General features: G+C 43.1%; 1 protein-coding gene and 1 pseudogene across 1 annotated transcript; both read left to right on the top strand.

The window, feature by feature from the left end:
• The first annotated feature begins 58,964 nt into the window (after positions 1-58,964).
• Positions 58,965-97,969, top strand: LOC118781684 (annotated as a pseudogene).
• Positions 97,970-99,049: 1,080 nt separating this feature from the next.
• On the top strand, positions 99,050-126,589 carry LOC118781683 (cell migration-inducing and hyaluronan-binding protein-like). The gene is given in 24 exon segments (XM_036534684.1): positions 99,050-99,226; positions 104,392-104,529; positions 104,845-104,983; positions 105,481-105,717; positions 109,637-109,816; positions 111,393-111,463; positions 111,816-111,911; positions 112,826-112,947; positions 113,483-113,630; positions 114,295-114,480; positions 117,790-117,965; positions 118,828-119,037; positions 119,864-120,069; positions 121,132-121,201; positions 121,602-121,753; positions 121,928-122,108; positions 122,341-122,556; positions 122,656-122,871; positions 122,982-123,106; positions 124,385-124,634; positions 125,027-125,113; positions 125,220-125,377; positions 125,874-125,974; positions 126,462-126,589. Coding segments are annotated over 24 exon segments (3,645 nt in total). The 5' UTR covers positions 99,050-99,174.
• The last annotated feature ends 17,590 nt before the right edge of the window (positions 126,590-144,179 follow it).

Raw genomic sequence — 144,179 nt, 5'->3', positions numbered from 1 at the left:
ACTGCCTCAGATGCAGCTGTTCTAACGATAATCAATGACGGACAAAACACGTATCTCGACATTCGCTGGTCAAAAACCCTCGTAACTCCATTTGACCTTGATTTTGGTAAAATATTAATAATAACATGACACATGCAAGTATCTGACCATATATAACGACACAACACCAACTTTGACAATGCAGTTGTTCAATTATTTTAAAAACATTATTTTTTGATTTCCTGAAAAGTAAAGGTTTTGGACATACAAGGTTTCCGTCCGACAGCGACAATATACATGAATCAAATGTCAATATCCAAAGCTCACATTTTGGATCAAAAGTATCTTAAATTCACATCATTAGCATGTCAAACGTACGTTCTGTATCCATATGTTTCAAATTTCAATGTGTCAAGCTCACTGTAGCAAAGGGTGAGAGCAGTCACCCCACCCGGCCTTGAACCCTGGTCTATGGGATACCAAAGTGCAGCTTTGATTGCGGCGCCAAAGATCCAGGCTGGTTGGTATGGAAGTCACAGTGCATACTCAACCGCAGTGACAGCACTCAAAACGCATATCAAAACATCTTAAATTCACATCAGAGTCATAGATAACGTGAGACGTCGGATAAATTTGGTGATCATTGGCCGCTATTCTGGAACATTAAGCCACGTTAAGCCTTTTCCTTATAATGGGCGTCAGTAGAGAGGAAAACACTTAACACTGTAAGATAACGTCCATACTCATAGGATTTCAGTTTTTCATTTTTTGACAGGTGAAAGTATTTATGACAAGACATGTCCGAGAGAAATTTGGTGATCATTGATCACTGTTTTGGAACATTAAGCCACATTAAGCCTTTTCACGTTAAGAGCTTTAGAATGTCCCTGAAGTAGCGCTGAACGTTGCATCTTTTACCAACTGAAACGCTGGTACCGCAGATGAGGCACACACACACTTGTCCTTCACATTCGTGAAAAAAAACTGCGTTCCCATGGAAATAGCATGTTTTTTTGGCCCGGCCACTTTCTTTGTGCATCATAAATCTGGCTATTTTATAAGCTAAACTGGCTTGCTAACACCACCGAACTCCTTGCTTTAGCTCAGTAGCTACCTCAGCAGCTAGCCTACAGGTTAACTGATGCGACGACATGTTGGCAAACTTGACAGTAGCCTAACTTATTTGATTGACAGCTGATATCATTTTGTGTTGGAGGGGGATGGGACATCTGTGTATTTGATTGGATTGAAATGGGAAGCGGTTTCCACGGTGCATTTATTTGCTGTTGGATTTTTTTGTACATAATCTTTGAACCTTTTGGCGAGCTACTCAAAAACAGGGAGTGAGCTACCGGTAGCTTGTGAGCAACATGTTGGAGACCCCAGGACTAGTGTGATCGCTCCGTACCGTGTCCAGGCACAGTACGCTGAACCATGCCCGGGCCCACTTGATGAAGTGAGCTCGGGCACGGTTCAGTTGGACTCGGGTATGGTACACATCTAGTGTGATCGCCAACCATGCCTGAGCATGGAACATGATGTTAAAAATGCTCCTCTCCCATTTAACAAATATATCCATTACAGCAACAGTTAGCTGGATATCTGTTAGCTACACACGCAGGTATACTAAATCCTTTAAACCATCATTTGATTAGAGCTGATTTCCTTAATATAACAAGCTGGCTACCTCTAAAATGATCTTTGATTGGTTAGTTCTGTAGATCTATACCTAAAAGTAACTCTGTGGATCCCCACATTAGCTTGATTACTAGAAAGCGAAATAAAACTAACCATATTTTACGTGGTGATGTAAGCATTGCTGTTGTCAGGGGCATTATTCAGAGTATCAGAAATGAAGCAGCCGACCTGTTTAAGTAGCTAGTCTTCAACAATCGTTCAGATAGGTAGCCTGTTAGCTAACTAGCTGTGTGTGTGTCAAATCTATTGCTAGATAGCTAACGTTTTACGTTACGATACGATAACGCACATATCGATTATGCAATGTATTGATGTTAATCGTGCTGCATGTATAAGAAGATTTTTATGGAGGAAGCTGACGTTGAGGGAGGAATTTGCAGCTTTACTTGCAGACTACAATTCACATTCATCAATAAGTTGAGAACCAGACCTTTTAGTAACCCAAATATCCTTGAATGAATTGGAAAGTGTACTATTCAAGTAGTAACAGAAGATGTTTGTTATTGTAATGATGATAGTAGCGCACACACAAGTAGAAGTCCTAACTGGTTAACATCAGCTAAGATTATTGTGATTAGGCTACTGTAATCTGACACAAATCTCACACAAAATATATTGGTCTGTCTCGTAGCATAATGACTGAAACGTCAGCTGCCTCCATAAAAATCTTCTTATACATGCAGTACGATTAACTGAAAATCACTGCGTTGCATAATCGATAAATCTATAAGGCATGTGAGAGGGCCCTGTGTCACCGCACTGTTACATTTATCGATGTAAATTACGTTAAATGCTCATGACACATCACAGCTTTTGTGAGGTCTGTGTTCTAAACGTTATTGTTCATTGCACTCAACCTAACCTGAAAGTTTATTCTCAGTAATTTAAATTGATTTAACTAAATTTAAATCAATTTAAATATAATCATTTACTCTATTTACAATTGGTGTCAATTATTCTGTGAATTATTTGTTTTATTGTTAATCAAGGAGGATAAAGGGGAACAGGTTGAAAGTAATGACAGATTTAAAGGTAATGTTTCCGCTGCCCCTGTTTCCAGCTCACCCGCCGCCATTGTGAATAGTTCCCTGATGGTCTACATATCTGACGATGACTGAGAGCTGTGAATGACAGCTTATGTCTGCGGTTTCATCAATCTGCCAAGAGAAGAATGGAGCCGCGTCTAATTCCTGCTTGATTTTGACTTTAATTGAGGTGGCTATTGGCCGGTAAACACCGATGAAGACTGCAAATGCTCTGCAAGTAAATCGTCATATCGTGCAATCACCTCTGTTAGCTCTCTATAGTTTGTCTTGTCTGAACTGGCCCCTTCGATATGCCCCCTGAATGCTAATTCTTGCATGCCCAGATAAGCAGTGGCATCAACCAGGCACTTCAGAGTATCTCTATTACGACGCACATTTGCATTGTGCTGCGCCGTTTGCAACCGTACACCCTCATCCACAACTTGACTGATTGGCATCCTGCCCAGAAATTTCAATCTAACTGCAGCACCAACGTGGTCTTTACATCTATCGTGGCGTTTTGTTGCCCTATCCAAATTCTTTCTATCATTAAATCCCAGAATAGATCATACTTGAGATTTCCCCATTAGCAGGCAAGGCCTGCAATACAGACGGTTGTTTGTTAGGCTGTCAGTGATCGGTATTTCTTATACCATGTGGTGTTGAACACACTGACCTTACAATTTGGTTTGGTAATCTCCATTTTTGGAACTGGTCTCTCTGCTGCTTTGACCCTAACCTTCTCACTGTAGTCCAACGAGTGAAATGATGTATTTAATAAAACATGGACAACGTCCGCTGTTTCCATTGGGGTTTTATTAGCAATCAACAAAGCTAGCTTCCAACAGAAAAAAAACTTCTCGACAAAACACCACAATTTTTATGCTTGCTGTATGACTAATGACACAAGACAAGATTCTTGCATGATATCATTGATAAGGCCCTCCCTCAAAACTCTGATTGGGTATTCACCGGCGCTGATTGGTTCACTGATGTTAGGCGCTAAATCCAGAGCCTCTGGCTCAGAGCCGTGTCTACTCTGGCTAGACCCGTCCAAAGGGAGGTTCGTCCTCCCTTACTGCCATTCACCCTCATGTTAATATTATATATTATTATACATATTTTGACACGGAGAGACGATTTTTGTGGCTTTGAAGTGTTAAAATAGTAATATTATCAGTATTTTAACAGATTAATCTGTTAAATTTATGTGTATTTATTTTTTTGTTTTTCTACTGCACTTCATACTGTATAATAGCAATAACCTTACCCTTGTTTATTCTTGTTTCATAATTCATTATATGCTATGTATATAATCATAGCACAAGGATGATAACTTCTCCATCTCACTATTCTCATTTATTTATTATATAACAACTGCAGAAGTACTGCACAATGCATAATTGCACAAAGATCTTTCTATTTGTTGTATTTTATACCTCTCTATTTATTTTATTCAATTTATTCTTTTGTTGTTTTTGATGTGTGCCAGACGGTGCAGTTGTGACACGCAAATTTCCTTCGGGATTAATAAAGTATTTCTTATTCTTATTCTTATTTTCTTTTGGAAGTTTATTTTTCCCTGGAATTTTAGGGAGGATGATCCTCCCTTTTCTCAATGGACGAGCCTCCTCTGGTGCTCGGGCGTGGTAAAAGGCAACCAGGCCTAGTGTGATTACTCCCCAAGAGAGGTGTCACATTAGCCCTTCTTGGTTGGTTGAAAACCAGACGTACAGCCGCATTCTGTATCAACCACAGAGGTTTAATAGTACATGCAGGTAAGCTGGCCAAGAGAGCATTGCAGTAGTGACTGGACAAGGAGCTGTGCAGCATACTCAGATAGGTAGGGCCTGATTTTCCTGATGTTGTACAGCGTAAATCTGCATGATCTGGTAGTCGTAGCAATGTGGTCGGTAAATTTTAGCTGGTCATCAATCCCCCCACTATCCTCAGGTTCCTTGCAGACATGGACGGAGTTAGTGTCATCGAGCCTAGCTGAACGCTGATGTCATGCTGAATCAACAGGCTGGCTTAGATGACTAGGAGCTCAGTCTTGGATATGTATATCTTCATCCAGGCTGAGATTCGTGGTGAGACTGTGAGGTCATCAGGTTGGAACAAGAGGTAGAGCTGGGTGTCATCGGCATAGTAGTGGTAGGAGAAGCCATGCTCCTGGATGATCAGACCCAGTGCAGTTGTGTATAGTGAGAAGAGGAGGGGTCCAAGCACCGATCCCTGAGGTACCGCAGTGGTTAGCCGATGGGACTTAGACTCCCTACCCCTCCAGGATACCTTGAAGGATCTGTCTGTAGGATGAGTGCCGATGACATGGAGGCAGCTCTTGCTGCCCGCAGGGTGTCAACTACAGACAGGAGGGTCGGTTTTGTATCCCAACTGATTGGTGTCCAACAAGTCATTCTGGTGTCCAACAAGTCGTTCCAATTACAAGAATTCTGCTAGCAGTCCAATTAGTTATACTAGCTAGACAGGGATGTTAGCTGCTCTCTGAACTAATATCCTTTACTAAAACTGGTTTAGTACATATTGAATTGTAGCAGACGTATACCCAAACCTGGTGAATGTGGGTATGCTTCATGGTACTCCTCATGGTACATGGAAATATAGATACATAAATGTGAACTGTCTTAATTCGGAATATAATTTTCAGAATACATAGTATGATATAAATTGCCTATAGTAAATATGTGTATACTTTATTCTCAAGATGAATAGGCTCACTTTATCTGTGGATGCTTCAGTGCAATCGTGCTGCATGGTTGACTCAAAAAGCAAGTATAAAAAATGCAATGCCACGGTATTTGATGTATTGAAATATTTAATCACACCCAGTATTTTAATAACTCATGTGTCTTGATACTTTAATCTTGATACATGTAGCAGGAGCTACTATGCAAACTACGCCACCTTGGGAGTTTCACCCAAAGAATTAATTCTCTACCCCTTTGTGGTAACACGTTGGTTTCATACACAGGCCCCTTCAATTTAATGAAGCAACCAGAGACGTGAATCCCATAAAAAAATATTGTTTATTCCAGCAAAAGCAAACACAAGTATTAAAACACACACAAAAAAACACAGATTTTATCAATAAAAAAATAGTTGCTCCTCCTCCACGCCAGTAGGGGAGGTACGGCTGTAATGCCTGCGGGTGAGAGAGCTACCGGGGAGAGTCAGTGACTTACCGGAAGGGGACCAACCAAGCACACGTGACTGTGGCCGACACTCACACACTGCAAAATGGTGAAGTACAAGTAAGTGAAACAACCTCAGGTGACTCAATGTCTGCACACGCACACCCACACTTAAGTGAACAAAAGATCCCCTTCCGAAGCGCGCGGTCACCCGTCTCCACCGACACAGAGTCTCACACCCCGCACACACTCAACCAAAAAGAAAACAATTTTAAAAGAAAACGGAGGCCGAGCCCCAACTCTGCAGTTGGTTTGTCCAATAAGCTAAAGGTTATCGATACCCGACACCACACAGAATGTAAACAACCCGTCGCTTACTAGCTACTGGGAAAGAGGGCTTGCTTGCTAGCTAGCTAGCTAAGTGGCTAATACGCTATGTGGCAAGTCCGTGGGTCTGGTGACACGATATGCGCTAGGCAACAATTGATAAAAGCTATCTAGCTAAAACACACAGGCAAAACAGCAGCCAGCCATCCTAAAAACAAAAATAGGAAAAGCAGTTAAAACGCGTAGTGTCTCGATGTAATCTTTTCTTAGCAGGTTCTCCCCACTTTGTGCAATATATAACATGCGGAGTAGAATGCTTCATGTAGCTATCATTGCAAGAATTAAGAGGGTAAAGAGCCAGGGAAACCGACACTCAACTACAGATATTTTACATCTTGATGCCATTATTTAGTTTGTCACTTTACCTTGGGAATATAATGACAGCGATCTCAATCAAGCTGCGCCCGTCTGTCCACAGGAACCTAGAATGGACAAGGCTCGTCAGATTTGCCAAAAGCAGTACGACAAGTGGATGAAGACGCCAGCCTACCTTCTCGGGACATGTATTCAGAGTGCCCAGGGGAAAACCGGAACCAAACAGGTAAGACGTTCTCTTTTCTCTTTGGCTACCACAACCTATTTATAGGGATAGGGAATTGATTGCGTTTCCTGACCGCCAACCGAGTAGCTGGTTGCCTGGTAACCGCGCATTGAGCGTCCAACCAGCTAGCTATGCCACATACACTATATGGACAAAAGTATTCGTACACCTGAGCATTACATTGTAAAGACATTGTATTCAACTACATATACTTTAATATGGAGTTGGTCTCCCTTTTGCAGCTATAACAGCTTCCACTCTTCTTGAAAGGCTTTCCACAAGATTTTGTGCCCATTCATTCTGTAGAGCATTTATGAGGTCTGACACTGATGTTGGACGAGAAGGCCTGGCTCGCAATCTCCGTTCCTGTTCCTCTCAAAGGTGCTTGATGGGGTTGAGGTCAGGGCTCTGTGCGGGCCAGTCAACTTCTTCCACACCGAACTCATCAAACCATGTCTTCATACTCCTTGCTTTGTGCACTGGGGCACAGTCATGTTGGAATAGAAAAGGGCCTTCCCCAAACTGTTGCCATAAAGTTGGAAAAATAGCATTGTCCAAAATGTCTTGGTATGCGGAAGCATTAAGATTTCCCTTCACTGGGGATAAGGGGCCTAGCCCAAACCCTGAAAAACAGGTGTGGCCAAATACCTTTAGCATATAGTGTACCTTCAGTTCAACAATGGATTGAATGGTTTTTGAGGGATGAGCCTAATCAGTCGTAGACTTAAGCTGCTGCTCTAAGTCACGTGACCACACTGCTTTGTTTCAGGCTACGCAGTAGCGTCAAGCACAGAGGGAGTAGAGACAGGCAGATGTGCACATTTACAGAGATAAGAAACACACAAACTTACAAACAATCCTATTTGCTGAAGATGTTCATTACAGACCATTCTTAAGGCTGCAGCAACAGACATCAAATCTCTAAACTTCTAAACCCTCAGTGCAACACCATGCTCCAAATGAAGGAATTTCAAACAATTGTTGTTTCCTGCATCTGCAATCACCATGCAGAAGTGACTAGCTATCATTCATTGCTACCATCCTAGAATGCTGCTTATGAAAAGCACAGCAGCTGATGGAATGCCTCTGAAAAGTGAAGCCTCACCATGTGGACCATCAGCTCCAGGAAGTCCACCGTGGATGGTGCCTTGGGACAGCTTGACATCCATTAATCCATGTGCCTAAACTACCATCATGTCATTACAACCTGCATTTGATCCATTCAAATAAATTACACTAATAATAGTTTTATGACACGACATCCTGATCCTCTATGAGAAAGAGGTTTGGGGAGAGAAAAAGGGTGGGAAATAGACCTCTCAGAAAAAAGATGCAAAAAGAGGAGATCCATTAAACTCCTTTTGGAGGGTAGCAACCCAGTTCCACATAAAAAAGACACAACATAAATATGCATCATGAGGGAACATGCTTTGGCAGGAGAAACAGGGCAGCAGAGTGATGAAGTGGGACAAACAGGGCATTAGGGGTTGTGAAGAAAATGCTTTTGGAACCAATATGGCATCTTTGGTTTCAAATCCTGGACAGGTGGGGACTGCTGTCGTACCCTTGAGCTTGAGATTTAACCTTAACTTTGCTACAGAAAATACTATCTGGATGAACAGATCCTTGTAGACATGAACTTAATCAGGGCTTCTGCTAAATATGATGTGAACAGGGTGGTGTCACACTAAAGAGTGTGCAAGGTGCATTGATACCCGTGGTAATATTAACTCCAGGGACAAAGCCCATCTGCAAATGCATGGCATTGTGCCATTACATTTCGCATTAATAAAGTTAAAATCAGAAAGCACAGATGATGCAGTCTGGACACTAAATGTATTGTGAGTAATGGTGAGTACTCCTTGCATTTGAATCTATAGTATTATCCGTGCTGACCAACTCTGTGTCCCTCTCCCGAAGGTCAACCTAAAGAGAACCATGCCTTTCCAATGCAAACTCAAAAGCACTTTAAACTGTTTGGCACAATGGAAAATGCATGCTATGGTTCCTTTTGAACTCTTAAAATGAGCCAAGACAAACTAAGCAGTGACCTTGCATTGCAATAGCACTGTATCAAATCTTTGGACCAAGTTCCACCTGGAACAAGCTGTCAAATATGAATGTTTTGAAGTAAATGACAGGTCATGTCAGAGCTTTGCACATCGATGATTTTGTTAATTTGCTTAGCAAATGGCCTTGGTCGGGGTGGCATAAAACATTTCATTTTTTATCAATTTTTACAGGTTGATGTTTACTTTGCCAATGACATACTACCTCCCTTTTGTGACTGCTGTAATGTAGCCTGGCTTACCAGATGCACATATCTGATAGTCAGACCTGGCACACACCTGGTAAGTGACATTATGTGTTAAACTGGGAATACAAACACCTGATGGTCATTTGAGGTGCTGCAGTGGTATAGTTGGTCAGGGTATGTGAACAATCTTTGCTAAATACCAGTGGCATACCGTCAGGGCAAGCAAGGCAAGCACTGCTTGCCTAACATTTTCTTTCCCAAGCAAAAATAAATGTCAAAAGGTATATCTCTTAATAGTAATAATTTTCTACATAATATACTGTATGTACAATACATGATCTACTACTGTCTATTGTAATACATTTCTCCCACCACCCACTCACTGCCCTCTTGTGGCATTTTTGCCCTGTTTCGCTGTGCTTTTCTGCATTTTTTTTGTATTAAAAGTTTAAAAAAACACACTCGCACTTGCGTATTGCTACTGTCCAATGACACTATGGGATAACTAGCCAACTAGCACCCTAGCGATGTTTCCACTGAACTCTCTACAGTTGACGTTATACAGCTAACATCAAAAACACAGGAAAGGCAAGAGTTCTTGAAACTGGTTGCCCTCTTCTGAGATAAGTTGTATATTTGGGTATTTGTGTCCTACAGGGGTGGGCGGTAAAATGATTGAAGCAGTTCACTGGTAGAAACTGTCATCCACTAGACAATTTTAATGGCCTTTTTACCGGATTGAACAAAGCTATGTATGGCGACTCTGTACATTAGCTAGCTGGCTACCAAGTGTAAAAATTTGCACTTGTGCAATTAAGATCATGGTCTGTCCTTCCATCATTCCATTAATTGAGAGTGATAGTAAGGAGTAGTAGTAGTAGTAGTAGCGAGTAAGTGAGCGAATTACACTGTGATTTTTCAAGTAGTCTTTTATTTATTTAATACGTTGTATTGCCCCAGTCACAAAATGTGTGACGAAGATGAATCGGGGTGGAATGACTGCTCTACGTTGCCAGTATGTGTAGTCATTTATTTGAATAAGGCTACCCTGTTTAATATTGTTTCGATTTACATATTCACAAACTTTTTAAAACCATGTAAAACATTTTTCAGTGTGCCTTTTCATGGCCATCAATAGCGGGAGACTATAGACCAGTGTTTCCCAAACCTCTTGTGGTGGAAACCTACTCCCAGTCTGGGCCAGGTAGACTGGGGACAACCTCCACACTTGTATAGTAATTCAAGTTACGTAATTTATATATACCTTTTTATAATAATTTCAGAAAGTAAATTCCAGTGCCCAATAAAGGACAAATATAATTCTCAAGAGTCTGATATAATTGGTTTATTGTATATGTTGCAAATCACATACAGTAAACCGGGCTGGTCCGCATGGAGCAACACACACATTCACTCTCACCCATTCATTCCGAAAATCCCTCCCAAAGCACTTCTCACTTTTTTCCTTAACCAAAGATAAACAAGATAAAGAAATGGAGAGACTTTCCCATAGCGGTCAGAGGCAAGGGAAGGGGGCATCAGGCGTATCCCCAACACAAGACACCAGGAGAAGTAAAGGTCAGGTGAAGATTTGTGCATGCAAAAAAAGAAGCAACATTATTTCAGCTTCTCTGTCACATGCACCCTGACTCAGTCTCAGCCCCCACCATGTTCTCCTGTTAAATCTCCACATAAGTTTTCCGCTAAGTTTTAAAAACACTCCCGCCTGGATTTTACAATATCATCTCCAAGACATTTGGCTTGGCATTACCCCAGTGCACCAAGGTCACATACTATGATACAGATTTTCCTGCAAAAACCTCAAACAGAGCTTATGAACTAGAATACACTTATGAACTAGAAAAACACTGGCAGTGCTTATGAATTACACATATACTGTAATGCTTATGATTTACATATGTGGTATATACTTAGTCAAATATTTTCCACCACACTCTCCTGGAAGACCACTTGTCCTGCATGTTTTAGATTTTAGATCTCTCCCTGCTCCAACACATCTGATTTAAATGATCGGTTTGTTATTAAGCAGCTTCAGAAGTTCATAACGAGTTGATCATTTGAATCAGCTGTGTTGGAGCAGGGAGAGATCTAAAACATACAGGACAAGGGGTCCTTCAGGATAGGTTTGAGAAATGCTGCTATAGACTATGTGAGGATTGGTTGGGTTTCACTACTTTGTGACCAACCATTGGGTGGGTGTGTGTTCTTCCTTTTTTGATCAACTTTTTATTGAGAAAAGTACAGAAAAGAAACATTATACCCATACATTTTCTCTCTTCTTACCCCCGCCCCCTCATAGTACATGGTTAGACATATAGAACGGGTTTGTATGAACATAGAGAATTAAAAGTCATCAAAACCCCTGTATTCCCCTCCCCACCTTCCCAATGGCGACCCCATACGCACCCCCACCCTGGATCTCTCCCCACAAAAACAGAACAAACAGAAGATCGGTCACGCTGCACTCTGTCTGCAGCCCAATTGTAAGCTGCATCCCATGCCCGGAGAGTCTTAAGGCTGGGTGCATGCATTCGGGCCACAGACCCCTCCATCAGGACAATTTTGAGAAAAGAGTTGGCCTATTGTTGCCAAGCCAAGGAATGTGGCGGTTGCCATCTCAGGGCCAACATTTAATTGGCTGCAGTGAGACCAGCCCATAGAATATGTCTCGTTGCAGAGACAAATCCTAGGAGGAGTCATCATAAAGTAGAAGCAAAGTCATTGAAAGTGGGAACCTAACTTCAAGCATTTCACTTAAAGTGAGAGATATTTGCTTCCAGAATCTAACCACATCGGGGCATTCCCAATACATATGCATAAGTGACCACAGGGTGTTGAATGGATGTAGGTCACAACTGGGAGATGTAATGATCTTCATAGAGTGACACCTTCTGGGTGTTAGGTACATCCTATGAGCGAATTTGAAATGTATTAATTGATGACCAAGGTTGTGGAAAAGGGCCACATTCTCTAGTCTTTGTTTGTGCACACCACCCCCACCTCTCACAGGCACTTTGTTTACAACTCAGTTGAAACCTGCCCAAACCGTTCCTGCTGCTCCCCTTATCAGCAGGACCCCTGCAGGTAACCCAAGCCACAGGCGCACCCCCAAGGACGGCCCCCAGGTCACCATTTCCCCTCTGACCTGTGTGTATCCTTTGGCCACCAATAAGAACCCCAGTAGGGACAAGGATATGGAACAATATAAAAGTAGCGGTGACCTTCCCCACCTCAGTACTGCACCTGTAGGGTGAAGAACTGAGGAGACCGAACCCTTGGGGACAGAGTATTGTGTTGTTGTTATGTGCGTCTGTGCCTAAGTATGAACTATGACTGAGTTCAACTGGTTGTATTACAATTGTCTGTAGAGAGAGAAGGGTGATTTGCATTCTTATCCAATGTATATTATGTGTGCATATTAATTAAGATTGTGTTTGTCTGTTATGTATAAATGTTCTCATTGCCATAATCATTAATGCATCTTAAGTCTGTATGTCGGTAATTGGATATCATGTATAGCTAGCTATCCCAGTGCAATGTTCTTTGCAATATCACTTGAATGCCTGCTTGTGCATTGTGCGCAGATAGTAAATGTATGTTTTATAAATGCTATAATTGCATTATCATGTGGCATTGTATATTGCACATTCACAATATGATCCATCAGTTCTCATTTATTGTTCTTCCTGAAACTTTTCAGGAAACCAAACACACAAACACAAACACACACACACACACACACACACCTTCCACACACACCCAACAAATCCTCAATAAAATTCTGAACCTGGAAGCTGACTCCTGTGTCCTGACCGACACCCCACTGTGATAACAACATTAGCCTGAGCCTAGTTTATGGGTGAACCTGCCCCCTCAGTTTCAGGGGTTTTTAGATGTACCATACAAATTTACCACACCATGTTCCAGCAAATCTCTTCATCATATACAGCAGATAAATCCCTATGCCATGTAGCTTCTACCAGGTAATGGTCTATGAGGTTCAGAAATAAATTTGTAGAGTTTAGAAACCATCCCTCGTGTAGGTCCTACTGAGGCTAATAATTTATGAAAGAATGTGTAGGAAGTGCTGATCCCCATGGGACACTGTATGCCCGTGTAGCAGGATGGATGTGGTATTCCTGTTCGTTCTATTTAAGTGGCACTGCTCTGCTTCCTTAACCACGCCGCAATTACCAGCCAATCGTTATACGTGGGTACTCCTATATAAGGAAAGGTAACTTGTCTAGGTTCACACTCGATGTCAAGTGCACGCCCCGTTTCCTGTTTACCTGATTTCCGCCTTGGTCGCAGGTATTGGAGTTTTATCCGCATTTCTCTGCTTCCTTTGTTTATCGTTTACTCTTGTTATATTGGCTGCTTATGATTTCGCAGGTCCTTTTATGGTGGATCTCCCCTGGAAGCTACCTATTTACAGATCATTGCTGGTATGTGCCCCTATTTCCCTTGTGATGTTCCCTTATGTTGCACGTAGTAAACCAAGTGTTTTGTTATAGGTAACTGCGGTTAGTAGCCGAGTAAGCGTAATGGGCTCTCCCCTTCCCTGAGCAAGTAGACGCCGCCTGATCGGTATGTAGCGTATTATGGCGCTAGTTTTAATTTCGTTATCATCTTTGTTTTTAAGCCTGACGTTTTATGTATTACAGGGACTATAGGCCGGGGTTGGTGTCTCGTAACGACTGGGGAATTACGAGTGCTACTGTGGCTCCCGCTGCAAGAACGCTGCTGCTTTGCCTACAGCTAACGTCCATATAGCTGGCTTCGTTTTTTTAGCTGCTTGTGTTTCAGACCGTTGGTTTGAAACCCTTTTTTTTCCTTTGTGGTGTTAGTTGCTTGCTACCCCCGTGGGTCTGTGCAGTTGCATGCATGTGAGGGTGCATTGCGAGTGGGGCTTATTCCTTTTAATTATCTCCTCCCCTCGCTAATTTGTAAATTGCTTGTTTGACCATCTTGGCAATTGATATTACTCTGTGTAGTGTACCTTTGTTTTTTTTTGTTATCTTTTTTTTGTATTTAATTTCATCTCTGGCAGGAGGCCATTTTACTACAGTTGCTGAGAGCCAGTGTCACTGTTTCAGCCCTTGGCCTACACCAGTCTTTCTGGTTTTCTTTTCTTTTATTTTGTGTTGCACCACTGGCAGGAGGCCTTTATTTTTATAGCTGCTGATAACCAGTGTTTATTGTTTCAGCATTTGGCCAACTGCAGTTTCGGTGTGCTGGTTGTTACGTGTTGCCCCATTCATTGTATGCATTCTTTTCCCTGTTTTGCAGAAGCTGAGAGCCTAAAGTGGGGGGCGGGCTGGTTTCTTTGGTGGCGGTATCCCCCTTTCCTGTGTGCCGTCTTCACCTGTACATCGTTGGGTTGACCCTTCACCATTGTGTGTGTGGATGTGTGGGCACGTGTGATTTGGGGTGGTTTCTCTTTGGGATACCTCCCTTCCCCTAGCTAGCCTGCCCCTCCACCGGTAAGCCTCAGCTCTCAGGATTAACCCTGTCCCTCTGTGATCTATGGTGGATTGTGTCACTGAAGGCCCTTTTTTTATTATTATTGCTTAATTTTTTTCTGTTAATAAAAGATCATTCATAGATGGAACCACGTCTCTTGCTTATTAGTATACGGACCTGAGTGCCTTTTGGGTTAATGGGACTGATTTAGGTAAATCTTTCCTTGGGTGAAATTCCCAGGGTGGTGTAGTCGGATCCTTTACACGGGTTAGTGCCCTATAATACTACCGCTTGCCACACCCGCATGACTGATCTTAACTGCAGGAAAAAAAAGATGATCTGGGTAGACCGTAATCATTAATCATTGAAGGCTCATGAACCGCTGTCATCATACAGGTCTTTTAAAACATTAACTCCCCTATTCTTCCACTGTGGGTATGAAAAAGGTATATTACCAGTGAGTAGTGAAAAGTTATTGAATATTGTTGAGTGATCGTGCCATTTAAAATCTGTGCACACATGCTTCATTACAGTATGGCATGTTGTAAGTAGACATGAAATTACAGGGTCCACACGTAATTTGGACGTAAACTTTTTTCAGTGGTATGTTGGCATACACTAAATCCTGCAGTCTGTGAGGTAATGAGAGATTCTCCTCAATTGGTCTCCAAAGCCCCTTCAGACATGTACTGAAAGCTGGAACTCATCTAGCCATTACCCGGAGGAGCTGTATGTGAGAACGCAAATGTCCGAATCAGTTGGACTGGACATGAGACGGACTTCACTCTGCCAGCTCCCTAGTACAAAGTCTGTCTAATGTCGGATTGAGTCCATGTGTGAATAGAGCAGGTCATGTTCTGGAGAATCCACGGCGATCGAGTGGGCATGTTGATGATGTTACTATCTTTCTATCATGCGACTGGCGCAAAACCAGAAGAATACAAACATCTGCCTCGTACTCTTTTCTGCATGCCTGTATATTGCTTTCCACTCTTTCGTTGACATTGTGGATACGTCCAAATACATGCTATTTTGAGTCCAATGATCGTTAAAGAGATAGTTAGCTATAGATATACTGCCAAAACTTGTCTCTTACAATGATTAATAATGTTGGTTAGTAGTTTATTATCTGGTTAGTAGCTAGCTAAGCTGTTGCTAAGTAACAGTGATAAGTATAGAGAGATAGGTGAGCTGGTGACTTAACATTACATAGCGAACAACAAAAACTTACCTTCCTGTTATAATAAATGTATAATTGATAATAAATTATTTGTACCAGTAGCACTATTTGGATGGCTATATGCGATATTTTTTATAGGTTACCCAAAAGTACAATAGCTATGTTCACCTTCTCCTCCTCCGTGCCATATTATGTGCCCGTACCACCGAAAGGTAAGACATTGAAAAGAAAAAACCTGAAAATATTTCAACTCACAAACACTTTTCCTGAAATCGTCAATACTTTTCACTCGTGAGAATGCAAGTGGCGTCCAACTGGAAAACACCACGAGGAAATCTGGACGTTTCTAAACTCGCAATCATTAATGTAATCATTAATGGTGACATACTGGGTACTACATTGGAAAATAGCATGCAGTATACAGTATATACTTGTGTAGTACACAGTACACAGTATGCAGTAGGCGGTTTCGAATACAGCCACTGCAATTTCTGCAGCGTAGTTATTGTGTCATGTCCTGCCTCCTACACACTCTACCCAGGTGCCGCCCCTCGTCTAAACCAAACAGAGTATTTCCAGTAGGTGAGAATGCGTCTGACATGGACAAGCTCCTGTTGTGTGCTACATGTGTGAAAGGGCAACTTGAGCCGTTTTCACATATGAACTCCGGACAATGTCCGGAGAATCAGGTCCGCACATTGTCCGGAGTTCATATGTGAAAACGGCTCAAGAGACAGAGGTCTCTTGGAGGTCCTGTGTTTTGTCTCGCTGGAGAGGTGTGAGTTTTAAACGAGGCCTCTTTCCTTTCCATATGAACTTGGGGATTAGCGAGTGAAGTTTTTCCCAGTAGCCCCTGGGGGGAGCAAGAGAGATCATAGAAGAATAAAACTTAAGATGAGGGAGTACATCCATTTTAGCTATCAATATATGGGCTTGGAGTGAATTTGGAAGGTTGGACCAGTGTTCAAGGTCCTTTTCAATATGGCTGTATATACCTTGAAAATTTCATATTGCATTGGGGGCGTAGAAGGAAAGACATCAACACCGAGATACCTGAAGCTCTGAACTATTGGTATATGGGAGAGCAGGGAGTTTGAGATGCGACTGAGTTTAAATGCATCAGTGTTGATTTAGTCCAGTTAATTTTATATCCAGAGAGCAAGCTGAATGAATAAAAAGTGCAAAGCAAATGTGGTATTGAAGAACCTGTGTTACCTACATAGAGAAGGATGTCATCAGCATACAATGATATCCGGTGTTCTGTATTACAAAAATAGAATAGAAGAGAATAGAATGGTCTTTATTGTCATTATACTCAGGTACAATGAAATTTCGCATGGCTTCTCCCAATGTAGTAAAATAAAACAGATAAACAAATAAATACAACAAATAAATAAATAAAATCAGTGCCAGAAAGACAGTAGTAGTAGCAGCAAGATAGCAGAGTAATAGGAGGCACTGACAGATGCTGTCTGATTTTCTGAGCCAGTGGTTCGTTGGAGAGGGTGAAAAGTAGCGGGGAAAGGGGGCAGCCCTAGCGAGTACTCCTAGATACTGGAAACTGGGCAGAGCAAATATTGCCCATGCAGACCATTGCCGAGGGATTTGCATATAAAACTTTGATGATGCTAATGAATTGTGTACCTAGCCCAAATTTGCCCAGAGTAATCCAGAGTTAATCCCACTCCAACCTATCAAATGCTTTCTCAGCATCTAACGACAGGACCGGGCAGGAAGAATCAAGACTACCCGCCACGTGAATGATGTGCAACAGGCGATGCACATTATCAGATGCTAGATGGGTTTTAATGAAACCAGTTTGATCATTGTGCATCAGTTTCATCAGATGTGTCTCTAATCGGGTTGCCAGCACTTTGGCGTATACTTTAACATCCCTATTCAGAAGGGAGAGAGACCTATAATTACCACATTGAGTCAAATCTTTATTTGGTTTTGTAAAGTAATGTAATTTTGGCTGTGTTGGCACCTACCTTGAGTGCACCCTTGTCAATAGCTATGTTAATCAAATCCAGCACTGGCGGTCCCAGTTTGTCCCAAACAGCAAGATATAGCTTTGGTGGAATTCCGTCCCACTGTGGGGATTTGCCTTTCTTCATATTAACAAGGGCCATCCTTAGCTCCTCTAGGGAAATGGGGGCAATGAGTAACTCTGTTTCATAGTTAGACAGAGAAGGCAAATCAAGTCCTTGAAAAAAACGGGTGCATGTGCCTGTCTTAAGTGAGATAGAGAGTAGAAAAAAAAGTTTTAAATTCGGTGTTGATATCACGAGGGTCAGTCCGAGTATGAAGAGGTGTTTTAATGGCCATGATATTCAAGTATTTTTCATGGTTTTTCAGTCTTAAAGCTAACAGATGACTTGGTCTGGCTCCATTAAAATAATATGTTCTTCTGGTTCTGTGCATTAAGACCTCTGCTCTACGTCTTAACAGAGAGTTCAATTCAGTTTTTGTCATGGCTATTCTCCCTTGTAAAGCCTTGGAGTGTGTGGTTTGTTGATTCGCCTCAGGTTGGGTGAGAGTGTTCTCCAGCTCAGTTATCCTACTAAGTCTGCTTTTATTAAGGTGAAATGAAAATGCGATTGAGGAGTCCCTAATACCGCCCTTTATGGCATCCCATAAGAATCTAGACATTGAAACGCCAATGTGGTGCACTAGGGGGCGTGCCCAAGAGTGAACTATGACCTGATAGAGGGCAAGGAATGATTACAACATTATGAATCTCAGGAAAAGATGCAGGTGAAGTTAGTATATAATCTAGAAAAACTCCCATGTCTTGCTGAATAAAAAGTGTATTGTTTAGATCAGTACGGCGACTTCTTAGCCGGTTTGTTTTTGTTTTACCCGTCCATGTGCTCTTGTTATCTTTCCTGCTTGTTTCTTGTATCGTCGCTAGTTCATCTCAGTTATCTGTTTCGCTACAAGCCATTTTTTCCTGTTCTGCCTGCCAGCCTGTTTCACCGATCTTGCCTGTTTCTCTCGACCCGTGTTTTTGGATCTGTTTTTTTTTTTACATTGTTCGCCGTGCTTTTCTGGTTTGACTTGGTTTTTTGGATACCGTTTTGGATTTAATAAACATCCTTTGTGCATCCTGTCCCCCTGTCTGCGCCTGAGTCCCTACCTGAGCTGTGACAAGATGTGGGATTAATAGTACGATATAGGTCTAAGGATAAACTAAGAGCTGGCAGAACGCTCTGAAAGTCTTTAGATGCATGTAACTGGGTGGGTGTAGATCGTTGAACAGATTTATCCAATGTCAAGTTTGTGTAAGAATTCATATCTGTACCAAGAATAAGTGAAAGGAAATTTGCGCCCAGATATGATAGTCCTCATATAAGAAATCCTACCATCCTCACTACCAAATCTTCCTAGTATATTCAATGAGAGATTGCGTCTCAGTACTACTAAAGAGCCCCTAGTTTTGGTGGCCAACGATGCAGATGTGGCCACATAGTAGTGCTTGTTCGAGAAGCAATGAGTGTCTGCATTTCTTAAATGAGATTCTTGTATAAAGGCAATGTGCACACATTGTCTGCACAAGAGGTCTAAGCATATGGTGCGCTTAAGTTTGCCATTCAGCCCATTTACATTCCAGCTGATTACATGCAAACTACTCATGTTGACTAACTATAGCAAATGTAAATTTCAGTACATTCAAGATCAGAAAAGGAGGAATAACATACACACTAGGCAGTGCAGCGATCCGACCACAATATGAAATTAGAATACTGAAAGAGATCCATCCCATACCAAAAGCCCCCCATCGTCATAACCCCAACACTCTCCAGAGAACGAGAGAGAACATAAAAATAAAACCACAGACACATATACAGAAACATGGTAATGTCAGGAGTTCCTCCTGACATGACCGCGCTGCACTCCCTGGGAGAGCGAGGGGACTCGGGATGAAATAATTGGCAATTGACGGTGTTCGCTGCCTGGTGTGTGCTCCGCACCTGTTGCCTGTCTGTGTGTAATTTTCGCTGGGACTATTTAGGCAGGTGAGTGGGAGTAACACGCCAGAGACGCTAACGGAGGTTATCACACGGGATTTTAGCGTGGAGCCAGGTTTTTGATTTCTTTTTTTTGAACGTGCCGGCACGGCTGAGTTTAGGGTTTATTTTGGTTTGCTGTTTTTTTTCTCTGAGCTCTGGGAGTCGCGACCCAGAGCGGGTTTTGAGTTTGCTTTGTTTAATTTCTTTTGGTTTTTGGCTTTGGTGTGCGAGATGCGCGGGTGTGTTTGTGTGTTTTAGGCGGCTTCAGAAGAGCGGCGACCGAAGGGGCTCTAGCGGTGAATCCCTGAGGGAGCGGGGAAAACAACGCTTGGTTCCGGACGCAGCCGGGGCCGAAGGGAGCCCCCACCCCGTGGAAGCGCGTGCTGGGGAGGTGATCCCCTAGCTGGAAGGGAGGTGGCACCGCGAAACCTTAAGAGAGTGCGTGGGTCACCAGCACGGGGTGGAGAGGGAGGGCTGACCGGCTGCTGTTCTGTGTCTCCCTCAGTGCGATCCCGCGGAGCCGGCGGAGTTACTACCGGGGAGAAGACGTGGGTTGCCGCCGGAGCCGCCAGCCCCCGCAGGAGTGACGCGGGGGCCTTGTCTGGAGTTTATTTAATTTCTTTTTTTGTTTTTTTGGGACGTAGGCGAAGCCCGGCAGTGTGGCGCGGGCTGAGCTACGTCCCCCCCTTATATTTTCGTTTCATTTTGTACGTCTTGTGTGGTGTGCGTGCGTGTGTGTGCGTGCGTGTGAGGAGCCTCCCCCACAGCGGCAGCACTTCCCCCTCGGCAGTGAGATTGAGTAGTCTTCTCTCTCCCGGCGTCCAAGTGGGCGGGGACGCCAGATCACGGGTGTGTGCAGTGAGGCTAAGTGTGTGTGTGGGGATTCTGTTTTTTCTTTTTCTTTTCTTCTTTTGGTGTGAGCGGCTGGGTAGCGTTCCCGCCTGTTTGTAGCCGGGGAGGGCAGACAGGGGTGGATAGAAGGATAGGGGGAAGGGCTTCGCTGGGAGAGGGATAGCGGCGTCTCAGATTTTATGAATTGCCTTGTTAAATTTTGTGTTTTTTTTAAAAGAATAAAGAGTTGCTCCTACTCACCTTGTCCTGGCATTCTTGTGGCGGGCGGATCCCTAGGAGGGCGAACTACCTGGGCATAGTGTCACTCCTGACAGTAACAACCACAACAAAGTACCCTGACTCCTCCTAGGGAGTCCAATTTCCCCCACAAGTTGGACCTGTGATCCTCAGGTAGCATGTTCTTTTCCACAACGCAGCAGGTCCCCCGCCTCCCCAATGTAGACACTGTTGTATCATACCATAGTCGTGATAAGGACAAATTAAAGATGAGCTACCCAAAATATACACGTTTTATGTCGGTATATATAAGTATTGACAACAAACAGAAAAATGGTCAATAAGGATTTGTAGGTTACAGTACAATTAGCACCATGCCAGGTCCGTTTGCTAATTCAACACACAGTGGAAACCCACAGGAAAGTCCTAGCAGTTTGTGTGTTACAGTCCACATCAAGCACCATGTTGGAGTTGTATGCTAATGTAAAACATTTAATGTTAAACAAGCCAGCTGGCTAAGTTACCTGAATGAGTGAAGTCTCTATTCTCTGAAGGAATCTGTGAAGTCCTTCATCTCTTGTGGGGTATTGAAAATATGGCTTGCTCCTAAGTGTGTCACCTTGAGTCTCGCGGGATAGGGGAGAAAGGTACGAAAGTATGCGGGCTATAGTCGGGGGTGAAGCAGATGTTCTTCCCCTCCATTTCCATGACAACACTCCGCGCAGCTTTGCGGATCTTGTCTCTGTTGGTGAATCGCAGCAGCGTCAAGATAAGGGTGCGATTTGCATCTTCCTTGGGAATTCCTACACAGTGTCAGCTGAACCGTGGAATGGCCTCTGACAGGTAAGCAAGAGGATGTGCTGTCTCAACGTTTTCAGGGACCCCATGCACACGTATGTTGTAACTGCTCAACTTGTCCTCCATGTCAGCTATCTTGTCCTCCAACCGGGCGTGTTGTGCTGCAAGCCTGTACACAGAAGCAGAGAGCCGGCTTTCTACCTCCACCAGATGACTCTCGCTTTTCTCCATATAATCCCTACAATTTGAAATATCGGCTTGCATGGCAACCATCTCATCACGAAATACGCAATTTGAGCATCAACCAGAGCTTGCCTCTTAATTGCCAGCTGAGCAGCCATGTCCTCCACAAGTGTAGGGATAGCCTCCTTGATAGCTTCTGAAACTGCTAGCTTAACTAGCTCAGCGAGGTCCTCGTTGTCGACTGAACAAGAAGTTATCGGTTGCTTGCCAGCCACCTTTCTTGAGCTTGCCGCCATCACAGTGTGTAATAAGCTTTTAGAAAACAAAAAAACAGATCGAAAGCTTAGAAAAGTAGCATAAGGTATGAAAATATTATTACATTTTGGGGGGATTCTGCGGAGTAATGGTCAAAACCTCCTACATCCCTCATGATGGTCACATGAGTTACTGGGTGTGTGTTCTTCCTAATGGCCTTCTGAGTCCCTCTGAGTAAACATGGATCTTCCTTCATGAGTATTTCCATATTAAAATGAGGCATGAATTAGAAAAATTAAACTATAATCGAAGATTCTGGAAATTGACACAAATATCATCAATTAAATATAAACTTGTATATATGAATAAATAATGATGCATTCAGCTATTGATAAGCACAATGTCTGAAAAATCACAAAAAAAACTTTTTGTGATTAGAATTTATTTCTTCATGTCATGCTCCACATCTGGTGCTCTCTGGCTTTCCCTGATTATCTTGCTTACACAGAACTTATCAGAAAGAGCAGGGGTTTCCCTGATGTCCTGGCCAAACTCCCAATCAGGTACATTCAGTCTGGCCATCTCATAATCCCCCACTTTCCCTCCCTCTCCACCTTATCTGATGTGTCGAGCATTCTAGTGCAAAATGACTACCGAGTGTGCCTTACAGAGGTTGGTGTTACGCATTTGTGGTTGGAGTAAGTCCTCCCCACACATTATTCTTCTTCTTCTTCTTATTATTATTATTATTATTATTATTATTACAAGTTTTAACCTTGTAACCTTATTTAAAGAATAAAACAAAAGCTTAGTGAATCTAGGGGAGTTCCATTCTATTATCAGTATCTTCAAAAAAAAAAATAGACATGATATGTACTTTATCATTTTATGTCTGTGGAACTAGTAAACACATAACTCAATATTACATTCAGTGTAAAATACAATGTAAACACATCATCTTTCATATTGACAAAAACCATCATCTATCATAACCTGAACTGTGTTTTGTGAAATCTCTGTTGGACATGCAGAAATTAGTTTGCCCTGCATGGTTTTGATCATACTGTTTGATTGTGAGCAGTCAGTACAAGCATTTCTGTAATACATTTCTGACATCAACTGTGCATTACAGAGGTGTATTACAGATGAGTATTTACACCATCAGAAAATAAAGTTTCATTTTGTCACATTACAGCAATTGATTTAAGGTTTCTTATTGTTTGTTTGCAGATAAAGGAAATAGAATGCTTTTGTATGGTAAGAAGATATTTTAGGGTGTATGTGCATGTGATCTGAGGTGAGAGTAATTTTTAAAAGACTTGTGTATGTTTCATGTTTCTGGGATGGTTGAACATGGGTACAATACTTCCTGTTCCACCACATAGTCTTGTTTTCACTTTCTGCGTTTCATCTCTGCAAAAACAAGACCCCTGAATGAGAAGGTGAACTTTGGCCTCTCAGAAAGAGCAGTGTTTTGAACTTCTTGTGTAATTTGGAATTCTTGTCTCCTGGTACCCACTGAACAGTGAATTTCTGTCCTAGGCAGGCCTACTGCCCTTATTCAAATAAATCCTTTGACTGCTGTAGATTTCAATAATAAACTGCACCAGCCTGAGACTACAAAATGGGGAAACAGGATCTGTAGAAAAGTTTCAGGATCAAAACATGAGGTATTACACACAAGATTCATTTAGGGGAATGTGCCTATGCACTTAGGCAGAGGTAGCACAGCTATAAGGCTTATTTCCCACATTCATTCCATTCTTACTGCACTGTATACATGACGAGGTAAAAACAACTGGCCCTCAAACTGGTAAATGTTAATAACAGAAGAATACAAGGTTTTTGGAGTACATTGCAGGGTTTCCACTAGGATTTTTTCTTGCCGGCCCAGTGCAGAAAGAATTTATTTTACCGGACTAATCTGAAATTTACCGGTCACATTTCAACAAGTCTATATTACAAACGCAAATATCATGTACACCTAGGTTGACGAAAGAATGACAACGACCTCAAATCAGTTTGACTATTTAATGAACAGTAACGATAAACAAAACAAACAGTAACGATTGAGCAAAACCTCAACATTAGCCACTAAAATGTAGGCTGATATAAAACATCTATAACCTGTAACATCTGTAGCCTGTTTCAAAAAAGGCTAGGCCTACATGGCATCAAATGTAGCCCATAGGCTACCAGGTAACATTTTATTTTCTCCTTTTTTTCCTTGCGGCAAAGTCCTCTGCTGCCGACGTGAAAGAAAAACATGAAAAACATGTCCAATGCGTCTTTGCAGTTTGCAATGCGCATAAGCCGTGTCACTCTCTCCACCTCCAGAAGACTTCGCAGCGCCATCTTAATTCCATTCTGCAGAAGCCGTTTTCACATATGAACTCCGGACAAAGTGCAGAGAATCAGGTCCGCAACTTGGCGGGAATTGCCCTTTCACACATGTAGCAGGCAACAGGAGCTTGTCCATGTCAGACGCGTTCTCACCTACAGGAAATACTCCGGTTTGGTTTAGGTGAGGGGCGGCGCCTGGGTAGAGCGTGCAGGAGGCAGGACATGACGCAAAAACTACGCTGCAGTGGCTGTATTTGAAACCGCCTACTGCATACCGTGTACTGCGTACTACACAAGTATATACTGTATACCGCATGCTATTTTTCAGTGTAGTACCCAGTATGCAACCATTAATAATTACATTTGTAGGATGTTACATTGTCGCTTGAAATCATTGCGAGTTTAGAAACGTCCAGATTTCCTCGTGATATTTCCCAGTTAGACGCCACTTGCATTCTCACAAGTGAAAAGTACTGACGTGATCACCTTAAATATTCACGAGTTGAAGTATTTTCAGGTTTTTTCTTTTCAATGTCTTACCTTTCGGTGGTACGGGTACATAATGTGGCACGGAGGAGGAGAAGGCGAACATAGCTATTGTACTTTTGGGTAGCCTATAAAAAAAAATCACATAGCCATCCAAATGGTGCTACCGGTACACATAATTTATTATTAATTATACATTTATAATAACAATAAGGTAAGTTTTTGTTGTTTGCTATTAATCATTGTAAGAGACAAGTTTCAGCAGTATAGCTATTGCTAACTATCTCTTTAATGACCATTGGACTCAAAATAGCATGTATCTGGACATATCCGCAATGTCAAGAAACAGTGGAAAGCAATATACAGGCACGCAGAAAAGAGTACGAGGCAGATGTTTGTATTCCCCTGGTTTCGCGCCAGTCACATGACAGAAACGTCATCAACACGCCCACTCGCTCGCGGTGGATTCTCCGGAACATTGCCTGCTCTATTCACACATGGGCTCAGTTTGACATGAGGCGGACTTTGTACTAGGGAGCTGGCAGAATGAAGTCCGTCTCATGTCCGGTTGGACTCATTCGGACATTTGCGTTCTCACATACAGCTCCTCCGGCTAAGGGCCGGATACGTTCCGGCGTCCAGTGAATGTGTGAAAGGGGCTAGAGAGAAGCCCCTCTCTGCTGGCCTATTAGCAAGTATTGTGCAATAAAAGAGTGCACCCTTTTGGGGAAAAAGTACTGTAGGCTGTTAATAAGCTGTTTCGCTGTCAAAACACATATGTTCTGTTTAGGGATAGCCTTCGTTATACCTACGTTTTGTATGAGCATTATTACCAGACATTTTGACCAGCAAGTTTTTATTGTATTGTATTGTTTTTTTTTTTTTTAAATAAATTTTACCAGGAAAAAAAGGTAATTACCAGATGACGAAAACCCTGGTACATTGATACATATGGATGAGGAAATTAAAATACTTTTATTATGGCATTGTAATTTTAATAAAGTAAAAAAGGATCATTGCATCAGAAATATCTGTTTACATGAGTGGCTGATATGTATTCATCCCTTTCCACAGCATTTCTTGATCAATATGCAAATTTGGAATTTCTATCTCTGTTCTGTTCTGCATTGATAGACTGAACATAGAGCAGTCACTGTACTACATCACTGCATTGGATGTAGGAGTTAGTGCCCTGGAGAAAGGGGTTACACTGATTTGCATTAATCTAATCTATAACTAAAATATAATCCAAAAAATGATAATGATAACATAGTGAAAAAATAATTTTATGTGTAATAGCTAACATTCACAGTGGGTTAGTTTTGTTATGACATTACATTGTTATCATTTAGCAGACGCTGAGCAACTTACACACATCAGGTTACAATTTTATCCATTAATACAGCTCGTATTTACTGAGGCAATTATGGGGTAAGTACCTTGCCCAAGGGTAAAACAGCAGTGTCCTTGCAGGGAACTGCACCAGCAACCTTTTGGTTATGAACCCTGTGCCACATTGCTATCCCTGCTATCTTATTAAGACACATGTGGAATCAGTCCTAATGGAGTAAAGTACGTTTAGGTCCACTATATGCAAGCAAAATGAACAGCTTCATGTATAGAACACTATACTTGCCATGTCATTTTTCTCTCTGACTCATCTTTATTTTATGTTTTACTATTTATTTTCTACACTGCTAATTATTGTATAATTTTTACAGCATTGTTGGAGAGTACTCGCTACTTTGGTACATGAAGTGCTTTGTATTGAGCACTTCCTCATGTATAACACGACAATATGTGTATATATTATTCATGAATAAAGTGGGTGGGGGTGGGGAGGAGGGTCTTATCCAACCATTGTCAGCCGCCGTGTGAAGGCAGGATATCCGCTGTCTAACCCGAAAGTTGTGATTGGTGGCTATTGTGTGGAGTTTCACACATTGAGGCTCGCTTTGTGGTAGTCGTTGGATGTACATTATAATGTATTGGTTTACTGAAGGGGAATGATTTTATCGGACATATCAAATCATACTCTTCACCGTCGCACAAACATGAATCCTGGACTATGGTGCCGAAGGCTGTTTGACCTTTGGCTAACTTCACCTGCGTGAAGTTGGCACCCCAAGTATTTAAAAAGTTCGAAATGGTATTACTGTTCGTTTGTGCCGTAAAAATTTTCGTTTGTGCTGCTATGGATTTGTAGATATAAACATTATATTTTTAGGCGATGACGTCACCCAGCACCCCAACCTTCTCTGAATTGCTCCAAAATGGTCTCATTCGTTTGTGCTACGTTTGTGCCGTAAAAAATTCTTTTGTGCTGATATAGATTTGTAGATATAAACATTATATTTTTAGGTGATGACGTCACCCAGCACCCCAACCTCCTCCGAATTGCTCCAAAATTGTCTCGTTCGTTTGTGTTACATTTGTGCAATAAAAATTTTCTTTTGTGCTGCTATGGATTTGTAGATATAAACATTATGTTTTTAGGTGATGACGTCACCCAGCACCCCAACCTTCTCCGAATTGCTCCTAAATGGTCACGTTAGTTTCTGCTACGTTTGTGCTGGTTTGTGCCATGATAATTTTCGTTCGTGCGGTCAGGCTTTGGATAAACACTGTACTTTATGGCAAAAATTCTGTGACAACTTCCGCTGCTTTCTCCATAACGAAGAAAGTGGGTTCTACTGTGCAACGTTTTGCTGGTTGCTCTCATCTAATACCTTTTTAAGGGTAATGCTGTTTTCACCTTCATCAGACAGAGGGAGTTAGGTTAGAACCAGGCTGTACTGTGGGATATGAACTGGCACCATTTGTAAAAAAGCAGCATCATAAATCATCATAAATGGCAGAATGATTATGAGGCTTTGTGTGACTGTCGTGGATGGAATGTGCTTCAAAGAATCAAGAAGGCTATTTGTTAAACAAAGATCAAGTCATTTTATCTGTGTAAACTGTAAAATGTGCTATAGTGTACTATTTTCATTAGGAATAGGCAGGAAGTGCAGGAAACCTTAGTCCAGATGGAGTATGGTGCTACTCATGAGTAATTTTGTCTTTGTGAGAAACTGAATTATGTAAGACAGAAGGGATTGCATAATATACGGTTACATAATAATGATAAAAATAAAAATAAAAATAGTAATAATAATTCAGGCCAAACAGTAAAGTGAGTCATTTTGTGTTCCCTTTTCAAAAAGTGAAACAAAAGTCACTTCAAAGAAGTGCGTTAAAGCATTGATGAGGAATTGTTAATAGATGGTAATTTGCTGATGTGCTGTCATGTAGAGGTCTGTAGTCCTGTACAATGAAAACATCAGTCTTTCTCCTTTTCCTGCATGCTTTAGGAATGCAGTGAAGGTAAGCTCTAGTAGATCTTAGACCTTATTTGGCCTCATCCTGTTTTAAAAATTCAGGTTATAATAATGAACTACTTAGAACGTCATAAACAAGTAAGAACCTGAAGATCAATTTGAAAACAATGGGAAAGTGCTGCAGTAGATACAAGTGGAGCAGCTGTGAGTGTTCTTGGTTCAGGTCATTTGTCATACAGTTGCATTTTATAGTTGCAGATGTTTTCAGAAGACCAACAGAAGAGAGCATTACTGTAGTCTAATGCATGCATTTTCTTTCAAGTACGCTAGTCTTTCAGAATCTGACTGTGAGAGAAATAGTCTGACTTTTGTCGTGATCCACAGATGAAAAATGACTTCTTTTTTTTACATTTTTAAAAACAGGATAGGAAGCTCAAGACTGGGATTCAAATAACCCCAGGATTCCTCTGCTTTGGATCTGATGCGCAAAGCTGGAGGACCTAAGATTGAACCCTAGCAGCAACCTTTTCTCTTTGTACCTTTGATCCAAGCAATTTGAAACTTCTGTCTTCTCTTCTCTTTGCCAGACTTCAGCTAAACGGCTGTATAGTGGCATTATCATGTGGTAACTTATATATGTACTGAGTGTCATAAGCCTAGCTGTGGAGGTTGTAAAATGTTAATGCTTCCAACAGCAGATTCTTTCAGAGAGGGAAAGAGCAAGGGGCCAAGAATTTGTACTTGGTTGAACCGCATGTGCCTTTTTGAATATCGGAAGCATCCTTTAAAAAAAAGAATACATTAGATTATAGAATTGCTCAATACAAAAGTTTACATTACTTTCCTCCAAGAAAAGTTTCAGAGCAGTGAGAACACTGACAGCTGAGGGAGAGCAATTTACTATAGCTGAGACACTGAAAAACTTTTTCAAAAAATCTGCTGGGATTAGGGATCAAGTGAGCAAGGTAAAGGGTTTCACCTGTGGCACAATTCTGCATACTATGATATGTACATTAAAGTCAGGATAAAAATTGAAGACAGAGTGAGTGTATTCTCTTGTAGTTGTCTTAAACATTCAGTTTTGTATTGTTGCTGAAGCAACAGCGAACTTGTGTGTTTAATCATGAGGTTTCTGTACTGTCCAAAATTCCTTTTTAAAAGAGGGTGGGAGTGGAAATTGTATAGGTCATGATCTCTACCAACCACATGGAGGACATAGAAAGGCATCTGAATTAACTAAAATCAAATAAGCAATCTTGGGTTCTTAGTACATTTTTGAAAGCTGAAATTTGGAGTTTGGCACTTCTTTCTGTTGTAAAAGCCTGCCACTGTCTTTTGTAGTTCCCAGAATTCTAGGAAATTTCATGCACTGCAATATATGGGAAGTGGTGAGATAATCAGTAGTAGTCAGCCAGGCTGCTGAGGGTTTTGTGGTAGGATTATTAGGCAGCTCCAATACAGGCAAAGGAAGTGTTTAGACATTAGATGTTCTTATAATCCTCTCCATAAACCTCCTCATAAACCTCACCATTGTTGTTGTTTATCGCCCCCCAGGTCCCCTCGGCTTCTTCATTGACGAGCTTGACACTCTTCTGAGCTCCCTCCCTGATGACACCCCACTGACTCTACTGGGAGACTTCAATATTCCATCTGCAACCTCTGTGATGGCCAGCATAATCTCCCTCCTCCAGTCCTTCGCCCTCAACCTCTCGCCATCACCTGCGACCCACAAGGCCGGCAACCAGCTCGACCTCGTGTTCACCAGGAGCTGTGCCACAACCCACCTCACGGTGACTCCCCTCCACGTATCGGACCACTACTTCATATCATTCTCCCTCACTATTCCCTCCACCTTCAACCCCCCTACTGATCCCCCCACCTTCACTTTCAGAAGAAACTTCCACACTGTCTCCCACTCTGCATTCTCCTCTACTGTTCTCTTTTCCCTCCCTCCCCTTCCCTCCTTCTCCATCATGCCTGCTGAATCTGCTACATCAGTCCTCAACACATGTCTCTCTCAATCTTTAGATGCTCTCCCCTACTGTCTCCAGGCCATCGCGACCATCACCCTCATGCCCATGGCTGACTGACTCCCTCCGCTCCGACAGGACTGCGCTGTGAGCTGCTGAGAGGAAGTGGAGGAAATCCAGATCCTCCGTGGACCTGGCTGCCTATCACTCTCTGCTAACAGCATTTACAACCGCAACAACATCAGCTAAGTCCTCTTTCTTCCAATCCAAAATTAATGCCAATATAACTAACCCACAAAAACTTTTCTCCACCTTCTCCACCCTCCTCTACCCCCCCCCCCCTCCTCCCTCCCCGTCTCTCCTCTCTGCCAACGATTTCAGGGTTTACTTCGAGGAAAAGGTGACCAGCAACCGGGACTCCTTCACTCCTTCAACAACACCCTTGACCACCACGAGCAACTGCATCATCCAGCTGTCTTCCTTCATGCCGATCAAAGACTTGGAAGTGCTCCAACTCATCACAGACCACCATGCCCCAACCTGCCCTCTGGACCCCATCCCCTCTACCCTGCTTCAATCCATATCTGCTGAGATCGCCCCATTTCTTTCCTCATTTATCAACTCCTCACTAACCTCTGGTACTGTCCCCACAGACTTCAAGAAAGCTCTGGTCACACCACTCCTCAAGAAACCATCCACCGACCCATCCGATGTTACAAACTACCGGCCGGTATCTCTTCTCTCATTTCTATCTAAAACCCTGGAACGTGCAGTATTTAACCAACTCTCCCCTTTTCTTCTCAGGAACAACCTCTTGGACCCCCATCAGTCAGGTTTCAGAGCTGGACACTCAACAGAAACCGCACTCCTGGCCGTGACAGAGGCTCGCCACACTGCTAGAGCCTCCGGCTTGTCATCTACCCTCATCCTCCTCGACCTCTCCGCTGCTTTCGACACAGTCAACCACAAGACACTATTATCAAAGCTGTCTGAGATGGGCATCTCTGGAACCGCCCTCTCCTGGTTCACGTCCTACCTGACTGGTAGATCCTCCCAGATCTACTGGAAAGGCTCCACCTCTGCACCCACCCCCCTCACTACAGGAGTTCCACAGGGTTCAGTACTGGGACCCCTACTCTTCTCAATTTATATCAACTCTCTTGGCTCAGTTATCAAATCACATGGCTTTTCCTATCACTGCTATGCTGACAACATCCAACTCTTTTTCTCTTTCCCTCCCTCTACCTCCCAGGTCAACGAAAGAATCTCTGCATGCCTGGCTGACATCTCCAAATGGATGACATCCCACCATCTGAAGCTGAACCTCAGTAAAACGGAACTGCTCTTCATCCCAGCCGGCCCTTCCCCCCTGCATGACCTCTCCATCACCGTCGATGGCACCACAATACCATCCTCTCAGTCAGCAAAGAGCTTGGGCGTCATCCTTGACAGTAACCTGGACTTCAAGGAGTACATTGCTCGCACATCACGGGCCTGCCAATTCCTCCTCCACAACATCAGGAGGATTCGTCCGTTCCTGACAACATACGCGACGCAGCTCCTTATCCAGGCCACAGTTCTCCCTCGACTGGACTACTGCAATGCTCTCCTCGCAGGCCTCCCAGCCTGCACCACCCAGCCTCTCCAGCCCTGACGCTCATTGCGCCGTTTGAAGTTGTTGAAGTCCGCCGTTTGAAAGTGTATCGTATTAGTTGCCCTATAGGCTGTAATTGTACAAATCTAATAGTACTGTGTCCTCAAACAGACCTTGCTCTTAGCTGAGAACTGTCTGATTGTGGAACTGTACACATCCTGTCCCCGTACTGTCGCTATACTTGCTGTATGCACTTTTGTAAGTCGCTTTGGATAAAAGCGTCTGCTAAATAAATAAATGTAAATGTAAAATAATCAAAATTCTATTGGTGTCACCATGCCCTAATGCCTTAGTGATGAGAGTCACGGTGCTGCAGTTGGTGTTTGGGTTGTCCATGGCCACCAGGCTTGTTAAGGGTTACTCTTGGTAGGAACCACAAGCTCGCAGTTGGATGCTTTTAACTTTTAACTGTTATACTTGATATGATGATTTAATGAATTAGGAGGGCATCACAGCACAGCCATGTGATTCTCATTGCCAGGATTTTTGAATTATCCAGCATGCACATTTGGCATTAAAAGTTGAGGGTTGAGTCATTAGCAGCTCCAGAATATCGCCCCCAGCACACATACTTTGTAAGGCTCACCCAAATGAAAGCTCTCTGTCGAGCCTTAATCAAACCTCAGATGAACCGATATGAGCCAAAATGCTCTAAACCTGGTTTCTCCACAGAGCCACCAGTGACAAACTGCATAAATGGTTCGCCCCACTGGTTTCTTGAATGAGGGCCCTGAGTTTGTGAATATACTTCCTCATTGACATCTTTTTGTCCAGCAATTCTGAGATGATTGACATGTTTTGGTTATTGGCATTTTGGTTAAACTTTAAACAAAAGATCAGTCTACCAGATTTGTTGGGGACATTATTAAAAAAAGAATTAATAGTAAAATTGTCTCCTGCCTTCTTGAACAAAGACTTCTCATTCATCTAACCCAAAGATTTTTGTGTGTGGTAATGGTAAAGATGTGTTGATAATAGTAAAAAGAATGCATTGCGTGTCTCTGTAATTTCCTAACAGCATAGAAACAGGCAACATAACAGGAACATGTTTTTGAGGAAAAGCAGGTTACTTTTCATTCCCCCACCATTTCCAGTTACTTCACACCAAAGATCTGTAGAACCCCCCCAGTGCTGCTGCTCTAGGGTAGCAAGGAGGGGAATCCTAATGTGACTTAAATGGTCAAAATATTACAGCATGCTGGAATGCTGGAAATCTGATAAAAGCCAATTAGTGACTATTGGTAATTAACATTTATAGAGCTGAGGAAGCGGTTTAATTGGATATGAGATTATTTTTTGTTAGAATGTTGTTTTGTTAATTTTTGTAGGAAATTCACAACAAGAAAAGGATGAAAGATTTAAAACATTTTTGAGTTGATTCTGGAATCAGTTACATATTTTAACATTGTGTTCAACTGATGCCAGCCTGGGCCTGGTTCCAGCTCTACAGTGGAAACGGGTAGAGCATTTTTTCCATGACCTGTGTGAGTGTTTATCCATGTACCTCTGATGAAGGAAACAGCAGATTGAGTTTGCACAGTCCAAGTCTCTTCTCCAAGCTTCAGCTTCCAGCCTCAGCAGAGAGAGACCCAATTGGAGGAAAAACCAGGTCAACAACTGGGTATTACCTCGCTTCTGTGGGGTAGTCACCTGATGTTTCTGTTAATATGGCCGAGTTTTCCAGCATGTTAGAATCTGCACATGCTTTCATATAGGGTTCACCAGTGGGGCGGTGGCTCACCACTGCTTTTTTGGGGACCAGTGGGAGACAAAGATGCAACTGTCCTGCTCCTCTTAGGGTCTACATGGTCACATGGCAAAGGACATGGGGAGTTTTGGGCTGTTTATTCACAGGAAATTTGTAGTTTGACACTCAAAACAAAAGTGTTGATCAAGGACCAGTACTCCAGAGAAAGTTTTCAACCATTATAAGGTAAACATAATGGGGCGGCAGTGTAGCATAGTGGTTAAGGAGCAGGACTCGTAACCAAAAAGTTGCCGGTTTGATCCCCGCTGGGACACTGCTGCTGTACCCTTGGGCAAGGAACTTAACCCACAGTTGCTGTATAAATGGATAACATTGTAAAGAGCTATAACCTGTAAGTCGCCAAATAAATAAATGTAAAAAATGTACATGTAAACAGGAAAACTTGTCCAAGATCGGCAGTGATAGGCAGCTTCTCTCTGGAGCTACTTTGCCCCCCTCAGAAAACACAGGCCTGCGTAAAATCCTAAAACTTCACTAGATACCTGCTACACTGCAGCCAGACCGATGAAATGGGATTAATGACTCCTTTGCATCCTTAAACTTCTCATGTTCTTATGCCAACACACTGCAGGTTTTGTGTGCACTCAATATCAAGTTTGCAGTTTACTTTCACATTACTGTAGATTATTTTTTGAGCGGATTTGTGCCTTTGTGTTTAATTATCTGACAACCCTAATGTATGTGTTCATAAACACTGAAGCACTTCAGTCTGGTATTAATTATTTACAAAATCATTACTGGAACTAAAATGTGTAGAATGGACTTTGTGCATGAGTGTAATAATAAGCAGTTATTAAACCATGTTGGGAAAATAAAGTAGCTAATCCTCTGCTTTCTGTGGTGGTCATGCTCTGAACAGGACCGTTGTATGGTCTCTCTCATGGATTTGAAGGCTAGAGTACCTCTTTGTGTCACTCTGTGTAGGGTCTTCTTACAGAGGAAGTTCCTTTTGTAACAACTGTGCTTTTCCATCTTTGTGACAAGCTGTGCAGGGTTGTTTGGTCAGACCCCCAGCATCTGTTGAGTGCATCAATTTTGTAAAACGTGAACCCGAGCCAACTATAAGCCTCGACGGTCGAAAGGTCACCCAGACAGAGGTGGCATCTCACGCAATGTAACCCTTACCCCGCCTCTCCTGCACTTGTGGGCTTTCTCTGAATGGCATACTATTCCTGAAACTGACCACATGGGCCAGGGGGCAGGAAGTTGCAACCTCTCGCCCTCTCTCTGAGGATCTTTGTCCATGTTGCGGTGGTGGTGGTGTGGGGGTCCCGCTATGTAAAATTCCATACATAAGCATTAAATGCAAGCAGGACCAGCTAAAACAGAAATGTCCTGTTTAATTTTAATTTGGCAGTGAAAAGAGACAGACACCAGGAAGTATGTCACTGTAGCATGTTCTACACTCTACTACTAAAGCAGTCTGATGTCTTTATATATGCTGAGGCCCTGTGTTCACAGCAGGAATACATGTCCTGCATGTGGTGATAAGTGTGCGGTGCTCTGTATGTTGTAATCACTGACCGTTGGAGTTCAGGCTTTTGTGCTTGGGGGTGCTTTGCACCCATGGACGGACCTCAGTGCACCCTTAGTTGTCTCCTTATATGCCGATGTCTACATAGCATTTATGGCTTTTTGTGTACCCCTGTGGATTGCAGTCACACCCCTCTGTATTTTCTCCTGGTGCCGAGCCTGTCTACACTGTTACTATACAATAGTGTGTAATAGCACAGCATAATTAGTATGTAGTAATACAGTACAGCAGTCCTGACTCTGTGGTCATTACACATCCCATGGCACTTCTTGCAAAGAGTAGGGAGTTCCCCAGTAACCTGCTGAATTCCCAATCAAGCTCTTTCAATCTGGCCATCTAATGCTCCCCATCTAATTGGGTAAGTAACTCCCTCCCTCTCTACCTCAGCTGATGTGAGGTGAGCATTCGGGTCCAATGCTATGCATCACCCACGTGGGCACTACACATTAGTTGTGGTTGAGGTTTCCCCTTTGCTGTTCTTTGAGAGGCTGAAGGGCATTATATAAATGTAATCCATTATTATTATTTAACATAATGGTGTATAATAATGTAATACAACATTGTATAATTCACGGTGAACCACCAGATGCTTCTATCGACTGTTGCTGATCTGGGCATCACCGGCACTGCACTCTGTTGGTTTGAGTCCTACCTCAAAGGTAGATCCTTCAAGATACATATGTTGGAGGGGTGACGTATCTAAGTAACATTGGCTTACCACTGGGATACCTCACAGATCAGTGCTTGGCCCCCTCCCCTTCTCACTGTATTCAACATCACTGGGCCCAATCATTCAGACGCATGGCTTCTCCTACCACTGCTATGCTGATGACACCCAGCTCTACTCTGCCTGCCTCTCGAACATCTCAGCTTGGATGAAGGAACGCCAATGTCAGCTCAACCTGTGTAAGACAGAGCTCCTTGTTATCCCAGCCATCCCGGCCATTCAGCACAACAATACCATAACAACTTGGCTCACCTACACTCCATCTAGGTCTGCAAGGAACCTGGGGGTAGTGTTTGATGACCAGCTAAACTTTAAGGACCACATTGCGACCACAGCCAGATCATGCAGATTTGTGCTGTACAACATCAGGAAAATCAGGCCCTACCTATCTGATTATGCTGCGCAGCTCCTTGTCGAGGCTCTTGTCATGTCAACACTGGACTACTGAAATGCTTTCTTAGCTGGCCCTCATGCATGCACCATTAACCTTCTGCAGCTAATACAGAATGCAGTTACATGCCTGATTTTCAACCAGCCAAAGAGGACCCACGTTACACCACTCAACTGGCTCTCTGTAGCTGCCCACATCAGGTACAAGTCCTTTGTTGCTTGCATTCAAAACAACCAACAAAGCCCCACATACCTACCTGAATGCTCTACTACATCCGTATGTTCCCAACCACTACACTCTGCTACCGAACAGCTTCTGATGGTCCCATCATATCGTGGCACAAAATCACTTTCTCTGCTGTTGTCCCCCAATGGTAGAATGACCTTCCACACATCATCTGTTCTGCCGAATCCCTCACTTCCCTTCACCTGCAAAATAGGCAGGGGATGTTAGCTTTGGCAGAAGCAGTGCGTTGTAAAACAGACTTGTGAATGTCCTGCAAATGTACTGCATGACAGGCACCTCCCACGCTCCCAGACAGAGCCACACATTTCTAGCCAAAAAGTTCAATTAGCAGGTTAATTCATCTTCACTGCCCTCACTTCATTTTTGTTTTTTGTTTTTTGTCCAAGGAAACGAAATGTTTGTGGTCCTAAGAAAGCCATGATTGTCATATGTGAGAGGAGTATGATATCATTAAAAAAACAGTGTGCTTGGAAAAGCTGTCTCTCATGTCAATGGACATTTATACACTCATTTGGAACATGTCCTCCATTCTGGCTGATCGATTTCAACATCCATGCAGGAATGCAGTTTTAGCAAACTCTTTTGGTAAAATATAGTGTTGTCCCAGTTTTTGCTCCAGTAAGGTAGTGGAGTGTTTTTTTTTTCTGGTTATCAGTATGTTTAGGAATGGTTTGTTTGTTTTTAGTTTGTTTCTGCCTGCACAGTATAGTCTGTCCTCAGTTTGACTAATATGTCCCTGTAAACAGATTTGAAAAATATCCTTGTTTGCCACAGATAACAGCATTTTTTTACAATAATCAAAATTGCTGTAATTAAAAGGTGCCTGCTATTTGCAGCCAAAGGCAAAAAAGAATTAGCAACATCATCAGCAAACTTGAGAGTTTCATTGCTTTTATTTGGTCAGCTCACCAGCTGGCATCGCTTCAGTGTTTCGATGCTGGGACTCCCAAGCAGTCACCATGAGGGAATGAGATTCCAGCCCTTTCTAAATCCAGATATCATTAATTGTCAGTTACTTGTACATGTGAATCTGAATTGTTGTCTTGATATTCAACATATTGATTTGGAGAGAACTACGTTTGAAAAGACGATTGTGTGCTTTTTGTGAGTAAATGTCGAGTAAGTGCGGATGTTATTAAATGCCTAGGCTAGAATAATACCAGGTCACCAGGTTTAATAGTTATTGTTTTCAGTCTGACCCCAGCAGACATAATTCAGTTCAGAACCAAAACTTTATCTACGTCACCTTCTGTTTTATTGTCAAAAATCAGAGCATGCTGTAGACACGTTATCTGTGGGCAGTAAAACTACAAAAGGCAACACACCTGTGTTGCCAGATCTAGTTGGTTCGCAGAGGCTGCTGTTGTGCATAATGCTATTTACAGTATGAAGATACAATACAAGTGGAGATATTTGTCAAATAATTATAGACTAGGACTAGTACCAGGACCTATCTACCTGGAATAGTCTCATTCCTGTCTGCTGGATGTTGAGCACATTGTCACCATACCTCAAGGGCAGTTCCCTTTTGTATATATATTTTAAACATATTCCCTTTTACACTATGTACGCTTTTGGCAATGTCTGTTCAGTCGCATTAGTCATATTCAAGATTTTTAGTGAGAGGAGTAACTGGAGTTAGATTCCCATGTGGCATATGCTATGACCAACCCAGCCGCCACACCCTGACACGTTGTTGTCTTCTGCCTCCAGTGGCAGGGAGGGGATCGGCATATCCTTCAGCCCGCACTCGTAAAGTCCTGGCTTTTTTAATGGGGGTAAAATTAGAGCAGTGTTTAAAAAATATAATCAAGACTATTAATTTATAAAAATACAAGCACACCAATGGTGAATGAACTGGTCGATTTGGCATTGGTTTGGTGTATGTAGCATGTGCACTTAGAGCTAGAAGAAGAATAAATAATAATAATAACAACTACATTTGTGTGCATTTCCTGAAGAGAATGTGATGTGTGGTTGCCTGCTTGCATAATTGAGTGTACACACAAACTGTTGGAGTTGCTGTTTCCTTCCCCCCCTCCCTCTGTGTCTGGCACTGGAGCCTGAGACAGAGCAGTAACTTGACACCAGCTGTCTCTGATTGGCTCACTTGCTATTATGTAAATGTGGAGATGCAAGCTCCCTTAGAAAAAGGAATGTATACACGTGACTTAGAGCAGTGGCTGAACTCGAATTTTGGCTCATAATTCAAAAAGCGTTCATCACAGCACTGAATCGAAGACATTGTGAATGTTGGTTTGGTGTCTGTAGAGCAAACCTTTTAGGCACAGTTAGAGCTAGAAGAAGTATAATAATAATAAATAATAATAATAATAAACCACACAAGACCAATAGTATGCTTTCCCTTTGGGCAACCACACTAATGAAACCCTTTCCTATGACCTCCTTGCAACCTGCTGCAAAGGCGGAGCTGGTTGATCGTGTCCCCCTTTTGCTCTCTCTTCTCGCGCATCTGCAGTTTTACGCGATAGAATGGATTCCAGCATTCCATCAGTCTGCTATAATTAATGGCAGCAGGACAGCCTAACAATTTGCCGTTTATTGAGCACTGTCAACTACGCTCTATGCATCTTCAGTACTGTGTCTCAGTGTGTCTCTGTGTTTGCTCTTTTTAGTCAATGTAGTTTGACCACATCACTATGCCTTCAGAACTGTCAGTACTGATTTATTTCACTAGTTAAAGCCTCATTGCTCTTCCTTCCCAGTTATATACACTATACAACTATTATTTCCTTGAAATGTCCACCTTAACATTACCTTTTTCAAGAGTGGCTAATCTGTGCTTTGTTAGTGAGCTGTGTGAGTGTGTGTGTGTGTGTGTGTGTGTGTGTGTGTCAGGACTCAGGCGCAGACCACAGGAGCTTCGGGTTCCAAGCGTCTTTATTGAAATCGTCAGGCAAATCGCAAATCCGAAACAGGCAGGGTCGAAAACCAGAAGGCAGTCCATGGACAGAATCAGGGTCAGGAATCGGAGCAGGCAGGGTCAGGAACCGGGCGGGCAGGCAATCAGGCAATCGTGGCAAGGCGGCAGGCAAAAACGAGGTCTGGATGCGGGCAGGGTCGAGAACGGGAAAAACATGCAGACAGAAACAACTGCGGGGATGTAACAGATGCTACACACTGTGATGAAACAGCAACAAGGCAGACACACACAGGGAAGATATAGGACTGGGGTGACGAGGAGATGGGATGCAGGTGGGCAGGCAGGCAGGTGAAGGCAGGTGAAGGCGATGAGGCAATCAGACGGGCAGAGACCAGGTGGGGAGCGGGGCAGGACTAGAACACAAGGAAAACAAAAGCACATGGACAGGGAAAAACAAAAACATCACAGCTAAGGGGGCAGAGCACTAACAGTGTGAGTGTGTGTGAGCTTGTAATAACACTGTTATCCAGTGTGTGAGCTTACACGTAGTACGATCACTCTTTTGTTAAAAAAAACTAAATAAATAAAAAATTGTTATTAAACATGTACATGTCTCTGGCCCATGTAAGAAATGAATAGCTGGAGTGTTATTTTCTCAAGATTTGCAGTTGGCGGTGACAGGAACCCACACTATTGTCGGCTCATTTTTCTCATTTGACAGTTTTAGCATGGACCTTCTTTTCCCATGTACAAAAACCATTGATCTTCCACCCTCAGATTCTCAGCATTGTAGGATTTCTCTGTCTTTGGTAGATGGATTTTCTCTGAAAGGGTAAAATGTAATGAGTTTTTCCCACCACAGTCCCTTAAATGCTGTAATTGTCCTGGGGGGAATATGGTGTTGTGTGGAAATTGTGAATCTGGACCTCTACCTACACAGAAAGGCAGGAGCAGGAGCTAAAAGTTTTAATGTACAGAGGTGATGTTTTGGGGGGGTCTGTGGGCCTTACCTCAGTGCAGGGTGTTCTGCAATGACTCACCAGTGTAAGTGTAAAATGAAGTTTTGGCTGGCTTTTGGATTGGTTTAAATTAAATTGTGCCTGTTTAAATAACTCTGACATAATTATAGATTTGTACTCATCTGTGAGAACATTCAATTGGGCTGACTTGGGTTTGTTAGATAGGAATCCTTTATCATTGATAGTGACTAATCCTCTAAGTCTAGACGTAAATCAGTGGACATTATTAAATTTGAAAAGGCTGAAGAAAAGGGATGTCATGAGAGTCAGAAGTGTTGTTATATTCTTTACTTTATTTGTGACTGTTTTTTTTAGTGCAGTGGAGGTTGCTGTGTTTGGAGAGGGGAGTAAGTCAGCAGGAAAGGACCTTTCTCTCACACAGACATGCTTTTGGGTTTATAGTAGGAGGGAGCATTGAGCTGATTGCAGTCTACAACCAGCAACAAATTAAAAAATGAGGGTACAATGTGGTGAATAGATATGGAAGGAGTATGCATAATGAGAGCATGACCGAACAGTGTGGGAGGAGTCAGCATAATAAGGGTACTGTGTATTTAGGTTGTGAGAGGAGTCTTCATAATGACGATACAACATGCTCAGTGAGTGTAGAACTGATTGTGTTGATTGGCAGGTGGTGTGTAGCTGGAACACACTCTGAAACTGTGGACACCTGCAGGTGCTCCATGCTGAAGTTTCCTGTTGCCTCAGCTATGCTGTTACTAGCACAGTGTATCCTGGTTGGCCCAGAGCAGGTGCCAGGTTTGGGTGGAGCACCCTGGTGCACCTGACAGCACACTCTGCCTCCCACTGGCTACAACCTATCGCCACTGCTGGACTACTGTTCTGCTCCCCCCTGAGCAAGTGCTTCAGCTCTGACTCAAAGTGTGGGGGTGCTGCTGGAAGTCGGGAACAGTGGGGGGCTGTTTTAGCAGCTCTGTGGGCTGCAGCATTGGGTGGCAAGGGTGCAGCATGCTTTGTGGTCAGATGGGCGCCTCATCAATAGCGGTGACTGTGTGGAATGTTTGGGCTATCTCAATCAAGTGCCAAGCAGGCACAACCTGGCAAAGGCTCCTGTGCTCCTGTTCAAAGAAATGTGACAGTGAAAGCTGACCATTCCACATTACAGACTTTCCTCTCTCCTCCTCTCTCTCTCTCGCCCCCTCTCTCCCCAACCCCAACCCCCGTCTGTCCCTCTTTCTTTTGTGTGTCTCCCTTTGTGTGTTTGTTCTTCAGACCTTTGGTAAAGGTATCAGCTTGGCTTCGTCACCCACCAGCAATGCGTTGGAGCCACACCCGTCATACAGTGTGTGCCCTACTCCAGCTGGTCCAGATATGCACCATGTGACACCTCTCGACACCAGCTGGGAAAGAGAAACCCTGTTTTTTTTACATTTTCCCCCCAATTTGGAATGGCCAAATTCCCGAATTCTGGAATGTCCAATTTGTCATCATTGATGTTCGGTCCCATTGCACAACCCCCACTGTCAATCTGGGAGAGCATGGACAAGCACATGCCCTCCTCCAAGACATGTGATGTCAGCCGCTGCTTCTTTTCGCACTGTGGTCCACAAGCTAAGCTGGCACAGAGATGAGATGGAGGAAGACATTTCGTATGCAGCTTTGGCACGTGGACAACAGGTGCCCGATCGACCAGCAGGGGTCACTGTTGCTAATGGGACCAAAGCCCCTGCCAACATACCCACCCCTATCCCCAGCAGAACAAAGCCAATGTGTTCAGCCTGTGAGCTCCCGGTCACTGTCAGCTAGTGACACGGTCGGGTTCGAACGCGGGCCGTAGCAGTCTACAGTCTACACTCAGAATGAGTGCTTTTACCAACTGAGCCACTCGGGAGCCCAGAAACCCTGTTTTTAATAATAAATCAAACCAGTGCACCATTACATTACATTACATTACATTACGTGCATTTAGGAGACACTGTTATCCAGAGCGACTTCCATCACAATAAAAGTGCATCCATTCAATTTAAACAAGCAACAGTGTCAGACCAGGCTAACAACACTCCCAGACCAGTGGGTGTGAGCATAACACTGTTCATGTCCTACTACAAGTTAATTTGTGCACTCTGACAAAAGCCAAGTCAGAGTGCACAGGGTGCACCATACCTGAAAGCTGACCCCTTTTTGTCTGGAGATGCATGTGGGAGAAAATGCATTATACTTTATTGTACACTTAATTGTGTTGCCCTTTGGACAACCACACTACTGTTCTTGTGTCCATTATTATTATTATCATTATAGCTCTAACTGCGCCTAAACCGTTCCCTCTTCAGATACCAAACCATAGCCAAATCGACCAATTCGTTCATTGTTGTGCTTGTATTTTTATAAATTCATGGTTTTACAGTTTTAATAATATTTTCCAAAAACTCCTCTGATTTTACCCCCATTAAAAAAGAAAAGACTTTAGAGTGCAGGCTGAGTGTTTGGTATCCCCTCACTCTAACCAGATTAACATTTGATATTTAAATTGTTGCAACAGAGTCAATCAGAAAGACATGCTGTCTCCTTACTGCTCTGTGTCAAGCTCCACTGCAAGAGACAGAGCGTGTTTGAATGGAGGGGGAGAGGGAGACAGCAAGCCCAATGCACAAAAACTTCTGTGTTAGAAAAACACGTATTTTAAAAGTGCTGCATTTCCTCAAATTCTGCTTCCACACGCATTTTGTAGCACAGCTGAAATGAGTAGCTCGTGTAAAGCCAGTAGGGTAGCAGGTAGCTGAGCAGTTTCAGCAGTTACGTCACTTCCTGAGACTTGATTAAATACCATTGTTTCCTATAGAACTAGGGGCAAATTGCGTTTAGCTCAACTGGTAATGATGCTGGTCCTAAGGGTTTAGTTGAGCAGTGAGAACATTGGTTTGAAACTTGCTTGCAGGCTGACCCACATAATATCCATTCAAAGACACAACTCAGTCTACACCCATTATAATGTCACTTCTGCCTTTGAAAATATGTTTTTTAAACAGCTATATCTCCATGATTTCTCACAATGTCTTTGGTTTAGTGCTGTGATGAACGGTTTTTCAATTTTGAGCCGAAATACTCACCGAGCTCCCTCTCCGCTCAAAGTTAAATGTTGACGTTCCTGCTTGCATTCTGACATTTACATATCTTCATCGGAGCCAACGAGAGACATCTATTGGGAAGCTACTGCTGTTGTAATGGATTCAATCAGAGACTCATGTGAAGTCACTGCTCTGAGAGGGAGGGGGAGAGGGAGAGGACATGCCACCAATATTCAGGACTTAACTTCCGCATTTTATAAATATGTTTTTTAAACAGCCGTATCTCCATGAATTATGGCTCTACAGGCATAAATTATACATCAAAACAGAGGACACCTCATGCAGATTCTAACCATACCTTCGGTTCAGTGAAGCTATAGGCAAGAACCATGGGAGTATTTCACTTCCATGTTTGAAAAATATGTTTCTTAAGCAGCCCTATCTCTGCAAATTCTGGTTCTACACCAGAGGAGGCTTGTCCATTGAGGAAAGAGTGGACCACCCTTTCAGGGAAAAATAAACTTCAGAGAGAAAAATAAATACATGTAAATTTAACAGATTAATCTGTTAAAATCCTGATAATATTACTATTTTAACACTTTGAAGTCACAAAAATTGTCTCCCCCGTGTCAAAATACCGTACCGCAATTGAAAATTACTGTACGGAGGTCCGACCTCCCCAAGTTTCTCATTGATGTCCATTATAAACGGTTGTTACCCCAGCGGCTCGTGAGTCCTGGCTTTTAACATGAGGGTGAATGGCAGTAAGGGAGGACGAACCTCCCTTTGGGCAGGTCTAGCCAGAGGTTCTGGATTTAGTGCCTAACATCAGTGAACCAATCAGCGGAGCTGACTGCGCTGGTGAATATCCAATCAGAGTTTTGAGGGAGGGGGTTATCAATGATATCCTGCAAGAATCTTGTCTTGTGTCATTAGTCATACAGCAAGTATAAGAGTTGTCATGGTTAGCCGAGAAGTTTTTTTCTGTTGGAGGCTGCCTTTGTTGATTGCTAATAAAACCCCAATGGAAAAAGCGGACGTTGTCCATATTTTATTATACACCATTTCCTCGTTGGACTACAGTGAGAAGGTTGGGGTCAAAGCAGCAGAGAGTCCAGTTCCAAAAATGGAGATTACCAAACCAAATGGTAAGGTCATTGTGTTAAACACCACATGGTATGAGAAATACCCATGGCTCACTGGCAGCCTAACAAACTGTCTATATTGCTGGCCTTGCCTGCTAATGGGAAATCTCAAACATGGTCTGTTCAGGGATTTAGTGAGATAAAGAATTTGGATAGGGCAACAAAACGCCATGATAAATGTAAAGACCACTTTGATGCTGCAGTTAGATTGAAATTGCTGGGCAGGATGCCTATCAGTCAAGTTGTGGATGAGGGTGTACGGTTGCAAATGGTGGAGCACTATGCAAAAGTGCATCGTAATAGAGATACTCTGAAGTGCCTGGTTGATGCCACTGCTTATCTGGGCATGCAAGAGTTGTTATTCAGGGGACATATCGAGGGGGCCAGTTCAGACAACAAGGGAAACTATAGAGAGCTAGCAGAGGTGATTGTACGATATGACAGTTTACTTGCAGAGCATTTGCAGTCTTCATCGGTGTTTACTGGCATGTCTAAACCCATCCAAAACAATTTGATTTCAGCAATAGCCACCTCAATTAAAAGCGAAATAAAGCAGGAATGAGGTGCGACTCCATTGGTGTCATCTTCGTCTGTTCAGTGCTGTGATGAATGGTTTTTGAATTATGAGCTGAAATAGGCACCCATTTCAGTCTTCACTCTAAGTTATGCCTACACATTCCATAGTCAAAGGGAGCTCACAGCGTCAGACCCTCGTCAGAGGGGAGGGAGACAGCACACGGTAACTGGAATAGCACATATACTCAATAATGCACATAGAAACCACACATTGTCTTCAGAAAATGCACACAAATCTAGTTATTACATCTGTTTCAGTATACATGTTATCATACATACATACATGCTTACTTATAAAATACATAAATTACATATTAAACCTTCTAAAGGTCAAAAGACAGTAGTGTGTCAAAATACCTAAAATACTCACTATGTTAATTCTGGCAACAATAAAGTATCTAGACATACACAGAGACAGACATACAACGAGACAGTAAAACAAACAGAGACACAGACAGACACATAGACTAACATATGCAGAGGGAGAGAGAGAGATAACAGAGAGACAAACTTAGACACAGAAACATTTAGATGTACAGAGAGAGAGACAGACTTTGTCACATATTTACATTTAAATTTGTCACATGGCAGATGCTCAGATACAATGTGAATACATTTAGCAATGTAGTGTTACGTTTACTTTTTGGCATCCAGCACACTTGTCCAAGTGAGTTATTCCCAAAGTCAATCACATAGTGCATCCAGCAAAGTATCATTAAATGTTACACAACCAAGACAACACCTACACATTAACAAGTGTTACTTCCAACTCTGCAGATCCAGCACAGACACACCCAACAACCACCCTGCATAGTTAAAGAGTGGATGGACAGTCATCTGAGAAGGGGAAGCAAGCCTAAACTACCGACTAACTGGACTAGCAGTTAAGCTAGGCAAAAGACAATGATACAGAGAGCGATACGAGAGAGACAGAGTTGGACACAGAGAGACAGTCTGAGAGAGAGGGGTGCATATGAGGAACCCCGATTATGCTGCTGTCTGATTCAAACCTATAAGACGCCCCCCCCCAAATATGTGCCATTTAGTCCATGCTAAATACCTGTGGAACTGTGATGGAGAGCCAGGGCGTAAAACACACATTGCTTTTAACTTGCTGTCTTTCCTCTGAAGAAACAACCTGAGAGTAAATTGAGGGAATGGAGTGTTGCACAGGCAAAAACCTCACTGTAATTCAGCAACTGTAAAACTGCTCTGACTGCAGATGAGGGAAAGATTGGTTTCATACACTGACTTACACACATTCTGTGCTGTTGCATTCTGTGCTGCACATATTAGGCCCGTCCTTCCATCTTCCTCAAGCCTTTGTGAGCACTTCTCCTTGTTTTCCAGTATCGACAAGGTGTCCAAGGTGGCATCACCTGTTCTGGTCATCCATGGAACAGAGGATGAGGTCATTGACTTCTCTCATGGACTATGAACGGTGCCCACGGGCAGTGGAGCCTCTGTGGGTGGAGGGCGCTGGGCACAATGACATCGAGCTCTATGCTCAGTACCTGGAGAGGCTGAAGCAGTTCATCTCCTTTGAACTGACCAGCTCCTGAGGAATTGCAATTGGAGGGTAGTGATTTTCCTCTGAGTGTTGAAGCGTGATGTGTCTGAAGTGATTGTAGAGTGGTCTCTGGTCTCATGGTGTTTTTCTGTCTGCACGTATGGTCTAATTAAATGGTAACAGATGAGAACAGGACTATGCATTAAGATGTGAAATATGTATAGACACTACAAAAATATCTGTTCTCATACCTTTGTGAAACCTTTCAATAACAGGCAGGAATGTATGTTTGTGGTGATATGTGAGAAGACCGTTTTTTGGCAATGTTCAGAGGAAAACAATTGAGACTGGTTTTAAAAAGCCAGCCACCTTCTCAGATTCTGGATAACCAGGACTCTACAGTCTGATATAATTATAGTCTTATGAATATGTTGAGTGTCTTCAATAGGAGAACTCTGTGCAGTGTCTCTCACAAATCTGTTACCATATCAGTAAACTACAAACAATCTTGGTCTGGATGGAAGAAAATGTCCCGATTGTAATAGTTACCCTAAAATGACTGTATATGGTTATTAAGAGTCTAAAAATGTACTATAAGTAGAATATCAAATTTGATGAATAGTCATGTATGTGTAACGGAGTGCCTGCACCTTTAAGCAGAAGCAACAGCAGCAGTGCGGTGTCGCATCGACTGACGTCACTGTATGCGACACTAGTCATGCTAATTGTTTGCTGTGGGATTCCTTTAAAAGCCCGGCACTGCTGCAGCCAGGGAGGCGATTTGAATTCTGCTCAATTTGGCATTTTGCGTCCTCTGCTCCAGTCGCTATCGCTGTTGAGCAGTAGTTGGGTGCCCACGTCTCAACCGTGAAGGGCCAAACATTTGGAATATTGCCCCTATCGTGATTCGCAGTGTGCCGTATTTGGGGTACCACTCAATCGGTGTGTGCGTGTCCTTGTTTAAGTTACCAGTACGTAGCCATTCTGTGTTTTAGAATTATCGTCAGCGATTCTTAACCTGCTTGTCTAAACTACTGCTATCTGCTTTACTTAGGCTGCTTTGCTGTGTTGCGGTGTCAGTACTTAGCAACGGGAGTTCACCTCTCTTCGTCTTTGGCCGTGGTGGGTCGCTTACCGGAAGTGCACAAGATCAAGGCCGCATTCTGGTCACCGGCTGCTGTTTTGTCTTCAATAATTCTTTCGTTTTATGACTCTTATTCAGCGAATGCTCTACCGCGGCGGCACCGTACGAGGGTGGCCGGAGCATCCGAGTGGTAACGTGTGATCGTGTGTGTTGGTGCGTGTGCGCGTGCAGGTGATTGTGTGAGTTAGTGTTGAGGGTGCTGGGTGTGTGTAGACGTGCTCCGTGTTGGTGTGGGGTGCATGCTCGTGCGTGTGTGTGTGTGTGTATGGACATCGGGTATGGGGTTTCCTGGTGGGTAGCATGAGGAATGGTCTACTGTGGTATTGTATTGTATTGTAAAACATAATCTTCCTTGTTAGCTGTCTTGGTTGTTGTTTTCTGTTGTTTATTTTCGGTTTGGGTGTCTTGCGTCTGTTGCTAGGCCCCATCTGTGACTAGTCTGCCCTCCTGGGCCCGTGTGTTTCACCTTGACTTTTCACACATTCCAGGATTGGTTAAGGCGCCTTGTTGTGCCCGTTGGGGAAGTGTTATTTGTTGTGATCTGTACGTGTGTTATTACCTGTGTCCATAATTGCTATTTGGTTAGCCCTGTGGGCTCAGACCTAACTGGTGGGGCCCTTTTTTATGTTGTCTCATTATTGTGTCTTTCTTTTCTTTCCTGGCAGGACTGGGGACATCCAGTAGGGAGGCTTGACACCTGGTGGTGGGTATTTGTGTCTTTGCTCCACCATCATTTGCAGTGTAGTGTCACCGGGGTGTGCAGTGCAGTGTGTGTGTGTGTGTAGCCACGTGTGGTCCTTCTGACCCTCCTTCCAGACAAGGTCTCCCTCTGGTAAGCTCCGCTCCTGTTCATCCTAGTTTATTTTGTGTCTTCGGTATCCATTATCGGTACGATATTCCTCTGTGTCTAACTGGGTGTTTAGCCCCACTAATAAAAGTGTAACCATCAGATCAATCAAAATAAAGAGTGTATACAATTTTAATAGAACCCTGTCTCTGCTTCATCCTTGCACGAACCTGTGTGCCTTGGTGTGGATTATACAGGAAGCTGGTTGTATTTGGTAACCGGTGGTTAGTTCCTACCAGGCTAATTTCCTACATAGAGATCAGACCTCCAGTAGGTGGCGTAGTCGACACAAAGCTCTAATCATTGCTCTGGCTCCTCTACATATGGATGAAAAAAGTAGGATTTTTCTCTGGTGATTTTAATGTCTCTGTGATGGATTTTGAAAGGTTTTGAATCTTAATTTTGAGGGTGTGTACGAATATCCATTGTAAAGATGTGGAATGCAGTAAACTGGCCTCAGTGTTTAACAATTTTATTAAATATCTAAACAACCACTGAGTTCGTACATTTATAAATTAGTGGAATAAGGTGTTTTTTAAGTACAGTATTAATTGCGTTTGAAGGAATTTTATAATGATGATTCATGTAGCAAAAATGCATCAGGTTTATCACAAGGGCTAGTTTCATCTCTGTCTCCACTGGCCACACGGTTGCTGTTTGATTGTATTTTGCTCCTGATTAGATAAAGCTGGGTTATAACTTGATTGTAGCATGGTCGAATCAGAACTTTGTGACCACTCTTCCCTGACCATGCAGCTCCCTAGCGAAGTGTGGTCATTTTCAGTTTCTCTGTCCTGAACTGTGCAACCCTAATGTATGATTCTCTAGCCAAGGATAATTTTTTTTTTTTTTTTTTTTTTTTGGGACAAGAAAAAGTTTTTTTAAATGTCTTTGTCTTTGCTCCCTTTGTTATTTTGATACTACTAATTTTAACATTGTCTTCAGTACCCATTCAAAAGTGATAGATTTCTTCAAAGCTGACTATTATAATGAATGTGTACATGTAACTGTCTGATCTCTGTTTATGAAGTGCAATTAAAAGGTATTTTAGCCTACTTGATTTTGACACTGGAATTACCATATTCTTAAAATAATGATAATTCTTAATCGGTACATACATTACCGTCATAGAATTTACTCAAATCAGAAAGCCTTAAATGTGCTGTGTTAGTCTAGGATTGGTGTACATTTTCATGATGAAAGTCTGTTTTTTTTTTGTTGTTCCAAAGCAACACAATGGTAGTCAGAACGTTTTAATGTAATAAAGGGTGCATGGAACTTTTTCAGTCAGAAATGCCTTTTTTAAGCCAGCACTACACATCAATGCTTTTATGCTTTGCAAAACAAATTCAAGATGTAAGCCTTGTCATTTCACCCATAGTCCACAAGGTAGGTAGCACTGTGTCAAGCTTCATCTTCAACACTCAAAGGATCTCTTTCTCATATATTAATAATTATACAGGGAAAAATACTTGATAGTGTCAGTGTGAAACTGAATGTGGCTGAATGAGTGATTATGGAGCCTCAAAGGTCAGTGAGGAAGTCGTGTCTGCTGATAGGTTTAGTGGTCAGCCATCTGAAGGTGGAAGGCGTTACACACTAGAATGCATCTGATCTGATGCTGTGTAATTATCCCAAACAGCCAGGGTTTGGTGGAAGGACTGACCTGAGAACAGCTGGCTGAAAAGCAGATCGTAAGCCTCCAGCCATTCATTACTCCTTTGAAAAACATTGAAATGTGCTGTTATCCTGACAACAAAGAATTCCCTTTGAAAACTCCTGTCACTGTAAGTGCGTAAGAGCTGAGCATGCCAAACCGCTTCAGTTATGACACTAGAGATCTTCAAAAGCGCAGCCCACAGAATAGAAAATGACAAGGCCTGGGCACCACCAACAGAATCTTTCCTAAATCACTCAAAAGATACATAATAACAGACCATAAAGAATGGAATAAAGCAGTTATGACTGGTCAGGGGAAAAGGTGATGACCAAAATCCCAGAATATTTTTGCAGCAGCACAGTCAGATTTTCTCTCACTCAAGAACCAACCAAAATTTTTGTCAAGACTGAAATCAGAGTGAGCAGTTGTGCAACGGAGGGTTGGGGTCGAGATGCGTTCCTGGTCCTTGTCTTCCTATAAGCAAAGCAGAGTAACTGAACAGAGGTCTAAATTTAGCACCCTGTTCAGTTGCCTGTGCTGGAGGGGCCACTGGTTCGCCAGGCATGGAGGATGATCAGGATCTCCTCAGGGTTGAAAAGCTTGACTGTTGGAGAGCGTTTTATAAATGAACCTTCTGTGATTTCCCCCCTCCATCCGAGCCAGTGAGCTGGCATACTGCTGGTAACCTGCCGCTTTCAGGAGGGTGGGGGGAGAGGTTCTGTGTGCTGAGGGACATTGCTGGGCGCCAGATGCCTCTGTGCTAACACCCGAGTTTGACGGTGACACTGATTACTGGAGTTAGGCTATTAGGCTGTAAGTGTGGTTAAAATCTTGTGTTGGCTGAGAGGTTTAGTATATTAGGTGCCGTAATTGTTGAAGAAGAAGGCAGATGAAAGAAGATTTCCTGCCTGTCTTTGGAACATTCTGCATGGGCCTTAAATACAGTCATTATGCTGGGCAGGATCTGCTGTTTGGCAGAAGAGGCGCTTCTCTCTTTGGGGGGAAACCCTGGAGGTGGGGGGTAGGGTGCAAATCTCTGGCTACTGTGGGTGCAGTGGCATTCTAAGAGAGTGGTCAGGGCTGTGTCTGGCGTGGGAGGGGTGGGATCCTGTTTCATTTGATTACATAACTGAGAGTAGCAGTACCAGCAACTGGCAAGCCCCTCAGACCCTGTGCAGTCTGACCTTGTGGGAGTTTGCACACATGTGTGCAATGGGTCAACATTTTTAATTTGTGCACAAACAACAACAACATCAACAACAAAAAGAAGAAATGAGATCAAGGTTACAAAGCTGCTGAGGAAGAGGAGTGAGCTGACAGAACTGTTGCCATTTGCAAGACATATCATTGATGCACAAAGGCGGGTAAGTGCGGCACTCTGAGCACTTATTTTTTAGTCTATCAGAGCCCAGTAATTTCAGCCATCTGCATATTTGAATGTAGTTTCTTAATTTGCAGTTAATGGCATGGTTGGAAAAAGAAAGAGCTTTTGTAAGTCAGGGATTTTTTTTCCCAAATTGTTTTTCCATGCGAAAATTTTATTTATTCAATTAGTATTACATATATTGGCATTTAATTGGAAGCATTTCATTTCATAATTTCTCAGGGTTTGAGAAAATTAAAAATTTATTAATGAAAATTAAAATTTATTTTCTATATGTAAAGTACCCTTAAGTATTTTGTATATTCTACATAAAGTGTTGAAAAACTTTACAATTAAACCTGTCTAAGGTAAGCACTGAGTGAACCCAAAGTCATTCCTGAACCATCTGGGACACCTGGAATCCCAGAAGGCCTTTTTTTTTTTCCCTGAGAGGTGGTGCAGTAATCCTAATGCTTAATTCACCTCATTCACATCCGACAGCAGGGGAGTGCAGTGGCTGGGGCTGTGGGCCACGTGTCCATACAGGCACCGGGCATAATCCTGTTCACTTCCTGTAATGCCCACGCTCCTTCTAATGACTCCCACAGTCCCAGCAAGCTTCGCCTGTGGCCCATACATCTCTCATCCCTGCCCCTCCTCCCTTCCCACTTCTACAGGCTGACCACACATTTGCCCCCCCCCCACCCATTAAAACCCACCAGCATGGGGGAGGAGCTATGGACCAATTGTCAGCATTCCCATTGATTGGTCGATTGCACCTGCCCTGTCATGGCAGTGTGAGGCTCATGTTGCGTTTGAAGGATGATGCGCCATGCAAAATCCACTGCATGTTCCCCGATGTTTATGCTGTGTGGATTGCCTGACATGGCAGGCCCTGTGGAGGGGATTAGTAGGTCCAGATGACATACAGACCAGTAAATCTGCAAAGATGATTCACTGATTAGTCTCTCTCTTATTTGCTTCACTTAATGAACCCTCACTGAGCTGTGAACTTGGGAAATATTTTACCACTTTGTATTTCTTGGAGATGCAGCGGTCTTCCAGGAAATCAGTTTGATCCCCATAATCTATCAGCTCTCAGGGGAATAAATGAAGTGCTACCAAAAAACTGAAAAGTGGTACCCTAAGGCTTACCATGTTCTTCAAGCATTACATTTATTGACATATACTGGCAAGCAGAAAGCCACAGTCTAATCTATTTAAGCCTTCCCCTCTCCACAGAATTATACATCAAGCCATGCTGTCTCTTTGCCTTTGAGATGCAATAGAAGGAGGCCTCCACAGTTCCAGCCAACTGCTTCTCTGCTTTTTTCCACTGAGGAAGTTCCAGTGATACCATCCCTACTCTGAAGAGGCCACTCTCCCTCCCCCTCCTCTTGAAAGCCCTGGTTTGGCCATCCACAATGGGTGGGAGCTCAAACTGGGAGCCCCGCTCTCTCCACAGGGTCCACAGATCCCGCTGCATCCTGGGATGTGGATGGGTGTTAGCAGGACCGGTTCGAGCACTGGGTTCTCTCCACAGTGTGCTCTGTGTGCTGATGCTCTGCCTGGTCAGCTGGCCAGTGTTCCACGCCAAAATTCCCACAGGTCAGTCAAAGTGTATTTCTGCAGGGACTCTGCTTAAGATTTACAACAGAGTAGTTGTGCTGCTTTTCTGAGCCAAACAAGACAGAGCTCTCAAGGGAGAGGTCTGTGTGCCAGGTTGACCTGTTACCCTCTATGGTAGTATTTCACAGACAGACAGTGGGGAAGACCCCTCCCCATTTATGTGTACTATAGTCATCAGTGAAGCAAAACAGCACACACCAAATTAGCCTTAAATTAGATCACACCATTCCCTGCTGGTTCCACAGATTCCCAGTGCTTAGTCTGGAGGCAGTTCCCAAAAAGTGACATTATGGGTAGCATCTTACTCCAGGCAGCTGAGAATGAAAATCATGTTGCCACTTAAAATCTGGAAAAGTAATCTCGAGTAGATTTATAACCATTTTAACAAAAACATGACAGACAGACAACATTGCCCTGGTTATGTGGATAGTATATTCAGCTCTCTCCTTTAATCTGCTGTTATCAAGTTTTCATTTTGATCTTACCAGTCATTTTCATGGTGTAGTGATATATCTTAGTAAGATTTTATTTCTATAAATATGATAAATACTGCTCAGATATTACATATTTTTAAATGCTCAAATGGATGAATTAACACATTAAAATGACAGCTCATTTAAAAATCTAGCCCTCAACAAAAAGAATACAAAGAATACAGAATTGGTAACAGATTGAACAAATGAAAATCAGATACTATTTTCAACACATTGATACTAATTCCCACTTTTAATCATTTTAAACCATTTTTAATGGAGACATCAGTCATCCACATCATTACTGTATTGCATCAAAATCCTTTAGAAGAAGGCTATAGCTCCTTGGAAAAAAATATTAAGTTCATTATCAGATTTTGTAATAAACTATAACATGTTACTGTTATAGTTCCTTGTAAAAAAAGAAAAAGAAATTTGGATTGTTAAAATATTTCTCAGATGTGACCAAAATCACATTCTCTAAGCCCCTTTTTGGAATATGTCACCTGATTATAGTGCCAAGGGACAGTTTCTGGTAAACCATTTTAGAAGGACCCCACTTCCAGTAGAAAGCCTTGCAATATCATTCCACTGTATCGACTAAGACAGGGTAACCAGAGAATTTACTTTCATTTGTATGAATATCTTCAACCTGTCTTTACTTGATTGCACAATTATCAAGCCTTCTGATGTAAAGAAGGACTACCTATGACCAGCTGATTCTCTGATTCCCTTACCTTATTATCTAATATGGCAGCTCTTCCTCTGAGTAATGCAACTGACAAAACAAATGATATCTTCCATCTCTCAGAAGTTATTTCTTGCAACCTCATCTCTTCATTATACCTTGAATTTACTTCATGTGAGGCACACTATGATACAGTATTGCTACAAAATGACATGTAATGTAAGTACAATGGAGTCCACTGCTGATGGCTGATTTGAGCTATTATTCAGGAAAAACCCAGTTCAGGACCATTAGCAATTTACTGGCAATTTCTCAACTCCCTGTATTTGTAACTCACTGGTATTTCAGTGACCCATGCAGTGCTAAACTCACTGAGAAAAGAGCTGGCATAACTGTATAATGTGGAGCAGAGCTTTTGCTCCAGCAGGGCTTTGAAGTCCAGACAAAAAGAAACAAACTGTGCATGTTGGGTTTCCTGTCAAAAACACTTCCCCCATCGTGTAGGCCCAACATGTTCAGGTGGTTTGCGGTTGAATGACCAAACAGGCCTAAACTATTTATTTAATTCGTAAACCAAACTGATCATCACTATATGTTCATGCACTGTGGTCAGACCTTCGTGCTATAGGCAAAATGTCCCACTTCACCCCTTTCCACCATTCATTAATGTTTATGAATTAGATAGTTTGCTCTAGTCCATCATGTGGGGAGCTTTTTATTCTGCCTTAAATCTGGAGAGCCAGAAATGAACACTGGTAGAGGCAATACGGTCAAGGGGACACACTTTCACGGATAGCAGCACAGTCCCAAGTTTTCCCACACCAGGCATGGAATACCACTATAGTAAAGGCCACAACAGTACATGCTGCTGGAGACAAATCATATAGGGTGTACACTTTTTACACTGTTTTTACTCATACACCATCTTATGTGTAGTTGCAAATGAGACCTTTTTAAAATTATTTTCATGTTTCTGTAGCTTTCAGTTAAGGGTGATTGAGCTGTAACCAGAAGGCTTTAGATTCAAATCCCCTTTGAGACTACCCTTTGAGAAAGGTGCATGTCTTGAATTGCTTCAGTAATTATCCAGCTGAAAAAATGGGTCATATATAAAAATGGAAGCTGTCTCAGCCCCATAGGATTACAACATTAGGATTACAAATAAATGACTAATAAATAATCATATGCATATACAGCACTCCTTTAAATACATCTGCATAAAGCATGCTAAAACTGCAAATGCACTTGAACAGGGTAACCTTGAATATCCTTTTCTAAGAGATGCCAGAGAGAGAGAGATGTTTACCTCACCCCTTCAGGCAGTAGAAATAAAAGCCAACATTTCTACTGGATAATATCATTCCAGGAAAAACATCGCAGACTCCAGTTTTCAGCAATCTCCTCATGATGTGCTGAAACTTAAAGTTTTTTCAATATTGCACACATTATATTATAATGGAATTTACCAATAATTTCAGTATTTTGAGTAAAAGATTTATTTTAGATATTTTTTCAATACTATGTGTGAGCCCCAGCACAGTTTCTGTTCGGTGCAATGTTATTGGGTGACTTAATATTGCAGATGGCTCCGGTACGCTACAGGAGCTCTCTCATTCTGGCAAGTTAGCGTTTTGAATAAAGATACTTGCTCACATTCAGGCTTTGAGCAAACATCTGCTTCCTCAGCATCCTCTCATACCCAGGATGATTTACATAGCTCACCGTACAATATACTACCTGGTCACAGACCTGCCAAGAACACGCGAAATATCCCATGGTTTACTTATTGGCAATGGTATTTCACCAGTGTAATACGGACATAGCCTCTTGACAAAGATCGAACTACGCCCCAACACACAACGTGCTGAAATGAATACCTCTGGCACTGAGTGTTACTTGAACCCTGGGACTTAATAACCACGGCTACATCCCAGTTCATCTCTGGCTGCATAAAATCTTTCACCAACCACTAGGTCTGACCTTCTCTTAAAGTGATTGTCAAGACAACCGTATTGGTCATCTGTCCAACAGTGTTTTTGATAGTCAACGCAAGGGGCGTATAGCGATGTCGTCGATCGAAGCAAATCGCGTTGGTTATTAATCTTGTCGTGGGTTGATCGCGTTGGAGAGATTCTGTGCTCTATGTTGAAAAGATGTTCGATCTGATGGACATTTTATTGAATGGAATTTACAAACATGTAACCTGTCAACGGCGTGAGACATCCTTAATCTGCCAAACCAATTACGTCAGTCCCTTGCAAAGCTTGACTAACACACGGGCGCAAAAGTAAACAATTCATCTTACGGGGTCCTCTATGGGTCAAAATCGGTATTTATTAGAAACAGAGTGGTGTAGTTGACGATAGTTTTGTGTAATATTGTGCGAGGTTTTAGTCATAAAAGACACTGTTCCAGTAGCCGAAAACAGTTTTGTGCTACAGTGGATTACAGAGGTGGCCAAGTAACCAAAATGTTATGGGTTCGAATCAACGTCGGACATTTCTGTCATGCAATAGAACAAGGCTTTTAACCTGAATTGCTCGAGTAGCCATGCGGCCTTATTAGTGGGTCAAGAGTAAAATCTACACAGTGGAAAACACTCTGGATAAGGGCGCACTAATGTAATCATAGCTAACTATCTCAGTGCCCCAAGGAAGATAAACACAGATGTCCTTAAACGGACCGGAGAGGACGGAGGGGGGTTATTTATAATAAGCCTCAATCTTCCAAACTGAATTATAGGCCAATTTAAGATAAAGCTGTTCGTTTTTCGTTTGGAGACATGAGGCAATGAAGTCAGTTACACATCCTTCCACGACACACCAACTGATGTGCTCAGTCAGAGCTGTTGGATTGTGTAATTCGTGTAATAAAGGTTATAATTTCCTAGCAATGTCCCTGCCAATTGAGTGCTATTTCCATATATCACGGAATTCGTGCTGTCACTCAAAAGTAATTGGACGGCGCTGCTTTCCCGTGAACCTTCAAGCGAAAGGAGTAAGGAAATTTGCTTAAGATAAAAAGCAAGATTGAAAGGAAGAGAGGGGAACATATCGAAAGAAAGGAGAAAAAAATTAAAAGACTGCGCGAAAGGAGAAAATATTCCATACGCCTGGATGACTTTTGGCCATGTGTAAACTACCAATTTAGTTGAAGGTATCATTCTGCAGGGTGGACAGCTGAAAGCAAAGACATATGTCGCATTAAAAAAAAAACAGATGGGCACAACAGCAAGAAGTTTGTATTACACTTACCGTAGACTGTCAATGTGCTTTTGCAAGAGCACGCTTACAGTAAATTAACTCTTTGCGACGGATTGGGGTTTTCTGGTCCAATCCGCTTTCAGCAGGAGTGGTTTCGCTCAAGCTATTGTAAACACCGCTGCCCTGAGACGAACCCTGAACGGAGATACACATAAATAATAGACCGTTCCCCGTTTGCTGCAAACAGAGTCGTATCCCTTGAGCTCACCCGCTCTTTAACATAAAGTGCGCTAACTTCTCGTGGCTACGCTTCCAGCGCCTTTTTCGCCCCAGGTTTCGCCACAATTGGGGTGTTTTGAAGTCCTTACGTTTTTGGATCTTAAGCAACTCGAGAGTAAACCTTTCTTCGCTGCAGTTTTTTCATAAGGTAAAATCGTGGTTTCAGATTCACAGGTGTGTAAATTGGAATAAAATTTCCCTCTGCGCACCGTAAGAGGAGGCTTAAAGGTCTGGTAAGAGTAACGCAAAAACCCCGGTAATCTGTTTAAGACCTTCTGCCTTGCTCTTTTGCTGGTTAATTATACAATTTTCAACTTGTGTGTGAATGGTGAACGGCTTCTCCGTCAGATCGTACAACCAGACTCGTTTGCAACTGGTAGCATCAAATCAACCGCTGAAATACAAAAAAAAAAAAAAAAAAATCTTCCAAAATATGAATGTTCGTCGTCAAGACAGTAGGTACATTATTGCAAAATTAATATTATTAATATTATAATGGCAGAAACATAATGTGGCATTTTGGTGGCAACATGTTTGGTGGGTCTAATTGGGAAAGGTATAAACCTACAAATGAAAGTGGTGCAAGCTGTGCTCTCAAAGTCCGACGTTGCTCAGTTCCCTCGTGCCTGTCTGGATAATTGAAGGTTCTCCAATCGTATTAAAACGATGTGAATCCGTCGCAGCGAAAGAATGTTTCATTGTAGTTTCGCAGCTGTGTGCGTTCGTGCGCTGCTGAATTGAAGACAAGCGCGTATCTCTGCATAATGCTGTACAGGAGACATCGAACGCTTAACCATAACCCGGGCAAGAGACAATACGGAACAAGAATAAAGTAGCTAAGTATCTCTGGCCGCGAGCAGGTTTGTATACAATCTCTATTTTAAAACGGTTTTTTTTTTCTTTAATTTTAAACGTTTTTTGTTATAAAAACAATTACTGGGCGTGAAATGCCAGGTGGGCTGATATTAATATTAAGTGTCTATCTCAGGACAGGTTGCCCCCATCAGAACTCTGTCCTTCAAGTTGGAACCCAGGGCACAACAAAGACAGGACCGTTGTGATAGGATCTGGCATGTTCCTGAGATTGGACTCATCCGCGACTGTCGACTCTATTACCATAGAGGGCGGAGGTAAGGCTAACTCTTTCAGTAAATTAATAATATAATAAGAGTTCATAACTGAATAACTGTTCATAACTATGTATTCAAAACCAGTGCGAAACATTCTCATGTATTGAATAGGTAAGTATTTTGTAATGTATTGTAACTTAAGTGCTTAAACTGCTTGATTGATTCATTCATTCATTCGTTGGTTTTTAAGGGGTTTTGGTTTTTGATGACAACTCAACGCATGATATTGTGCTTAAAACAAGACACATTCTGATTCGAGATGGAGGTGAATTGCACATCGGTTCGGAGAAGTGCCCCTACCGCGCCTCTGCTACCATAGTTCTCTACGGAAAGTCAACAGACGACAGTGAAGTTCACAACTTTGGAAGCAAGTTCATTGGAGTGGACGGCGGAGGGACAATGGAAATGCACGGAACGTAAGCCGCTCTCATGGACGTCCTGGCCAGAACATTGAACCCCATGGGATTGCAGTACGGACCATACAAATTCGAGAGATTCTGGGGCAGCCGCTGGAATCAACGTGAGGGTGATTGACGATGGCACAGGTCAGGTCTTAGCCTCGGACCGTTTTCGATACGCACATGTGTGTGAATGACAGCATGAGGCTGAAAGAGTTCCTCAATGGCCAACCAACGGGGGTGATCTTAGCCATGGCAGTGGGAGACTCCGCTGCAAAAAGCCTGTCAATCGAGACCCGAGAATTTATCATAGAGGTTTTGGGGAGCAAATTCATCAAGCACCTGGGTTACAGGTAAGAGTTGTTGTTTAAGCATACTACTTATAAACGTTACCAGAAGCAGTTAACACGCGGTATTATTCCCGAGGGTAATGGGCTTTTGTGGTTGGTCGGCTGCTCCACCATGGACAGCTCCTGTTGATCACGCTGTTTTTTTTCCTGGACGCATTGGGCTGTTGCAACAACAGATCGCAAAGACGTCGCAGCTTATCTACCAAACATGTCAATTACTAATTCAGTTTTGATGAGTACTGATTTTTAAAAGTCTAGTGAAATTTATTATGACCGGCACCTGTTTACCTCTTCGTTTTAGCGAACATTAACCGCTTCTTATTTGAAAGGTGTTTGGGGAATTGACGTGCCGGCTCACACACTGCGTGAGACGTTCCTCCTCATATGTTGCTGTCTTTGACCGCTCTGCGCCAGAGTGACCTGGAATGTACCTACATGCTCTCATTGAGTCCGTCCTGGTCCTCAGATTGCTTGGGACATATTTCTTTCTGCGCAACAATTTGGCATCCTGCAAGGGAAATAAGCGCCCATTTTATGTGTTTTATGTGTTTTCTCTAGCCTGGCGGCCATGGGCTGTATTCGGCTCTGTTCATAACCGGTACCACCAAACTAAGTTATATTTTTTATCCATTCACCAGTGGAATGGGACTGAGCAATGGTTTTGGAGCTGTGTTTTCACCCCTGGTTCTGCAGAACTTTCAGTGTCTGTTGGTTTTCAACTATAACTAGTCAACCTTCTTTTATTTATTTATTTAAAATGTACTCACATCTTGTATGTTTGTCTAGATAACAGAGTATGTGACAAAATGAAATGTAAGCTGTACCCACTCAAGACAGATTCTCTTAATGGAATCTGTAAATAAAAATTTGTTACAATTTACATTTTTGTAAATGTAAAAGTATAGTTTTTGGGTCCAGAATAATCTAAGTAGTGGTCTTCTTTTTGCAGAAAAACAAACACTTAAGTCTTCTCTTGAAATGTGTGCAGTGCAACAAGACAAGTGGTTAACCACTAAGACAAACACTACAGCGGGTCCCATCCAGTGGATCTCTGGTACCAGTACCAGAGCCAAACTGTGGGGTAAATGTTGTCTTTCATACCCAGGCAGCCATGGGCACTGGTGGGAGTCCTACGGGCAGGACCTTTTTCAACCACAGAGGGCAGGAGGCCCTACACCTGGAGCGGGACAACTGGCATGGCCATCGCTAGGAGAGAATTCCGCACATACAGCGGGATTCGCTTCACTGTCACTGCCTACAGTGAATGGGTAAAAGGTTTAGTGTCACTGTTCTACATGCTTATGTAGCCTTCATTATCATGTTATTAAAATGGCCATGCTTAAGATGAAAATGCTCTGAAATGCTTTCACACTCCTCTGCTGCATTGCCTTTGGCTGCCCCATTTGTTTTTGTATCCTCTCCACTGACCCTCGTGGAAAAGGGATGACCTGCTAACCTGGTCGTTCCATGAGAGGCAAGGATGAGTGATGAATTAAGCTGGGGTTCAGTTAGTTTTAGAAACAATATGATACCAGTGAGCAAACTGCATGGACGAGTTATAACTATACAACAGCATGTCAGCCATCTGCTAATAAGCGATGAATAAACATAGAAGTCATTAGAGAAGGTATTGGCTTGTCCTGACTGGACAAAGTGCCTGTCTCTTCAGTCTTAACTTCCCAAGTGCTGCTTTCCTGTCTGTCGGCCATACAGGCTCACCCCATATTGGGTTTAAGGTGGAGGCCATGAAAGGCTTGGTGGTGGACCTGGCAGAGGATGTGTCGAGCTGGAAGCCTGGAGACAGAGTGGTGATCGCAAGCACTGATTACTCCATGCACCAGGCAGAGGAATTTGGCTTGCTGCCCTGCCCGGAGTGTAAGCGCAGCCAGGTCAAACTCGACGGTATGTCCTCTGCCTTTTTCTCTCAGTTAGAGCCCGAGTGGGGTTCCATCAAGGACACTTCATGGGATACAACAATGGTCCTTGTGCCGGGCCTTCCCACTGTGGTTTAGGAGGTCCAGAATCCAGTAGGTTTTCTAGTTTTTGTTAAACTGCAGGACTGGGAAGGGAGACTAGACAGGTTCAATGAAGAGAACTATCATTATGTATTTGAATAGTGTTTAAGTGCCTGACTGGAATGAAATATTCTAGAAGCTGTAGCTCTTTGCATTGAAAGAACATCTGTATTCCTCTGCAGAGTATTTTTAGTTGTAATGTGCCCCCTCCATCACCCTCATTTCCAAAGAATGACCTACAGGTAGCTTTCAGCTCCAGGCCAAAGGTGTAATTGTCTAATAATCACTTTTCATTTCCCCTTTAACCCTACTGATCACTCAATTAGAATTGAGCATTAGCATGGTGTTAGAATGACTAGGTGGCAATTGCAGGCACAGGATTCAGCTGGAAACCTGGGCAGGTATATAGGGGGCGCTGTCTCTAATGGAGTGCGTGCTCTGTGTTCCAACAGGCAAGCCCCGTTATCTCCACATTGGGGAGACTGTGGATGGGGTGGACATGAGGGCAGAGGTTGGCCTTCTGTCACGGAACGTGAAGATTTGCAGTGACATGGAGAGTTCCTGCTATGGAGACAACCACTGTGACCTCTTCACCCATGACACCTTCGGTGGGCACATTAAGGTGAGCTCACTGCCAATAGTACAGTTCCAGAGGCTATTCCACGATCACCTGTGTATTTCTGTCTGCATACACATATTAATGGGACTGAACAGTAATTCATAATTTCAACATGAACAGCAGTCATTAAAGTGGACTAACTTCAACTAAAGCAAAGGAGCTCAAAGAGAAAATGGGACCGTAAAGAGAGAAAGACAGATAGAGAGAAACATTAGTCCACAAAGTAGCTTATAGTCCACTCTAATAGGGTGTAGAATCCTTTCTTATTTTCTTCATGTTTCAATTGAGAGGGGGGGTCAAGACGGTGAGAAGGGAGAACAAGGGAAAGAGAGAAGGGGCATAGAGAAAGGTGTGGGTTAAACTGACACTTTGAAAGGCTGAATGACGTCAATGCATGCAGCAATTAGCTGCAGACAACAGGCCAGTCAGAATAGGAAGAGATCTCTTTAATTCTGTCTTGCTGTATTTCTATATCTCTTCACTGTATCTCTGCCTCGCCTCATCACTCTCTGCTGGTCCCAGCAGATCCAGAAGAGGGTTCCGGGCTTTCACATGTCGGGCGTGGAGCTGACCAGAGCTTGGCCAGCAGAACTTGGGTAGCTACCCTGTGCACTTCCACCTGGCGGGAGATGTGGACCAGAGGGGCGGGTACCACCCCCCAACCTACCTGGACAACCTGTCCATCCATCACTGCTACTCCAGATGTGCACTGTTCACGCCACTCATGGACTTGCTGGTATGTCTTGCCATCACAGAGCATGCTCTTACAGAACAACAGCATCACTCACTCATACCCAGATATGCAGGACTTCAAACCTCAAGGAAGCCCAGGCAGAACAAGAGTCACTATTTTGTCATGACAAGTGCTTAAAAAAGTGTGAAGCAAGCCTTTTTGCTTTTGCTTTACACATCCTCAGTGCTCCAGACAAACACATAAATCTGGCAATCAGCATGTTCAGCTTGAGGGCCGGTGTGGCCTTCACTGGGTAAGATGCATGAGGTACACATGACAGTCAGATTTGCCCACGGTTTCCCTGTCCCCCTTAGGTGAAGGATGTTGGTTGCATATGACACTTGGGCCACTGCTTCTTCCTGGAGGATGGGTGTGGAGCAGAGGAACACCTTCTACCACAACCTGGCTTGCTCACACGGCCTGGCACCATCCTGCCCACCGACCGCGATGAGGCGATGTGCACAAGATCCGCACAGGTGTCTCGGTGACTACACACCCATACCAAGCACCGACTGCCATGTAAGTCCACAGGGGACAGCACCAGAGGATCAGTAAGCTCGACCTTCACAGTTGCCAGAGTCCCTGATATTAAGAGCTGCAAGACAGAACTGGTTTATTAAACTGATTTATGTGTAAAAAAGGCCTAAAATCTCATTAGTCTCCAATTTCTGATATGTCTGTTATTTTTTTTTTCGCTTTTGGTGTTTTGAGGGCTGTCAGCACATTCTGGATTGCTAATCCTAATAACAACCTGATTGGCAATGCTGCCGCTGGGGCCCAGGTAAGTGTTGTTTTGTTGACTTTTGTCAAAAAATGTAATCATGGAAAGAACTTAATTAATTAACTTAACTGCTCTGTTAAGTCCAATGGATTGATTGCCTTCAGCTAAGCTGTAAATCTAAAGGCGCCAAGAGGGGGGTAATGTGAGCTCATACAAACATGACCCACAGTCACCACGACCTGGTGTTCCTCCTCTCAGAAGAGCCGTTGGCTTCTCAGTTGAAAATGGCCATGTTTTGGGCTAAGTTGATTCCTTATTTCCTCAGTGCGGTATGTGTGCATGTACGCAGGGTACTTGTTTTACCCAGAAAACCCTCCTCTCTACAGGATGTCGGAATGTGGTTCATATTTCACCGTGTTCCTACTGGACTCTCTGAAGGCACATACCCGGACGGCCAAGCTGAGCTGACACCACTGGGAATATTCCAGAACAACAGGGTGCACTCTAACTTTAAAGTATGTGACATGCTTCCCCTCCAAGGTCTGTCTCTGACATAAGTTAGTCTCTTTCCCATTCAAACTGTCATCTCATCTGAATTATGGCACTGAAAGGAGCCCCTCTGTAAATTTTACTTTGATTTGTTATTCTTTACCTGTAATATGCTGACTTTAAATGCTTCAAGTGCATAGCAAAGCTGCAGGTGTACAATATATTAGCCACATGCTAACTAGGGTTGAGTATCGTTTGGGTTTTTTACCGATACCGGTGCTAAAGTGATACTTTTAAAACGGTACCGTGCCTAAACGGTGCCTGAACCAATACTTAACCCTTTCGCGTGTACAGTCACACTGGTGGGATTAGCCGTTTAGCGTGTATGCTAAAACCGGTGCGATTAGAACACGAGATTGGAAAAATTCTAGCTAATTCTAGCTTTGAGGGAACAGCGATTTAACATTAAAAAATATAGTAAATGCGGCGGTGAAAACTATGAGAAGCTTAATAATGCTAATGAAAACATAACAAACTGCTAGATAGCATAAAATAAGTTACGTGCAAAAGGTTTAAAAAAAAGCACAAAACGACGATCGACGACATTAAAGAATGGCTTTTTTATTGCTAAGGCAAATTTGAACTTGAAATCGAACAATACATTAACTGTTAACAGTTTAAAGTATACTTAAATATATAAATAAATACAAAACACTTAACAAATTTACATGACAAATTCACATAATAGATAAAACCTAACCCGACTACAATAACACTAAATAACAGTTACAGTAGCCTACTCTAACGTCTGTTTTGGAGCATCAGAGGGCAAATATTCAGAGGGCAAAAAACAGCGCTCAGGCATTTAAGTGGCACCAAAATCTGCATTGCAATTCAGTCCAGTAGATACCGGTAGTATAGGAACGTTTCGGTACCCAACCCTAATGCTAACAGACATATAGTAGCACATTATAGGAACTGGCGGTAGACAGGAACAAAGAGTAATGGAGTAAACTTGAAAAAAAAACTTGAATCTGAAGCAATATGAACATTTCAGTAAGATTTAGGTGCTCAGATGTCTAAGGACAGTGAAATGTGCATGCTTTGAAGGCTTCTATCAATATATATGAAAACATTTACTTACTGCATTGAACTGAAATGGCCATTTTTCGCTCATGCATGGGGTGGGGGGGCAGGGAGCGCCATGCTCTAACATCATAGCATGACATTTTTGTGGAAGCAAATGGTGCTTTCTCCAATGTGAAACTGTTTCTGAGGGTTTGGAGATTCCTGCTAAAAGGGAAGAAACAATGTTTTCACAAGTAGATTTTTGTGCCACAACCATCAATCAATTTCACAGTGAAAGGTTTCCATATTTTTCTGCTAACACCCATTCCAAAAGAAGTAATGAACATCACTTGTGTCCATTAAATCAAATTTTTTCATGTTTATGAGACAAAATTTCAGCACTCATAATAAAAATTATCATTTCTGGTATATACTGGTTGTTGCTTGAATATTGCAACATTTTCATGTTTAAAAAATCTTTCTGCATTCTGGGCTGCTTCTGTTTTATAACATGCTCTCATAAAGATTTAGAGGCCAGACTTAGTGTAAGACACTTAGTGTAAGGCTTGCTGGAAATAGCAGAACTGAGAAAATTAAGGTTTTTCCTCTTACACCATGGTAGGGCTAAACATATAGTTAGAGAAATCAGTCAATCAAAATCTATATTTGTAAAAAGAAAGAGCTTTTTATTTCTTCTTGTTAACAGGGGTATGTTTTAACATCATAAAGAGGGGATTGAGAAGTTGGTTTTGCAGGAGTGGTTGTGTAGAAACAGCAATGATTTTTGGAAATGGTTAAAGTTACTTATTTAATAAGACCTTTGTGTCTATTTGCTGTTGTGGTGTTGCTGTTTGTGGTGGTTCTAGCAGGTTTCTGGATGTCACCAACTCAACAGTGAACAGGATTGTTAGTTTGCTTTTTATGTATGTATGTGCTGACAGCTGTACTCTGACCGGTTCACAGGCAGGGCTCTTCATTGGGAAAGGGGTCAAGACAACGCATGCCAATGCAGCCAACCCAAGAGAGTACCTCACCATCGATTATGCCAGGTACAGGGCTCACAGCAGAGCCACTGACATACCCTTCACTCGCTCCATCTTCTACTTGGGGGTCCTTAGTTTTGTGTCAATAACCAGAAGTTTCCAATGTCAAGCTGTTGCCCAAAAGAGGAAAATACCTTTGTCTTTGAGTGATTCTGCTTCTGCTGCTAGAGGAAATAAGGATCCACATTCTGTGTTGCAGCTTAAAAGTGTATTTGGACCCATCCATATTCAGCATGTGGCCTTTACAGTTAATCCTTATAGGAGGAGGTTCATTATTTCAGCTCAGAGGATATATTCCATTTGACTATATCTGTGCAATTTACACTTTTATGAGACAGATTTTCCGCAGGCCATTATGTGGTCTCATATCACTGTCTAGAGATTCTCTTGAAACATTGTGTGGGAAATGTGTTATATGAATTTAGCCCTTATTAGTGTCTTACACTATCTGCTTAGAGTGGTAAAGAGTCATTTACATTTGTTAAGAAGGCCTGGCACATACAGGAAATGTGGCATCAAATGGATTTTTAATGAACACACACTATTTGGAGAGATAATTGTGTTCCATTGGAAGCAGAGGGTTTTTTCCTTCAGAGATGAATTAAGTCATTTTGAGGACAGGCTATTCGCAGGCTGGCTGATTTGTCATTTGCCATGCCTTTGTCCAACCACCCCTGGGTGAACAGTCAAGGATGGGTTTGTCAGAGGTCAAACAGAAACCAGCCATGATGTGTTTTGTCATGGTGCACTATAGGAGTAATCCCAGTGATGAAGCTGAGCTTTTTCCTAATGCCACCATTAGGGTGGCTGTATTGGGATTTGTGTCACATTATATACTAGTTCAGTGTTATATATTAGTTTAGCTTTATAAATGAGCTCAGTAGATGCCCATATCTAGAGCAGTGCTCATTGCTTACATGCCATTCGTTTACACAGCTGGTTGTTTACTGAAGTGAGTCAAGTGACTGTGTGTCAGCAGAGTTGAACATGGCAACCTTCTTCCTCAAAACATGTCTAGCCTCCTAGCAGCTTATGTATAAAGAACTTGGGCAAAAAAAGCTTCCTGACTCCTCTCTCTCCCCAGGTTCCGCCCTCACCTGAATGCTGACCCCACCCAGCCACGGGTCCCGGCCCTCATTGATGGGCTGATCACTTTCAAGAATAATGACCATGGCGCATGGGCCAGAGGGGGCGATGTCATCTTTAGGAACTGTGGGTAAGTGAGGCTTTCCATTGTTACTGATGGAGCTCACCAGGCTGGAAAAACCTCTCAGGAAATGCGAAAATTTAATTATAATTTTTTGATTATTATAACTATTTTCAAATCAAACTTCAAAGGCGCTGAAGATTACAGATTTGTGGATCCTGGTGAAACCCTTTTTTTAACAAGAGGAAAAAGGACCAGTAGGTTGGAATTGTAGAGCCACAGAGGAAGTTGTGGAGAGGCAGAGAGAAGAATTAAATACAGTACAATAATTTAATGCATATACTTTGAATATAAAGCTTATTGTGGTGGTTTTTGAACATGTGTCCATCAGATGGAGTTTTTTTCCATTTAAAAAAACTTCCAGTGGAGCATGCTTCTCAAAACTGCTGCTAACGAACTGCAAAGGTGTGATAGTGTAGCATAGTGGTTAAGGAGCAGGACTTGTAACCGAAAGGTTGCCGGTTCGATCCCCGCTGGGACACTGCAGCTGTACCCTTGGGCAAGGTACTTAACCCACAATTGCCTCAGTAAAATATCCAGCTGTATAAATGGATGGCATTGTAAAGAGCTGTAACCTATGTAAATTGCTTTGGATAAAAGCATCTGCTAAATGAATAAATGTAAGACTATGACTGTTTTTCTTTGCAGGTTTGCTGACAATGGCATCGGCCTTACTCTGGCGAGGTAAGGCTGCGGGCATTCTTCTCTTTAAGTTTTGAAGAAGCTACAGAAAATAGAAATGCTGCAACTCCACATAATACTGTGTCCTTCACTCACTTGCTCACTCACTGGAATTCTCCCTAAAGAAATGCCAGTACCTATGTTTTACCACTAAGTGGCAATGATGGCAGAGGTTTAATAGTGCATGCAGATAGGCCAGCCAAGAGAACATTGCAGTAGTCCAGTCTTGAGATGACCAGTGCCTGGACAAGGAGCTGTGCAGCATGTTGTACAGTGCAAATCTGCATGATCTGGTAGTTGTAGCAATGTGGTCTGTAAATTTCAAATCTATGTCATATAAATAATATTAGTTCCATTCATTCTGATTATGTGTGGGCATCTTATGTGGATTTGAAACTGCTGTAATGGACAATCATCCACAAAATTGAAAAAAAAAAAAAACCCCATCCGATTAAAATGAGTTCATTAAACAGAGAGGGCTTAATCCAATAGTCATCAAAAACTCCCTTCTGTGCTGACAGACAGAAGTAATGCTGATATAATGCACCCATTTCCAGACCATTAGTGGCTTAATCAAAGTCTGTTTAGCACCAGTGCATTCATTAGCTCTTCCCTCAGCATTGACCCTGATGAGTGCATAGCGAGTGTTAATGACACTGGTGCAGCCTCTCTGGCTCCCTGTGAATGAGACTCACAAAGGTGCAGAGGAAGGTTGAGAGATGTAGGACGCGCTTCTCCCCCTGCTGCATGCAACGTAGAGCAGGGGCCATGTGAGAGTTGTCCCCGTTTGCTTATTGCATCTGTCAGAGCTTAATTATGAACATTAATGGTGACGGACTCAACTGCCAGGTTCCCTGGAGATGCGTTTCTCCAATATTTTGGTCTGGCATGCTGTGTCCTTTGCGAAGCCATGCTGATATAGATTCAGCAGGAGACCAGTTAGTCATAAGAATATATTGGTCTGCAGAAGGATTTAGTTTAAGCCTCACTTCTCTCTTTTTTTTTCTCTCAACACGCCAGTGGCCAGTGAAGCCCAGAGAGCTGTTAGTATCTTTACATATTCTCCTCCTTTAGTAGAGATTTGTGGGAGGAAAAATAAATGAAGCCAATGTTCTCCTGAACTTTTTTATGTGTTTCCCATCCTGCAGTGATGGAACTTTCCCCACTGACGAAGGTTCAAGTCTGGAGGTGACAGACTCCATTTTTGTGGGGGAGAGCAGTAATGTGGGGAGCCACGGCGGGCAGAACAGCTACTGGGGTGAAGGAGCCAACAAAAAGTATAGGACCCTCCCCAGAAACAAGTCAGTATTTAACAGTAATATCTGTGTGTATTAACTCATGCTGAGTCCTGTTGCAGCCCTTTCATAGAACACTGCAGCCCTATGTGCATGTGTAGGTGGGTGTATGTCATTGTGTGTGTGTGTGTGTTTATGTGTGTGTGTATGTGTGTCAGCATATGTGTGTGCATGTATGAGTATGTGGCTGTATATGTTCATGTGCATTTGGGTGTGTGGGTCAGTTTGTATGTGAGTATGTGTGTATATATGTGTGTGATGGAGTGCCGTCACTACAGTTGAGTATGCGCTCTGACTGCCATACCAATGAGCCTGGCTCTTTGGCATCGTGGTCAAAGTTGCATGGTTGGTACCTCGTAGACCCAGGTTCGAGGCCGGATGGGGTGGCTGCTTTTGCCCTTCGCTACAAATGGTGTTAGGAGTGGGATGGCTTGCCATGAGGCCATCAGAGGTGGGCCCAGTGAGGGGCCCAGTGAGGGACCCCAGAGATGGGTGAAGCACGGTGTGGGACCCCAGAGATGGGTGAAGCACTGGTGAGTGGGGCACCCTGGGATGGGAGAAGTATGGCAGGGGAATGTGTGAGGGACACGTCGGTGCGTGAAGCGCATGGGCACGCTTCCCGAAGGGGAGGGCAGTGTGACGGAGTGCCATCACTACAGTTGAGTATGCGCTCTGACTGCCATACCAACAAGGCTCTTTGGTGTCGCGGTCAAAGTCGCATGGTTGGTACCCTGTAGATCCAGGTTCGAGGCTGGCTGGGGTGACTGCTCTTGCCCTTCACTACAATGTGAGTTTGTGCAAATACATGTCAGTATGTATGTGTGTATTTCAGTGTGTGTACATGTGTGTTTGCATGCAGGTGTGTGTGTGTGTGTGTATGCAATAAAAGCAGAGACCCATACAGTGTTCAAGACCAGGCTTAACACAATGCTGGATGCACCCTAGTGCAAAGGTAGAATGATGAACTTCTATGGGCCTATATTCATTGTTAAACTTTTGTGGTGAATGCCATGAAAAAGTCCATGCAGTCTACTGGTTGATAGCAACAGACACAGAGCTACATCCTTCTGTTCTTGGTGATATGCGATGGACCAATTTAAGTGTCTAAAGCAAAGCCCTTTTATATGTTTTTTTTTATTTTTTATAGGACTTTCCCAATTCGGGGTTTCCAGGTGTATGATGGCCCAGTCAGGCTGTCCAGGTGCACCTTCAAGAAGTTCTCCCCCACTGCAGACCGATTTTCCAGTGCTGTGGGCTTCTTCATGAAGAATGCATGGCAAGGAAGTCCCCAGAACAACATCTCTGCTGTCAGGATGGAGAGAAGTGTAAGCACATCCTTAAAGCATGTGTGTGTATGTGTGTGTGTGTGTGTGTGGGTAGGTATGATGGGGGGTGAGGGGGGCATTGAGACCTCTGCTCCATCCCACTCCTACAGTTGCATATGTGTACTTCACTGCTTGGAAAGTTCTGGAATCATTTCATATTTCTCCTGTAATTCTGTGTGAAATGTGACATTGTGCTGTTGGAATCTGCAGGAGCCCCAGCCAAGAATGGACTCTGGAGCATTAAAATAGATCAAGTGCTGCATGGAAAATTAATTTAGTTGAGGGGAGGACAGAGATCACAGCATTGCAGCATTACACCTCCCGCTTTCCCTTGCAGCCAATTTAAGTTTACTGTCTGTTGTCATGGGACTAGCATCTACATATTTGTTCTCTTGCTGAAGCTACAGCTCACAAACAACAACTTGCTGGTTTCTAAAGCATAGTTTGTGATGTACTAATCAGAGCTGTTTTCATATATGAACTCTGGACAATGTCCAGAGAATCAGGTCTGGTCATTGTGAGTTTAGAAACGTCCAGATTTCCTTGTGGTATTTTGCAGTTAGACGCCACATGCATTCTCACGAGTGAAAAGTATTGCCGAGATCACCTAAAGTATTCACGAGTTTAAGTATTTTCAGTTTTTTTCTTTTCAATGTCTTACCTTTCGGTGGTATGGGCACATAATGTGGCACGGAGGAGGAGAAGGCGAACATAGCTATTGTACTTTTGGGTAGCCTATGAAAAAATATCACACATAGCCATCCAAATGGTGCTACCAGTACACATAATTTATTATTAATTATGCATTTATTATAACAGGAAGGTAAGTTTTTGTTGTTCACTATGTAATGTTAGGTCACCAGTTCACCCATCTCACTATACCTATCACTATTACTCAGCTACAGCTTAGCTAGCTACTAACCAGATAATAAACTACTAACCAATGTTATTAATCATCGTAAGAGACAATTTTTTGGAGTATAGCTATAGCTAAATATCTGTTTAACAATTGTTGGACTCAATATAACATGTATTTGGACATATTCGCAATATCAACGAAAGAGTGGAAAGCAATATACTGGCAAGCAGAACAGAGTACAAAGCAGATGTTTGTATTCTTCCGGTTTTGCACCAGTTGCATGATAGAAACGCCATCAAAACGCCCACTCGCTTGCTGTGCATTCTCCGGACAATGACCTGCTCTATTCATACATGGCCTCAATCGGACATTACATGGACTTTGTACTAGGGAGCTGGCAGGGCAAAGTCCGTTTAATGTCCGGTCCATCTGATTCAGACATTTGCGTTCTCACATAAAGCTCCTCCAGGTAATGTCTAGTTAAGTTCAGGGTTGCAGTGCATGTCTGAAAGGGGCTATAGAGACTAATCTCTGAGCTGTGTCAACAGACAGAGGTATTGTGAGGGAAAGTGTTCATGATATGAAGGGATATGAGATGCAGGCTCCTTGTTATCAACTCTATTAGTCTGTGACTGATAGATTCCTGCTAGTGCATGCATCAGTCTCACATAACTTAGACTAGACCATGCCCTGCTAACCCTCTGTTTCATTTCACACATACTGTTTATGGAGATGAGATAGTATTGATCTGAAAACATGACTAATACATGCATGCCTGTTTAAAACATGTTGTTACAAGTAATACAAGTAATCTTATCAGATATAAAACTTCTGTGGTTGCCTTTTGGTGATCCTATCATCCATTTCTACATTTACATTTATTCATTTGGCAGATGCTTTTATCCAAAGCAGCTTACATAGGTTACAATTCTTTACAATGTTATCAATTTATACAGCTGGATATTTATTGAGGCAATTGTGGGTTAAGTACCTTGCCCAAGGGTACAGCAGCAGTGTCACAGCAGGGATTGAACTGGCAACCTTTCTTTTTATGAGTCCTGCTCCTTAACCACTATGCTACACTGCTGCCCATTTCTGAGAAATTGCTGAGGTCTCATGCTATAATAATCATTAAAAAAGGATCAGGAAATGGTGAAAGTGCTTGCTGTTGTAAGCAGCACAAGACTGAATACTACAGCTCAGGTTCAATCCCAGTTGTGTCAGCCAATGATAGTCAAAAACCCATAGTGGTGGAAAAATTTGAACCTTCCTTCTTAACAAAACAGTGCCCCCCTGCTGTTTGGTCTGGCTAGTGGCATAAGACAGAAGCTTTCATATTAGCCTCCCCCCCAATAGACAGTTAAGAACATCTATTATACAATTCAGATGACAAAGGGGGAAAAAGCATCAGGTATTCCAAAATTGTTTTTCAAAAAAAAAGAAATGATCAGGAGCAATGGGGGTGCAGTTGCTGTCCTCTCAGTCCTCAGTCTTTCATGCTAATTATCAAATTTATTCAATGACTGTCAAGGCGGCATTAATGTAACCCCTGTTTTCCCCCCAGATCACTAAAGTCCACCAAGGGGCTCATTTATTCATTATTTATTTATATAGCATTTTCACTATATGTCTGTAACACAAAGTGCTTTACAGAAATGAAAAAGCTAAATAAAATAACACACGATAAGACAGGGATACACCATACATAAATTCTTATAAAACTCCTCCCAACTCCCTCCCGTCCCAGGAATACAATAAAACATTAAAAACAATAAAATAATACAAACCGGGAATAAAAGAAATAAGACAAAAACTCAATAAAAGGCCTTTTTTTAAACAAGTATGTTTTTAAGTCATGATCTTAAAGCTGAACCTGAAGGAGAGTCTCTGATATCTGTGGAACGTGTTCCACAGTTTTGGGGCATAAAAACTGAAAGCAGCCTGGCCTCTAGTTTTTAAAGCAAACTTTTGGGACACAGAGTAGGCCAGCAGAAGATGATCGCAGTACTCTCTCTGGTTCGTGCAGTATGAGTATGTCTTGAATATATTCAAGTGCCATCCCCATGTTTTGCCTTAAAAACCAAGAGTAAAATTTTAAAATCAATTCTAAAGAAACTGGAAGCCAGTGCAGGGATTTGAGTACCGGATAATGTGATCATATTTTTTAGTCCTTGTCAGAACCCTGGCTGCTGCATTTTGAATGACCTGCAATTTTGCAGTAACATAGCTGGGGAGGCCAGTAAACAAGGAGTGTAAGGGCTCAGGCAGGGACTCAGTCGCAGACCAAGAGAGGTTCAGGTTGCAGGCGGGATTATAAATGACGGCAGGAAAGTAGCGAAACAAAAGCAGGCAGGGTCGAAAACCAGAAGGCAGTCCGTGGACAAAAACAGGGTCGAATAACCGAAGCAGGCAGGATCAGGAACCAGGCAGGCAAACGATCAGGCAAAGGGACAAAACGGCAGGCAGAAAACGAAGACGAAGGGCAGGCAGAGTCAGGCACGGAGAATACGAAAATCCAAAAAAACTGCGGGAACGAAACAGGTATGAAAACGCTGAGACGAACTGGCAAACAAGACAGGAACAAGCAGGGTAGAAATAGGGCTGGGACACAAGGAAAAACAAAAAGCACATGGACAGGGAAAAACACAAAAACACCACAGCTAGGGGGGGTGAAGCCCTGACAAGTACCCACCCCCCCCCCCCCCCCCTACGGACGACCCCCAGGCGTCACAGCGGGTTCGCCAGGGTGCCGGCGGTGGAAGTCCCGGATGAGGGCGGGGTCCAAGATGTCACCTGGCAGGGACCCAGCACCTCTCTTCAGGACCGTAGCCCTCCCAGTCAACCAGGTACTGGAGTCCCGCGCCCCCGTCACCCGAACTTTAAGCAGGCGGCGCACGGTGTGTACGCCTCCGATCCATCGATCAGGTGGGTGCGGTGGCGGGTGCGCCCGGGGTGCAGGACAGAGCGGGCTGCGGAAGACGGGCTTGATCCTGGAGACGTGGAAGGTGGGATGTATGCGGCGGAGCGGAGAGCGGCAGCTTCAACCGGACCGCTGCGGGACTGATCACCTTAGCAATGGGGAACGGCCCGATGAATCGGGGGGTGAGCTTGCGGGAGTCCGTTCTGAGGGGAAGGTCTCTGGTGGAGAGCCACACTCGCTGACTTTGGCGATAACGAGGGGCTTTGGAGCGGTGGCGGTCGGCGAATCGCTTAGCCCTGAGCTGACGGCTCGCAGCCAGGGCGAGCCGTGCACGCCTCCAGGTGCGGCGACATCGCCGGATGTAACGCAGCTGCCAAGGGGACGCCGACTTCCTCCTCCTGGGCAGGAAACAGAGGGGGCTGGTAGCCCAGGCAACAATGGAAAGGGGACAGCCCCGATGAAGAAGATGGCAGGGAATTTACGGCGTACTCCACCCAGGGCAGGTGCTGGCTCCACGCCGACGGCTCCTGGGAGGTCAGACATCGCAGCACCGTCTCCAGTTGTTGGTTCGCCCGCTCGGTCTGGCCGTTTGGACTGGGGGTGGAACCCCGACGACAAGCTGACTGAAGCGCCCAGCAATCTGCAAAACGCCCTCCAGAAGTGGGAGGTGAACTGGGGACCCCAGTCAGACACCACGTCGGAGGGCAGGCCGTGCAGGCCGGAAAACGTGATGAATAAGCAGCTGCGCTGTTTCTTTTGGCGGAGGGAAGTTTAGGTAACGGAATGAAGTGGACAGACTTGGAAAAATGGTCGACGACGGTGAGAATGGTTGGTGTTACCATCTGACGAGGGCAAGCCAGTGACGAAGTCCAATGCGATGTGGGACCAGGGTCGTCGGGGAACTGGCAGGGGTTTGCAGCAGACCGGCAGGTGGCTAGTTGGACGTCTTATTCCGGGCGCAGACCGAGCAGGCGGAAACGAAGCAGGGAATGTCCTCCCTCATGGTGGGCCACCAGAACCGCTGACCGATGAACACCGCAGTACGTCGGGCACCAGGGTGGCAGGCAAGTCTGGACGAGTGCCCCCATTGCAGGACCTGTAAACGGACAGACTGAGGAACAAAGAGACGGTTAAGGGGGGCAGGAGCTAGTGCACGGCTCAGTCCGGAGGGTGGCGCGGACGGTGGTCTCGATGTCCCACTGCGCTGCCGCAACCACGCACCGGGTAGGCAGGATGGTGCTGGGTTCTGGGGTCTCGCCTGCTGGCGCGAACTGGCGAGAGAGAGCGTCAGGTTTCCCGTTCTTGGTACCCGGTCGGTAGGACAGGGCAAAGTCGAACCAGGAAAAGAACAGGGACCAGCGGGCCTGTCGGGGGTTCAGACGCTTAGCCGACCTGATATATTCCAGGTTTTTATGGTCGGTCCACACCAGGAACGGCGTCTTTGCCCCCTCCAGCCAATGCCTCCACTCCTCCAGTGCGAGCTTCACCGCCAGCAGCTCCCGGTCGCCGATGTCGTAATTGCGCTCGGTGGGCGTGAGGCGGTGGGAGAAGAACGCACAGGGATGGAGTTTGTTGTCTGCAGCCAAACGCTGAGACAGGACGGCCCCCACTCCTATGTCCGAAGCGTCCACTTCCACAATGAACTGACGGGCAGGATCAGGCTGTGTCAGGATGGGCGCAGAGGTGAAGCGGCCTTTCAGGTTGCGAAATGCTGCTTCGGCTGCCGGGGTCCAGGAGAATGCCCTGCTGGTAGATGTCAGAGCCGTGAGGGGAGCTGCTACAGTGCTGTAGTCCCGGATGAAGCGGCGGTAAAAATTGGCAAAACCAAGGAAACGCTGCAGCTCCCGACGAGAGGTGGGGCGGGGCCACTCCTCCACCGCACGGACCTTCCGCCGGTCCATTTGTATGCTGCCCGCAGAGATAATAAAACCCAGGAAGGAGATGGTGTCACGGTGGAACTCGCTCTTCTCAGCCTTGACATAGAGGTGGTTCTCCAGCAGGCGCTGGAGAACGCAACGGACATGCTGGACGTGTTCGGGCAGGGAGCGAGAAAAAATGAGTATGTCGTCTAGGTAGACGAAAACAAACCGGTTCAGCATATCCCGTAGGACATCGTTCACCAGTGACTGAAACACAGCAGGGGCATTAGTTAATCCGAATGGCATAACCAAATATTCGTAGTGACCGGTGGAGGTGTTGAAGGCTGTCTTCCACTCATCCCCCTCCCGGATGCGGACCAGGTGGTAGGCGTTGCGGAGATCGAGTTTGGTGAAGATGGTGGCCCCCTGCAGTGACTCAAAAGCAGAGGACAGGAGCGGGAGGGGGTAGCGGTTCTTCACGGTAATGGCATTGAGACCCCGGTAATCAATACACGGACGAAGAGAGCCGTCCCCGGCAGGTGAGGAGGATGGGCGAATAATTCCAGCTGCTAGGGACTCCTGGATGTAGCGATTCATGGCCTCAGTCTCCGGCGGGCATAGGGAGTACAGACGCCCCCTAGGTGGTGAGGAGCCGGGCAGGAGGTCGATCGCACAGTCATACGGACGATGCGGGGGAAGTGAGGCTGCACGGGACTTGCTGAACACGGGCTTCATGTCCAGATACTCCGGCGGCACTGCCAAAAGGTCCGGAAACTCCTCTGGTGTGTGAACGACAGGTGACACAGGAGCTAGGGCCTCATGCAGACAGTGGGAGTGGCAGAACGGACTCCAGCCCAGGATCTTGTTGCCCTGCCAGTCGATGTGGGGGTTATGCCGCGCCAGCCAGGGATGACCCAGGACTATGGAAGCTTGCGGGGTGTCTAACACATGAAAAACGATCTCCTCGCGATGGTTGCCGGAGATGAGGAAGCTCACGGGGGGAGTGGCGTGGGTTATACGGACCAGCGGGGCCCCGGTGATGGCATGGGCCTCCAGAGGTGAGTGCAGCGGGACGCGGGGAAGATGCAGGCGGGCCGCCAGGTCGGCGTTGATGAAGATCCCATCGGCCCCCGAGTCAATCAGGACGGAGACCGCGTGAGGTTGCTCCCTCGACGAGTAAGTGGCAGAAAATAGAGGAGGGACTTCAGGGGACTGGCTTAAGGGGGTGATGCTCACCTGTAATCCCCTTGCTACAGGTGAGCGCTGGCCTTTTGCTGGGCAGGTTGCCACGAAATGCCCAGGCTGACCACAGTACAGGCACGCCCCGGCGCTGATCCTCCTCTGACGCTCAGCCGGGGACAGACGAGTCAGGCACGTCCCGTCAACAGGGTAATCACGTAGGCGATCCTCGCCCGGTCCGTGGGAAAGTCGCAGACCAAGAGAGCTTCAGGTTGCAGGCGGGATTATAAATGACGGCAGGAAAGTAGCGAAACAAAAGCAGGCAGGGTCGAAAACCAGAAGGCAGTCCATGGACAAAAACAGGGTCAAATAACCAAAGCAGGCAGGATCAGGAACCAGGCAGGCAAACGATCAGGCAAAGGGACAAAACGGCAGGCAGAAAACGAAGACGAAGGGCAGGCAGAGTCAGGCACGGAGAATACGAAAATCCAAAAAAACTGCGGGAACGAAACAGGTATGAAAACACTGAGACGAACTGGCAAACAAGACAGGAACAAGCAGGGTAGAAATAGGGCTGGGCTGACGAGGAGATGAGACGCAGGTGGGCAGGCAGGCAGGCGAAAGGCAATGGGGCAATCAGGTGGGCGGGGGACCAGGCGGGGGAGCGGGGCGGGGCTGGAACACAAGGAAAAACAAAAAGCACATGGACAGGGAAAAACAAAAACACCACAGTTAGGGGGGCGGAGCCCTGACAAGGAGTTGCAGTAGTCCAGTCTAGTTGTGATGAAAGCATGAATTATTTTCAGCAATTGGTAGTGATAAAAATGATCTTATCTTTGCTATATTTCTAAGATGATAAAATGAGACTTTGGTAAGGGATTTCACATGTGATTTCAAACTCAACTCAGTGTCTTTAATTACCCCAAGATTCCTAACTAAAGACTTAAAGTTGAACATTTCAGAAATTTGATCCATGCAAAACAATTGTTTTTGCCTCTTTTGACCTACGAGAAGAGCCTCAGTTTTGTCCTGATTTAGCTGAAGGAAGTTTTCTGACATCCAGTTTTTTATATCAGCCATGCACATAGTTAGAACCACAACTGAGGATCTTTCCCCAGGCTTAATACTAACGTACAGCTGTGTATCATCAGCATAACTATGGAAAGACACACCATTACTATGAATAATATCACCAAATGGGAGCATGTAGAACAAGAACAGCAAAGGGCCAAGAATTGTTGTGGAACACCACAGTTAATACTGACTTTTCTTGACTCAGACAACAAACATTTTTCTATTGGTGAGATAAGACTCAAACAATTTTAGTACCGTTTAGAGTTGGACTAGTACCATTACGGTACTAGTCCAACTCTGTTTTTAAGCCGATTAATTAAGATTTTATGGTCCGAAATCCTGACTGGAACTTCTCAAGAATATTATTGTCATTTAGAAATTGGCTGAGTTGTTTCAAAACAATCTTTTCAAGTACTTTGCTAGGAAAAGGGAGGTTTGAAATGGGTCTATAATGGCTTAGTAGTATTGACAGTATTAGACAGTATTGTCAAGATTAGCCTTTTTGAGTACAGGTTTAACAATAGCTGTTTTCAAGTTGGCTGGAAAAATCCCTGTGGAGAGTGAACTGTTTGTAATTGCTAAGACAACAGTAGACAGACTGCTAAAAACTGCTAAAAAAGGATCTAATGGGGAGCTAGCCGATTTCATCTGATAAACAATTCCTGAACAATTTTCTCCATAAATGTGTAAGAAATGCTTCACAAACTACAGGATGGAAGGTCACTAACAGAAGAAGATGTAGGCGGATTTATTAGACCTATAGTAGAGAAAAGAACCCTTGAATTGTTTTTGTTACTTTCAGTAACTTGGGAAAGATTCCTCTGGCCAACCGGATGGCTTTGTTATAGTTCATAAAATCTTTAAAAATCTCAAAATGCACTTGCAAATTTGTAGCTCTCCATCTACGTTCTGCTTTGTGACAATTGTGTTTCAACCCACAAACCATTGCATTTTTCCACGGTGTTCTGCATTTTACAGGAACCATTTTAGTTTTAACAGGAGCAACAAAGTCTAGAGCCGTTTTAACATGGCTGTTAAAAAAATCTACCAACTCATCTGTAGATAAGAGATTAAGGGAACTTAAAGATGTTTCAGGCCTAGCCATATACTCAGAAAACTTGGCTGCAGCTGTAGAGTTCCAGCAGTGTTTCTTAACTCTTCTAGTAATGTTCTTATTCATTACAGGTAATATAATATTAAAGAAGACACAGTAATGGTCAGAAACAGCAAGGTCCTTAACAGTAGTCTCCACAATAACTAGTCCTCGAGACATGATCAAATCTATAGTGTGACATTTGTTGTGTGTAGGCCCTGACACATGCTGTGTGAAATCAAAGGACTCTATTAACACCTTGAAATTCCTTTCCTTAGAGTCTGATTCATTGTCAATATGCAGATTAAAATCACCAAGAATGAGTATTTATCATATGTTAACACTACCATAGAAAGAAAATCAGAAAATTCAGGCATAAACAATTGATTAGTTTTGGGAGGGTGGCACAGACCATATGATATTGCTGAAAAACTAAGAACATCAGTAACTCAAATGATGAGAAGTCATCCAGAGCGACAGAATTGCATTGAAAAATATTCTTATTAATCATAGCTAATCCCTCTCCTTGCCCGAGGCTTGTGGACCTGGCTGCAGACAGGGGGCAGGCCTCTACCAGAGGAACATGATCACTTGCTCTTAGCCTAGTTTCAGTTATCATGAAAAAAACAATATTGTATGACATAATAAAATTGTTAATTATAAAAGTTTTGTTTGTGAGTGATCTGACATTTAATAGGCAACACTAACATTAACCGTACTAACATTATGAACAGAGAGTGGTTGCAGAGGAATGTATATGAGGTTACTAACATTTACAGTGCGCGATGGAGAAGTCTTAGGCCTCTGTCTTTCTGAGGATATTCTGGCTTCAATTTTCAAAATAAGATTACAGTTATTGACATTGTTTAACTCAGGAGGCGGATGACATATTTCTTTAACAGATAGTCAAGCAGTTGCAGCTTTTTGAATGTTAGTAGACAGCACAGCAGAGCCTAGTCTGTTGAGGTGTAAACCATCCTGCCTGAAAAAAGCCAATCTTAACCAAAAAAGATCACAGTTATCAATAAAACCAATGTTGTTCTTAGCACGCCAGGTAGTAAGCCACATATTTAGAGATAGGAGTCTGCTAAAGATTTCACAGCCCCTCTTGAATACAGGTAGAGGACCAGACAAAATAACCTTTTTGTTGAGACTTTTTAGTTTCTCACAGGTCATATGGAAGTGGTTTTTCAAAGTTTCCGTTTCCCTTGTGTCACTTGTACCTGCATGCAGGATAATTGTATCCAGCTTTTCGTATTTCAGCAGGTTTAAGACATTTTCAGCGATATTGGCTATATCAAGGACTCTAGCGCCAGGGAGACATTCAACATGTACTTTTGCATTGACAGATGAAAATTTAACATTTCGAATAATGGAGTCTCCAATTAAAAGTACCTCATCAGTGTCCGTTTATGAGCATTCATACTCACTGAGCACCTCAAACCTGTTGCTAAGCATGAGTTGGGATGGTGCAGGAGGGCTGCTGGGCTTTGGTCCTCTTCTTGCAGTAATCCATTTGCCATTCGTGTTTGGAAGTGGTGAGCTAGCAACTGAAAGTTCCAGCAGAGCAGGTGGGGGCTGTAGTTCCTTTTTTCTACACCGTGTAGTCCACTTTCTGCTAACATTACGGGGTGATGAGGAGCAGATTGTGGGGGGAAGGTCTGGACATACAGTAGAGATATTGTGACAACTTGCATCCACAGCCTGTTTGCATTTTGCAATTTCTTTGAGGGTTAGAATGCGCTCTTCCAATAGAATTGTTTTGCGATTAAGTTTGTAGTTAATCCTGCATTTGTCACACTTGAACTCATCCACAAAATCACATTTACAATCACAAACATCTTGCATGATGTACAAGGCAATGACACTGTCAAAATCAATCTTTTAATCCAATTAGAGTTGTTCAGCAGTGCTGCGTTGATAGATGTAAAGGACAGCAGCTCCACAAAGCGATGACATCAGCCATGCCCTTGCCCAGAGCTTCTCCTGTTCCACTATGCTCTGACTGACAGACTCCCCTGAAGGCAGGGTTAGGGCCAAACAATTGTGTACAACCAGCGCATCGAAACTAATCATAGAAAGTAGTTGTTATGCTACATTTGGTGAAACCCATCTCAGATAATCTGATTCTCAGTTCATTCTGCAGTGACCTCTGCCACTTTTCTGAGGTTTTTTCCTGTGCAAGAGAGACGCTTGTGAACCTTGCACAGAAACTCAGTCTGCAACAGAGCCAAATGACATGCACAAATTTCAGGCCCTGGCCTGAGGTATTTGTTTGTGTGAATTCCTCCACTGTGCCTGGACCATTCTCCTCCTCCTCAGCTCAGTTCTGCTTCTCATTTTCTCTGAAATGAATAGACTGAGATTTCCTTTCTATGTCTGGCCCATGCCAGGGTTCAGCCACTGCATGATGGGGATGGTGTCAGTGTTGTGCAAGTTCACACTTCACAAGAGCTAGCTCAAAGTTCATTGTTACGCAGGGTATGGGATATGGGCAGTTGGTTGCGAGCTGTTGAGCTGTCTATCTGGTGAGTTGCACTAATAAAAACGTCTCCAGTATGGAATAACGCCGTCCGTGTTTATTCATCAAGCAGTAACTTTAACACACCCAAAGATTCTGAATCTTGTGCAAACCTGAACAAGCTCAACTTCATGTTCTTTAGTTGCAAATGGATACATTCAGGTTCACCATTCACCAAAAAAATGAGCACATTCCATGAATGTGCTCTTTTAAGACGTTAATGCACAACACTGGATGGTGTAACAGGGGAGAGTGAGCTCAAAGCAGTCTGTGAAGGGGAGAGGTTAGAGAGCAATCATCTCTCTGTTACTCTGGCTCTGGAATGTCAGATGAAGTGATCTGACCCTCTTAACAGAGTGGGACTCCATTTTATGATTGAGGGATATTAATGAGGCAGATTTTCTTTTATGCACCTCAAGTCATTTCTCCATCAGGTACAGACACGTCAATGAATTATTTCAGAGCACACTGAGAGATTATTCCAGTCAAAACTTTTCATGCCAGCAAAGCATCTGTTTAGTAGAGTGCTTGGCTATAATATTACAGCTGCATCAGTACATTCAAACAGACAAAGCATGCTGGTTTCTTTTCAGCTCTCAATCTGTGTGTGTGTGTGTTTGTGCATGCACGTGTGCACGCATGTGTGTGTGCATGTGCGTGCATGTGTGTGAGTGTGTGTGTGTGCGTGTGTGTGTGTGCATGCATGTGTGTGTACAACTTTTGAATTTGACTTTTTGATGACATCCAGGTGGGGCTCAATGTGTTCTTCGGCCGGCCGGGCCAGTGGTTTGGTGCCAACAACATGGACGGGGACAAGACATCCATCTTCCATGACCTGGATGGCTCAGTGACGGGCTACCCTGACTCTTACGTTGGCCGTGTGGACAACTACCTCATCCGCCACCCTGGATGCCTCACCATCCCCAGGTGGAATGGTGTGATATGCCACGGCCAGTATGCACAGGTGAGGCCCTGAGGATCTGCTTAAAGAACCTTCCATCTGGTATGATGGACAAGACCATCAAGCTGTCAAAGCCTGTAGAAAACTGAAATGTCCCACATAGGGACAGGAGATATCTCTGTGAACAGTTTAAAACATTGTTGGGCTCCGGAGACTTTCTCAGGTTTGCGAGGCCCCAGGAAGGGATTATCAAAACCTCTGTACATTTCTAGGATTCTGCAGATGACTCTGTGAACGGATTCAGAGCAGGGGGCTCTTTAGGAGGGCGGCCCCCTGGGATGCAGCCAATATTTCACAGACTTGTGTGATTTAGTGTTCCCTTTTCCCTGCAGTGGAGCACCTCGCAATTACAGCGGGTCTGCTCAGATAACCTCAGGCCACATTGGCATCTCCACCGTGCCAGATTCCTTCATTTTAATACCTGAACAAAAAATGTTTTTTGTTTTTTTCTTTTTCTCTCTTCTCCATGCCTGTCCTGGAACAGACATAAAATGCAGTGTGGTTGCATGCATACTTGTTGTTGACACTTTTCACCTTTAGACTCATCTGCTTACTGGTGTTACATTCACATTTGTGTGCGTTTGACATGTTATGTTTTTTTGGACATGCATTCAAGGTTCAGCTTGTTTCACCAGAAATCTGGTTTCGAAATAGATACATAACTGCCTTGCAGGTTCAGGCCTGGTGTGCCCATAGAGGCAAGGAATTATGGAAATGAAACAAAAAACAGTACAAATGAACACAGTGTGATGGGGGTATGTTGGGAGGGGGGTTATGTCGTTCATTCCAGCACTAATCCAGTTTTACTTGGCTCTGTTTAAATTGCATGTGTCATCTCCATCCAGTCAAGCTTGGAAATTTGAAGAATGTCAAAATATCTGGCAGTGAAGCACAGCTGCCTGTCTGAACACACCACAACCGCAGGGCAAGTGTTGTTTGTGACCTGTTTGTGAGTGGTTGGTGCGGTCAGTGTGGTCAGCAGGGGAACCGTGCTGGTCAGACCAACCTGGTGGAACATTTGGATCAATTAACCTTTAAACTTCCAGAATGGTGGCTCCGCGGTTATGGCCCTTCTGTGAGCAGGACTGTCAAAAGGCATGTGAATCCAGCCAAAAACACATAGATCTGACAGGGAAAAGAGGCAGCCATCATCCCTTTAATATGATTCATTGCTTTGTTTAGGAGATACCCTGGTCCAGCACGAGCCATAAATCTCCCATTTCACATATCTTCTATGTATACCTTCCTGCTGACGTGATTCAGACCGACAATCTTACAGGCCAGTCTTTGTAGATGCCTTGCCCCCTCTGTGTGCTGTTAAAACTTGCAAACCTCCATTTACACAGAGTCCATTTACACTGCAGCACACTATTGCTCATGGTGTTACGGATCACTTCATAGCACTACCACATGCTTAACTGTGGCCCAGATCCCATGGCATAGGTTGCATGTGATAACTAGGAGAGCAGGTTCTGGAATACCTGCGCAAAAATCTATGTGCAGTAGTCTGCACATCACATGGCAGGGCTAGTCTTCCCCTCTCTAAGATGCTTGCCGTCCCACTAATTATGCAGTCCACCAGCGTTCATAGGTCAGGAGAGGGGAGCTGAGATCATCCAATAAAGGCAATGATCATGTTAATTACAGCACTAATCTATTTTTTGGAACTAAAACCTGCAGACGCTACACCCAATCCAGGTAGGCCACAGCAGATGAACTCCCATGTCTAGCTGACGCAGCATGTCAGCAGAATGGCGTGCATGCTATGTGGGAGGGATCCAATTGGCTGTTGCAGTTTGCAGAAATTTCTTGGAGGCAAGGATCTGAGACGGTGCTGAAAAATGAAGCCGCCATGGATTTCCAGGTGCACACAGAAGCAATTAGAGCCGTGGCTTTGCTTTCAGCAGAAAAGTGCAGATGTTTTCAGTGACTGGCTGGACATGTGATGGTGGCATGGCTAAAAGTCAGAGGCAGAGAAACCCCTAGATTCTGGGTGAAGTATCAGCTGGTTGTGATCCATGTCCCACTCAGGGCTCTGAGGACATCTGAGAGGAGCACTGACCCACATTCCAAGCCAATATTTTACCAATTTCTTGAGTCTTTATCTCACTGTTGCAGCCTTTCCAATGCTAACTAAATGTGTAAACCTCAACAGACTGTATTTAGGAGTGTCAGAGGTTTTTTGTCTACAGGGTTGCCTCATCCAAACTCCAAGCTCTGTTCATTGTCTGGTTCATTGCCTAAAGGCAGATTGTGACACTCTTCCTGGGGGAGCAGGACAAGCCTTTTCTCGCTTGCTGAAAGGAAAGTAACACAGATGGAGTGAGCCTATTTATTGCTGGCAGGATTTTGATGCGAGTCTGATTTTGCTGCCCCCCCCCCTTCCTCCTAGCTGTACATCCAGACCCGGCGGCCAGAAAACCTGACACTGCTCATGGCTCGGGATCGGTACCCAAGCCATCCCCTTACCCTGCAGGGGGTGAACCGTGGCGCCCCCTACCAGCAATACCAACCTGTCGTCATGCTTCAACAGGCTTACAGTGTCAAGTGGCATGGTGGCACGCCCGAGGAGGTCATCCTGTACCCCATTAATTTCAACAGGTACTGTATGCACTCACCTGTGTGTCTGCACCCCATCAATGTCAGCACATACTCACCTGTGTCTGTTAATTGTATGTGTTGGCATGTATATGTGAGCTGTATGGAAGGAAAGAGAGGAGAACACAGCCGGAGAGAGAGTGAGGCCTCATTATCTCTAAATCTCTAAAGCTCTAAATGAAAAATTCTCAAATGTACCACAAAGGAAAGCAACCCTGGTGTGGGTACTCAGGTGTCCTCTATTATAAAGGACCATTTGAGGTCATGGCAAACATGGTTTGCATTCAAGGCAGACTGCGGTAAAGTAAACACATTGACCATCTCAACCATGAGGCCTGCAAAGGGCGATCTGCCCTTCATATGGAAAAATCCTTTGCGGTAATTTCACCAAGACTAAGAATTTGAAAGCAGTGATAGGTAATGAGATGCGGAGGTAAGAGTGGGCGGTGGGGGGGCGGGCACCAAAAGGTGTGCACACGTTTCCATGGCAGCCCCAACAGAGTGGCAGCACGCAGTCACGCAGCTCTGTGACAGAGCGATTCAGATCTAAAGGCGGTGTGACTGGACTTGCCTTTGCTTATATAGTTGACCTTGAAAGCTCCCACTGGCATCCTGCCTTTTGAGACCAGAGAGAGAGGTACTCCATCGAATCACTATGGCCTTTGAATTGGAACATATACAATCAAGTATTACATTTTTAGATTCTTACACATAATCGCAAAGGCAGTGATCGTTGACATTAATGGAACATAACATCTTTCTGCAAGTTTTTCGTTGATATTCAATTGTAACGCTCATCTGAGGAAATAGGCTCAGAATCTCAGAAACTTGGATGAGGTCCTCCCACAGCAGATGCCCCTGAGCTCAGAATAGACTGTTTGCATTTTATGTCATTCGGTGCTGTTTGTACCAGAAAAGTAGAACATTTATAAAACCCTCAGACAGAAAATCATTACACTTATTTAAAATTGTGAAAAGATGACTTACTGTTGTAACAATATTCACAACAGCATGGCAAGAATGTGGCGAGCCCAATGCACTCCACACAACTGTGCAGTCTTGCCTGGGGAAAAACAGAATGATGGGAATTACTGAGGACTGGGTTTCATTAATTCAATTCAATTCAATTCAATTCATTTTTATTTGTATAGCGCTTTTTACAACACAAGTTGTCACAAAGCAGCTTTACATTGTTCCCAGGCCTGAGACCCCCTGAGAGCAAGCCTAAGGCAACAGTGGCAAGGAAAAACTCCCTGTCAGGAAGAAACCTTGAGCAGAACCGGGCTCATGGGGGGGCCCATCTGCTTCTGGCTGGCACTGGGCAGATAGAGTTAGAGACAAATTATGCAATGTACTTTAAGACAGTTACGATTGACAGACAATAGTAGTTAACAGTAGAGTGATTATAAGAATGTCTCCTAGGATGTCCGGTTCTTGGAACGCAGTTGGCTTTGATGGGCAGGGCAGTGAGGTAGCTGGACTGGAAAACGGGATGAGATGCTTGGGCTACAGCTCCGGACAGGAGCCCGGAGCAGGGATAGGAAGCAAACAGAAAACAGTGGTTAGTGGATGATAAGAATGGCAGGGATATAGAACAGAGAGGCAGGAGAGGAGGGGCAGACAAAAAGGTGTGCAACAAGGAAAGACCCTGGCAGGCTAACATTATGGCAGCATACCTAGGGGACGGGAGGCAAGGGACCGGCATAGTCATGAGGGCGACCCTAAGACAGTCAACACCAGATCACGGCACAGGGTCCATGAAAGCAATGACCACTTAGTCCACCAGAGACTCTATTATCCACGCCAGCACCAGGCCATGTCCCTCAGCTGAATGATTTACTATATAGATATGTTTTGAGTCTAGACTTAAAGGTGGAGAGAGAGTCTGTTCCCTGAATCTCGGAGGGTAAGCTGTTCCACAGGAGAGGGGCTTGATAGGAAAAGGCTCTACCGCCTACAGTAGTTTTGCCCACTCTTGGAATGGTGAGAAGCCCGGCATTTTGGGAGCGAAGGGCTCTCTGCGGAAGATATGGATGAAGAAGGTCCTTAAGATAGGGGGGGGGGGGTCAAGCCCATTTAAAGGCTTAAATGTGAGTAAGAGTATTTTAAAAACGATCCGGTATTTAATAGGTAGCCAATGGAGAGAAGCCAGAACTGGGGTGATGTGCTCAAAGCGTTTAGTTTTAGTTAAGATTCGAGCAGCTGCATTTTGCACCAGCTGAAGGGGTTTTAATGAGATGTTTGCACATCCTGACAAGAGGGCATTACAGTAGTCTAATCTGGATGTTTCAAAGGCATGGATTAGTTTTTCAGCGTTGTTAATTGATACGATTTTCCTGATTTTAGCAACATTTCTCAGATGGAAGAAGGCAGTCCTAGAGGTGTTAGTTATGTGAGTTTCAAAGGAGAGCTCAGGATCAATAACAACACCAAGGTCTTTGATGGCTGCACTCGGGGCAAGGGAGACACCATCAAGGTCCAGTGTAAAATGAATGAGTTTGCTCCTGATTGAATTTTGGCCTATGACCAATATTTTGGTTTTGTCCGGTTTAAGGAGGAGAAAGTTTCGGGCCATCCAATTCTTTACATCTTTTAGGCAGGCCTCCATGTTTGAAATATTCAGAGGGACATCGGGTTTGACTGATATGTATAACTGAGTGTCATCCGCGTAACAGTGGAAATTAATGTCATGTTTACGGATGATATCGCCAAGAAGCAACATGTATAATGAGAAGAGCAGAGGTCCAAGCACAGATCCTTGAGGTATACCATATCTTACTCTGGAACGAGTGGAGGATTCGTTGTTGATGGAGACAAACTGATATCGTTCTGATAGATAAGACCTAAACCAAGATAGGGCCTGTCCACTTATGCTAACCAGGTTTTCGAGGCGGTCAAGGAGGATACAATGATCGATGGTATCAAAGGCTGCACTTAGGTCTAGCAGCACAAGAAGAGAGATACAGCCATTGTCACAGGAGAGTAGAAGGTCGTTGAGCACTTTCAGGAGAGCGGTTTCCGTACTGTGGTGAGGCCTAAATCCGGACTGGAAAACTTCCGAAATGTTGTTAGAGTGTAAAAAGGCACAGAGTTGCTTTGATACTGCTTTTTCCAGAATTTTTGAGAGGAATGGAAGGTTCGAGATGGGCCTATAGTTTGACAGGTCATTGGGATCAAGATTAGGCTTTTTCAGAATAGGCTTGATAACTGCTACTTTGAAGGGCTGAGGTATTAGACTAAACGGAGACGTTTTATTCACCATTCAGTATTTTCACAGGTTTCAGTCTCACAAGCAAGACCTTGGGGCAATTCTTATTTTATCACCTAACTTGCAGTATCTGTTTCTCCTCCATGGTGGAGTGCAGAGCTATGCTGTCACTCCATGGATGGACTGCAAACACAGTATTCAGCTGGGATTTGAAGGCTGTAGCTTTGAGTAAATAATAAAACAGTTTGAATACCAGTTGGTGATTAACCCCTGAGGCCAACATCGGACTACCTTACTCAGATGGCAAGTCAGAACATTCATCGGGAATAACAAATGCAGGTTTCATGCCTCAGAATTATAATGCCCTGATTTAATGAAAATGTTTATTAGGACAGCGAAAGTGCTTTTTTTCCATTGCAACCTTTCATTACCTGTGCCTAGTGATTTACAATGGACAGCAGTGACATGCCACATCTGCGATTTCTGGAGACTGTAAGATTTGTGTGTTATACAGTGTGGAATATCTGCCTGAAACAGATGGAAGGAGACAGGGTGAGGTTTAGCAGGGAGTGTCCTAAACATGGCCTTCTTTAATAGGAACCCTACTACATTCAGGTTCCATCCCTTGCACATCTGCTACAACAGCCCCTGTGGCTATTTACGCTACTGAAAAACCTCCAGCATGTCTGAGGCAGTCAATTTGGGACACAAAGAACTAATGCTCATAACCCCACTCACATCTGAGAATGTTTTATAGCTGCAGTGCTACAAGCTTGTGATCCAAGGGATCTATAGTGCTCTGGACATCTGAAAGGAGCCTCTACACTATCACTGCCTTAAAATGGCCAATTATCAGTCTATAGTATAACACACTATAAGTCAGATGTGATTATAAGACTAATCTGTTAATTTCAAGATTTGAAGATTTAGATCCATTGATGTACTCTGTGCATGTTGACAATTGTTGATTAGATTATTCATATTCATGTTGTTTTTATTATTTCAAAGCTGTTTTTATGATTGGAAAATTATGTAAGATAATTGTTTCTGTTTTGAATGTATTTACAAGATTTACTATTGACCAGTGATTTTGTTTGATCCCTTCTTATTGGGCTATTGATAACACAGAACATAATCTCAGATAATATGCTTGACAGCAGATGTGATCATGTCTGCTTGGTGTTCTCATTTCCATTATTAATTATAAAGCAGGTCAAAACAGCCATCTGTCATTTGTTACAAATATGATTGTGGATAGGCACATTGAGAAACTGAAAACCAACAAAGAGCTCAAACAGTGAGATTCCAGTAAGATAAATGAGGAAAAAACTATCAATCTTAAGTTCAGGACAGCTGTGAAACCCCCACAACCATTAAACATTTCACAGCAGACCTGCAAACAGCCGAGGCCCACAGAAGCAAGTCATGTGAAACTGTTACCACTCTCGTGCAGCACAGATGCTAATGCATGTATTGCTTTTGCGTGCCTGGCTGTCAGCTGTAATTCATGAGATATTTTGTTCATTTACTCATGGTGTAGTTTGACTTTTCCTGAAAATGTAGTATATTCTTTCTTGGCATGTTGCAGGATTACCAGACCAAGAACATACAGGTCCTGCTATCTTTTACTCTTTCCAATGACAAGGAAATTACCTGTGACAAACCAACGTGTGTCTTCTGAGTACAGAAAGTGGTGAAAAGCAGTCATTTCAGAGTGTTTCCCAGTTATCAACATAAACCACCTTTTCACATGTTCTGCACTTTGTAAATATTAAGGGGCATAGAGCAAAGTCCAAAATAAGTTTCCAACTGTCTAGGAGGATGCTGACATACTTGACAGTCATTGATGTAATGGTGGCAGCAGTTCTCTCATTGGTCCATGTGTTTGGTTTTAGGGGAGACTGGATCCAGCTTGCCCTCTGCTACCCCAGGGGAACCATGTTCAAGATTGTGTCAGACATCTACCAGCGAGAGAGTGGGAGGGTGCAGGGTGTGGCCCAGTACAACCCTGCTGCGACCCTCGCAATACTGCAGGAAAACCTGGACAGGAAGCTCTACCACTACAACAACGGGACAGGGTAAAGAGGGTGTGGTTATCAAAGGTGTTTTTGCTGCTCTGACATCATACTTCTACTACGTATTTATAAATGTTACAAACACAGATCGTCACAAATCCAGACAACCACACAACAAGGACTCCTGGCATTAATGCCCATAAGATTCCCACATTGGACATTCTTGGGATGCACAAGAAGTCCTTCATTCTGATTGTGACACATCAATTGGGAAGCAGTCATGTGTTCATGCATGCTACCAAATGGAGAGAGGAGATGCAGCACATAAGACATTGTATTGTTTTGCTGCCCTTGACTGGGAGTTCAGTCTGCAGACAAGCTCAATGCTCAAAAAGGCTACAAACACAATAATGTCAACTTTATTTTTCCCATTTTGCATCAGCCTGGACCATCAGCTGGATTTCTGACATGTTACCCTTTAATTGATCGAGAGTGAGGTGATCACTGCTATTGTATCCTTGGGCCAGGCACTGAGTTTGAGTGGCTTCAGTCAGTATGAAGCTGTATAATGTCAGCTCAGAAAATACAGTATAAACCATACAAAATAAGCATAGTAATGATGTAAAGGTCATCTATGTACAAGACTGGGTAGGGTAAAAGCCTTCTCCATACAATTTTAAACAGGTACCTCCTCCTTTACCTGCAAGCACAGCACCTGCGGCGAGGTCACAGCTACTGCTCCGAGCAGGGTTGCGAGAGGGTGAAGATTTTAGCCAGCACATCCCCCTTGGCACCTGGGGCTTGCCAGCCCCGCCCTCTCCCTGAGCACAAGAGTGACAGAGACCCACCCCGGCGGCTGTGGGCGTCCCAGCAGCTGGCCACACCCTGCCCCCAGTGTGGAGCCCCTCAGGTAGAGCCCACCTCAGGCTGATGGGACCTTGACCACAAATTCTGCACTCTGTGCTACAAAAAGGTTTATAATCTGACATACTTTGGCATATATTCACATCTGTGGAGCATGATTAACTTGAGTTTACAGCTCTGTAAATCCAAAAATCCCTATCGTCAGAGAATCATTGGGTATGTGCCACTATTTTGTGGCAAACAGACAGAAGGTAATAATGAAAATGAAGGAAATTAGCTGCTATCTGCTATGGATTACACAGGTTATTAGCTGTTTGATTCTTAATCTAGCAAAACAGACGTAAAAAAATGGTTGAGGAGAAATGATCAGTTTGAAAATTAAGATTTGAGTCTCCTATCTCAATCACTGTTTCAAACATATTAGTCATGCAGGTTTCAGACAAATGAGTGCAGACAAAAAAACTACAAACTACAAACCTAAACCCCTCAAACTACAAACCTAAACCCATCAACACTGTAGCAGACCCTTCAGTCCCAAACCAGTTTAAGATTTGAAAAACACCCCACCCCCCTCTTTCCAACCCAGCCACACTCACCCTGAGACACTCTTCCCCCACCTCCCCCCCACTCCCTTCTGACCTTAGCCTCCCTAATCCCCCCCCCCCCCCCCCCCCCCCCCGGTTTTTCCAGTAGTAGGTCAGGAATTATAGTGTTGAAGGTAGAGCTAAAGTCTACAAAAAGGATGCAGGCGTAAGTGTGAGGGCTGTCTAGGTGCTGCAGTATATGGCGCAGAGCCAAGTTGATGGTATCATCGACACACCTATTAGCTCTATATGCAAACTGCAGGGGGTCTTAGAGGGCCTCAGTTGTGGCTTTGAGGTAGTGCAGGATGAGTCTCTCAAAGCACTTCATTACAACAGAAGTTAAGGCAACCGGCCTATAGTCATTCAGGCAGGAGATCTTCTGTTTCTTGGGGACAGGGATGATAATGGAGGTTTTGAAGCAAGCAGGCACAGTGCACTGGGCCAGGGACTGATTAAAGAGATCAGCCAGGATAGGACATAGCTGTTCTGCACAGTGCCTAAGGATGTACTCACACTAGGCAATCCATACTGTGCCCGAGCACGTTTGACCCCCAAAGTCCAGTTTGTTTGACTAGTGTGATTGCTCCGTACTGTGCCCAGGCCCGCTTGAAGAGGTGAGCTTGGGGTGTACTCACTCTAGGCCCAGTTGCCTTGTACCTCCCCCCTCCCCATTCTGGCCAGCGCTCACATTGCGCTTAACGTTCTGGGCCCGAGCACGCTTACGTCATCACGATGCAACTGTTTGTGTTGAAGAAAAGCACTCTCACACAGCACAATGGAGTTCATGATTGTACTTACTTTGTGGCTTATTTGGAGTGACACATGGCCCTCTCACATGCCTTATAGATTTATTGATTATGCAATGCAGCGATTTTCATGTAATTGTGCTGCACGTGTAAGAAGATTTTTATGGAGGCAGCTGACGTTTCAGTCATTACTCTAAGGGACAGACCAATATTTTATGTCAGACAACAGTAGCATTAATCACAATAATGTTAGCTAATGTTAACCAGTTAGGGCTACTACTTGTGTGTGCGCTACTGTCATCATTACAACAACAAGCATCTTCTATTACTGCTTGGATAGTACACTTTTCAATTCATTCGAAAATATTTGGGTAAATAACGGGTCTGGTTCTCACCTTATTGATGAACGTTAATTGTAGTCTGCGAGTAAAGCAGCTCCAAATTCCTCCCTCAACATCAGCTGCCACCGTAAAAATCTTCTTATACGTGCAGCAAGATCAACTGAAAATCGCTGCGTTGCATAATCAATGCTAACTGGCTAGAGAACTAACGTTAGCTATCTAGCGATAGAGTTGACAAACATAGCTAGTTAGCTAACAGGCTACCTATCTGAATGATTGTTGAAGACTAGCTACTTAAACAGGTTGGCTGCTTCCTTTTTGATACTCTGACTAACCCCCTTACAACCGCAATGCTTACATCACCACATAAAGTATGGTTAGTTTTATTTCGCTTGCTAGTAATTAAGCTAATGTGGGTATCCACAGAGTTATTTTTAGGTATAGATCTACAGAACTAACTAGTCGAATTTTGGAGCTAGCCAGCTTGTTATATTTAAGGAAGTCAGCTAGCTAATCAAATGATGGTTTAAAGGAATTATTATGACTCAGCATGTAACTAACAATTATCCAGCTAACTGTTGCTATAACGGATATGTTTGTTAAATGGGACAGTCACATCATTGACGTCTTGTTTGAGTTCCATGCTCGGGCACGGTTAGCGATCACACTGAAGCATACTGTGCCCGAGTCCAACTGAACCGTGCCTGAGCCCATCTCTTCAAGCGGGCCCGGGTACAGTTCAGCAGAGTGAGAGTGAGATCCATAAAGGCTAGGACTACACGTCACCTGAACAGCTTCTTTCTGGCTGTAATCCTTTCAAATAAGGACCCTTCCCATATCTGCCCCCTGTCCAGTTGCATACTTGCACTTTAATCGTCCATCCCACAGATCCGACAACGGAACTGTAAAACTGTTTGCACAAAACTCATTGCACAAATGTGCAATGCACAGTTTCTTAATAGTATTGTATTTATTGTATTTTTTGTATTGTATAGTCCTGTTTGCATTTATTTTTTAATGTTCACACCTACACCAGGAGAAATTCCTTGTACATTTGTATTTGGCGAATGAAGTTCTGATTCTGATTCTGATTCTGATAAGTCTGTATGATCTCCTGTTTTTGAATGCAGGTTGCCGTGTCCAGTTCACCACACCAGCAGTATGTCAGAGTACAGGTGCTGTCGCTGAGCAGGGCCAACATTCAGCAGGGTTTGAAGTCTGCCTTCATTAAGGTAGGAGCTCAGTGAGGTAGTGCCTACTCTCCATTTGGGTCCCAGACATCACTAAGTAATGTTGGAACAACACTATTTTGTTCTTTCTAAGAGGGTGTGTAGCCACTTTGATCGCCGGATTCAGATCACTTCAAAGAGATGGGAGGGACAAGCCAGCCCCAGCCTCTTTTATTAATGCCCCAGCTCTTCCTATGGCATTGATTGGGGGGGGGGTGACACATTTGCTGACAGGAGTCACACTGGAGAGAAGCAGCATGGTGTTGAGACAGTGTGTTACACAGGTGATGGATTTGTGCAAAAGCCATCTCACTTGTGTGCAATTAGGGGGACTAGCTCTGATCGTGGCACACACTGTTCCTTGGTGGGAATGACTTCAGAACACTTGTGTCTCATGGCCCATGTATTATGATGTCACACGAAGGAAAAAAAAAGCTTGCATGTGCACTTTCTTGTGATTGGGGCAGTACCAAAACAAATCAATAACCAGAGTGGGATTTAGCAGACTATTTTGATTATTGGTGACAATATCTATGGCTGACATTTTTGTCACTGAGGATCTCCATCCCTTGTGCCTGTGTCCTCCTGCTAGAACTGTTCTAACTAACTACATTGGTTAGAAAGAGCTAACAGCAGGTTTTTTTTAAATGATGTCAACCTAAACAGAATTCAGTTAAAGAATCATACCTACCTAATTCATTGATATAGAGCTCAGATGGAATGGTTCCAGCATAGGGCATGGGTTGTGCTCCCTGGACCAGAGGAGAGAAAATGGAGTCACAGTATACAAGGGTTGTGTGTGTGTGTGTGTGTGTGTGTGTGTGTGTGTGTGTGTGTGTGTGTGTGTGTGTACAGGGATCACTGGTATGGCTGTTTCCAAACCCCCACTGATATTAATCATTCGGTGTAGGGGTACGTCATCAGTGCCTGTTGTCGGTGCTTAGAAACAGGATATTCTGAAAGGTGCTCTCTGGTCTGAAAGATAACAGACCAGCTACGGATCAGTGCATATGGTTCTTGTTGTTCTGATGCAGGAATAGTGTTTCAATGGGATTTGCTGGTTACATGCTCCCATCTCATCTGCAGGTGAATGAGGAGGTGTTCCTGTTTGGGACAAGGGGTTTGTTTTTTGTTGTGCTGGACCCCTGCACGGGGGAATTGCGTGACCGGAGGCACCTGGAAACATTCTCTGCCTCTGTCCACCAAGTCAGCAGCTCTGTCGACTCTTACATCATCAGCGCTATCAAGGAGAGGTCAGACGATGAACAAGGCCAGTCGGTTTCTCCACCAGAAAAAGAGAGTCTGTTGGAATAATTCAATTTCATACTCCTCAACAATTTTTACAGCACATTACTGAGCAGCAGTGGCATGAGGCCATAAAGGAGGCTTTTTCATGTACCCCGGAGTAAAGAACGTAGCAATAAGTTTCCTTCATATCCAATGAGATATATCCTCCCATTCATTTCAATTTGTTCATTTTTTCAGCTCACACTTCAGATGATACTCTATACCTGTCTTTACCAACTTACGGTATGAGAGTACTGTCTCCCCAAGATTCAGTCAGCTTTGTTCCATAAGTTTGACTCACAGTTATTTAAATTAAATTTACTAAGTTAATCAACCAGTTCACTTAAATCAAAAACAATGTTTGGCAAATTTTATGTATGCTATTGCCAAAATGTAACATACTGAATGTACTGAAAAGGTACTACTACCATTTATTTATGAGTCAATGTTTGAGGACACATTGGACCCATGAGTTTTACCTTTGTTTATGTGAAGGTTTGACAGGAGCCTTACATTTGTGCCTCATCCCGACACCTAGGCAGCAGGGCATTCCTCTCACAGTGTTCTCCATCTCCAGGTCGATAGTGCTCGTGTGCTCAAGGGATGTGGCAGATCTGCCCAGAGACTCCAAGTTCTCCTCCTTCATCAAGCTGGGATCTGTGAAGCCCATAGCCCTCAACAAGAAAGGTGACATCACACTACCTGAATGCATCTGTGAGGTCACTGTCTCCATCAATATATACAGATTTCCTTGCAGGGTCAGGGCGGACATACTGTGACCAGTCTTGATGGGTTCAGCAAACCGTGAGTGAGACATGTACAAGAAAGAGTGGAGCAGCCATGGCTTCAATTGCAATACAGAAAGCAAGGAAGCAACTTTAATTCCAGACAAGTTCAGACATCATATTTTAATAAAGCCACCAGCAGCAACACTTTCACTAACCAGCCGATAGCTGTACTTAACTTCAGGTTTGAGATGAGTCTCTCATTCCCTTCATTGCATAACATTTTGTGGGCTTATTGCAGTTTTTAGCTACAGGAGTATGGCTGTGACTTTGAGCCTCAGAATAAAAGGGAGAGTTCTTTTAATTTCAGAAAATGTCTTCAAGGCGGTATTGAACACGTCAGGGAACTCCCATTTCACACCACAAAGTCTAGAAATCTGAAAAATTTAGCTTGTCTCCCACTGCACATATCAAACTGGCTTAATCATCAACTGAAAGCATGACTGTGCACTGACCTAATCCACTCTCTAGCACCCACAGTATCACAGAGGCACAGACCTGAGACCTGCAAGACAGTGCAGTTCTGGCTGGTAACCTGTAGGATACAGTAGAGTGTTCTGAGGGAGCTGACATGTAGCTCTTTGTGCTGTACCCACCGTGCCATGAGATTGCATGGAGTTACACAACCTTGTGCCATGCCCCTCTGATTCTTCTGTCCTCTTTGCAGGAAGCCTGGCATTTTTGGGGTACAGGGGCCAGCCTGTGCCTCCCTGGGTGACAACGGTGACTCGGTTGTCAGGGGACGAGTTGGCCACACTGCAGCACTATGTCCCTCTGGGCCTGGGGGTGTATGGGTGCTCTGGGCAGGGCCTGGAGCCCCAGAGGGCAGGGATGCTGCAAGGGGACCTGGTGACTCCTGGTGCCTGAGGAAGAGCCTTGCCCCTTACACATCTGCACACTTACTCATGTTTTTTTCACTTTCTACTCCTCTGCTGTCTATGTCCTCTCACCTGTAGCAGCTGACATCTGACCAATAAAAGCTCTTTTGGTAACAGTCTGCCTTCGCCATGCTTTGCCTCCAGCGTGTCCCTTTGTTTTGTTAATGCTGAAGAAAAAAGGAGCTTTTTTTTTTCTTAATTCTCAGCACTGGGCATAATGAAAATGAAGTCTGGGAAGATGATTTTTTGTGCAAGTGGGACAGCATCTGGGATTTTGGGCATTCCGTTTTATCTCCTGATAATATGTTGCCATCTTGACAAAAAATAGGCATCCATGACCAAAAACTAACTGCCACAACTTATATAAAGGTTTTGGAGTTGTGGAAAAATGTAGTTTCCCAAGTGATGCTGATAGATGTATTTTTTTGTATAATTGGAGCCGCTAACAAGATGCAGGTGTTGCTTGGGAAGACCAACTGGGACTGTGTAGGAGTGTCAGGCCCAGTCAAGTCTCAATAAGGCGCTAAATAAATCGGGATGGGGATAGTGGGGCACAGTCATTTAAATCAGATATCTTCAGTCTGTCACTAAAGTCACAGCCATCTCATGTCCCATGTCCTGTGTGTATGTGTGTGATTGCCTGAGACAGACAGAGACAGCTGGTGTACTGTAATGCATCTATGAATATGTATGTTTCCGGGAAAGGTGATTTTTTTTAGTTAATGAAGAATGCACATGTGACAACTCATTAAGGTGCCAAAAAACACATGTAAGATGTATGTGTGCATGCCTGTGTGTCTGTGCATGCATGTGTGTGAATTGTTTTCTTTCGCTGGCACAACATTTATGTAAAGTAAAGTGCAGGCATATCAATGTTTCTATTTTCCCTTAGCAGTTCTTTGATTCTTTTGAAAATATATCAGGATGTGCTAGCATAACCACTTTGAAGGGTAGAGTAACCACAGTTGTGATCTTAACTGCACGGGGTGGAGAGGGCTGAGAAGTCACCATGGTTTTTGAGAAACATTTTATAAATTTCATGACAAGACATTATTTTTTTAAACAAATAACAAATGCTTGAGTTTTGCCTTGAGTGGCTGCTGTGCAAAGGAGAGCTCTTGTCTCATCAGGCCTATGTGTTTTTAGGTGCCATTGCCATACAACAGCGCAGTCTCTCCCTCCCCACGCCTAAAGATGAGGACCTGGCTCACTCTGCTTGTGGTCACCCTCCCCATTATCAGAGCTGGTGAGTGCAAGAACTCAATGTCGTTCAATCAATGGATCATACACACACATACACACACACACACACACACACGCACACACAGATGAGCCAAAACATTATAACCACTCACAGGTAAACTGAATAACATTGAGCATCTCCAAACAAGGGCACATTTCAAGGTCTGGGAAGATTAGATGGTAAGCGAACAATCAGTTCTCGTAGTCAATGTGTTGGATGCAGGGCAGGAGTAAAGACCTGATTGACTTTGACAAGGGCCAAAATGTTATGGCCAGATGACTGGGTCAGAGCATCTCTGAAATGGCAAGGCTTGTGACCTTGGAGCGGTGAGAAGGCACCAGGATGCACTGTGGGAAGAGCCGGTGGAGGGAGTGTGATGCTCTGGGCAATGTTCTGCCGGGAAACCCTGGATTCAGCCATTCATGTGGATGTCAATTTGACACACGCCACCTACCTAAACATTGTTGCAGACCAGACCAGGTACACCCCTTCATGGCAATGGTATTCCCTGATGGCAGTGGCCTCTTTCAGCAGGATAATGCGCCCTGCCACACTGCATACATTGTTCGGGAATGGTTTGAAGAACATGATGAAGTGTTCAAGGTATGGCCCTGGCCTCCAAATTCTCCACATCTCAATCGGATTGAGCATCTGTGGGATGTCAGATCCACGGCGGCTCCACCTCGCAACTTACAGGACTTGAAGGATCTTCTGCTAATGTTTTGGTGCCAAATACCACAGGACACCTTCAGGGGTCTTGTAGAGTCCATGCCTCGGTGGGTTGGCGCTGTTTAGGCGGCACACGGAGGACTAACAGCATATTAGGCAGGTGATCATAATGTTTTTGGCTCATCAGTGTATATACGTATATAGTGTGCTAACTACCTTAAAAAATTATTTGGAATGAAATTCATACATAGGCATCAACTTCACTAGTATTTATATTTGTCTAAGAAACAAGCTTCAAGCATTTAAGCATATGTCATATCAAAATGTCTTACAGTGAATGCATGTTTCCCATTATATTAATCAGGTATACACACATATGTGTGTGTGTGTGTGTGTGTGTGTGTGTACTTTTGTGTATTTTTTTGAGATCATATATGAGACAGACAGATGGCATGAATGTGGTGTTTAATTTTTAGATTTACTGAAAGCATTCATTTCTGCAATTCTTCCATGCATTTGCTGCTGACCTGAGTCATGGCAACGCATTTCCTCATTTTCCATTATACTCATAGCTGTAATGTAGCTGAATCAGAGATGCATCTGTAATATTAGTTGTACATTGTCCATTATCCAGTCATTTGAACATTTAGAGATGTACGTTCAGTTATGGCACAGTTCTGTACACAACAGATGGGAGAGAAGAGAACCAGACAATAAGATCTTGGGAAAGACATTTGATTGTCCTCTACTTTAATCTTAGGAATGATAAACTGTTGAGCACTTCTTGTGGTTAGCAGAAGAGCCCTTTGCTGTGTGGCATGAAGGCTCAGTGTCCAGCTAGAGCTGAGATTTACAGCATAAATTACAGGTTAGGCTGTTGTTTTTCTCTGAGTGCTTTGTGGTGGTCTAAAACCAGGATACCAGGTTGATAAAGAAGCAGCCATAAGTGAGCACAATCCAACGTCAACTTGCAGTGATTGTTGAAGGACAAATGGTTCGAATCTGCTTTCAATTGCCTTCGCAGCACTTCAGAGACACCTGGGGTGGGACCCCAGAAGATTGAAACCCAAGGAAAGTATTTAAATGGACTAAGCATCCTGGTATCGGCCTACGAAGGCTGTTGGGTTAGGGTTAGGGATCTTTGCATTCAGATTTATGTTGTAAGTCTCTCTGTGCTGAGAGCTGAGTGAACCATTAGTGCCAGGATCCGGTGTGGGCTACCATTCTTTCCATTCTGGCACATTTGAGGGGAGCCAAGACTTGGCCAGTGAGGCATAGATGGTAACAGTGCTTTCATGTTTATAGGTACATAATACAAATACAGATATCTCAGCATTTTCATTAATTTTTCTTACTCCTGCCGCAGTCTGGTTTATGGTAATTGCAAACAGCAGTCTTCCAGCACTTTTATTGACTCCGCATAATTACAAAAACTGCTCTCTCTACCAACTTCCAGCAGCATTAGCCTGCAGTACGGCAACTGCTGTGGTGTCAGTCAGTGAGCGGCAGAAATTGATTCAAGCCTTGCTCTTTGTATTGGTCTTCAGTGACATTAATCCACAAGGCTGGTGTGTTTTGAGGGAGCTACAGCATCATGCACAAGTTTGTGGGCACCACTGTGACTGTTTGCGAAACCCTGCATTCTAACGCACTCTATTATGACTCCACAGAGATTGTTTGCATTTTCTCAGATGTGACATGATATCTTACAGCCTCCTGGCTTTTTCATTTGGTTTCAGTTTGATTTATTGTGTTTTCTTCTTTGTTTTTTTCCCCATTGTCTTAGAAAGTAGTCCAAAAAACTCAACATGGAACGTGAACAGACACAATTAAGCTGAAGCATATTTTCTTGTCAGGGGGAAGACTGATAAGACTGCAGTGCTGTCTGCCCTAGCTTCGACTTATGCTAATGACCTGTGCTTATCTTATGTATTCCTAATATGTAGAATGAAGACTTTTGTGTTTTTGGACTGGAGTTCACAGTTGTTCTGTCTTTTTAATATAAACAACAGAAAAGGGAACAATTTCAGCTTTTCTGTGTCTTGCCTGCCAACTGTGTCAACATTTGGGATTGTTTTTGTGGCAACATAATACCAGGTATGTTACCTCTGGGTCATGTGAATACATGCTATGTGTATTTGTGTGCATGTAGACCTGAAATTGTGTGTGTGTTTGCCCAGGCATGTTTACAGAATACATCCTGTTATTGCACACAGGGTAGATGGTTGGTTCAGGGTTACTGTGAGAAGTCAGCACTTGATAGCGAGATAGCGAGAGATCGCAGATAGCGAGAGATTGCAGCAATATGGTCGCAGAAGGACAGCTGGTCATCAATCATGACACTCAAGTTCCTCACCACCCTAGTTGGGGTGAGAGATGAGGAGTCAATATTGATTTTAAGATCATGATGGACAGACTGGCTGGCTGGGATGAACAAGAGTTCAGTCTTAGAGAGGTTTAGCTGAAGCTTGCCCTTGCCAAGACACATTGAATGAACGCCCAGTGAGGTAGGATTCAAACCAGGAGAGTGCTTTTCCTGAGATGTCCATGTCAGCAAGCACGGATAACAAGATACGGTGGTTTACCATGTCAAAGGCAGCTGACAAGTCAAGCAAGATGAGAACCGAGGACTGACCCATGGCTCTAGCTGTTCTTAGAGCCTCTGTCACAGACAACAGAGCAGTTTCAGTAGAGTGGCCACTTTTGAAACCAGACTGATTGGGATCAAGGAGATTGTTCTGAGAGAGGAACTCAGAGACTTGTTTGAAAACCGCCCTTTCGATAACCTTAGAGAGGAATGGAAGTAACAAGACCGGCCGATAATTCTCAACTTGAGCAGGGTCAAGAGAGGGTTTCTTGAGCAGAGGCCTAACCCGGGCCTGTTTGAAAGCCTCAGGAAATGTTCCTGAGGCCAGTGAGCCATTAATCACATGTGTGATTGTAGGCGCAATGGTAGGAGCAATGGCTTGGAGAAAGTTAGTAGGAATAGGATCCAGAGGACGTAGTAGGACGGCTACAAGTCAGGAGCACTGATACCTTGCTCTTATTGAGAGGGGTAAAAGAGGAGAGTGAAGCGTACTTGCCCGAGGGAGACTGTGGGGGGCAGGTGGTATGGTTTCAACCTGCTGCAGGTGGCTCAGAGTATTGGCGACTGATTGCCGCAACCTTATCTGTAAAGAATGAGAATGCTGGATGAGAAAGAGGCCAAGAGTAGCTGATAACCCTGTAGATCAGCAGTGTCAGAGGTTTTCCGCCATTTTCTTTCAGCAGCCCTTAGCTCTGTGCGCAGCTTTCGGATGGTATCTGACAGCCATGGGCGGGGCTGGTTAGACCGGGCAGGTTTGGTGGATAGTGGACACAAGTTATCCAGACATGAGCTCAAAGTGGAGCAGAGAGTCTCTGTAGCATCATTGACCTCTAATGAGGAGAAAGTGCTAGGCGGAGGTAACTGCTGAGGAAAAGTGGGTTGGAGACAGATTTTGGAGGTTGCGACAGGAAGAGACCAAGGGGGGTGGAACAGAGGGCAGTTCCAGGAGGCAGACAGTGAAGCGAATTAAGTAATGGTCAGAGAGGTGCAGCGGCGTGACTGTGAGACAGTCAGCAGTACAGTTTCGTGTGAGTATGAGGTCCAGTTGTTTGCCAGCTTTGTGAGTCGGAGGGGAGGAGACCCTGTGTAACTCAAATGAGTTTATCAGAGACATGAAGTCTGCTGAGTTAGGATTGTTTAAGTGGATGTTCATGTCACCAAGGACAAGCAGAGGGCAGTCATGCTCAGGAATGGAAGACAGTAATGTGTCTAGCTCATCCACAAAGTCACCCAGCTGTCCTGGCGGACGGCAAATGACAACCACAGAGACTTTTACCAGAGCAGTCACCCTTACTGCATGGTATTTGAAGGAAGTGTATTTATGAGGAGGCAACAGCTGAGAGAGTTTCCATTTGTTGGAAATAAGGAAGCCAGTCCCACCTCCTCGTCTTGATAGACAGGAAGTGTGGGAGAATGTATAGTTGCAGGAAAGCGCAGCTGAGGTAGCAGTATTTTCTGGCTTGATCCAAGTTTCAGTAAGAGCTAGTATGCTGAGCGACAGGTGGTGTGCATAGGCAGTAATGAAATCAGCTTTGTTAACAGCTGACTGGCAATTCCAAAGCCCAACAGAGAAGGGGGCAGTGATGGATATGAACTTTATCTTTCATTCATGAGTCATTCTGAATAGATTCTGATTATTGATTGATTGATTGATTCTTTCATTCATTCATTCATTCATTTGACTGAGTGACTGACTGATTGATGAGTGGATTGATTTGTGTGTTTATTCATTGGCTATCTGATTGGCTGATTGACTGATTGGTTCATTGGGTTTATTTACAGATTGATTCACTCATTCATCTGTTAACTTTCTAGCTGACAAATTAGTTGATTAATTGTCAGATTGATTGACTGGCTGACTGATGAATTCACTGGCATGGTCTGTTCACTGTTCACTGGTATGTTGTCACAGCTTGCCCAGACAAAGAAGTAGGTCTCCAGCGATGGACTCCTGGTCACAATGAAGCCCATCACTCTGTCATCGGTCATGGCCGCAAGGTCATCCTCACCTCCTCAGCCACCGTCTACTCTATTGAGATCAAGGATGGCGGTATGCTGGTGCCCCCAGTCTCCCTGCCCCCTCAACCCTTGTCTTGCTGCTCTGTGATTAATCACCTGTACCTGGGGAACTGTGCCTAAACTGAGGTTAACATGAACATATATGTAAATCAAACTGCCAGCCTCCCCCACACTCTAGTGTAACTCAACATAATTTTTTGGCAGACACTTCACCAGCTGAAAATACAGGTTGTCACAAAAAAGATTTAATACATTTGGGCTCCCAGCATGTGGTTGTTCAAGGGTTTGCATGCTCAGGCAGAGGAAAAGGCAGAATTCAATGAGACATATGTTTTTCTTTTTACAGGAAAGCTCATTATTGCAGACACCAGCTGCCCCATTGTTTTGCGGACCAAACACATTCTTTTTTGGAACAACGGAGAGCTTCACATCGGCAGCCCCGACTGCCGCTACAAAGGCAGCTTCACCATATCCCTATATGGGAGGTAGGCATGACACAGAGCCATGGTGCAGAGTAGGGGTTTAAACCTCCTGCTTAACAGCAATACAATACAGTACCTAAGCAATGATATGTTATACAGTATCAGAGTATATGTATGAATTCACATGAGATGATGTGATACGAGGCAGTACAATATATTTTAATGCCATATGATTTACACAACCTGAAAATTATTCTATACTAAAAGATGTAGACTATGATCTAAGCATTAGTTCATGCCATGCAACTAACACTCAATGTTCAATCAAAACTAGAATTGTTGCAAGCACTCTAGCTTCCTCTAAATAATATGAATAAAAAATAAAATGGTATTGATCCAAATTCCCACGTGCCATATCACTACAGCTGTACCATTGCATTTGTATCAATCATTGATACAAATTGATATATCCTTACTCCCTTGGTGGAGAGTTCCTGGGGGTACCTCACACGATGTGGTCTCAGACCAGGTACAGTCACAGTTCTTTCTTTCTTCCACAGAGCTGATGACAATGACACAGAGCACAGCTACTTTGGACGTAAGTACATCGGAGTGGGTACAGGGGGGACTCTGGAGATCCATGGGGAGAAGAAGCTGACCTGGACCTTCCTGAACAAAACCCTGTACCCCGGAGAGGACAGCCAGGACAGCTACCATTTCGAGAGGGGCTGGGGAAACAGGGGAATCATCATCCATGCCATTAGCCCCAAGACAGGGGAGGTGCGCCACTATGAGAGGTCAGTTAGCTTCGTGTCCCATCCCATTCAGCCTCTGTTTGGTCAGTGCTCAATGACAAAGGGTTAGTGTCCCACCCTGTCTAGTCTCTGATTGGTCAGTGTTCACTGTTTAAACTTCAGTGTCCCACCCCTTCAAGTCTCCAAATAATCAGTGCTCAGTAGGTGGGTTTCCATTGCAGTTTTGCACAAAATAAAAGTGATTTTTTTTTAAAGTGGGCAAAACACAATTACGAATGGTCTGTGTTTCCATTGAGTGATGTTATGTGATTAAAGCTGGGTTTTCTCCTCTCGCAATAGTAGTCATTCCAATTAAACATGGCCACAGATGTCCAAGACCCGAAAAGTGTTGGCACAGTGATTTCGATTGCATCCACTGCAAAAGCCATGGTAGTTAATCGAAGGTGACGACAGTATGTGATGCATGCATCCCCCATGATACTTTTCCCATCCCAGAGTGCCCCACTCACTGGTGCTTCACCCATGTCTGGACTCCCTCACACCATGCTTTACCCATCTCTGGGGTCCCACACACCATGGTCAACCAAACCTGGGGGTCCCTCGTATGGCTCACACACTGGGCACGCCTTCGATGGCCTCGCAGCCAGCCATTCCACGTGGTTCTACAGTGTGGCTACATTCATTTTATTGTTCATTTTACCTTCAGTATTCACTTTATTGAAGGTTGTATAGTGAAGTTCAATGTGTGGTTTATAACAAAACACACAAAATATTAACAAATTTTGCAATAGCTGACTTAACAGAAAATTTGTCTAAAAAAAAAAACATGGCTCAATGTCAGCTGTAAATCACTCAAAACCTGCCATTAAACTGAAAATGAACTGGCAACAGCAAAATAGTAGCCTGTTTGTTTGTATGTATGAGCATGTGTGTATTTCAGCAAGCATTGATTTGTCTGTTCCTGAGTGAGTCTGTGTACGTGTGTGTTTGTGCGTACACATGTTCAGGGATCACATGACTTGTGTAAGGTGGGGAAGACAGGGTAAATAAAAGAGCTTTCAGATCTATAAGAGGAAAAGGAGATTGGGTGTGTGTGCATGTGTGTATATGCTATGACGTACATATTATGGTATGTTCTGTAAGGGGGGAATGGTCAGGGGAAGAGGTAGGTGATTGTTGGTGGTGGTGTGTTGGAGGTTGCTGTTGGTGGTATGTTGGAGGTTGTTGGTGGGGGAAAGGGAGCTGAGCTCCAGCCATCACTTCTAGTGCATGGGCATGATCTGTTGCCCTCTCAAATCATTCAACGGCACGATTAAGTACATCAGAAATTGCGGTTCGGGTGTCCTGGTCTTATTTCGCTTGCTCCCTTAACATCATGTGCACTGATGAAGTTGATGTTTTACGCCTTGTTGGTCACCTCCACGACTCCTGAGGTGGAGGTAAAGATGACCCCCCCTCTTCCGGCATATCTGGGGCTTCATCACAGACATCAGCTGACATGGACAAAACATCATATGATGCTACAGTAAAGTGAAGAAGGGAGGGTATGAAGAGGTAGTGAAGTAGCACCTATAAACAAGTAGTAACAATTGTACATTTATTTTTTGTCAAGTGCTAACATTTGCTTTCTGAACTACCAATACTGTGTATAGAATAATACCACCGTAGCAAGCCAAACGCTATGTTTTTAAGGTTAAGAGATGTGGTAAACTCTCCTAACTTACCATCTGAATCTGTAGACTTCTCCCTAAGAACTTCTGGGCTGTCGTCACCATATAATATTAATTGGGTGCATCATACAAGTTAGTCTAGGCTAGTTTTATTTATAATAGCATAATCCATCCAACATAAGCAGAAGGTAGCTAATATTACAATAGGTAGCCCTAACTATTGACATGAAATCGAATGACGTTGTTAGGACATAAATTAATTCAACGTAATCGGTCAAGTAACCTAAACAGCTAACTTAACGTTGTTGTTAACGTTGTTAATGTTAGCCAGCATGTTTTCAATTAGCTAGCTAGGTCATGCAAAACTGAAGCCGTTTTCACATATGAACTCTGGACAAAGTGCGGAGAATCAGGTCCGCAACTTGGCCTGAATTGCCCTTTCACACATATAGCACGCAACAGGAGATTGTCCGTGACAGATGCGTTCTCACCTACAAGAAATACTCCGGTTTGGTTTTGGTGAGGGGCGGCGCCTGGGTAGAGCGTGCAGGAGGCAGGACATGACACAAAAAGTACGCTGCAGAAATCGCAGTGGCTGTATTCAAAACCGCCTCCTGCATACTGTGTACTACAAAAGTATATACTGTATACTGCATGCTATTTTTTAGTGTAGTACCCAGTATGTGACCATTAATAATTACATTTGTAGTATGTTACATTGTCGCTTGAAATCATTGCGAGTTTAGAAACGTCCAGATTGCCTCGTGGTATTTTCCAGTTAGACGCCACTTGCATTCTAATGAGTGAAAAGTACTGACGAGATCACCTAAAGTATTCGCGAGTTGAAGTATTTTCAGTTTCTTTCTTTTCAATGTCTTATCTTTCGGTGGTACGGGTACTTTTGGGTAGCCTATAAAAAAAATCACATAGCCATCCAAATGGTGCTACCAGTACACATAATTTATTATTAATTATACATTTATTATGACAATAAGGTAAGTTTTTGTTGTTTGCTATGTAATGTTAGGTCACCAGTTCACCTATCTCACTATACCTATCTTGAAAGAATGTTTGCCTTACCTATATTGCTGATAACAGAGGTCATTGATGTGACAATAGGTTGTTGTCCCAATATTTGGTCCATGACATCGAAAAAACGGAACATGCCAGGGTTTGTTTGATCCTCTCTCCCTCATATCCGCCTCAAGCTCCTTATAAATATTAGCATTTCTTTGTTGCTTGCTATCTAAAATGGCTGTGATCTCCTAATCTCTTACCAACTTTAAAAACAGTTCAGTCTCCTCGTCCGACCACATGAAACACGCCATGTTTTTGTCATGTGACGCTTCATGTGAATGTGAACAATGTGTTTCCATTTCAATTTTGCAAAATATTGCTTTGTCGAATCGTTTGATAAGCCACATCATGTGAACATATAAACTTTTTTGTGATATTTGAGTGTTTTTTTTTTCAAAATTCACGTGCTTCCATTACTCATTTTTTTAGTTCACAATTTCAAATTGTGCATTAAACAGGGTAATGGAAACCCACCTAGTGTCATTCATTTTTAGTGCCCCACCCCATCAAGTCTCTGCTTGGTCAGTGCTCAGTGCCCAGGATTTAGTGCCCCACCCCATACAGTCTCAGATTGGCAGGTCATCATTGCATTGCCAAAAAATATGTTTTTAACTAAGTATAAATATATGTGTATGTGTGTGTGTGATTTTGTACATGTATATGACTTTTCTGTAATTCAGTTAAACGGCCTTTATTGTCTTAACAAAAACAGTATATATACGTGTGTGTGTGTGTGTGTGTGTGTGTGTGTCTGTGTGTGTGTGTGTGTGTGTGTTTTTGTACACAACACAGAGTAGTGTTCATAGTAACTGAAGATCTCTGACCTTAACATCAATTTAAATTTAAAATGGAACCTTTTCAGCATATTTTAGATGAGCGAAAGCTTACACAATAACCACTGGAGTGTAAATAGAAATATTTACAACAGTGAAATAGCATGGATACTGGATAGACATGTTAAGGAACTGACATTTTTGCTGTTTCCCAGCCATTCAGACATGAAGGCAATACAAACTCAAAACTGAACCATTTCCATCTTTGTGTTTGGTGAACAAATGATCCGTAACACATGGTCTACAAACACTCATGTAGAATTGTAAAACTGTGACAAAAATGGTGGTTTGAAAAACTGGAGACACTGCAGCTGTTTGTAGTTTGTGATGTGATGTCTGAAGGTGTTTTCTTCGGTTTCTCTTGGTTGCCCATCCCCACAGGTTCGATACTTACAGGAGCAAGGACGAAAGCCGACGGCTAGCCCAGTACATGGAGTCAGTGGAAGACGGTGTGGTCCTGGCCATGGTGGTGAATGATGAGGGGTCCAACAACCTGGAGGATACAGCCAGGAAAGCCCTCCTCAAGATGGGTAGCTGGAAATTCCACCACCTTGGCTTCCGGCACAGGACCTTTCCTTCACTTTAGTCCCTGTGAAATCTGATATTCTAGCATTTGGTGTGTGATTGGAAAGACATCCTGTATTCTTTGTGCTCTGTACCCTGTACACTTAGCCCTCATTGCCCTCCCCTGTTTCCTGTCAGTTTGTGAGCTGGTTTCTGCACAGGGATTGTGTAAGGTTATGATGCTGAAAACAGGCTTGCCAGGCTGTCGCTCACTGCTGGCTGCAGCATACAGCATCTCACAACCTCAGTCTTTCTTTAATGCAGGCCGACACACTACTCAGTCCTTCCCAAGCACTGATGAGCCAGCATACCAGTTCGTGCGGTTCAGAATCTTAACAGGCCAAAAATTTGAGGAATGCATGTGGGAAAAGAAGGATCCAGGGAACTGGATAAAGAAAAGGCAGGAAGTGAACACAGCAGTCTCTCTGTACAGTCAGTACTGTTCATGGGAATAAACACATATCCACATTCTCTACATTCTCCAGAAAGCACTCAGACACAAGTACCCTGTCAATGGAATGTAATTATGACTCAAGGTACTTGACAGTTCCCAGACTTGGATATGTATAATCCAGGAGTGTAAATCTTTCTGTCACTTAGTCCTGACTGTGACAGAAAGCAAGGGCTTGTCCCCAATGGCGTGAGGATCAGCCTGTGAAACGCATTGCTAGGCATTTGGAATGAAATTGTAAGTGTTAAGTGGCCTCTGAGAAGCACTTCTCTCCACATAACAAAATTGTTCAAACATTTAAATGTAAACAATTCTACTGGGGGAAAAATGGGAGGTTGTTATGGAGGTGTGTGTCTGTACACCATGTTGCCTTCTGTCGCAGCCTCTCTGCCAAGTTATTCCATCAAATGCATGGTTGGGGGTAGTGGGGGGAATTATTTTCTGTCCACCATAAATACTTCAATTGGTAATTCCAAAAAAAAACAAAGTGGCAGTATGTTTTTTCAGAGAGGTGAACAGAAGCTTGACTACATTTCTGAGAGTAAGCATTTGTTCACTACAGAGCATCTTCTCTTGTGTGTGTGTGTCTGTGAGGCTCTCTGCTCTCTCCTGATTTGATGAGACTGCCAGTTGGAGCTGTAGCTGTTTAAATGATGAACACTGTAACCAGCAGAATGTTTTACTGATGTTTCCATCAGGCTGGCTGTGCAGGATGGCTCAGGTGAACAGATGGGAAACTCCATCTGTGTATAATTACTATGCCTGATCTCCAGCCCCCTGCCAATCACAGTCTGCTTCTAACATTGTTTACACTGTCAGCCCATCAGGATGTTTGTTTAACCCAGACATCTCTGTCTCTCACTTTCTTTCATTCTCTCTCTCCATCTTTTTTCCATTCCTCCTCCTCTCATCTCTTTCTGTCTCTCTCCCAAGTTGATTTCATCATTGGTATGATGCAGGATGGTGTTATTAAACCAGAAGTGACAGAAACCAACAACAAACAAATGGTATATAGCAAATGATTATCCATTAAACTATGACTTGGGCTAAAAAGTTTTTTTTCGCTTTCATTCTCTCTCTCTTTCATTCTCCTCTCCTTCTTTCTCCCTTTCTACCTTGCAGACACCCCTGGAGTTTCATCACAGTGAAGGGGAATTCTTCACTGTCCGTGGAGGACCATGCTGTTTACCAACGTGATGTATCCCCTCCACAGGGCCAGCCCAAGCCTTTATGGGGCCTTAAGCAGAATTTGATTTGGGGGCCCCCCACCTTTTCAGCACTGCCGATACTATTGACTGTTGTCAATGCTTGATCATTTGCACACCTACTGTATATCTAACACACCCATTATCAATCACAAAAAAAAAATTCAAGCTCTCTTGTGGGACATTTCAAGCACTCTTGGGGGCCCTCTGGTGGCCACGGGGCCCTAAGCAAACGTTTAGTTCACTTATGCGTTGGGCCGGCCCTGCCCCTCCAAAAGCAAACAGGGCACGCTGAAAGATGTGTGTGGTGACATCAGCCATCTTGGTTTGCCCCCAGCAGGAACCAAGGTGTCATCAGAGGCAAAGACCTCCCATGTTTTCCACATGGCAGATGGAGACCAGTTCACAGTCACTGCTCTCAGCTGGTGGGTGCAAGGTAACTGTTACCCTCTCACTCTGAAAGTGTCTCCTGTACTGGGTCCCAAAGCATAGGGTTAGTCCCTGAAAGATCACTGAAAGATCAGTTGTGTCAGTTGTGTCAATGGCTGACTTCTTCAGTCATCTATTCAACTTTTTTTATTTAGAAGATTTACATTTAGTTTTAGAATTATGCAGAGTTGATGTAACACTCACGGCATTTCTGGACTTGGTCAGAAATGCACAAGCAGCTGCCCTTTGGGCGGTGTGTTTTTTCTCACCACTGTTTCCTGTGGTCCAAAATATACTCATAATTTCAAGTTAGTGCCTCATATTTCACACATGTCCGACTGGAGGTTATTGAGGTGAAGCGTGTGCAGTCAGAAAGCTGCTGTTTTGATAGGAACCCTCTCATGGCTTGATATTATATGTAGAAGATTGCAGTCATACTTTCTTGTCATGGCTTTACATTGTACAATATTGCCAGAACAACCAATTGGGAAATATATGACACAATAACAACAGTAATGGTGGCAATAATTTAAATACTGATGTGTGTGGATACCCCCCCCCCCCCTTGCTAACATTTTCATTTGAGACACAGTCATATCAAACACATTTTTGGCAAATATTACAAAACCGATTCTCTCTGTCTTGTTGCTGTGCTACCTCTCGCTGTTTGGTTCAGATGTGCTCTGGCTGTGAGGGGTGGTATGGTACAGGGTCAGGCCACAAGACCTCCCCTTGCGGGTGCCACCCAGAAATTGGAGCTAGATTTTGGGACGGGTGAGACTGTAGTGTATTTTACTTTCAGCAAACAGTTGTTCTTTTTGGGAGAAATTCTGCATTGGGGAGCGGGCAACGATGGGGTTGGCATTATGTTACTACAGTACTGACAATGCTGACAAACCTCTTCATCCCCCCCTCATACAGAGGTAGAGTGGACCGAGTGGTTTGACCGGGATGATGAACGTGGTTCAGGGGACTGGGAGAAGCTGGCTGACCTCCACAAGGCCTTCCCAGATCGCACGTGCATCAGCCCCCTGGGCATCCAGGTACACCCGCAATGCAGCACAATGCTTCCTCACCATGTGTGCTCCATGTTGTTTACTCCTGTCTGTGTTCATACCTAGTAACTCTCCATCTTTTCTTAAAAGGAGCATTATTGTTTAGTTAGCAGATGTTGATCGATATTTACAAATGTAGTTCACCCTGGGGTTCAGGATGCAACATCAGTGTCCCAGCTGAGAAGTGAGCCCATGTTCTTCTGTTTGTAAACCCACTTCCTAAAGCAGCATGCTGACCATGGCACAAGGGCAATGTCATTGGGAGGGGGAACTGCTTAAAAATGTCAAAGATTGTTTCAATGAAAGATTACACATCTAACTTGCTCATTGTTTTGATGTCATTTGCATGTCAATCTTGTTGTTTTTCCCTGCTTATTGTATTTCATTATCTCAATACGTCATTATTTCTTATCTGCTGCAGGGCCCAGCAACAACAAAGGTGACACTGTTGCTGTCTCTACCATTAAAACTGCAATGTACATGTTTGATGGTTTAAACCGCAATCACATTTCCCCTGCTGCAGGCAGAGACCCATGATGGAGTGCCATCAAATGAGACTGGCGAGTTTTTCCAGAAGAATGACAAGGATTATGGCTTTGTTTGTCTGAATAAAGATCAGCCAGATGGAGTCTGCCACAACTACAGAGTGAGGTTCCTCTGTGGGAAACTGGGTAAGTAGTGTTCACAGAGGATATTACTACTCTATGGAGTTTTATTACTCTACAGAGTATAAATAGGCAGAATATGAACTGTAACTATCTGCTATATGCCAATAATGTAATGTAAATGCCAATAGTGTACATTTTACATATTGACTCATGATTACACAATTACACAAATACACAATTCCTTTGAGAGAGGATACAGTCACTGCCCTTGGCTCTTGTGCAGTTAGGCCAGGCACAGGTGCAGGCCCTAACGCTAAGAAATCCCCACAGCAAACAATTCCCTCTCCCACATACTGCTGTTCCTCTCAAGGCCAGGGAAACTTGATCTGCCTCAAACTCTCCAGCTAGTGGCAGGAGCCAAAAACATTCAGATTTCAGACAGGCTCCAACCCAGCCAAGCTCTACTGAGCTGTGGTAGAGGGATAAGATCAGATTCATCAATGTTACAGAAGCTGAGCACAGCCTAAACATACATATTTTTCCCTCGCTGACAGGCATGGATCTGTAGTGTTAAAACTGGCTGGGGCGTGTGCTGGCATATTTATATATTTGCATGTCTGTATGTTTGCGTTTTGTGTTTCTGCGTGCACGTGTGTGTGTGTGTGTGTTACAGCATGTCCGTGGGTGTGAGAGTTCTGACTGGCCATGTTGTTTTGTTGGACAACAGTCAGGCCCCATGCATCAGTTACTATACAGACACGCTCCAACAGCAGCATCCTTCAGCTGGAGGATGATGCGCAGAGCTGGCGGCCTGGGGACAAGGTGGTGGTGGCCAGCACTGACTTCTCCATGCACCAGGCAGAGGAATTTCAAATCTTACCCTGCCCCTCCTGTGCCGCCAACCAGTATTCAGACCCTCTCTCTGTCTGTCTCTTCGTCTGTCTGTTTGTCTCTGTCAGTCTATCTTTGTCTGTATGTCTTTCTCTGGGCATAAAAAATAATTGAATGCACTAAGAGAATAAATAACATTGATAACAATCTAATGACCATAAGGGTTTAAGACTGAACACTTTAATGCCTTCCATTCACTCATTGTTGTGTGTCCCTCAGGCTTTGACATGTAGACACACATTGGGATGTGTGTCTAGCCTATCATGACCAGAACTTAAGCCCCATACACACAGGAAGAGACTAAGCGACAAGAGACCATGGAATGTTAATGATATGATATAACGCAAAGTGGGAGGGTTCCGAGTTAAACTAATCTCAACTTTGAGGCGACACGATTGAGGCGACTACCAATGGGAACGAAGGATACCGTTGACTGACAGATGACGCTAACACTGAGTTCCCCAAACGTTTACCACAAGGAGACAACGTCCATGACTTTGGTTCCTACCACTACGGCTTTGATCTATAAACTGTATTATCTGTGAACTAAAAGAAATTAAACGTGGGTGCATTGTAACTGTTAAAGCATAGTTCTGTCCATATGCATACACTAGTGATATATTTATGGTCTTGTAGAACTAGCCAGCTACTGCCTGTTTCACTCGGAAACATTTGGGGTGGGAAATATACCAGAGGGATACCTAGGCAACCAGAGCCTGGAATGTCCACTAGCGACCAACTGTCAGTGACAAAGTGACGGGCAACGAGCAAATTACTTTAAATGTGGACGGGCCTTTAGTTAGCATTGGTCAAAAAGGGGGAGGACAGTAGATATCCTTTTAAAGAATATTTTTCTTCCCTCCCTCAGCCCCTTGTTTTGCAAGCTTAGTGTCATAGCCAGGTCTCTCCCTTTCCCTTCAGTCTCAAGATTTCTGTAATTGTTTGTTGGAAAACTGTCCATCAGAATGTCTTGCAAAAAACTGTCTGCAGTTGAAATATTTTCCTCTGAAAGAGACCAAATCTCAGAATGTCTTTAAAGGGGATTAGAATTTCTCTGATTTCTAAAGTTTTAAAAGCATTTTTTGCTGTGAAAGAACTAGTTTAAAATAACAATCATTATGGCTGTCCCTCTTTGCATTCTACTGGGAAGCTTGGCTCTCATTTTACCTGCAGTTTACACACACAATCCATTCAGTGTGCAGCCCTCAAGCTGGGTGCTTGATCAGTTTCTGCTCTGAGCTCTGAAGCATACAGCACAGGTGACTCATTGAAGTGTTTATCATTTTCATAGCTCCTTCCAAATTCCTTTAAACAGGTATTTTCCTTTCATTTCATTATTAGACAAAAATGAGGACTAAGCTAATTGTCTCCAGTTTATTTGGCAGCTTGTGCTCCTCCTGCTCTGATTTGCTTTATTAAAGAGGCAAACTGTTGTTTAGTGATTAAAGCTTCATGCAGAAAAGCTTCTTTGGAGAGCCTGTCATAGGACTCTGAATATAACATTCTTCTAGCTAATGACTCCATAGCGTGGAGGTTTCTCCTCTTTGCCCTTATCGTTAGCCTGCTGCCCTCCTTCCAGTATAGAGTACATTGAGTTCAGTCATTGCTAAATACATCTTCATTTCCAGCCACTGGTCCATCCATTTCCATTTGGAAGATATCAATATAGATAAATATGTTTTTTTCATGCCATGCTTGTTGGAAAAGAGAATAATCTTCCTCTGAAACATTCAACAATATGCTATTGATGTTAGAAATGCAGTATCTGCAAAAGAGATACTTCATTTCTTGCCTTGTCAAACATTGTTAGGGTAGAAAAACAGCAGGTGTCCATGATGGGGTAATGGCATTAAAGCTGGCGGTGGTGCTCACAGCTCAGGATGTTTTTGACTATGGCTACTGGAGTGGAGGTCTAGACTGGTGGAAAGTCCCTGCCCAGGTTGTACGTTTGGCCCTGTGTGTGTGTTGAGCAGGAGTTAGGGATGGATGTTTTTGGTCACATAGAAAAGTGCAGCTCCCCTCGGTCAGAGTGACACGACTGACAGAGGACCCCAGCACATGCTGAGTGGTGAGTTACCGTAACTGCACCATAGCTGCCTCTTTGAAGGGTGGCATTCAGTGCCAGCAGGGACTAGCAACCTTGCGTGGAATTCCTTACTTTTTCCACTCATTCATGGCCCCTTAAACACTGATTTTCTAGCTGTTAACATGCATTCCTGTCCTGTTTACTGAGTGAGCAAAGATTCCTGGTGACATTGGATTAAGGCTGAGGTCTCATCTGTTTACCATCCTCAGCACACATATAGCCTTTGCATGTGCAACACAACAATGGGGGTTCAATGACAGAGAAAGGGAATCTTGGTGCAGTATCAATGGCAATTTAGCACGTGGATCATGACCAAGATTCAGACAGGATCATAATCTGACTGTAGTTTAGCGATTTGTACAGTATGACTGTGGGTCAGCCATGGCTATGGTCTTGCTGTGTGGGTAGGAGATAGCAGCAAATGAAATATTCATGGAAAGCCATAGGCAGAGCCAGAGCACAGCTTGGAAAAAAGAGTACATATGCCAAAAAGCCTAAATCTTGAGGATTCTTACACCCCACACCCCAAATCCTGCCCCTAAAGGAGCCCTATCAGTGACAGTGTCATTGTGGTGATACACTGATAGAGACTCCCAAAAAAGAGAGTGATGCAGGGTAAAGATATATAGCATTATCCATGGCCAGCCATTCACAGATACTTTAGAGTGTGCTGTGTCTCTCTTTCTTGCTCTCAAATTCAAACAAGCTTTATTGGCACAACCACCCCGATTCACAGTATTGCCAAAGCAATAAAAAATCAAATCAAGATCTCTTTATCTCTTTAGGCAAACTCTACCCTGATCACAGCCAGTTCAGAGTAAGGAACACACATCAGAAAAAAGTGTGAAACCTGTAGCAATTCCCACTGTGTGAGTTTTGCTGCACAAGAGCATCTGCAAATCAGATAACTCCTGTAACAGGTGTCTCTTTTTCCATCACAGTTCAGAGTGTTTTTTGGCTTTGTCAGATTTGCAACACTCTGCTTTGAGAAAGTGACATTTCCCTTTCTTTTGACATCCTTTTGTCCATTACTGAATTAGTATCGGAGATTTTCTTACGCTGAGCCTTTGGAGAAATCAGGGCTGCTCTCGTTTTCACATGCTTACTGTTGCTTGAGGCTGATCTGATATGTTGTACCATATCTACTGACCTCAGGGAGAGGAACACTGAGTGAGGTTTATTCTTCATCTTCTAGGTTCTTGGTTCTAGGTAGATGTAATCAAGTGTAATGACACTTGTGATGCCTCACAGGGAAGCCGGCCAATATTCACATGGGACACAAGGTGGATGGGGTGGACATGAGAGCAGAGGTGGGGCTCCTGACCAGGAATGTCCTCATTCAGGGGGAAATGGAGCACCACTGCTATGCCAGTGAGGCCTGCAAGTTCTTCAACTTCGACACATTCAGAGGACACTTACAGGTAGCCTTCCTCTCACCGCTGTGTGTCACTGTGGAGTTGGTATGGAGTCACAGATGAGTCAGTGTGGAGTGAGGTCAGTCACTTTAGAGAAAAAATGGTGTCACAGTAAGAAAGTATAGAGCAGAGGTTGAATCACTATGGAGCTAGTAGAGCCAATGTGGATAACAGTGGAATTGTGTGCTTCCGTGGAGAATGCCTGCAGATTATTTCAAATGATTCTGTCTCTGCATGTTTTAGTAGGTTATTTCAGGTACTGGATAGGAAAAAAATATAGATTATTAATTATAATCCTAGTAAACATTATGTAATAGTATAATACGTAGTAAAATGATGGAATGTAAATGTTAGAACATGCAAACAATTGTTATTTTGCACAAGGGAGTGTCATATTTGTAAACTCTCTTTCACTTGTGGTTAGTACCTCATTACTGTGTGATTAAATCTGGCTAAGCCCTCAAGAAAAACAGCTCTGGAATGTAATTGCATCCACGCTGTGAATATTATTAGAAAGTCTTGTGCTCGCATTCTCTTAGTCTCATTTAGTTACATTGCTGTACATTTAATCAATGTAGAAACAAACATACTTTATAAGATCTAGGTCAGATTATAGTGTGTGGTTTCATTTCAGTTTCATTTGTGATGCTGTTTTTCATGTGCTGTCAGGTTAGTCCACAGTGTGAATCCTCAGTCTCGAATCATATTTTCAGATGAAGCTGCATGATGCTAAGTCTTCATATGTGTGTGTGTGAATGATGACATGTGTCCACTGCATACACACACATATAAATACCTAGTCTGTCTCTTTTACACACACACACCTACACACAAAATGACCCTAAGACCTGATCCTCTGCCCCCCCAGGTGGAGCGTGGGTTCAAGGCCTTGCACTTGCAGGGGGTAGAGCTGATGCACATGGGGCAGCAGTCTATGGGCCACTATCCTGTGCACTTCCACATGAATGGAGATGTAGATCAGAGAGGGGGCTACGACCCTCCCACCTACATTCAGGAGCTGACCATCCACCACACCTTCTCCCGCTGCGTGACAGTGCATGCCTCCAACGGCTTGCTGGTGAGAACAGACTCACTGATGCCCAGAGCAAAAAGCAGCCACATATACCTGATGCAGTATCACTCTTTGATCAAGGGTGTGGCTGGGTACTATCCACACTAAACAGCTTATTTTCTGTGCTTCCTTCTAAGGCCATTATTATGTTTTTATCATTGCTTGGTAGAGGACAAACAAAATTGAATGACTTCTATGTGTAATTGTTGCTGGGAACTGGTAGAAGGCTCTAAATCTGGGGACTAACTGGCAAAGTTGGCAAAACTGTGTGAGTGGGAGAGTATGCCACATCATTTGCTTTGAGTCTCTGCCAGGAGCGACAGCCTGTTCATTGTGTCAACCAGCCAGATTGTTTTCCATGCGCTCCTACAATATCTTCAAAAAAAAACAAGCCAAGTCAAGTCAAAGATAAAGCCAGTGGCTTTATAATTAGGACTGGGGAATTGAGATGTTTACTTAAACATGCTATGCCTTTAAAAATACCAGCCAAAAACAAATTGATCGGTTTGGATGAACTCAGTAAGACCTTTTCTGGCAAAGGGGAAAATCCTCAAATTCATAAGCTTTAGAGATGGTGCAGTGACAGATTACTCAATTGCTTGTTCCTGATAAAAAAAATGAAAGGCTAGTTGTAAGTTTACACAGTAGGTGGAGTTTGGGGTAAAAGGAGATGATGTATTGGGTAAATGGATGTGGAGTTAGGGGTTAGTATACATGCTCGGGTAAGTGGAATGTGGGATAATAGATAGCAACATGTGGGGAAAGTGGAGATGATATTTTGGGTAATTGAAAGGAAGGGTTAATGCGGCTGTGGGCCATGTCATCTTGCCAGGTGAAAGACATGGTTGGCTACGATGCCCTGGGCCATTGCTTCTTCCTGGAGGATGGGCTGGAGGAGCGGAACACATTTGAGCACTGTCTGGGCCTGCTAGTCCGGGCCGGCACCCCGCTGCCCTCCGACAGGGACAGCAAGATGTGCCAGGACATCACCAACGGTGCCTACCCCGGCTACGTGGCCAACCCCAGGCAGGACTTCAGGTGACACACTGACCCTGTCCTCTGACCCCCAACCACCAAACCCTGACTCCACTGCCATCTGCTGTAATGTCCCATCCCAGTTCGAATGCCACCCCCCCCCCCCCCCGCACAACCATTTATCCACAAGACCACCCATTTTCCATACCTTCCAGAAAAAGGTATTTTTTACCAGTGCTCATAAGAGATGAGATATCACAGAAGATACCATTGAGTGCACCTCATAGAAACATGAAATCATGCATTATAGAACATGGAAAGAGGAGCAATGAAGCTTTGGCGTAATATGGAATCACTCAGAGAGACAGATGCAGAATAAATGAGATGAGATTGAACCATGTATGATCTCACAGTATTATATATAAAAGTCATGATATGAGTCCAGTTATCACATAAGCTAAAAGACACAACATATGAGATCATGTCTATGTCAAAAAGTACCACATAATTAATTTGGTGAGCTTCTAGTCAATCACGCATTAGTAACTGTGTATAATTGTTATCAGGGTTTGAGAATGTGTTGTACATATATCTGCTAAAGCGAGCTTCTCTTTCAATTGTCTACTTTTGTAGCATGATTATCTGGCTCTGTCTTCGTTGTTGTGGTGTCTGTATCTTCAGAATGTCATAATTAGGTTGTTTTTAGGTTTGGCAGAATTTCCCTTTGTCCCTGATATGCCACTAATATTATTAATTCAGCTGTTCAGCAGAAGACAACCACCAATTACCACATAAAATAAGGAGAAAGAGAAGGATATGTTCTGTGCTGAAAGAGCAGCCCACCTCTGGAATTATGCCTCTTCATGATACAGCAATCACTGTCTCACATTCTCAACACTAATATCTGCAACCTCCCCCCCAACATTTATGTTATCAATGCTCACATCCACAACACTTACACCCTTCACACTCAAAACCCAATTACGTCCCCAACGCTAACATCTGCAACATATCCCCTAGAACTTGTATTCATAACACTTACATCGACAACACAACACAGAGGGCAACAGGGAGTAAAAGACAGATGGGATCAGTGACTAATGTTTCCTTGGTTTCTGCTCTCAGCGCTACATCCACTTTTTGGATGGCTAACCCCAACAACAACCTGGTGAACTGTGCAGCAGCAGGCTCAGAGGTGAGTGCTAGCCCCCAGGAGGTGCTGCTGTGCAAGCTTATTGCTGGGCCTTTAATAGAAGAATTGTGAATGCTGGAGCCCAGTCTGCACTCAATAGCCAGACAGGCCAACACAATTCTGCTAAACACCTGAGAGCCAACAGCTTTTTACTGCATGAAACTCACTGTCATAGAATGTGTGTATCTCTGTGTGTGAGTGTGTATATGTATGTGTGAGCACATGTATGTGAGTGTTTGTGTGTATGTGTGTGTATATATGTGTGTGTATGTGTCAGAGTGAATGTGTGTGTGACTGAATACAGTGCCCCAAAATTTGTGCCCCAAAATTTGGGCCAATTGGTAATGTGGAACTACATAACTAATTTAAAATGCATGTTGGCTGATTCTGGGTGTCTCACCAGGAAACAGGATTCTGGTTCATCTTCCATCATGTTCCCACGGGCCCATCACAGGGCATGTACTCGCCTGGCCAGACAGAGCACATGCCAATGGGCCTTTTCAGCAACAACCGGGCCCACTCCAACTACAGGGTAAGACAGGAACCACATTCCCCGTACGGGGTCCACACAGAGATCAAAGCTTGCTTCTCTTTCTGCTGGACCTGTGCACCTGTTGCTACCAAGTACTACAACATAACTAGAATGCAATTGATGATGATTCACATTGATGATGATGTATTACACATTTCAATATTAGTGTAACTTTTGTGTCCTTTGGTTCTCTGTAGCAATTTCTCAATTTGAGGCATGCAGATCTACGATGGACCAATTAATATCCAGAACTGCACCTTCCGCAAATACATTGCTCTGGATGGACGGCGCACGAGCGCTTTTGGTTTCTGCCTCAACAACTTGTGGCAGAGTTGTCCCAACAACAATGTCACTAACATCATGTTTGATGATGTCCCTGTAGGTTCACACACCATTTTGGCTTTTTGTGGCATTTTGTGTGCTTAACGTTTCTTTAGCGGCCAAGTGTACTTGTGTTTCACATTGAATGGTAAACTAGCAGATTTTCTGGTCTTATATACATGAAGGGAATTCTGGAATTATTCTATAAACTGTCCACCAGGGATTATAAGTGCTGTGCTTCTCCCAGTGGTGTCACTGTTTGATATGTCTCTGTTCCCTGCATTTGCAGATTACCTCCAGGGTATTCTTTGGGGAGCCAGGACCCTGGTTCAATAAGATGCAGATGGACGGCGACAAGACAACCATCTTCCACGATGTGGATGGCTCGGTCAGCAAGTACCTGGGCACCTTCCTGGTGAAGGACGACAACTGGCTGCTGCGTCACCCTTACTGCATTGACATGCCCGACTGGCGGGCAGCCATCTGCAGCGGGCACTATGCCCAGGTGAGCCCCTGCCCACCACCTACACCATCAGCATGGAGATCCAGCTTGACCCACTACCAACATCAATCCCCTTCTGTTTCTTTGTCTGTGATTCCCCAGGTGTACATTCAGACACAAGACCCGGCAAACCTGAACATGAGGATGGTCAAGGATGAGTATCCAGAACAGCCCCTTGACCTGCAGGGGGCACTGGGGAAGTGGAACCACTACCAGCAGTTCCAGCCGGTGGTGATGCTGGCCAAAGGCTACACTGTGCACAGGGACAGAGCTGCTCCTGCTGAAGTGGTGATATGGCTCATCAACTTCAACAGGTCAGTCAGTGCCCATATATACATACATACATACATACACACATACACACACTCTCTCTCTCTCTAACACACACACACACACACACACAGCCACACACATGCATACACACACAGCCAGGGGTTCTGGTTCCTGTTATCTTCCCTCACATGTACTCTGTCTTCCAGGGAACCAATGAGAGGGAGAAGGTAGAGCACACACACCTGTCCCGTGGAAACTACTACTGGGAGGAAGACACGGGGTATGAGGTTTTGATCCTTGATTGAAGCATTTATCTCAGTTAAACACGCAAAAAGTAAGATTAAGTATTTTAAACTGCAGAAAATCATTAGGGTTGTATAAAACCTTTTCTCGGTAAGGGTTGCTTCCTGCAAACATTTGCTGCTTGTAAAAGGAAGGCAGAGGAAAGTAGTGGATCCTCCTCTGCTAGCAGCAAAACTACATGCACAAGAACATATCTTATTTCCATATTGTTCCTTCAGCTTTCTTCTATTGCATCTGTAAACAAAAAGCTCACAGGTGTGCTATGGGCAGGACAGACAACATGAACCATACAGTAAATAATTAAATACAAATATGTGAACTCAAAGAAAGCACATATACATACAAGCCAAAATGACAAACAATAAACAACAATCAACTCACTCCACATCCATGTGTTAGGAAATCTGTTAATTTACACTATATGGACAAACGTATTTGGCCAAACCTGTTTTTCAGGGTTTGGGCTAGGCCCCTTATCTCCAGTGAAGGGCAATCTTAATACTTCAGCATACTGAGACATTTTGGACAATGCTATGCTTCCAACTTTGTGGCAACAGTTTGGGGAAGGCCCTTTTCTATTCCAACATGACTGTGCCTCAGTGCACAAAGCAAGGACTATAAAGACATGGTTTGATGAGTTCGGTGTGGAAGAAGTTGACTGGCCCGCACAGAGCCCTGACCTCAACCCCATCGAGCACCTTTGGGATGAACTGGAACGGAGATTGTGAGCCAGGCCTTCTCGTCCAACATCAGTGCCTGACTTCATAAATGCTCTACAGAATGAATGGGCACAAATTCCCACAGAAACACTCCAAAATCTTGTGGAAAGCCTTCAAAGAAGAGTGGAAGCTGTTATAGCTGCAAAAGGGGGACTAACTCCATATTAAAGTATATGTAGTTGAATACAATGTCATTACAGTCCCTGTTGGTGTAATGGTCAGGCGAATATTTTCTCTTGCTTTGTTTGGGAGACATGTTTGTTTATGAAGGTGTGTAGGGTATAACCATGGTCACTACTGTGCACACTTTTATATATTGGTGTTACTAGCTCACATTGTTATAATAGCCTCTCTGCATTGATGCACTAGCTTTACCTGATCTGAGGGCCTTGAATTTGCAATCATAGCTTCTCAGTACTCTTTTACTTACTTACTTCTCTCTCCCTCTTTTTCTCCCTCTCTTCCTCTTCCCTACTCTGTTGTCATTTCTCTCCCTCTTTCTTACTCTCATCCTCTGTCCCCCACTCTCTCTCCAGGCTCCTCTTCTTGAAGGCCAGAGCACACAACGAGAGGGAGATGTTTGCATTCTGCTCGGTGAAAGGCTGTGAGAGGATTAAAATCAAAGCTGTGATCCCAGCAGGCAGCGGGCCTAGCAATTGCATGGGCCAGGCCTACCTCAGATATTCTGAGATGCCTGTGGTAGACGTGCCCATGCCAACCAAGCTTGCATCCTCCAGACTGAGTCCCCACACTAAACTCTCCTCTTTCATGCTTCATTCTCATGATGTTACACTAATGACAGTGCTGTTGCAAATGCTTAAAAAGCATGAATAATCCCATTATAAATCACTAAAAATGCATAGTTAATGTTTTGAGTGTCTTCTTTTTTACTGTGATGTACAAAATTCACCAGATTATTAATGGAAATTACCGATGTAAGAGAACAACCATAGGCTTGTAAATGTCAGATCCTATTGAAAACAGATGTGATGTGATTTAGTGACAACCCAATATGAGATTTTTTGTCTGCACACCCAAAGGGCTCACTGGATGCACTGGAACAGTGGATACAAGCTCAGTGGACATCGTGTTTCAGCTCTAGGTGGCAGGAGCACACGTTGCAGTGAGTGAGACGTTTTAAATATTAATCCACAGATTAATTTCCTGTTTTTTAACAGCACACCACAGAGCACTTTGTGGAGATCAAGCTGGAGTCCTACTACACCCGCTTCTTCCACATCAAAGAGGACTTTGCATACACAGAGGTACCTGTCCGTACTACAGTGTTACAAATGCCCTTCTGGATATGTAGTAACAGCAGGACAGGGCATCATCCTATGCAATTAGAATCTAAGATGGCTGTGTTGGCAGGTGAATGGACAGAAGATATACCAGGCTGATGACGGTATGCAGCTGACAGTGATTGATGGGCACAGTGGCAAAATGCTGAATAGCCAGGCCTTCAGGAACACTGTCCTGCTCGGCATCCCAGCTCAGATCGAGGGCTACGTTACCAGCCTCCAGGATGAGTAAGGCTATCCTTTCGACCCTTTTCTTCCCTTTTCCAATGCAATCTGTTGTGCCGACGACACACACCAAGACACCTCCCTCTGAAAAAAGGTTGTGTTGCTAAAGCTTGGCCTGTGGCAGTCCTATCTCATTTTTTATGTTTCTGGTTTCTGGTTGGATATTCTCCTCTTAGTCACTCATGCTTTTAGGAGGGGAAAAGCCCAAAAAGGCTTTGTTCTGGGTTCTTCCTGTATCATCTTATCTCAATAAGCAACATCCTGAGGCTGAACTATGCCTGTCTAATTTAGTCTAGGTCTAAGTAGTACATATCCTACAATACTTATATATCTGCTGGGCAGGCTACTCTCAATCATCCACATTTCCGAAACTACTGAAAAAAATCTTTCATCGCACTAATTATGTGTAGGAGATACAGTAACTTCCTGCTATTTATGGCAGGGGCATTTGCTATTGACTTTGGCATTGATTTTGATGATGTCACCCTTGTGCGTGCAGGTGCATCGTGATGGTGACCTCAAAAGGGCGGCTTGTCACCAGGGGACCATGGAGAAAAATCCTTGAGCGGCTTGGAGCAGACAAGAGCATCAGATTGAAAGGTCATTTTCTGCAAATTTAGATGTGCAGTTCTGCCTTCCTGCTGAGAGACGGACACTCACCCAGCTAAGATCCTGCATGCTGTCAGCACATATGATTTACCATCAGAATTCTGATGGTCCCAGAAAGGAATAATGCAGCGATTCATCATATTTGCCTATTTCCATAATAATGGACTTAAATTCGCTGAATGGCAGTCATAATTGCCATCCTACAAATGCTGCCGTTTTGTAAGTTCTTTTAAAAATAACATGACTGAGATCAAAGGTGCTGTCACACATACTTGCTCTGTGCTTCTTTGGATCCCGAGCTGTTTTGTGGGCTGTATAGAAATCCCATTAGTTAACAATCAGTAGATGAAAATATTTGTGCATCTTATCATTGCATCCATGTTGTTTGTTTTTTCTGTGTATTGTTGTCTGGTCCTCAACTGTAGTATTTCAAAACATCAATTAGCAATTGACCCAAAATCACTTCTGCTGTTTTTAGACAAGCTGGCATTTGTGGGATTCAAAGGAAGCTTCCAGCCGGAGTGGGTGAAGCTGGTGGCTGATGAGGAGCATGCCAAAATTCACCAGGTCCTGCCACTCCCTGTGGTCAAGAAGAGGAAGTTATGAGTGCCACCTAGTGTCAGCACTGTGTGATGTAAGTGTGAGATCACTAGTAATGATGCGCACAACAGCCTGCTGAATCAGATCAAATCACAAGCCTGCTTTTATTGGGCTCCCTATATGTCAGCCTGTGGGGAGGTTTGTGATTGGACCATGTGGATGTTAGTGATTAGATTTTGTTTGTTGGGTATACTTGAAAAAACACTGCAAAAAAGAACAAAAACATTCCCTATCTGTATTCATTTCCATTATGTCAACCGTTAACATGTTCAAGAAGACTTGCTATGAAAGGTTTCCCATTACATAGTGCAACATTTTTGTCATGTGACTGTTTCATAGCAGAATCCATGGTTTCTTTGTGAATACTGTAAATGTACCAGCAAGAAATTTTAAACCCAAAATTGTATCCGTTGCAAATACAATCTCAAATTTTCCAGTGTGCCAATTTGGCACATTCAGAAAGAATGGGATTTGTTCAATATCTAAATGCAAGCAATCTTGACAAGTAGAGCTTAGCATGAGATTCCGTCAGCAATGTATTGACCAATTTTATTTTCAATTCAATAAAAAATTTGCAGTTTGCTTTTGCCGAAATAGCTGGTCTTTTTTCAGAGATTACAGATGTTAGTGTTTTGTATGTTTAATGTGTTTCTAAAATTCTTTAAATTGGTTATTAGAGATATATTTTGTACTTATTTATTGTAAAGGAAGAGTTGAACAAATCTAGAAGGGACATCTTTTGAGTTGTAATGTATTTGCTGCCTTTCTGTCCTATCTGTAAAAAAGCATTTACAATGTACTATATCACAAGACTAGATACAGAATCGGACATTGCTTAGCAATGCATAGGATAAATGTAGGAAAAAATGTGACTCTGGGCATACGGTAAACTTCAGCCCTATTACTTTATATCTAAGGACTTTTTTGTACAAAAATAAATGAATAATTAAACAGCATTTTGGTCTTGTTTTTTTTGTTGTTGTTGTTAGTAATATGGTACAAAACCACAATAAAGGGTGTCTCTGAAGATAACGTCCACCATTCTACCAAGGTCTCTCCTCATTTTACAAAATGTGGCCCAAATCCTAATCCCTTCTAACTACATTCACACAGACAATTAAAATGGGTGCAGAGCAATACTACACTGCACAGCAACTGCACAAAGATGAGGAAATGATGGTAATCTAACAGTTTTCACATACAGCATCACAAGTAATTCATTAGGAATGGTGTGGCCGGAGTGTGACCCAGGCCAATCTTGTGCTTCCGCTGTGTGCGTGTGAATGAGTGTACAGTAAGTGTGCACGCAGCCATGTCCTTAATCTCTTCCAGGTGCTGCAGAATTCAGTAAGCAAAATTTGAGAGGGTCACCAGCTGACAGCAGAATCATGAGAAAATTAATCACTTGGGTCAAACACAGGGGAAGGGTTGAGGCACCATATATTCTTTCAACAGAAGAGTGTTATCAGGTTAACAACCTCCGATTCCAATTTTTTTCCCAGCATTGATAGGGTGCAGCATTCGGACCACCCTGTGCAGTCTTGAGATGTAAATATGTCTTCATCAAGGCGGATTTACAAAGTTACAGTACAGCTGTAGTTCAGCAATTATTTCAAATGAAATTCGAAAGCCTCCAATGCCAGCGGGTTTCATGCCTTCACTGATCTGAGTATAGCTCATCTGGCACACTGCCCCACACAACCACAGTGACTTTCCCATCATCCCAACGCAAGAGAATTTGATCAAATTTCATTTTTCAATAAAATCTGGGTCAGACACAAGTGAGTATTTTTGATTACATGTGCATTTTTCTTGGTTTAATAATAAAAGCTGTGCTGAAACCTTGATGGGGCCATGAGAGTGTCTTTCCCACATTTAAGAAAACTAACCCCCAGTCACATACTGTCAAACCTGCCTCCAGCCAACTCCCTGTTCAGCCACGCCCATGCTCTGAGTCGCCTGAGTTTTAACCACACCTGCAAAATTCACCTAATCACCACTGGGGATTTAAGGACTGCAGTTTCAGGCACCTCTTTGTGAGGTATTAAGCTTGCTCTACCAAACGGTATCATTGGTGTTTCTACTCGTTACTCTGCTCCTGTTTTTTGACCTGTTTGCCTGTCTTTTTGACTCTGCTCTTTGTCTTGCGATTTGGATTGGTTGCACGGATTCCCGTTTTTCTCTCCATGCTGTTTTCGGCTTATGTTTTTTGACCTTCCCAAGGAAACAGATTTGGATTTGCTGGACTTCTTTATTAAAGTACCAGAGCTCTGCACTTGGGTCTTTGCCTTTGCTCGCCACCACACAACCAGCCCTCTCAGAGAATGCCCCGGATTCTTGAGCTTGTACCTAGAGATGAGATGCAGGAAGGAAATGCAGAGGCCACCCCACAGCTCATGGTGCCCATCACATGACAATGCATTTCGTGGAAAATTAAGGCTATTTCTGTCCCATAATTAATGTGATTAATGTACTTGCATTGATTTTAATAAATCTAGCTAAATATGAACGGAAAATGCTGACATGCTTACACATCTTGTGCTGGGTGATGTGCTCTGTGGATTACCTTGTACTGTATTAGTTGTAGGTTAGTATTGTTAGTCATTGTGAAGGTGTTCCTGCAGATTTGGGTCCAGAATTCGGTATCGGGAGTGAATGATAAGTCTTTTTCCCAGGCTTTGATTGGGATGGAAATTGTTGAGTCTACGGTGGATATTAGTTTATATCATTTGGAAAGAATTTTCTTTGGGTTGGTTATTTTGTTCCTTCTACTAGTGGGGATGGGAGTAACTTCTTATTTGATATATTGATTTTAGATTTAAGGACAGACTTTAATTGGAGGTACTGAAGGTATTGTCCTTTCCCCACATTGTACTTCTGGACCAATCTTGAAAAGTAATGAAATTGTTATTCTGGAAAAGGTGGTGGAGATGTGTGATACCACCCTGTTTCCATGTGTTGAAGTTAAGTGGTGTTTTGTTGAGCAGAAAATCATGGTTGTGCCATATTGGAGTGTATTTACAGGGTTTCATTGTATATTTGAAGATTTTGTTGATTTTCCACCAGGCTGTCAGAGTTGTTGAAATTTTGGTGTTGTTAAAGCAATTATGTTTTATAGTGGTGTTGAGAAATTGCAGATCGGAGATTGAGATTTCTTTGCATTCTGACTGTTCTATTTCTAACCATGAGCTGTTCTGTTGGTTTGTGTGAATCCAATTGGTGATATACTGTAATTGATTTGCCAGATAATAATTTTGGGAGTTTGGAGCTTCTAATCCTCCTTGAGTTTTGTGTTTCTGTAATGTGACCAATTTGATTCAGGGTGTTTTATTTATATTTAGTTATTTATATATTTTTATATATTTTATATTTATAATAGAATTTGCTTGTTATGGAGTTTAGTAAGTTAAACCATTTAGTGGTAGGCTGGGTCGGAATCATTGTGAAAAGGTAATTAATTTTTGGTAGTATGATCATTTTTACAGTTGCTATTCTGCCAATTAATGATAGGGGTAAATTTATCCAGCGGTTTACATCATCTTCTATTGTTTTTATTGATGGAGTGAAGTTTAGGTGAAACAACTCTGACAGTGATGGAGAGAGTGGGCATCCTTGCCTGGTTCCCGTGCAGTGTGAAACTCTGTGATGTTAATCCGTTAGTAACAACTGTGGCCATTGGTGAACTGTACAGTATTCTTATCCACTGAATAACAATTCTCCGAAACCAAATTTGTGTAGTGTTCAGAATAAAAATGTCCAATTTATTCTATCAAATGCTTTTTCTGCATCTAATGATAAATTATTGTTTTCATTTTGTTTTGTTTTGATACACTAATTAGATTAAATAGTCTATGCATGTTATTTGATGAGTGTCTTCCTTTGATAAAGCCAGTTTGATCTGGATGGATTAGTGATGGGTTTACAGTTTCAATTCAGGTGGCAAGAGCTTTGCTGATAATTTTGAGATCTGTATTGATGAGTGATAGGGGGCGGTAGCTGAAGCAGAGAGTTGGGTCTTTATCGGGTTTCAGTAGTACTGAAATGAGGGCTGTGTTCATGTGTGGTGGAATTGTCGAGTTGTGTTTAATGTTAAGTACCATTCTGAAGAACAGTGGAGAGATTGTATTCCAAAAATGTTTAAAGAATTCGACAGGAAAGCCGTCAGGTCCTGGAGCTTTATTGTTTGGCATCTGATTGTGCTGTGTGGAGTTCATTAGCTGTTAATGGTCTGTCTAATTGATCTGCTTGTTCCTTATTAAGTCGGGGTAATTCTATATTACTGATGAAGGAGTTAATATCTATTGAATTGGGTTCCTTTTCAGGGGTGTATAATTTGCTGTAAAATTCTTGGAATGTGTCATTTATTTCTTGGGGTGACTGCATGGTTTTCCCTGCCAAGTTCCTTATGACTGGTATAGTTGAGTTTTCTTTATTTCGTTTCAGTTGGTTAGCCAGATATTTTCCTGATTTGTTACTGTGTTCAAAATGATCATATCTGAGTCTTTGTATCAGGATTTTTTTTTTATTTATGATATTGTTGAGCTTTGATTTAGTTTCTGTCAATTCCTTCTGAACTTGGTCAGTTGGATTTTTAGCATGTGTCATTCAGTTATTTGATTTTTTGTTCAAGATTTTTTTCGAGTTCCTGTTCCTTTTTTTTCTTGTATGATGAGTAGGATATAATTTTTCCTCGCATTGCTACTTTTGCTGTTTCCCAAAGTAGTGTGGATGAAATTTCTGGAGAATCATTTATTTCCATGAAGGATGCCCACTCTTTTGTGAAGAATGTGTTGAAATCAGAATCTTCTAGCAAAGAAATGTTAAATCGCCATCTTGTGATGGGTTGTCTGAGTTGTCTGGTGTTTAGATTGAACGATACAGGGGCATGATCACTGATTAAGATGGGATGAATTTTAGAATCTGAAATATCAGATATAATTGAGTTACTGGTGTGCTGTCAGTGAAGTGCGTACTGTCTCTTTAAGAGTTAGTCACCTATTGATGATGTCATCAGCACCTCATTTTTCTGTTTAGGAAGTGTTTAGTTAATGAAAAAGTTAGAAAAGGCTTCAGAAGTTCTGGTCACGACAATTCTCTTTGTCTGTTACGTTTCATGTTCCTGGATGCACAGTCGGTATGTTTGTGTTGTTAACAAAGCCTTGAGTGACATTTCATGTTTTAATGTGAGTTTACAATATATGTGTTGGTTAGTATGTGCAGGATAAGATAATCCATTGTCATAGTTAAAACACTTAAAATGGTTAAACACTCATTTTAGTTAATTGTCAAAGCACAGGTTAAAATGGCAAGTAAGTTGCACACTTAAAAGAACTCAGGTCTCATTTCATGGTTGTTTTATTGATATATACAGGAATTCATGTATTTATTATGTTGTATCTTCCTACAGTTTTACCCGCTTCCAGTACACCATTAAACAGAGCTCACCGAGTACTCTCTCCAGCGTGGTGATTTGGAGGAGGAGTTATCTGTCAGCTTGTGCAGGGCGTACAAGGGTGGCAGAATAACTGGTGAGAAAAAAGTCAATACGGGAGAATGATTGATGGGGCGATGTGAATATTCTCTGATGGATTTTGTCGCCAACTTTGGCAAGGCCAAAATCACTCATGTACTGTTTTAATGTTTCCATGGAGTGCCAGTTTCGAGTATTAGCGGTGGTGGATGATCTGTCTAAAGTGGGATTAATAACTGTATTGAAGTCACCTCCAATTATGATTGTAGAATTTGATAAGTTGGATAGTGAATCGAAGAATGTATGGAAGAAAGCAGGGTCGTCAGTATTGGGTCCATATATGTTTGCAACAGTGAAGTTGTTAATGGTGGCGTTGATAACATATCGCCCTTCAGAATCAGTGACGGTAGTGTTATGGATTAATGGAATTTTTTTCATTAAAATTGACACGCCTCTTTTCTTAGAATTGTAGGTTGATGAGTATACTTGATTAAATTACGGGATTTTCAATTTCTGTTTTTCAGATTCTTTTAAGTGAGTTTCTTGAAACAGGCAACATGTCTGCTTGTAATTTGATCAGGTGTTTTATAATTTTAGTTTTCTTTGCCTGTGAACGAACCCCACGGATGTTCCAGGTTACAGATTTGAGTGAAATCATTGATATGGTTTAGGATTGATTTTACAGCTATGTGGTGGGTATGAGCGTAAATATTTATGGTGAGCGTGTGGTGTATTGACATTAGTTTGCCATATTTGGATTGCAGTTTGGGATGACATTGATATTTCTGTGATAGTGGATAGCAGTTCAGTAAAAAGAAGGAAGAAAGAAGGAGGGGAAAAAGAGGTGAAGGTAGAGATATTGACATCTGGAACAGGTTCATCATAATCTTCCGTTACAACACCATACAATTTCCCCTTTACACATGTTTCTAAAGTTACCTTTAACAGTTAGACACGAAGACAGAGACTGATATTAAACATAAAAGGAGAGTCTGACAGAATCAGAGAGAGAGAGGGAGAAAGAGAAACAGAGAGATAAAGATAGATATGTGTAGTGTTTGTTTAACAGTAGACAGCAGGGTGTAAAGTTTAATCTTTAGTATTCATATTGGCATATGGCTATTGTATGTCTTGGGTAACTAAATCCAGGTGGTGATGTTGCGGTCACGGTAGAGCTGCCCGTCAACAACTTGTCCACAGTCAATGCAGCTCCTCTTCCCTTTTCACGAAATTGCTTCAGGATCAGGAGAAGTTTTTTTTCTTTTCTCTTGTATTTCTCTGGGAAATAGATCGTTGAGGCCATAATTACTCCCTTTCAGTTCCCTTCCTTTGCGTTTTACGAGTTCTTTTTGCTTGTAATGTTCAAATTTTGCGACTATGGGTCTCAGTCTTTCATTGCTTGTGTGTTTTGTGCCTAGGCGATGAACTCGGTGAAACGTTATTTTGTTTACAGGTGCTTTGCAATTTGATGTAAATGTGATACCATCGATATCGATACCATGATCAGGTTTCAAAATGGTTGTAAATTCAGACCTTTGTGTTGCATTTCCCTGAATTACACCATTAAATGATTTAGAATTATTTAAATTTAAGCCTTTGCAGTGTGGTTCTTTGCCAATACATATATTGAAGTTTCTGCAGTGTTGCTTTACAACCACCATCAGTAAGTCAATACAACCTCCATGAATTCTTCAGGCAGACTTTCTTCAGAGGTAACACTAAAATATTGTATCAAATTTTTCACATATATTGCAAGGCATTTTGGGAATAAGGAAGTTTAGAACATAAAGTGTACTGTACATCAATGTGACAGCACTGACATTCTGAAAACTTTCAACATCGCTTTCAAATTCTCTTTTTTCTTAAATCAGTTTTCCTTCTCAGAACAAGAGCATAACATAATATAGAGGGTATTTCAAGGGTCCTCTGGAAACAAGTTATCTGAATCTTGTACAGTTTTGGATGATTAGCAGCAGGAAGATAAGGTAACATGCTGAATCAATCACAGTTCTTTTCTAACTTAAAAGTCTATTAGTGTTAATGTATGCATTAATGAATACATACATGGTATTCCAATACACCTACATAAATGCATAATTATGAAAGTTTAAAAAAATCTGACTTGTGTATTTGTAATAAAATAACAGAGCAATACTCTCTCAATAATACTTCTATTTTCCAAATGTGGCTACACCATTTCAGGGGTGCCACAATGGCGCCAACCAGTACAATGTTGCACAGCAGACCACTTTCTTCGCTCTGTAGAAAATGCGTTCTTGACATTGTCATAGAATTGTAGCCACGGATACAGTGTGTAGGCCTAAATCTTAAGCATGACCGCACAAAGTTTTTTTTTTCCCAGTACAAACGAATGAGGTCATTTTAGAGCAATTCGGAGATGGTTGGGGTGTTGGCTGACATCATTGTCAACACATTTCATATCTATATCTAAAAAAACCATAGCAGCACAAACGAAAAATTTAACGGCATAAACCGGCGCAAACGTAGCACAAACAAACGAGACAATTTTGGAGCAATTCGAGGGAGGTTGGTGTGCTGGGTGACGTCACAGCACATACAATATAATTTGTTATATCTAAATAACCATAGCAGCACAAACGAAAATTTTTACAGCACAAACAGTAATACCATTTCGAACTTTTTAAATACTTGGGGTGCCAACTTCACGCAGGTAACCACAAGTTATAAAAATACAGTAAAAGTTACAAAATAAAACCCTGACCGTTGTCCTCCTGACCATCGGGGGCGTTACTGCGGTGCATGTGGGTAAGGGCGCTGCGGGGAGAGAGAGGGGGCAACTTACCGGAAGAAGAACAGGAAACACTAGTGATGGTGGCACACACATGTACATACACACTGCGAAAAGCGGGGTGAAATACAAGCGAGTGAGTACGTGCAGTTGAGAGTTTTTACACATTCGTGTATACACACACGCACACACAGCAAGCGGTGAGGAAAGATCCACCTTCCGAAGCGCGCTCGCCCCCTCTCACATCAGCACGGATTCCTAAACCCACTGCACAGTTAAAAACAAAAGAGAGCAACAATAAAAAATGTACATCCCAAGCCCCAACCCGATACACAGTTGGTTTGTCAACCGGGAAGCATAAACAATGTCATGGCGAGCACGCCCGTTATCAAGTAAGTGCAGTTCCGTACAGAGATAGAACCGAATTAGCCGGTGCTAGCTACCGGCAAACTATATAGAGACGGCACTACTTGAGCGAGTTAGTATTCATTTCGCGGTCAGCGTTAAAAGAACTAGTGAGGTAATACAATTGTAACCAGGCAAAACAGCAGCCAGTACCATCCTATAAGAAAAATAGGAAACAGTGAAAATAGGAAACAGTAAAAACAATAGCACTGTAATGCCATATTCCCTTTGAACATTTTCACATTTGATACACTTTCTTTCATAACGCGATCAAGAGCAGAATTACCTTTACAATAAACGCAAAGCCAAAACAATCCAGATGCCCTTGTTGTAATATATTAGATACATTCTAAATTCTAACATTTGAATTGTTGCTTTACCTCAGCGCTCTGGATGACAGGAGGTTCAAGCGCCACCAGTCCGTCTATGGAACCCTGGCATAGACAACGCTCATCAGTTTCGCCGGAATCAATTCAAGACAGCATGAACCCACATGGAAACACCAGCCTACCTTCGCACGATAGGAACTCAGAATACCCAGGGGAAAACCGGAACCACAACAGGTAAGGCGTTTTTTCTACCTGGTTACTGCCGCCTATTTATAGGTCACCATGCTAATCACGTTTCTTGCCCGCCAACCGGGTAGCCCCATCACATAAGCATAGGCTCGGGTTGAAATTATGTGGAATCCTGTTAAATATGAACACCAGCCATGCGTGTTGACAATTAGGCTCCCTGGGAAGGGTGTGAAACGTATGGTCACCGCTTGCACACCCTTGAACAGCACATCGAGGAGGAGCGCGATCCACCATTTCGCCTGAACAATAACGAAACTGCTACTTCGGAGATTTGCTCCTCTCTTCACTTCAATGCGTGAAAGTGGGCTGGCATATGCAAATTACTTTGGAGGTGGAGGTGTACAATGGGGCGGTGATGAGAGCTAATGGTCTGCTTCACAGTCTGTATCAACGTCACAGTCTGTTGATGTCTCGACCTGCCCGTTTTTACCCCTCGTTTCAAAGTACGAAATTTTCATATGAAGGAAGAAGCAACATTGTTTCAGGTTCATGTAGTGTTGTGGCCATACACCGAACTCTCCTTATTCAACAAAGCCAAGGTAAAAACGGATTTCCATTCTAGGTCCCATTTAAAAAGTCTTTGCAATTACTGAAACTATAGGTGTTCTGATTTGCTTGCTCATTGTGAATATTCATGAATGATTGGGCCAAAGACAGATCAGTCCTAGTAAGTAAAGCAAGCAACCACAGGCCCACCAATTACTAATTGAAAGCTCATAGACACAAAAAGTATGGCTGACAGAAGCAACAGAGATAGTTATTTGTCCAGTAAATAGAATGTCTGTTTTCTTAACCTCCGCTAGAATGTTGCTCCCACCCCATCTGTCCAATGAATGAGGAGATTTTATTGGAGATGTTGTTTTCTTTACTTGCTTTTTTTTTCTTTTTCTTCTTTGTACTGTTTATTTCATTCCAGTCCTTGTCATCCAGCTTGTCCTTGTCTTTCTTTGCTGCCTTACCAGGGTACACATGTCCCTCCACAGTCACGTCCACGCAGCGCTCCTGTGCCACCAGGTAGTCCTTTATCTCCCACGCATAGCTCCCATCCCACAGCATGAAGGTCACACGATTTGACCACACCACAAACCTGTACATCAACAACAGCCCACTTAGATCCCCACTGGACTAGCTCATATACAACATCAACTATTATCATGAAAAAAAAGTTAAAGTTAAAAGTTCAGTTATGTAAATTAGCACCAAAATGAAAAACTGGGAATGTGAAGTTTCTATATAATTAATATATACACTCAGTGACCACTTTATTAGGTACACCTGTACATGTGCTCATTGATGCAAATATCTAATCAGCCAATCATCTGGCAGCAACTCAGTGCATAAAATCACAAAGACATAGTCAAGAGGTTCAGATGCTGTTCAGACCAAACATCAGAATAGGTAGGAAATCTGATTTAAGTGACTTTGGCCGTGGGATGATTGTTAGTAAAAGACAGGGTTTGGTTGAGTATCTCAGAAACTGCTGATCTCCTGGGATTTTCACACACAACAGTCTCTCTAGAGTGTATAGAGAATGGTGTGAAAAACAAAAACATCCAGCGAGTGGCAGTTCTGTAGGTGAAAACGCCTTGTTAATGACAGAAGACAAAGGAGAATGGCCAGACTGGTCCAAGCTGACAGGAAAGTGACAGTAACCCAAATAACCACACGTTACAACAGTGCTATGCAGAAAATCATTTCTGAACATACAACACATCGAACATCAAGGTGGATGGGCTACAGCTGCAGAAGACCCCTCCAGGTACCACTCCTGTCAGCTAAGAACAGTAAACTGAGGCTACAGTGGGCACAGGCTCACTGGACGGTAGACGATTGGAAAAACATTGCCTGGTCTGACGAATCTTGATTTCTGCTGTGACATGCAGATGGTAGGGTCAGAATTTAGTGTAAACAACATGAATCCATGGATCCATCCTGCCTTGTGTCAACGGTTCAGGCTGGAGGTGGTGGTGTAATGCTGTGGGCAACATTTTCTTGGCACACATTAGGCACCTTAATACCAATTGAGCATTGTTTAAAGGCCACAGCCTTCCTGAGTATTGTTGCTGACAATGTGCATCCCTTTATGACCTCGGTCTACCCATCTTCTAATGGCTACTTCCAGCTTCCAACTTCCAGCTTCCAACTTCTTACCAACAGGTTCGGTTCATTTATTTCAAGAACAACCTAAACTGTGTATATTGGAATTGGTTTGAACAATCAAGGTTCACTCGAAGGTTGCACCCGAGGTCAGTGCTTTTCGCATGTTTCGTTACTGGTTTTTATTGAATTAAAGACAGACTTTCTCATCAACAGGCATTCTTTTTCTCCATCCTCTTTTTTTCTTATATAATTTTGAGATGGATTGTGCCCATCTGAACAGTATGGTTTATATCTGTGCAATGAAAATGGTATCCTGCTTTGTTTTGTAGCTTATGACCTCCTCCTGTGTGTATTCTGCCAATTGTGTGGGGAGCTCATCTCTGCCTTGGGAATAAATAAAATTCTATTTCTATTAAAATGCAAAACATCGACAACTGCATCCCTGTCATCAAGTTGCCAAGCTGCTATTTCCTTCATCAAAACTCCATTCTCAAAAAAATCAATTCATTTTAAGTAACAGACTTAATCTACAAAATATCTCACTTTGAGCAACTGCTAAACAGACTAACAGCTATTGACAGACACTTGATAGATTGTGATTAGCTGTATACAACTTTTACAGTAGCGATATAGCTAACAATGTGATAGTACAGTGTTATGGTGCTATTTTATGGTTATTTTAAGGTTGTACTTATTCCTATACTGTGTGCTTAATGTTGGTTACCATTCCATAGGCCTATATTAGCCCATTCCTCCAAAGCCTTGCCATATCAGCATAGTTGTAATCCCGGGTATCTTTTTTCCTTTTCTGTTTTTTATTTTTACTGTCATCCACTGTCAGGACATAGAATAAACACAGACACAACAGCAATGCTGCATATCCCCATTTGCAGCAAAGCCCCATTTCGCATGCTGCCTATCTGGCTGCTGTGGAGATGCCAGGCTCCCAGTCCTCTCTGCCGGGGCTGGTGGATCACTAAAAATGAGCTGCTGCATTGTTTTTAAATGTGTATAAATAAAAGTGACTTGACTTGACTTGACTTGGTGGCTGTCAGCCAGGAGGGCAAGACTATGCAGACGGCGATCCTTTGAGTGCCCGTGAGCATGGTCTCGGCCTGTGTCCTCCTGACACAGATCCTCAGGAATATATCCCAGCTTGCTGAGGGCAGCCTCAAGACGGTCAACTCCTGAGACCACCTATGGAGCCCTGCATGCGTGGTCTCAGATGGCTGCAACCTGCTTCCTCAGGCTCTGCGACAGAGATCTTCAAACAGGACTTTGCCATCAGTTAGCTCCCATTCTGTCATTTAAAACTCTTTAAAAAATAAAACTTTTAAAAAATAACACATGTAATCACCCGACTGAATGAATTCCCCAAAGACACTGACTTGTTTTCCCTGACACCCACCACCAAGAGAACTGATAGCGCAACACAATGACTCAATTGAGTTTCTACTCAAATAAGAAAATAAAAAGTCTCAATAAAATAAACGCCCAACTGCTACTGACCATCAATTCACTGTTAGCCCCACACCCCTCCCTCTGGGAGGTAAATATAAAGATGATAAAAACCAGAAAAGTATACCTCAGATTTCAGCCATCTGAAAACAACCAGTGGAATGATGGCTACAGCTTCACTCATGTGACCTTTGGCATGGAAGTAAACGAGCTGTGGAAGGGTGGGTGTGCTTGTTTTCACAGTGTAAATTCTGACAAGAAGAAGCAGCTGTGTAAAGTGCGATAGGTTTCACACTATTTAGCAGACCTGCTTTAAGTTTAATATGTTTTGATCATGAATGAACTATATTCTTTATTTCATCCATTAAAATGTTGATTCATAAACCCTTTGCTGCTACAGAAGTACTCAGTCAGATCACAACTGTGTTAGATCAATGAATAATATACTGTAATTATCTGTTCATTTATAATTCAATAATGATAACTAAGAGTATTAACTGACAATGGAGTGGATAATTAATAATAAACAATATCATTATGCTAAAACAATTAAATTGTGGTAAGGTTGTATAAAACAATCAATTTCTAATACTGTATGTGTGCAGATGTAGTTCAATACAGTTTTTTTCACAGAAGAGAGATGTTATGATTGACAGGGAATTTGGTGGAACTACAACAGATTGCGTTTCCACCACTTCCCCGGATGTCTAAGGACAATGTCCTGCCAGGAACCACTCTGCTCCTACACATTACCCACTATTGTCTCTGCATCGTCCCACCTTTCATCAAGCCATTTGATTTAAAATTGTCTTCAAAATTTGCAGTATTGGCCACTCCGAGCCTCCCACTAGACTACCCTCAACTCAACATCATTGCTGCCAATCACTGTGGGAACAGAAGCATTCCCAGACACTCCTACACCATTGGACTCGAGCAGCAGTCAATTTTTATTCTTCTTTTTTTCACTGACCATCTATGATGGAGGTGAGATGGTAAAATTAACCGTATACTGTAGATTACAGATATTGCTAGCACCTGTAGGGCCAGTTCAACCCAAAATGACAGGATCTGATGAGACAAAACTTTGCAGAAAAAATGGAGCTAATGGCTGCGGTTCATGCCAAAATTCTGAGTAATCAATTTAATACAACTATTTTGATAGAAATGACACCGTTATTTAACAGGCAGGAGTTTGCATGTGATTTGCAGTATTTCAGCTAACACTAAGCAATCTTGACAGCTCAGTTTTGACTAAGCCTTCTACTGCGCAAACTGAGGGCATAATTCTTTTTATGAGACTCTTCTGCATCTTATTGGGGTGATGTACCATTCTTGAATTTCAGTGAGAAAAACGGAAAAGTTTTCGTAGTTTATTATATGTTTAAATCTTGTCAAAAATATATGTAATTCTGTTCATTCATTCATATTCATGTATGTGTGTTGTCAATATTTTAAGATAATCATTGAGTTATTCATCAAACAATATGACTACAAAACTGTTTATGTGTTAGCAACACTTTCAGTGGTTTTTTAAAGAAAGTGACAAGGTGATTAAGAGCTAGAAGGGTATGGGTCAGTGAGCTTGTGGCACTAGGACTCAGGAAATTGTCTTAATGACTGCAGAAGAACTGATGGCCAGGGAGACCAATGCATTTCAGAGCTTTGCTCCAAAATTCCTAAGGAGTTTTTATGTTTTTGGTTTGAAGGAAAAGTAGAAATTACTGTGAGTGTGTTGCATCAGGAGAGAAAGGCATGTTAATACTATGCTTTTGGCTTCAGTTAAAAACTCAAAATTTTTATTCAGTCAATTAGTTACACAGGAATTATGTAACAGACTGATGAACTGGCCTGTGTTTAAACTGAATAAGATCTTAACTATGCACCTCCTTGATCAAATGTACTCTTGTAACCTTTCTACTTTCTAAGCAGGTCACCTTCGTCTTTCACTACAGAGTCAAAATTGCAGTTGTAAGGAAAAAAGGACACCATTCCGATCTTCATGGAAAAGACTTCTTTATTTACAGGAACTGCAGCTGTCAGAAACACGAGAAACGCACTCTGGGTTCAACGGAGTCAAATTGATGGATTCGTGGCCCTAGGACACCGTAGCAACAGTGTTTTTAGAGGCAATGAGTGGCAGACTCAGACCTTGTTTGAGCAGTGGATGCTGTAGCAAATCCTTACACAATCTCCATGTAGCCCTTCAGCTATTCACTGGCAATAGCAAAAAAGAAAACCTAACAGAACTAAAAATCCCCATCCCCATAATCCCCAACCCATCCTGACAACCCTGTCTGCTTTCCCTCTCTGTTTTCAATAGTGGAGCCTCACAAAATCATATGCACACTGTGAGAGTACCTCCTGGTGTCTTGGAGTGGTGGACCAGGAGCTGGGCTCATTGCAGTAACATTACAGGGTCGATTCTTGGGTACAGACCCTACCCCTATCTTCTCCACAAAGAATCATCAGTGTAAGTGGGTTCCAATTAAAGGAAATGGTGCTTTTGTACCACACCCTCAAGGTGATCAGAACACTGGTAGCTCCAGATGCGGAAAACGAGGCATATTTCAATCAAAACAAGCATGAGCAATGGATTCTAATTAACACAGCTCCCAAAAGTATTCAGAGTGTAAGACAAAGAAGACCAAAGGTGCTGGAAGGTGCTGATGTTTAAACATGAATAATGATCATCAAGCACATTGACAATCATAGGCATATTACACCATCTAAATATGTATGATCTGTATGTTGTCTCGGATAAGAACACCTGTGATACTAATAATAATGATGATATTTTCATTATTATCACCATAATAAAGAAGCTGTGCAAGTACCTCTCTCTTCAGCTTGGTGGACATTTGAGTGGAACTATTAAGAATGTAAAACAATTTAAGTTCTCTAATCTGAGTGTAGCACTTCCAGGAGAAGAGCCGGAGAGGTGTAACTCTGGCTTGTCACAGTGCTGGACTCCATTGGGGAGGCCTTTGCACACAAAGTTCTGGCTCACACCGAGGTGCAGACTTTCCAAATTACAGGAACCTTTGGACCCAATAATGGCCCCAAGAGCTGATTTTACAGCAATAAAAACCATCAATTGAAAAGATCTGAAACAGGTCCCAGGTCAGTGCTGGAGGGCAGAATCTATCTGCACACAATCTCCTGCATGTTGCCCACACTGAACATGCTCTCTGCTGGTCCTGTGATGTCAGAGCAACACAGCAGGACAACCTATTGTCTTCTGCTTAAAAAGAGTTTCTTAATTTTGAGTATTACTGGATGCATATAATATTACTGTAAACCAGTGATCATAGTACCACATGCAAGTTTGCCATTCGCAATCTATAGAGGAAGTACAATGACCACAGCAAAAATGACCATCTTTGGACACCAGCATTTTTAAGCCAAATTACTTTTTATGCTTTTATTACTGAACCAGCTTACATTTACATTTATTCATTTAGCAGACGCTTTTACCCAAAGCGACTTACATAGGTTACAGTTCTTTACAATGTTATCCATTTATACAGCTGGATGTTTACGGAGGCAATTGTGGGTTAAGTACCTTGCCCAAGGGTACAGCAGCAGTGTCCCAGCGGGGATCGAACCGGTAACCTTTCGGTTACGAGTCCTGCTCCTTAACCACTATGCTACACTGCTGCCCTAAAGCTTGTTGGCAGTTTGGAAAGTCCTGTTGTCCCTTTACAGTACCACACTAAAAACAGTTATACAGACATGCTGTTGACATGTTCTCCAGCTGAGGTGTATTAGTGAACTTTCATAAGTAATCTCGATCAGACACAACACAACCTTTGCATATATAGATACATATATGCTACTTACAGTACAGTCCCCTCCAAAAGTATTGGAACAGCAAGGCAAATTCCCTTGTTTTTGTTGTTCACTGAAGACATTTGGGTTTAAGATCAAAAGATGAGTATGAGACGAGTTCAGAATGTCAGCTTTTATTTCCTGGTATTTACATCTAGATGTGTTAAACAACTCAGGACATACCACCCTTTGTTTGAACCCACCCATTTTTCAAGTGAGCAAAACTATTGGAACATGTGACTGACAGGTGTTTCTTGTTGACCAGGTGTTGCCTTTAAGGTTGATTGATCAAACATTAAATAACTCTGCATGACTAGTCTACTTTTTGGCCTGGGTTTAAACCTATAAAGACTACATTTCTTGTTAAAGGGGATAAACCAACATGAAGACCAGAGAGCTGTCTATGGGAGAAAAGCAAGCCATTTTGAAGCTGAGAAAAGAAGGAAAATCAATCAGAGCCATTGGACAAACATTGGGCATAGCAAGCACAACAATTTGGAATGTCCTGGTAAAGAAAAAAACTACTGGTGTACTGAGCAACAGACGTCGAACAGGTTGGCCAAGGAAAACAACAGTAGTTGATGACAGAAATATTTTGTGAGATCTGTGAAGAAAAACCCTACAACGTCAGTAAGTCACATCACCAACGACCTCCACAGTGCAGGGGTGAAGGTATCACAATCCACTGTTCGAAGAAGACTCCGAGAGCAGAAATATAGAGGCCATACCACAAGATGCAAACCACTTATCAGCAGTAAGAATCGGAAGGCCAGATTGAAATTTGCAAAGAAGTACAGAGATGAGCCGCAAAAGTTCTGGAACAGAATCTTATGGACTGAGGAGACCAAGATTAATGTCTACCAAAGTGATGGAAAGGCCAAAGTGTGGAGAAAGAAAGGAACTGCTTATGATCCGAAGCATACAAGCTTATCTGTGAAGCATGGTGGAGTTAATGTCATGGCTTGGGCGTGCATGGCCGCTTCTGGA

This window comes from Megalops cyprinoides, chromosome 8, assembly GCF_013368585.1.
Source record: "Megalops cyprinoides isolate fMegCyp1 chromosome 8, fMegCyp1.pri, whole genome shotgun sequence".
NCBI classification, from domain to species: Eukaryota; Metazoa; Chordata; class Actinopteri; order Elopiformes; family Megalopidae; genus Megalops; species Megalops cyprinoides.
This window is presented reverse-complemented; position numbering and strand designations above follow the sequence as displayed.